Here is a 144,179-nt window from a genome sequence, read left to right on the forward strand (position 1 = left end):
ATGGTCGGAATGTGACCTGTGAGCCTCCTGAATTACCGTGGGACAGCATATTCTAAACTAAAATGTTTAATCAATAAAGTAACATCTTATCTTATCTTAATAATATCTTCATATTAATAATAATAATAAATCATACAGTATGTGTCCGAAAGGGAGCAGGAGGAAGCAAACACCAAAATATACAAAAAATATACTGCATATTAATGCAAACGATTGTAAAGGTAAAAGTATAAGCATAACAAATAACCAAGTGTAATGTAAACATTTACATTATAATTATGATTATTTAATATATAAAGACTATATATTATTGAATTACAAGATTAGATATACTTTAGTTGATCTAAAATATTGATGTGTTCAAATGCTCTTCAAAACACAACTGAAAGTCCATGAAACTTGTCTTTCTGTATTTGTGAATGAAGCGCCATCTCCTGGTTAAATCCTGAAATTGAAAATCTGGCAACGCCCTCTTGGAAAATAGTGGGAGGGCTTAACATTCCTCTATACTGGTCTTAGGCAGGTCGTAGGCAGGAAGCTGTAAGCTGGAGTCTGAAATTCAGTGCTGCATCTGTACGTACAGTGGGGCAAAAAAGTATTTTGTCAGCCACCAATTGTGCAAGTTCTCCCACTTAAAAAGATGAGAGAGGCCTATCATTTTCATCCTAGGTATACCTCAACTATGAGAGACAAAATGAGAAAAGAAAATCCAGAAAATCACATTGTCTGATTTTTAAAGAATTTATTTGCAAATTATGGTGGAAAATAAGTATTTGGTCACCTACAAACAAGATTTATGGCTCTCACAGACCTCTAACTTATTCTTTAAGAGCCTCCTCTGTCCTCCACTTGTTAACTGTATTAATGGCACCTGTTTGAACTCGTTATCAGTATAAAAGACACCTGTCCGCAACCTCAAACAGTCACACTACAAACTCCACTATGGCCAAGAGCAAAGAGCTGTCAAAGGACACCAGAAACAAAATTGTAGACCTGCACCAGGCTGGGTAGACGGAATCTGCAATAGGTAAACAGCTTGGTGTGAAGAGATCAACTGTGGGAGCAATTATTAGAAAATGGAAGACAGACAAGACCACTGATAATCTCCCTCGATCTGGGGCTCCACGCAAGATCTCACCCCGTGGGGTCAAAATGATCACAAGAACGGTGAGCAAAAATCCCAGAACCACACGGGGGGGGGACCTAGTCAATGACCTGCAGAGAGCTGGGACCAAAGTAACAAAGGCTACCATCAGTAACACACTACGCCGCCAGGGACTCAAATCCTGCAGTGCCAGACGTGTCCCCCTGCTTAATCCACTACATGTCCAGGCCACTCTGAAGTTTGCTAGAGAGCATTTAGATGATCCAGAAGAGGATTGGGAGAATGTCATATGGTCAGATGAAACTAAGATAGAACTTTTTGGTAAAAACTCAACTCGACGTGTTTGGAGGAGAAAGAATGCTGAGTTGCATCCAAAGAACACCATGCCTACTGTGAAACATGGGGGTGGAAACATCATGCTTTGGGGCTGTTTTTCTGCAAAGGGACCAGGACGACTGATCCGTGTAAAGGAAAGAATGAATGGGGCCATGAATCGTGAGATTTTGAGTGACAACCTCCTTCCGTCAGCAAGGGCATTGAAGATGAAACGTGGATGGGTCTTTCAGCATGACAATGATCCCAAACATACCGCCCGGGCAACGAAGGAGTGGCTTCGTAAGACGCATTTCAAGGTCCTGGAGTGGCCTAGCCAGTCTCCAGATCTCAACCCCATAGAAAATCTTTGGAGGGACTTGAAAGTCTGTGTTGCCCAGCGACAGCCCATTACAGGCTTTTCCCATCTTTTTAAGTGGGAGAACTTGCACAATTGGTGGCTAACTAAATATTTGTTGCCCCACTGTATATTACACAGTAGTATTCATGTGTTGATAGGCCCACTTCTCAAATAAATTCTATCATTTCATTTTAAAACATTTCTAACAAATCTTAGTTGATAAAAAAAAAGCCCAATAACTTATTTGCATAACAAGCTTGAAATATACCCTTCCGATTTCCACTTATTATAAGCAGTCTGAGGCTTCTGTTCCTCTTAAGCCCCACGGACCCGTATCCGGGGCCGAAATCGCGTCATTTGCAGGAAACAACGTCAAAGGAACCTTCATATTTAATAAACTATGAATGTTTTATACCCATATAACGGAAAAAAACTAATTTAACTGATCTTAAAAGCTCGCATGCGCAAAGACGCCACCTTTTATTTAACATGAGAGTCGATGGGACGATTTCCCTTCGATTATATTGGCTCTAACGGCCAGGAAGAGATGTCACATGTCAAAATCGAGCAAGGGGGGCCAGAGATATGGAAAATCCACCCAAATGGCCCCAGAAGAGGTATTTTTTGCTAAATCTGTCTAAAAAGGTCAAATATCACTTGTTTTGCATCAATCTTGATACAGGGTACTTATTATCTGTTGTACTTTGGATTCCTAAAGCTTTTAGTACAAAATATTTTTGGGACGGACACTATAATTTACAGTTTTTTACCATGCTCAATCTGAATTTTCTTTAAAATAAAAAACATCTATATTGATTCTGACTTTTCTACATCCAACTCACAGGTTTATCATTACTTTAACAAAAAAGATTTTTAATTTAACCCTTTTAGAAGGGAAGATATGGACATTTGTTCTGGGAATGTCATTTTGGGGCCTGAAACCTGAAAAACAGGCTTGGGGCCTAACAGGTTAAGTGTAGAGTTGTCAAACCTTTTTGTAACAAAGTAAATAACATGACTCAAGTGCTCATGTAGATTAATGTGCATTGTCCCTTCTTAAAAAATTAAATAAGGAAACATAAGAAAAATAAATAATTCCTTCTGTACATGCTGGAGGCTTTGTTGTGTCTTTTGTTGTGTGTCCCCCCTCAGTCCAGCCTGCCCTCCACCTCACCCTCCTCTCTTGGTGCTCAGGGGGGATAGTTTGTTTCGCTCACATCTTGCCCACTGTTCCTGTCAGCACATCCGTATCCTCGGCGGCACGATGGGCTTTGTCTATGCCTGAGCCCGACCCTACAGACACCCCCAGCATGATTAATAGCCCTGTGCTGGGACGCTCCATCCACTCAGCACATTGTTGAGAGCCGTTGAAACAGTACAACAGTTGCATCCCCTCTTCACACCGGGCATAAGCCCTGCCTGTTAACTGGCCAGATTTACAGCTACTAACCAGTACTAGGTGGCAGTGTGTCTGGGGAGGGGGGGGACACTCCTATTAATCATAGTTAATGTGATGGGGGCTTTTACAACCAGTAGGCCAAAGGCTTGCCACTATATAACACCTGTATAATCCATGGCGCCTCCCATCAACCATACATCAAAAACTACACAGCATTGTTATTCTCTGTGATACCATGGCTTGTTGGATCCATTGAAGATTAACAGGTGAGCTGAATCTTGTTTATCAGTCAGTTCTGCATAATCAATCAATCAAATGTACTACAAATGGAGATTCAAGAGTTTTAAAATCCCAATCTAAATTCAGATTAGAAATGAATAGACACTATTTCTTATTAAATAACTGTTTTTAACTGTCATATCAAATAATAGGCTGACAGAAAAGGATTTTCCAGCAATTCAAACAGTTGAATGATGAAGTAAAGTATCAATGAAAAAACATATTAGGCTTTGCTGCTTTTACATTTTAGAGTGAATATCTTTGGGTTTTAAACTGTCGGTCAGCAAACTCTTTCAGCCCGGGCTCTAGGAAGTTCTTTTTTTTACATTTTATAGAAAAAACAAGAACAATTTAAAATAAATCAAATCATTAATAATACAATAAAAAAATGTATTGATTGAAAGGTTGAAAATAAAAACATGAAATGAGCAAGAACACCTTTAGCCATGTGGATGAAATTCAGGCCCAAAACATTGTGCAGGTTGCCAAACCTATTTTCCATTAAAATACCTTATTGTTGTAGTTTTCTGAATTGCTGTTGCCTTGACTAGACTAGAGCACAAATAATGTATTAATCAGTCATTCCATTATTGTAATAATCAAAAATTCCACAATTTCAGAGTTTTCAAATGTAAAGATTTGCTGCTTTCTTTAGTATATATATATATATGAAATATCTTGGGGGTTTTCAGTGCAACAACCAATTTGAAGATACTAACTTTAATTTAAGAAACTGTAATGGACAAGCTTTATTATTTTTCAGTCATTTTATGATCCAAAGAAGTTATCTAATGAATAAATAGTGGAAATAATCAGGGTTTTCTCTTTGCATGTACAAATATTAAGGGATTAATTTATCTGAGACTATGGGTGTTTCTCAATGTCGAGGAAACCGGTTCCAGAGCCACTATTTCAAGGATACTGCGTCATTGAGTCCCACCGAAGGACTGTTCCAATGACTAGGATGCTTGGAATTCTACCGAGGCCGGCGCACTTCGTTGCGGGAAATTTTGAGGCTGCACATGTGTAGCCTCCGCGGTCTTAAAATCCCCACAATGCTTTGCGCACGGACCAATTTCCAAAATCTTTGACGGAAAATGTAAGGCGGGGCCTCTCATATGACGCCTGCACACTTACTAGCCTGTTCCATTCTTCGTTCTCCGAATGCCAGGAAGGATTCTTGCCTAGCCTCTGATGGACCTGACTCGTAAGACAAGGAAGCGTCCTCGACATTGAGAAACACACTATGTTGACCCAACCTGAGGCTATAAATCTGACTGACATTAATGTAAGTGACATCTCCGCCCACCCAGTTTATTGTCTTTTGACCACGTCATAAAAATAACTGACAGCAGGACTGAGAATGTAACCCCTGATCTCATGGTTAAAGCTTCAAGACAGCGGGGCCACGCGGCAGACATGTAAAGAATTGCCGTGAGTCAGATTATCCTTGCTCAGAATGCCTCCATGAGTAAACCTATTTGCATAAGTGGCTGAGCGACATGAATTATGGCTCCTCTTCCTCGGCATTTACCAGCTGCCTTCTGCCAGTTCAATTGGGAGTGATATATGTGTGAAGATCAGGTGGCGGGAAAGAGGAAGGGAGGAGTGAGAGGGTGTAAGGGGGGGTAAAAGGCCACAACTAGATCCCAAGTGCTGGGGCTGCACCCCCTGTAGGCCCACCAGCGCCTGCCTGACTACAGCTGGGGACCAAGACAACACACACTCAAGCTTGACCTTGAAATAACGCAGAGACGGCATGTGTGCATTCTCCCCTGATGACTGACATGACGGCAAAATGTGATGAATTAGTGAGGTTGTCAGTAATGCATGGATTAGACTGTGAAAACATGAAGGAAATATATTCAAAACATCATAGTATCACAGTGTTTCCCACAGATATGAAATATACTTGTGGTGGTAGCGGGGGGGAGTGGGAGGGGGGGTGGCTGGCTCTCTGACGTGCAACAACATTAACCTTTCTGTTGGCCGCTTGTTAGCAGACCCTTCACATGAAAGCAGAGCAAATAGGTACAGGAGGCGTAGAGCGAGCGATCATTGTCCACTAGTTAATCGATCGCAAATGGTGTCCTGCTCACGGACGGATACAAAAAAAAAAACGAAATGGGTCGCGAAGTATACATTACTGGCCGTTTATATACCTGGGCGGCACGCCCAAGTAAAGTCGATGAGTGGGAAATCCTGGTATCATTATACCGCTGCCACTGAGCACCTTTTTATTGCAGCAAAAAATAAAAAACAGTGCATACAACGAGCATTACACGTCGGTGCCTCAAACTATGTAATTAAAAATATATATTTTTCTGCAGTAATTCTACTATTCCATGCAGAATTAGCTTTGCTTTGTGCTTATCTTTGGGGAAACCAGGGTAATTATTGTAAAGGTCAGCAGGAGAGTAATCAAATCATCCTCTACAATGTTCACTCTGCAAATCCACAGTCATGCCCCCTGATATCTACCTCCGGTCCTGTGCTGGTGATTACAGTCAATCAGAGGTGTGCTTGTGAATTTCGTTAGTGTTTGGATGAAAAGGAGAAAGCTGTCAGTCAAAAGGCCACTCTGGCTTTGTACCTGGGGGCAGCAAGGGGCTCTAAACCTGTATTTGTATGAATAAAAATGAAGGGATTTAGCAGCAGACTGTTTCTTCTGCAGACTTGTCAAAGATCTGACCTTCGCTGCAGCAGAGGGGGGTGATGGGAGGAAAGAATTGAAGATTTAAGAAGCTGAGTGACTTCTGGATAAATGAGGTCCAACTGAAAAAAGATAGAGGGAAAAATATGTATGTCAGATTGAGAGGCGGTTCTCCGGTCTTTCTAACTCTCTGAGGTATAGTCCAGCAATCAAATAAATTCATAGAATTATTCAACAAGAGATTGAGAGAGATTTGTCTGTGCGATGAAAATGGTATACAGGAGAGACCCCCTGCCAGTGTCAGGTGGGAGGGAAATACTACAGCTGCAGATCAATACAAAGTTCCAGAACATTTAATACAATAATACTTTCACTATTTCTGTTTTCTTTGTTAGTTGATAATCAAAGTTCAAGCTGGTATGCAATAACAAAATATAAAAGCCAGTTTGTCCTACATCAGTTGCTTGTTTTTTATTCCAGTTTAGACCCTGTTATACACAATCCAGATTGCCTATTCATGTCATCTAAAAAGCTACTGCTCACAAACTAGCACTGGTGAAGTCAAATCGAACCTGAAGGATTGTTAAGGTTAAACAATAAATGAACATATTCAAAATAATAACCACACTAATATTAAGTTGTGCACAAACGTATTAAAAGGAACAAAGCATACGAGTCATTATTACTCAAAGTTTAAACCTATGTACTATTTTACTATGTAAGTGTAAACCAAAGAACCTTGTAGGACAGAAATAAATATATTTTTCTAAGCCAGTACATATTTAAAGCCAGATGCTGGCCACAAAGCTGTGGAAAGCACTCAATTATATGAGTCTAATGAGGTTAGGGATGGGGCATTAGATATCAAACTCAACCCAAACCATCCCATTTAAATCAGAGGAAAGTCCCCTGCTTCCTGGGACTGATTTGCCTGGATGACTGAGCAAGGTGGAGCTGAAGCATCACAACACATGGTCCATCGTTGGCCCGTCTGCGTCAACTGTGCTCTCATTGTTCAGGAGCGGGGAGACGACCTTACATTCTCCAGGAGCAGAAGGAAACTTTTTTTTTTCTGCTTTAAGAAAAGTGAGACAAGACTTCCTTTCCCAGAACAATTTATCTCTCTGCTTGACAAGACTCCCTGCTATATTTACCCAACTAAAATTGCAGATGATATACTTCCAGCTGCACTGCTCTCCAGCTCTTTGGCACATGGTCCTGTCCATCACATTAGTTACAACAGAACAGGAACGCCAGGGCAGTGACACCCTCAGCCAGACGGCGAGAGGGACTGAGAAATATGGAAAGAAAGGAAATAAGAGAAGAAAGACAGAGGGGCTGAGAAACCTTGTGGGGACTAATTCATATTGCCTTTGCTGGTTGCTGGTTGGTGTTAGTTGTTAGAAGGAGCGGAGTTACACACCAGAGTGAATGGAATTACTGGGCTTTTATTAAGCAGACAGCTGGGCTGCTGCGAAGCCTCAAAGCAGCAACTAAACAGACCACCCACAAGACTCCCTGACAAAATATTGCTGTGTTTCTTTACAAGATATATTAGGTTGGTATGCTGCTGCAAAAACAAAACAAATTGATCAGTCTGTCAGGCACAGAATTGAGCCCTACTGTGGTTTTTTGATCTCCATGTTGTCTCTCATCAGGGCAGGGATGTAACATTTCAGAGACTGGGGGCACGGGGGATTTGGGCTTAAGGATACAACAAAGACTTTCAAACCACCTACTTCATGCAAATGCCTTAAAAAAGCTGAAAAAAATTCAGTATTTTTTATTCGACTTCCATTCTATTCAAATACAATACAGTACAGTGTAAGAGAATGGGTTTAAGTGAGGGGAACAGAGGAGCACAGGCTTGTGGTGATTTAAGGGCTGTGGGGAAAGGGTTAAAGAGGGAGGAAAAAGAAAAAGAAAAGAGGTGGGTAGATTCCTCCTCAGCCAGCAGTGCCTGTCCATCTCACAGCAGCACTGGCATTCCCTGGAGGGAGGCAGCAGCAGGGGGAGTGGGGGGGGCTCACACTGTGCAGCTTCATGTTTTGCATCTCGGCCATTGCTCACAACTTCTACAACTTGAGCTCCAGGGCTGTGGGAGCTGCCAGAGCTCTCATTGCAAAGGCATGACAACATGCAGGACTGTCCTCAGGCCAGCTTGGCTCTCTCATAAGAAGGGGGGCTGTCAGACACCACCACTGCATTTACACACTCAGGGACTCACAAATGATCAGGCACCACACTGAGTGTTAGTGTGACTAGACTGGAGAAGGTCTAGGACAGGGGTCGGCAACAGGCGGACCGCGGACCTATAATCAATACATTAATAGGGGATTTCAATTTTGACGGGGCGATTCTATTTTAACCACCGCCGACAAAGGGCGAAAGAGACGAGTGAGCGATACAGGGAGAGAAACACAGAAGAAGAGACGAGAGCGCGGCAGAGAGAAGAGGAGAGGAAAGTGAGTGAAGAGAATAATTAGCGATACAGGGAGAGAAGCGGAGAGGAGAGTGAACAGGCGTGTTAGCGGCAGACAGGGAGAGACACATAATAACACATGGTGCTCTCCAAGAAGAGGAAAGTGGACAGTGAGAACAGAGCTTTTAACCCTGAGTGGACTCATTCATGTTCATCCTGCCCACTGGGAGCACAGAACCAGTGTGTCTCATTTGTTCAGAGACCGTGGCGCTCATTAAAAGTGTCAAAACGCCACTATGAAACAAAACACAAAGTGTTTGACCAAACATTACCTCTCAAGTCAGAACTGAGGTCAAATAAGCAGTCTCAGAGCCCGATATGATCAGTCCACCAGGATCAACATTAAAACTAAATATCGTTCCAGGGCAGGCTAACCGAGGCTAACCAATGAGCACCTGCATGTGTGTATGAGAATGGCCCTGACACCAATTCAGCCCAGATTTACACTCCTGGCAGGACAAGCTCGAGCTCAATTCTCTCACTGAATTAAAAAGAAGTGAGTGAGGGACTGCAATATAAGAGGGAAAGAAAGAGAAACTTTAAAACTGTTCAATTGTTATGATGTGTGAAGACTGATATTGTTCTATAATCGGCTGAAACTGTTAAGTCATGATGTAAAACGGTTAACAAAGAAAAAGGTAAACTCAAGCTGCTGCTACACTTTATTTTATCCATCTAAAATTAAGCACTTTTGAGATGCACACATTTTCAAAAGCTATTTTATTTATTTTCACTATTTTTATTTTAAAATGCAGCCCCAGAGGAACATTCCACATATCCACAGTATTTACTGTATATCTGTATAGTTCAATGTTAATTGACAATAAATAGTTGTTTTTGAATTGTACTTTCTTTATTTGATTGGCAGTCAGTTGTTGATTAAGCTACAGGCTACTTCAATATATAACACACTAATTCATAAAGCAAGTTAGACATTTTGATGTTCCGGACCTTCACATGGGGAAATTTTCTCTAACTGGACCTCGTTGAATTTTAGTTGAATACCCCTGGTCTAGGATGATTAGATTACATTACATTTAGCTGACGCTTTTGTCCAGAGCCAATAAACAATAAATTGATCAACCTCAATCCCTGATTAAAAGCTTAAAGGTGGGGTAGCTAATTCACTTCAGAAACACCTTTTGTTACATTCCATGGAATGCTCTTAACATCCCGATAGCAAGGAACACATTAAATGCTTTGACAATAAATATATACAAATATTTCATCTTTGGAAGCTGTGGCGCTGTAAAAAGCAAGTCCAATTATCTGCCTCGGCCCGCGGCAGATAACTGGATGGCCTACCTGCCTGTCAGCCTTCCATCTCGTGCCCTCATTGGTCATGTGCGCGTTCGTGTGTGTTGGAGGAGGGGCTCTGTAAGGAAGTCTGAAGGAAGGGGCACATTTCTTTCAGTTGTGTACTTTCAAATTCTAGCGCACTCGAGCTGGTTTCTCCATTCTTACCTACCCTACCTTTAAATCTGTTATCACTGCAAATCTGATGGACAAAGAGAGAAAGGGGCCCAATGCACGTGCTGTTGGCCCCACCAATACTATCAGCTCCAGAGCTGAATTCATGGCTTTTCCTGAACCAGACCAGACCCTGGTACCACTCTCATTTCAGCCACCCAGTGTTATTCATATTTCAGTTGACATGGTACGAGAGCCTCATTTCATGTCAACATGAGGTCAAACAGCTTGTGAAACCTGAACTAATCCCATCACGTACACCCTATCAGCCCCACGTACCTTTAATGTAGTTGAGGGTTTCTTTCAGGTGGGCAAAGCTGTTAAGTAGAGGGTCCTGCTCTTCATCCTGGGCAGAGAAAAACATGATGAGAGCACTAAGACATTCAAAGTAGTTCAATCAAATATAATATAATATTCAGTTTCAGGGTCTATTACATTGAATGTGTGCTATAAAATCAACAAATCTAGTAACAGCAATTATTTTGAATATTAAGTTGTGACTTTTTAATTAAAGCAGCATGTAAAAGGTATATGGATCTGCATGTAGAAAAAGATTATCTCTAAATAAGACAAATCTTGGTACTGCTCAAATGTCCTGCTGTACAATTAAACTTCACATTGCTCTTAATGTTATGTTGTTATTACAACAAATGTAATTGCACACATTCTATAGCTTTATCAAAGGTTTGTGTTTGGTTGCTTTCACTTTATCTTAAGGCTCTTAAAAGAAGCGTTGGTTAATAGGTAATAAGGCCCATATAAATCCTATATGCTTAGAAGTCATCCAGAATATGCCACTGAAAAGAGCTTGGCTTAATGTGGAGTGTCTTTGTAGCCGAGTGGTCACAGCCATGTTACCTCGCTGCAAGGGCCCGGGTTCCAAAAGCCTTAGGAACTTGAGCTACATGTTTTAGATTCTTTTGTTAAAGAAGCATTATTTAATTTGAGTAAATTCATTGTAAAAAGTATTAATAACACTGTCTCACTTCAGATCAAGTATCTGAAAAAATATAGTTCCAAATCATCCCTATAGTTTCTAAACCAGGGACCCAAATGCATGCTGGTCCTTCTACACTAGCATGCAAAAGAAGTAAAGATAAGGTTATTCAGACGTTTGTGTGGACTCTTTAGCCATTCCTGAGATTATCATTGGGAAAACAGTTCATTTCAAAATGAAGCTTTCATCACAATATCAGAGTTATGATGAGCAGAGAAAGAATTAGTGGCAAGAAAAAGTTCTACCCTCAAGGGGAGATATGTTCAAATGCTCGGCCACCATAAGCCCAACAACCAAAATACAGTATGTCTGGATATGGGTTTGAGAGGCAGATCATCAGAAAACAAACTTCAAATCAAAAAGGAAATGTACCAAAATCAAACATTGGTTAGATAGGGAACCCTACAGACTCCAAAGTGTTGGCTCTCTTTCTGCCCACTGAGCAGCCCCTCTGTCGTTGTTTGGAAGCATTTTATTCAAAGGTTTTGTCAAATCACAAAACCTTATACCATTTAGTCCATTTGTATATCTTTATTAGAGCTAGTCTTTATTCAAATAAAGTATAGTACAAATATAATTGTTGTGATTAACTCACCAGTGGAGTGTGGGTATTCCACCTGGAGTTCCTCTTGATAGCTCCAACAACGGTACTAATCTCACCCTGGACGATGTAGATGTTCTTGTCCACCATGCTGCTTTCTGAGAGACAAACGGAGAAGGAGAAGGTTAGTTTGGCCCATAATGATATATTATCAATTGTATTGTATTTAACAAGCTATGCGTTGCTACGTATGTGTGTATGTATGTATTTTATTCAAATCTTTCATCAAATAACCCGTCTCTCAAATATTTCATTTGAAATGTGTCTTCCTTCTACTATTTCAAAATGTTTCAGTCAGCCTGATGAACACTTATCAGCTCTTCAGGATACGTCATTCTACAGTGACTTCAGTGTCAGTGAGACATCACTGATATCTGTTGTGAATTTGAGACAAAAAAACAACAAACCGCTTAACATATTGTTATCTATTATGTTGTGACATTATCAGAAAATGAACTTCTATAGTATATACTTCTATGTCTATACAAAAGATGATATATAGGAATAAAGAGCCTACTATAAATAATGAAATTGATACCACCTCGACATTAATTCAATCCGTCTGATTGTGCTCCTCGTGGCAAACATCTTTTATCATGAGATTAATGTATTTCAAGTCGGATATGCAATCATTTCGAAAATATTAAATTATGAAATTCTGCAAGAAGTATATTATAGATTAGACTGTAAACTTATATTTCAACTCAAAACCTTTACCCTAAAATGAATATACATTATGAGAAGCAAACAGCACATTTCCATGTGTACATTCAGAATGCCTTAAACCAATATGGATAACCAAACAAAATCAGAATGACATACTGTTCATATTTGACAAGCAGTATACCACAAAGTGGTTGGATTAACCTTTTTCCCTGTGTCATGAAAGCCATGGCATATAATACACTTACATTACAGGAAGATGTATGAATGTATGGACTAGGTGACAGAGGCCACATTCTTTAAATTCAAGGTAAGCACCCTATTCAATAAGATAAGACGATTAAAATATGGAAGGTAGAGGCCGGGATGTAGAGGCATAGGGATAGGCGTACAGCTGATAAGACTGTCATATATGAGGCTCCACTAGCGAATAGGATTTTCAAACCAACAATTCTTTTTTGAATCAGTGGGGTTAAGTCCGGGTCTGACATTGTATTTCCCGAGAAATCTGCACAGTGCAGGGACAGTAAACTGTCAACTTAGTGGAAACATATTAGTTCAGGAAAAACCTTTACCTTTTATGATTGGAAAATGTTTTAACAATAAAAAGTAAGTCTCTCTTTCCTTCATATTGTAATAAATGCTCTATTTTTATTTAGCCGGCAAGTATAAGTCACTGCATACTGTCTCACATCAGCTGCTTATTGGAGCAGGAGACAATGTACAGTACTGCGTAGACCATTGTTTCATAAGACTGGGTACAGGGTACCAGACAGGGAAACAAATGCTTCCAATCAACACGTTCAACTCATCAAAGTAGATAAAGCCATCTCAAACGTGTACATGTCTCCCTTTCAGTACCTTTCACTCCATGTGAATGGAAGCTCAGGGGCCAGAGGGACTCTATGCTTTTCACAATGGTTCTAGATCATCAAGATTAAAAGCGTTTATGGAACAGTTTATTTTTGCCAGGTGATGGTGTTAATACATTCTCTGCATGAAAATAGCTTTTCTGGAGACAGACTTGCAAAGAAGCACATGGACAACTGAACCTTTTGGAGAAGATGTAAGACTCCCTCCCTTGCTCTGATATCAATGCTAACAATCAGCTGAGTAGATGGACATCTCTGCCTGTCACTCCCAACACATAAGTAACATAATGCAGTCATGGAATAAAAGCTACTGATACAAGTCAGCTTGTTGTCTGTCAGGTAAGAAGGTGCTAGCAGGCTAATTAGATTACCTAGCTACAGTATGTCAGTAGCATATATTCAGAGGCGAAGCTATCAAGCTAGCTCTTCACCATACCATGGTGTTGAAAACCTGTTGACAGACCTCTGGGAAAAACACAATAAAAGGACAAGTGACTACTATTAAGTTCATATAAATCGACCTACTAGTTTTAAAAATAGTTTCATATATTTCCTATCCAGAAAGACCACAGCTAACTACTTAGCTACGTGTTCATTTGCTAAGGAGAGGTGTCTTCCGTGTATGTCCTCTCGGACAACAGTAATCTTTTCATGACATAATATCAAAACGCCTGTTGGAAGATATATATACGTACGCGTCTGTGGTTGTTAAGAAATAATGAGGTTACCTGTGTGTGGCTGCTATTTCAGAGATGGAGTCCTGCTGTCGCTTATGCTAGCCTAGTTCGGAAAGCTAGCAGGCTAGCCGGCCAACAGTGAATGAAGAAGACCTAAGTTCAGTTCAGCACGACAACAGGAAAAACTGCTGTTTTCGGACATTCCACTGCGTGATACCGTAATAATTCCAAACACCACGTATTCATTCACTCTTCAAAATAATGCTCCATAAGTGAATAAAGTGAACACCTTCCTGCAGCTGTCAATCTGGCCTTGGTAAACACACTGACGTGGAAAAGCTCCGCAGTCTCAACCTAGCCTGATGACGAGTTATGATTGACAGGCTACTAAACTCTTCATTTTAACCGTAATATTACGCTTTACAGTTCAAGAAAATCAGACAATAAGAGTTTCAGATTTGGGAAATGTTTTTTTTTTTTTTTTTCTCACTGGATAGAAAAGATACCGATTCCACAAAAGGAAATATCACTTGTGGTGCAGAGAAATAAGGGCGGGACAAAGGCAGCAGTACAGAAGTAGTTTGGTTGCGCCGGGCTGATGACGAAAGCACGAGCTGCAGCTCCATGGCAGAGTCCAGCCTCTCTCTGTGTGGAGGCTCTCTCTCTCAGTGAGACTGTGGAGGCTGGTTTCTGTTCACTCAGGCTCAACTTCACTGAGACTGTGTGGAGGCTGCTTTCTGTTCACTCTTTATCAGGCTCAACTTCACTCTCAGTGTGTCTCAGCTTCTTGCTCTGGCTCTCATTGTGGGGTTAATTTCTCTAAAGAAGAATATTGTATTACAGATTTAGAGAAATGTTTTCTCTCATGCTGATCTGTTCAACTTTGTGATTAATTATAAATAAGCATATGCTAAAAAGCCTAGTTTTGCATGTGGAAATAGCAACAGAGCAAAATCTAATGACAACTGTAAGGTACAGCTTAAATGCTTACCAAGAGCCCCATGAAAAATAAAACGTGTTAAATATATATTTTTATGATGGACGTAATTTACTATTTTATATATGATATGATATTATATTGTATCTTATTATATAATAATATAATATGTTATATTATATTATAATATATTGTATTATTATATTTTTATATATTATATTATATTGTATAGGAGCAAATGAACTCTGTTAAACTGTGTAAGTGTATACTTAGTTTTTACTGCATCTACAGTTTGCAAATGAAAATCAGATTGTGAGGATCCAGTAACATAAACATATCTCTCAAGGTTGGTTTTAGACTGTTGGTCAAATAAAACCATCAACCTAGGCATTACCTTGAGTTTTAGAAAAGGCTTATGAACATGTTTCACTATATTTAGATATTGTGCATGTCAAATAATAATGATATGTTTTGGTTGCTGCCCTATTTGGTTTATAGCTAACCATCCAACAAAGCATTTAACATGACTGGCATACATTGGATATAAACACTGTAGAAGTGAAAGATTGATGTATTTTTTCACCTGAGATTACAACCCGACATCACGTGGCCCAAATCATTTGGTCCAAGTCTCAAATGACTTGGGTCATGAACAACAGAATGGATGTTTCTGTTGTTCATCCATCCTTTTGTTAAGGGTCATTGCTGCTTCACTAATGTGGTTTTCCCCAAATATATGATCAATGTTTAGTATTATGCTTATTCACAAGCTACAAAAATCATTTGTGGAGTATAATTGTTTGCTGTTGAGGTTTTGTTTTTAGGATTCTTCATGGGAACATATGAAGGGTTGCTCTGTGTTTAAAGCTTGTAGAGTCTAAGCATGTGTTTTCTCACCTGTGGGATTTTCCACAGTAAGGAATATGTCTGCACCTTTGAGGCAATGAAAACGATTTGTATTGTTTGACATGCACTTGTTGATACATTGCAATGTTCTCACAAATAGGAAATCAAACGTGTGGTGGAAGATTGATTTAATCCCCATTCCCTAAAGAACCAGCTTTAGTCATTCAAGAAACATTATCTTTTTGAGAACTCATCTTTTATCACTATGAAGTGGTGTTGTTGTTATAAAAATGTCGCTTCATTTATAAGATCACTCGTGGGCTGGCTCCTCCTCCTCTGGCTGGCTTCATCAGCCTAAAGTCCACCTCAACCAGGGTTACTAGAGGTGCGGCTATAGGGGAGACTGCACCATCCCATTTAGGAAAAGCGCATTCAGCCAGGCTGTCTTTTCATTCCACGCATCCCATTAATGGAATTCAATACCACAACCAATAATTTAGTTTAGTTTATTTATTTATAGTGTCGTGGACAGTCCCCATCGATGAACTGTCACAAAAACAGTAAATGGTGCAGCTTTAGCCGACATGGCTAATTTCCAGCTGTTGTTCCCGGCCAGATGGTAATAGACAACCTTAAAATTACAATATATCAACAGCATTAGTTATAAGAAAATATATAAAATAAAATAAAAAGGAGTAGAGACAAGTAGATACAGGTGTGAGGATAAAAGAGAACAATAAACAACACACGTTACTACATCAATAAGAGAGTCCTCATCCTACTACACATTCAAGCAGTGTTAAAAAGTGACTCATTAATAATCAACAGTGTCAGCACTGATGTGTGGGTGTAGGTGTGTGTATGAGTGTGTATTGTGAATGTTTTATTTATTATCATGACTTGCTCGTATCTGTATTCAGTGATGTCATCTATTGTAAATATGTACATTTTATTTTATTTGTTGGTTTAACAATGTCGTAGTATTTGTATTATTGCTTTTAGGATGTCTCTCACCATCTGGCAAAGGGACTATCGGTGAAAACTAGCCTTTTGGCTAATTCGAGTACTTTTACATGTTTTTAATATGTTGATTAATGTACACTGTCCCTTGTTTTAAATAAATCAATTCAATTCAATTCCCTAAAGCTAAAACATCATAATGACAATTTCACAGCTCTTTGTCTCTCTCCAGGGGAGGGTGTGAACTTGAGTAAATTATGCCAATGTCAGGTTGACTTTCTGCTTTGCCTTGTTGTGTAAAGTTTATAGTCTGTCTTGTTGCTAAAAGGAAAAATAATGAGAAATGTGGCTTTAACAAACATACATGAATAAACTCAGAGGATGTCATTTCTTTGTATTGCAAAATGTCATATTTGGCAAGCATATTTTTGTTTGAAAGATGTGGAAGGGATAAATTGAGTCTTGTCTCATGATCCTCCCACATTGTCAGAGATAGTTTTGCACATTGTTTGAGGCCTGAGTGCATATTTATGGATATGAAAATGTGTGCATGACAGGATATAATAATATTATAACTTATCATTAATCAATGATAGTGTTTCCCTCCTACTGAATTACTACCACCATTTTTATTTTAATATATCCTCAATGTTAATGAACAAAGGAGCACAGGTATATTTACATAAACCAGATATGGGATTGTCACTATATAGAGGAGGGCCTCTACAGTATAGTGACAATCCCATATCTGGTTTATGCTGTGGCCGCTTGCATTGCAAAATGTATCAAATGTATCCAAAACTAGGAGAGCCTGGAGGAGAGCTACGCTAACCCAGAATCCCAGAAACACCACATTCAAAAAACTTCTTAAAGCATGTGATTTCAAAACAGAAGTAATACTGCTTGGTGACCTGAATTGTAACTGGTTAGACAAGACAAGTAGGAAAGCCCTTAAGCAAATCACAGATAGTTTAGACACAAATGACAGAAGGACCAACCAGAATAACCTCATCCTCACAGACACAGATAGACTTAATATTAAGTAATAAACCAGAGAGAGTGGATAAAACATTTCTTTTCATCACTGGACTATCTGACCACAACTTAATATTAATATCCAGAAAACTCACAAAGAAACGGTTCCACCACTCTTACAAACCTCTGGAACAAATAAGAATAACAAAAAATGAATTTGCAAACTTTGAGCAAGCTGTGCAACAGACTGACTGGGAAAGTATGCTAACTGGGAGCAGTGTAGAAACAGACAGCCAAATGTTTGCGACCAAGCTACATGATTTAGTGGAGATGTTCTCCAGAAAAATTAAAAGTGGAAAAAACAAAAACAATGCACTTCCTTGGTTCGATACGGACATATTGAACTTGATGAAGGAAAGAGACTTTGCACTGAAAAGAGCACTGAAAACTAAATTAACTACTGACAGGCATAGGTTTACTTCGTTACGTAACAAAGTAACTCAAACAATCAGAAAGGCCAAAGCCAACTTCTTCATAGCAATAATTAATGAGGAAAAAGGTAACACTAAAATAATTTGGGAACAGATTAAAACCTTACTGGGAATCAAGCAGGCCAAAAAAGCAGCTAGAACTAAAAGAGAATGGTAACCTAGTGCAAGACCCAGAACAACTTGCCAAAGCTTTTAATAAATATTTTATCAACTCTGTAGATGAACTGTCCCTTGAGAGCAGAACATATTATCAAAGTCGACGAAAGTAAGATGTCCTTTTGCATTCAACCCATATCGGAATCAAAAACCAAAGCAATTATTAATTATCTTAAAACTTCGACAGCTAAGGACACATACACTATGGATTCTACAATGCTTAAATCACTGCAAGATTACTTAGTCTGCCCTCTTACCCAAATCATCAATTCATCTGTATCACATGGGACATTCCCAAGTGCATGGAAGACTGCAATTGTAACCCCCATTTTCAAGTCAGGTGACCCTCTGAACATCAACAACTACCGCCCAATTAGCATCTTACCTGTAGTATCCAAGGTGGCTGAGAAGTGGGTTTCAGAACCTCTCCTTATTAAACAACAGTCCATTTCAACTTCATCCCATGCAGTTTGGCTTCAGGGCAAATTATTCAACCGAAACAGCCAACTGCTTTTTTATAGAAAAGGTCAAAGCAGTGGTTGACAAAAGAGGTGTTGTTGGTGCAGTATTTCTGGATCTACGCAAAGCTTTTGATACAGTCAACCATAAGGTACTTCTGTCCAAACTTTCAGCTTTTAACTGCTCTCCATTAACACTCAGTTGGATTGAATCATACCTCACTGGTAGGCGTCATCATGTTACCGTCAATAATCGACTCTCTCCTGCTCTAGACTTATGCACCGGAGTACCACAAGGTTCAATACTTGGTCCACTTCTTTTTACCCTATATATTAATGACCCGCCACCTGTCTGTCCTGATGTGGAAACACAGCTACTGTATATGCCGATGACACTGTGATATATGTGCATGCCAATACAAAGCAAAAGGCTGCTGATAAACTGACCTCAGCTTTAGTGCTGGTCACTAGCTGGCTACACTGCTCCTGTCTTCAGCTTAATGTCAACAAAACAGTTGGAATGTTTTTCACAAAAAGAAAATGCAACATTGTGTCATCTATAAGCATCTCAGGTGAACATATTAACATTGTGCCTCAGGTTAAGTTCCTTGGAATCATTATTGACTCTAATTTAACATTCAAAACACAAGTCAAAAAAGTGACCCAAAGAGTAAAGTTTAGCCTAGCAAATTTTAAATTCATAAGAAACACAATGACATTGAATTCTGCCAAATTATACATGAATGCCATGATCATGTCACATCTTACATACTGTCTCACAAGCTGGGGGCAAACTAACAGCTCCACACTGAAGCCACTAGCAACCCTGTACAAACACACCCTCAAAGTACTGGACCAGAAACCTAACCGCTCCCATCACTGTACCATCCTCAACAAGCATAACATCCTGAGTTGGGAAGATTTAATAAAGTACAAGAACATCGTTCTGGTGTACAAAATCCTGCACAATACAGCCCCTCCACCTCTTAACTCATTGGTTACTCAACGTAACAACACCAGACTGACCACTAGAAGCTCCACACGTGGCGACCTATCAGTCCCATTCAGGAAGAGTACTCTTGGTCAGTCATCATTCTTGGTCAGAGCAATACAAAACTGGAACTCTCTACCCACTCAAATCAAAGACATACATACACATACCACCTTCACAGCTCACTTAAAAACATGGTTCACTGAGAACTACACCTGCACACACTAGCCTGTGTTGAGTATGGCGTGAGTGTTACATGTTGTGTTACATGTTGTGTTACATGTTGTGATCATGGATGTTGCCCCTCGTTTCTGTTATGTGATTGTGATGTGCTATGTGACATGTACTGTATGTAGTAACGTGTGTTGTTTGTTGTTCTCTTTTATCCTCACACCTGTATCTACTTGTCTTTCCTCCTTTTTATTTTATTTTATATTTTTCTTATAACTAATGCTGTTGATATATTGTAATTTTAAGGGTGTCTATTACCATCTGGCCGGGGACAACAGCTGGAAATTAGCCATGTCGGCTAAAGCTGCACCATTTACTGTTTTTGTGACAGTTCATCGATGGGGACTGTCAACGACACTATAAATAAATAAACTAAACTAAACCCTTGCAACACTACTTCGGCCACACCAGGGTCAATTCCCGGATCTTGGTCCGTAGCTTATTTAAATCAAAGAATGTGTAAGAAATGGATGTACTCTCTCTGAGGTCACCATTTCTGAGGAGCCGTTGGCAAGCTCAATATCGGGGGCTTCAGCCGTTGCCATTGACCACACTGCTAATCTTGCAGCTTATCCAAAGATGGGCAAAGAGGTGGATCAATGCTGGAACTGAGGCGGGCCCAAGTGATACAGCATAGCAGACAGCTAGCAGCTAGCTTCCTGTGAAGGCCCGTCTCTCACTCAAAGCAGCCACGTTCTTAATGATGTATAACCATAATCCTTGATATCATTAAAATGGTGAGTTAAAAACTCCTACAACTGTCAGAAGAACTGTTTCTAAAAAACACCTTTATGTTTTCCAAACTTACAAGTAAATAAAAAAAATATTGTAGGAGCACAGAAACAGTGTTCAAATCCTGCTTTTACAGACTTATTTTGGTTGTGCGTAGCGATCACAATTTTACATTGCATCGTTATATATAATTAATGTTCGTATAAACAACTTTTATTTGATATATATTTGGTTTAAAATGTATTGCAGGCAGGGTTTGGGAAAACGAAGTAAACTAATTGAAAGTCAAATCAGAAATAAGAAAAGGTCACCTATTATACAAAATGCACTTTTTGATGTCTTTTATACATCACTATTTGTCCCCGGTGTGTAAGGAGACTCACAAAGTGTCAGAAAATAAAACCCTCTCACTTTTCCTCCGTACCCTAATCTCTAAAAACGGGGGAACAATGGAGCTGATCCAGATTTTCTGCAGTCATGACGAGATGACTAAAATGTGGGCTGGCTTTACGTTGAAGTCCTGGCAACGTCCGCCCCACGTCCCCACCTATCATCCCAATATACCAGTGGTTCCCAACCTGGGGGGCGCAGCATAGAAGCCAGGCCTCAGATGACTTGAGGCCAAATATCATATTTAGACTTTTTTTTTTTACATATAATTGTAAAGCAATACATGATTGTCACTAAAAGCCTTGTCTCTACATTACAATAAAAATATTAAAAATAATTGATTAATTAATTTGAATAACAATTCAAGTTAGTAGCTATTAAAGGCATACAAAGACAGAAATGTATAATTATTTCTTTAATATAAATATTTCTTCTGACCGTAAAGTGTCCAAACCAGGCTTTTCTGGATGAGCGCATCTTTAAAACATAGTCATTGTCCATGCCGGTTTCAGTTGGATTATTTGTCACAGTTGCTCTGATCAGATCGGTCTCCTCCATTTGTAGATTATTTACGACTTTTGAATCCACATAAACACATCGGCAAAATCCGGCTTACTTTGAGCATGTGTTTTAAACATCCCTTTGTGAATTGTTTCCACTTCCACGCCGTCCTTTAATTTCTTCATACAGCGGGAATCCAAATGAATTAAGCCTGAGTCCAATAACCATCAAAGTCACTCCAATAGTGCTCCTTAATTACGCTTTCATCCTCCTTTAACAAATTACTTCACATTCATCTAGTTTGTGACAGTAGTTGTAGCATCTTTGAGACTTTTAAACTTGAATTACCGCTGATCACCCCCCCCCCCCTTGTGTGTGTGTGTGTGGGGGGGGGGGGGGCGCAACTTCCAACAGGAGTCATATTTGGGGGGGCTCTTGGGAAAAAAGGTTGGGAACCACTGCCTTATACAGTCGCTAGCTGAATCCCCCCCCCCCTCAGCTGTGTGTGTGTACGAGAGGGACTTAGAGTAAAGTTGTTATATATAATACATATAATGGCACTGTTCTAGCAGTAAACACTTAATAAAGTAAAGTATGTCAAGCTATGTGCTGAATCAGAAACAATGTGAGACGTATTCTGGAAGTAATATGTGTAACCAATGTGTAACTTGACTTTTGTCCATATTTTCTTTGTAAAACTTGTCACTGTATTTTTATTTTCTAGGCCAGACCCAGAATCAGCACTTTTGTAACAGGGCTGAAATAGAGGACTTTGAGGCCCTTACGGCGGTTACTGTTGAGGTCGTTGTTCTCAAAGCCCCTCAGGTTAATAATGCTAGCTCTTTTGCACTGATGCCACTGTTCACACTGTTAGCGGCTCACACTCCCCATGTTGAGAGCGTTGCAGAGTCCCTCAATCATAGATATGCTCTGAGCTTTGACAGAGAACCTTCAAACTTCATTTCGATCTTTATCTCCTTTCAGCACTTTTAAACTTCCAAGATACTTCAATTTTACACATAAACATCTTTCAGACATTTTTTGTCCGCCACTACAACTGCTTCAAAAGTTTTATCTTCAAATCTTCTGCAGCATTTGAGCATTTTGTTCCGAATGTCGTGCCTTCTCTTGTTCCCTTTGCTCTATTTTAACATGCGTGTACATGTTTGTGTCATCATTGGCAATGAAGCTGTATCTTTGTTCTAAAATTAATGTCAAAAAGTGTCAAAATGTTATCTGTTTCTCTGACAGACATCAATACATCTCCATAAATAACTGTCACCCCTTCACCACCCGGCTGACTCATGGTGTCCCCCAGGGTTCAGTTCTCGACCCCCCTACTATTCTTCATGCACAACCTTCCCCTTGGACGAATCCTTCGCCAACATGGCATCGGTTTCAACAGCTTTAGCTCTCCTCCCAGACCATCACACCAACCACCCAGTCCCCCCCCCATTATCTTATGAATATTATATCATGTATGCAAAAAAACTTCCGTCAACTTCAACAAATCAGAAACACTGATCCTCGGCCCAAAATCCCTAATCCTTTCTTTTCAGTCCTTCTCATTAAAGGGTCCAACGTCACCCCCTCTATCCAGGTCTGCAACTTTGGTATCATTCTCAACCCCCCATCTCTTGCCTCTACCCAATGCGGACTAAACACTTTTTCTACCTCAGAAACATTACCTGCCTCAAACCCTCTCTATGGTATTGGCTACAGAAACACTTATCCATGCCCTCATCCCTTCTAAACTCTATTCTGCAACAAAAACACGTATAAAATAAAATACGTCCAGAAACCCACTACCAATCTGCTCAGCTCCTCCTCCTGTTGAACCCCTCCCCCCACCTCATCACTCTTTTGTCTGGTTGTACAGTTTGTTTGTTTGTTTGTTTGTTTGTTCTTTCATTCCCTTTCATATTGTGTTTTTGGGGCAGGCATTGGCCAAGTACAAGTCCCGATCGGACTTAAATAATACGGAGTGTTGACTGGTATCTGGAAAGAGGACAGTTCACCTTCTGGGCACTGCCAAGGTGCCCTTGAGCAAGGCCCCAAGCCCCTGGGCAAAATGCCGCTGGATAAACTGACAGCCTGTTTGCTCTGACATCTATACGTGTCATAAAAGGCATGTACTGTATGTATTCAGAGGCAACTGAGAAGAACCCAAAGGTTCTTCTTCATTTTATTTTTGAATGTTTGTTTGAACGTTTGTGTTACATTAAACAGGAGGTACAGTTTATTTCAGTATTTGTATTGCTATATATATCTATATATGTACTTTTTTTTAAATTATCATTATTTCCCTTTCTAAGGGTTTAACTTTTTTCCCTTGTAAACTCCAGCAGTACAGGTATAAAAAGCTGATCTTGTGGAGGCTGCAGGGAGGAAGAGATGGAGACAGGAGCGTTTGTAGACACAGAGCCAATGGAAAAGGGAGGTGTGTGTGTGTGTGTGTGTGTGTGTGTGTGTGTGTGTGTGTGTGTGTGTGTGTGTGTGTGTGTGTGTGTGTGTGTGTGTGTGTGTGTGTGTGTGTGTTTGCACTTTGAGTTAATGCGTGCGTGAGTGAGAGAGAGAAAAGAGAAAGAGGGAGAGAGAGAAAGAGAGAGAGAGAGGATGGGGCCGCCCTACAGTGGACCTGTCACACATAATATTTAGCATGAAAAGTAACCCCCCCCCACACACACACACGCACACACACGCACACACACACAACACACACACACACACACACACACACACACACACACACACACACACACACACACACACACACACACACACACACACACACACACACACACACACACACACACACTCCTCCTCCTCCTCCCTATACTCTGTTTGGGGATCAAGCCTCACTCCTCCACAGCCTTCAGGTCTGACAGCACACAGGGAAGAAGAGAAGAAGAAGGGAAGTGTCCAAACTGACTCTCTGTTCCTTTGACTGTTTCTGAGGCCGACCGACGCACCGGGAAACTTTTTTTCCATGTCCCGGCCACCCTGAGGCCAGGACACCCATCAGCCTGCAGCCGAGCCCAAAGCCTTTTCCACGGATTAATTTAACCAAACCGGGATTTGATGTAAGTGTAAATCACCGCGTTTTGTTCTCTCTGTGTGTGTTCAGGATCCAGCCAGCTCTTTTTCATTTGTGCGTAAAAGTTTACTAAAGCTAGCCGAAATGTAAAGCAGGGCTTTATCAACTCTCTTCTACAATTTGCGGCTTTCTATACCAGCAGCGTTTACTACATAGTGTGCCCGACACCAGAACTATTTTAAAGCCTCTGGGTATGGGTTTAAAGAATTATAAAAGGTAAAAAACCTGAACAGCAGTTTCCTAAAGTGTGCGTCCACGGAGCACATTATTATGACACACATGTATCTCATTCTATTTCATCCTCCTTAATACAAAATGATACAAGTTACAAAAACATTTGTTTTACTTTTGGCTAATTCTAATATCTTAAACATGCTCTGTGTGAAGGCCTGTGTCATTTTAGGCCACGAAGAACGTTTTATTTTCATTTAACATTTGTACATGATGCTGTTTTTTATCAGTTTTAAAAGTTCCCCCTCTGTGTGAGGAGATCTTAATATTTAGGAAGCAGCAGCCTGTGGAGTTATGAATTATCATCTTCAGAGCATGTGTTTCCTACAAAATCCGAAGACTCAACCGAGGCGGTCGTTATGAAAATATTTGAATATTTGGGAGGTCAAAAATATTTGGGGATGTAGAGGAAATTGATAGGTGGCAGGTGGCTGCCGGGGCAACAGGAGACCGCGGACACACACACACACACACACACACACACACACACACACACACACACACACACACACACACACACACACACACACACACACACACACACACACACACACACACACACACACACGTGAGCGTCCGCCACAAACGAACTTATAATAACAAACACTCATACTATATTCTCATCCATTGCAAACAACATGACACGATCATTTCAGGGTTAAGATCTCAATATTTAAGAATTATTTTTTTATGGACAATGAATTTGTCAATTAATAAAAATAATAATAATAATAACAACAACAATAATAATAATAATAATAATAATAATAATAATAATACATATTATAATTATATATTATAAATTTGATAATTACAATACATATAATCATCACAAAACGAAAAAAATGAAATGGAAATGAAGGTCAAATGAGCTCTCATGGACGGATGTTTTCAAATGATGTATATTTCGGTCAAATTGATTTGATAAATTCTTTTTTCGCTCGGCCTTCTGTCGCATGGAGGCTGAAACAGATGGAAACCTGCAGCCTATTCGGCATTACTCGTTCAAAATAAATGCATGAATAAATAAATAAATATAGCATACTGTCATTTAATCAAAATAAATTAAATGAAGTTAAATAAATCAAAGCCTGGTGAGAACATTATATTCAGCATCAGGACTTTTAAAAGGCCCAATGCTATAAATTAAAAGGCTACAGTTTATTTTTTACACATATTTAATTTCGCTACTTTAAGCCCGTAGGCCTACTGATAAAGGTATAGCGCTTTATTTATAAAAACAAATCACAGTGGATGTATTAAGATCCCCTGGTTTGATGTCCTCCTGCGGGCCTCAGATTGTAGCCTCAGCTCTTTGCATGTTCCCGGGTCATCGCATGTAAATAACATTTGTTTAATTGAACATCCGTTTGTCCTCGGGCTTAATGTATATCTGCGGCGCGTGCACAGGCGGGCCGCGGGCCGCAGAGAGGTCCACCTGCACCACACTGTCCGTCATCAGATAAATACGTTTAATTTCAAATATTATGTATCACTTTCAACCTCATTGTTCTTAACAATTGGGAATCTGCATGAGAACGTCACTTCATTATGTAATTAAATAACATATTCACAAAGCGTTTAAAATAGTTAAAACACCTTTAAAAAAAGCTAAAATAAATACTAAAATTCACATCAATGAAAATGTGAATTTGAAATGAAAGCGGTGGTCAGGATATGTAATTTATCTATGTTTTATTTAAGAGAAAAACGGAAGCTTGCTTAACTCGCATTCTGAACATGTTAGCGCCCATTTAACTTCACAGTGCATCCTTATCGACAATAATCCTGTCACTGTTATGTTAGCCTATGGACTCACTTCGTGAATATAACTATTTTAATATATAGGCCACATTAGATACGTTGAAAGGGTGAAATAAAATGAGATGTTGTGGGTGTACAGGATAAAGTGTGTGTGCGTGTGTGTGTGTGTGTGTGTGTGTGTGTGTGTGTGTGTGTGTGTGTGTGTGTGTGTGTGTGCGTGTGTGTGTGTGTGTGTGTGTGTCTGTGTGTGTGTGTGTGTGTGTGTGCGTGTGTGTGTGTGTGTGTGTGTGTGTGTGTGCGTGTGTGTGTGTGTGTGTGTGTGTGTGTGTGTGTGTGTGTGTGTGTGTGTGTGTGTGTGTGTGTGTGTGTGTGTGCGTGTGTGTGTGTGTGTGTGTGTGTGTGTGTGTTAGTCCTACTCGGCCTCTCTCTCTCAATCATATGCAAATGGCTGTTATAGGAGGGCAGAAATTAACATCTACAAACATTGGACCGAAATTCCATCTGCCGCCTCTTCGAGGAGGCCCTTAATAAGTTCTCAGACAGCAAAGTGACACACATCTTAATCAACTCTTAATCCCGGGAATTAATTCACCACGCGTTTATGAATAATTCCCGTGCTAATGCATGCAGTCCGTGGAAATGCAAGCAGTCTGCCGCGCGCACCGCCAGATGGACCGGCCAGACCCCGAAAATGAGAGGATTCTTACTTCCATTATTATTATTTTTTATTATTATCAGCAGATATATTTTAATGAGATCGCTGTCACCGGTTTATGCAAAACGCTCGTGCTTGTGCAAACTGGAGAGTCTCGCTGCTGATATAGAGCATGAGGCCTCAGCAGAGTTCACAGTGATTTCAGAGGAGCATGTCAGGTGGATGGAACAGTGCTCCAGGAAATAGACCGAGCCTTCTGATGTCAAAGATCAAGATTCAGAGATCATCATATGCACAGAAGCTACATTGGAGTTATGGCAACACAATCTTAAATCTCAGGCTCCTTCAACAATGCAACATAAATGTAAAAAATTAAGAAATACAGACCTAATAATGTGCAAGTAAATGTGTAATTAAACATGTGAAACAGACATGATGAGATATATATAGAAGGTCAAATGAAAGGTTCAGGAATAAAATACTGTTTGTTGTAAAAGTAAATACATCTGTGGAGAGAGGGTCAAATCTTCAGGTTTATTTGAGCTTTTCATTAAATTCTCTCAGAGTCACTTCAGTGTGAGCCTCAGATCTCCATCACTGTCAGCCTCCCTGCTTGTTAGCTCAGTGATAGTGTAGCTTGTTGGCCATATTGAGATCAGGGAGGGGGGGCTCTTGATTTTGAAAATATAATCATGGTCCTGCCCCTGGTGCATGTGTTGGTGGTTGGACTCTGCCAAGCCTCTGAGCAGCACTGTCGGGTGTCCGTCCATCACAGCAAATGTAGCCTTACTGGATCACATGTATCATTCTGACCAAAATACGGGACCCTGCTCATCCTGGACCTGGGCCCTGCTCTCACAGGGGACAGCTGCTGCTCTTCAGGCGAGGCCAAACTGAACTGCAGCGGCCCCGGACACTGAGATTTTAAACGCACATGGCTCTACACACATCTACAGAAACAAAGACATGGTCTACTTGGGATATTTGAAGTGTTAAAAGTGAAATACGTCCTCTGTGACTCTCTGCTGTGTGCTGTTCTGCTTTTAACACAGGGAAAGCTCAGATTTAACTTCTTCCGCAGGATATTAAACAGTTTGGCCTTTGTTGAAATAAGTGGTATCCTCCAGCTCAGGTGATAGCATGATGATTGGATTTGTTTGCCAGATCAGTGATTTGCCTGTATCTCATTAGATGTCAGCAGGTGTTGAACACGGCTCCATCAGATCAGGCTCGCTGAAATGTCACATTTCACATTTGACAAATCGACCAGGCAAAGCTAACATAGGCCTATGGACTTGAAATACTAGCTATTTTTCTGTTAACCTTTTGAAATCCCAAAACAGATGGATCATTTTCTGTTGAGTCATTTAACTAAACACAGAAAAAATGAACAATATTTGCTTGGTCATGAACAGGGGTAGAAATAATCCTTGTGACCCACAGGCCGATCAGAGGCTCATTATTTCAGATCCTCACAGAGTAATCCTCCTGCTGGGAGGCTGACCTCACCCTCAGTCTCCCTCCTGCTTTCCCAGCGACGCTGTGGCCCCCGGCCTTCAGCAGAATACCCGTTTTCCTGTCTCCTAATCTTTTGTGAACTGCTCCCATCATTCTCATGGATTCTAAACAGAAACAGATGCAGGTCTTTCTTTAAAGTCTCTGGAAAATGTTACTTGTCTGAAGGGACAAATATGAAAGTGCGTTGGGTGGCATTTTTAAGGGTTGATGCGTGCCTGTCTAGCTGAAGTTGGGCGGCAGATGTGTTTGATGGATGTTAGCTCACCTATCAGATGTCACAGATATTCAGCGGTAATAAGGTGCTAAACCTTTAATCAGAATATGCAGGTTGGCTTTGGTGGAGCATTATGTAGTTTGTCAAAGTGAGTGACGCAATGCTAAGTGAGGGTTAGGGATAGAACAATGATGATATGCGGGCCGGATTCAAATCATTGTATATAGCTCTGTGGGAACAAAATGACAAATTAACTTATATTTGATGAGTTTCTAACTCATCATAATGGATGACGCAAAAACGGAAACATTTTCTTTAATTAAATATATCATGTCATCAGATTAGGATAGGCAAACATATAAAGTTTAAATACAAAATATTAGGTTCAATTTAATAATATTGCTTTTAAACATCCTAAGTTATGTGAAATGTGTTAAAGTATACGTTTCAGTTTTCTTAGTGTTATTTCAAGAGTTCGCGCAATTTGCTTGCTAGTCTGAATTTCTTTTAAATACGGATTTTTTTTATTTCCGTTCAAGATCTGTTCAACAATGACTATTTAACAGTTATGTTATAAAATGTGTCTGCGTTGGGTTTTATGATCCGTGTGTGTCTTCAGTGTTATCTCCACGGTCATAAGGAATGTGTTTGGAATGGCCATTTATAATCTACAGTTCTTCATTTGAACAGATTAGGGGTTTGAAGAGTAATCGTTATGCTTTGTCGGCTGCATTTGTTAAAAGGAATATCATATTAAAAAGTGAGTATTTATCAGTGATACGGTGTCACTGACAGCCTGCCACTCTAACATCTGATATAAAGAAGTGATGGGGAAATTATGTCATTTCCACTATTTCAAACCGTGACAGTGAGTCTTGTTCAAGAGTTCAACGCAGTTGTACAATGTGTTGTTGGCTGTGGTTGTGTGATGGTGGGGGGGGGGGGTTGACTAGACTAGACACCATGCCATGCTCTGTACTCCGCCACCCCCCAGCGAGGCTTCGGATTTAACCCCAGCAGAAGTCAAATGTGACTGGCAGTGGCACACAAAGAACTGGCATGGTGGCAAGTGGATGGGAAACACGGAAGGGGAGGGGGGGGGCTCATTCTGCACAGACAAAGTGAGGTGAGGGGTAGGGGGGGGGGGGGGGCACACGCCTCCCGCAGAATAGCTGGAATACACTGCCCTGTTCTGATCTTTGACTGAAGACGCTGACCCTGCACTCTTCAGACAGCACAAATACATCAGGAGGGAAACACTATCAAAGTACGAATACCTCACTCTAAAAATAATCAATTTCAAGTAAAATTACTGCCTTGAGGATGGTAATAAAGTAAAAGTATCTAAGTATGTTAAGGTAAATGTACTTCAAGTCCCAGGAATAAAAGTACTCATTGCAGAATTACTCCAAAAATTTAAATATTTTTAAATATCTTTTAGCAAAAATGCTGCCACTTCATTTTCAATAACCAACTCATGGTTTACTTACTTATTCATTTATTTACAATATTAATACTCGTTTCCTACATCTCATAGAGATTTCACATTTTGTCTTTAATGGGACTTTTCCTGAGTCTTGCCCTGAATAACTTTTACGTGATCACAGGGATAATAACTACATGACACGAGAACAATGGAGCAAAACAGTTTATTCCTCTTTTCTGATCAAACACATAGTGTTAGGCAAATATTATGTTTATTTGTTACTTTATTTATATCCATAAACCCTGTCCACATATTGAAGCTGTTAACTGCTCTGGGATGATTAAACGGCCAGTTATTTCTGAGTAACAGGTCCACCTCGGCGACTAGAATCTGACTTGGAAATGTCATCGTGTATTTTACAGCAATAACTCTGCTGCTCTCAACATGCATCCCAGAATAGAGAGAGATCAGGGGCTGTTATAGCTAATGATGTCAGCCTCAGATACTGGATCAGGATTACAACCACAGCAGGGTGAAGGGAAAGATCAAAGAGGAAAATAGAAACACACACACACACACACACACACACACACACACACACACACACACACACACACACACACACACACACACACACACACACACACACACACACATCTATAGTATAGTGAGTTATATGAACTGATGTTTCCCTATTAAAGAGTCCATAAGACTGTGTGGTTTATTTTGGGGAGGTGTTTTTAACCCAAAGACACAAAAAGCACATGATGAAAATGTTTTTGAAGAAGAGTTGGTTGTATTTCATATATTTACTGAGAGGTGCTAGTACTTCACATGAATCTGTTAAGAACAGTGGTGGAAGAAGTATTCAGATGATCTACTCAAAACATTCTCTTGCACTATTTCTATTTTTTATTTGTATTTACTTGCAGGTCTCAAAACATTGTCTTGCACTATTTTATTTGTTTTATGTCCTATATATATACTGTATATATTCTTGTTGCACTGAGCCTGTGAGCCATGACAATAAAGCCTTGAATATTGAATCTTAAATACTCTGTTATAGTAAAAGTACTGCATTCAAGTGCGTAGCTAACTTAATTAGGCCTACAATATATTTTAAGTACAAAAAGTAAAAGTACTCGCTATGCAGAAAGGCACATTAAACAAAAAATATATTTGTTGATGATTTTATTCAAATGATTGGTGCATCATGTGTTGGTGAAGGCAGGGTTTATTTGAATTACTTTATACACTGGGTTGATTAGCCTATAATAATGTATAATGTATGTGTCGATTTACATTTTGCATTAACCTAAATCTGCAGAGTAACTATGTATTGGACTAACAATTATTTGAATTGAACATAGCCTACAATTAAATGTTTAACTTAAGTACAGTAGGCCTATAGCCTACTTGAGTAAATGTACTTAGTTACATTACACCGCTGGTTATGTAGCCTAAAATCAATTTTGAATATTTTTTCTGTTGCTAAAAAAACTGATTGTTGCATAAATTATATATAAAACGGACTATGTTAAAAACGAAACTCAATTAAAAGCATCCATTTAACACTCCTGTCGTGCTACATTAAAAAGGTCACGTTTTCATGAAGCTGAATGAATGCATGGCCTCCTCTCTTAAGCCTGGTTGGAGGTTGAACCTGCTGAGGTGTACCTGATCGTGGATCTGCTGCATATCAGCTGTGTGTGATGGAAAGCGATCCGTGTGCAACGTTATTAAAGTTCTTTCAGAATATCACCGGAACAGAGACACACGACAACAACAACCGATCAGGGTCACACCGAACCTTCATTCAGACTAGATCAATGCATAAGAATTTTCGGGAGCTATTACATATGAAATATAATAGGAGACACAACACGAAGCCCGACTTTATAAAGTGGATATTTAATTTGGAGAGGAAAGCGACATCCTAATATAAGTAGGCCTAGGCGAATTATCAATTCAAATAAACGTGCTTATTTATGACAAAAACACAAGCTGTCCCGACACCGGCGGGACTTTTATGATTATTAAAGGATGATGGAGATGTTGGTCAAATAAGACTTGCTCTCAACTGCCTTTCTCTCTCTCTCTCTCTCTCTCTCTCTCTCTCTCTCTCTCTCTCTCTCTCTCTCTCTCTCTCTCTCTCTCTCTCTCTCTCTCTCTCTCTCTCTCTCTCTCTCTGTGTGTGTGTGTGTGTGTGTGTGTGTGCGGGCGGGCGGGCGTGTGTGTGTGTGTGTGTGCGTGCGGGCGTGCGTGCGTGTGTGTGCGTGTGTGCGTGCGTGTGTGTGTGTGTGTGTGTGTGTGTGTGTGTGTGTGTGTGTGTGTGTGTGTGTGTGCGGGGGTGTGGGGGGTGTATGTTCAGAGCCTGCTGATGGATTTCAACCTGCTGACGGACAGCGAGGCCCGCAGCCCGGCTCTCTCCCTCTCTGACTCCGGGACCCCGCAGCACGAGGCGGGGTGTAAGGGCCAGGACACCAGCGGTGAGTAACCTGTGCAAAGTAATAACAATAATAATAATACTAATAGGCTAATAATAATAATAATAATAATTATAATTATATAAATATCATTATTGCTGTTATAATTAATCGGGAGGCTGTCTTTCCGCGGAATAGCTTAATACATTATGGATGCAGGTTATGAAGACAAACAGCTGATGTCCTGTCCTCGTGTCTCTGCCGGACATCCATTCCTGCAATCCACCGATTACTCATAATTTCAGCACGAGCACACTTTAATCAGAGCCAATTGATAAAAAGAAAATATGTTATTGTGTTTATCTTGTAAAAGGCTTTGAGAGGAGTTACATCTGATTGGATATCAGACACTGCAATCCTAATGCTCTCATGGGCTTTACATCATCTGTGCACTGGAAACACTGAAACGTTGACTTTAATTAAATGTATTATGACAACACATTTCACACGACTAAGATTGAAAGCAATAATATTAAGTTGAACCTAATATTTTGTATTTAAACTTAATATTATTGCTTTCAACTAACTTAATACAGTTATGTGAAATAGGTTGACATTATGAATTAATTAAATTCAACGTTTAAGTTTTTTCAGTGTTTTTAATCATCTAAGCAAATCAATAAAACATATAAAGTAGCCTTAACTATTATATCAGGACACATTAAGACTAAAACCACAAAAATACAATTTGTATTGCTTGTAAAGATAACTGTTTGAAACTTCGGTCATGCCATTAAAGGTCAGATCGAAGGAATGACGTAATGCTGAGTGTTGATTGGGTTAGGGATAAGACTAACACTAGTTTCTCTCCCGTTGCATAAACAGACCATCTTAGCTTGTCCAACGATGCTATATGAACACGTTTTAAACAGGACAAATCATAACACTTAAACCCACCCATATCTGTTTTTATATCTATCTTGGTTGTGTGTGTGTGTGTGTGTGTGTGTGTGTGTGTGTGTGTGTGTGTGTGTGTGTGTGTGTGTGTGTATGTGTATGTGCGCGTAACCCAATCTAATTGCTAAACTGTGTGTGGTTAGAAATCCAGCACTAACAAACTGTCAAACACAAACTATTTTGGAGTGAAATGTGGTGTAAAATGCTTGGTGTGTGTGTGTGTGTGTGTGTGTGTGTGTGTGTGTGTGTGTGTGTGTGTGTGTGTGTGTGTGTGTGTGTGTGTGTGTGTGTGTGTGTGTGTGTGTGTGTGTGTGTGTGTGTGTGTGTGTGTGTGTGTGTGTGTGTGTGTGCAGTCTTAAAGAGGTCTTGTGCAGCTCAGTTAAGTAGCTCTCAAGAATTCTGTCTGAAGTCAAACTCATGTGCTGCCTGTAAAGCCTTCCTCCATGTGTTTATGAATGTTAAATGGCTCCTATGGAGGTACAAAGAGAAGCAGCATGACAGTATCTCAGGTGCATTAAAGCAAAAGCATGCAATAATGCAGTGTTTACATTTCTGTAGATGTAAGTGAAATGTGTGAAATAAAGCTATTCATTTCATCTTTATGTTCCCAAGAAAAGCCTTACAAATCGTAGATTTTCTGTTCAATTAACCGCAACAATTTAAATTAAATAAAGAAATGTTCCTATTTTCCAATAAACAAATTCGACATATTTAGCTTACACTCTGTATTTTTAGATGTATGATTAATAACTCTTAGGGTCTAGTAAATACACCCCTAACTGGCATTGTGTGTAAATTCGTTTTATTTTAAGCTTAATATTTTTGATGTAGAGATCTTTACTTCAGGTTCTTGTCTTGATCAGTTCATTTAAATACAGATGATTCCAGCAGATAGCACTGACATGCTGCTTGCTAAATCACAAAACAATATTGAAAACACAATAGTCATGAATGGATTTTTAATAGAAGATTCTAACGGCAAACACATCTCCTACAGTTGGTTGGGTTTTGTTCTCCTTAATACAAGTTACACTAGATTCCCCCTTCTATCAGGGCTGGGTTACAGTGAGGAATAAAAGAGCGCACCGCGGTACACAGCGCTGACGCCCATGCTTCAGGCTCTGTGTCTCACACCCAGGACTGAGCTGGCTGAGTCTCTTCATAATGAGCGTCCTCTCTGAAAAGAGGTGCAGCTCCTGTTAAAACGGACTTTGATTTGACCTTTGAGAGACTGTTTGGCTTTTAAAAGCTTTGACCTGGACCAAATATGTGATGGTCTGTATCTGCATTTTGCTGTTTTCCAGATGTTTAAAAGAAATTTAGTTAAAAGCCTCGTGTAGTTATTTTCCAGATTAGAGCTGTGAGAGAGGCTGACCTGGAACAGCTCTGTCATGTCGGCACATTATCAGTCAGATTGCTCCTATTGTTGGTCCGCGCCACTCTAAAAAGGGCTGCCCTTTCCGCAGTATTGTGTTTTAGACATTGGCCTTAAGTGACAGCTTACCCAGTGTCAGTTTACTGGCAGATAACAGCCCTGCCTGGCCCTTATTGGTTTTGCCGGTGGCCCTGTGGAGCCTCTTTTTAAACCCTGCTGATCATTTCGAACTGCTCCGTGAGCTAAGCCCTCGCCAAACAGAGCCCAACTTGCCCCAGTCACAAAAGTCTGATCTGCAGGATTAGCTGGCCAACTAATTTCACTCCTTTCTGTGAGGTCCTCAAATTGTGGGAGAGATCTGGCAGGGTGAAGCCTGGCAGACACAACATGGATGTGTGGTCCTTTAAACCATCGCGCTGGGGGCCAAATGCAATCACACATTGCTGCTGCAAATCTTTGAACGTAATGCAGTGTTTGGAATGATTATCTATTGGCAAGGTCACACCCATGCTTGTCAGGAGGGATTTCAGATGATGTGGGATCTAACAATAAAAGGCAGTCAGTTTCAGCAGACAGAGCTGCAGGCGTCAGAATACCTGCAGAAAGCGGCTGTGTGAAGGTTTCACTGCAGTGTCTTTGAAAGGGACGAGGAAATCTGGTACTAATTATAGGGAAAACGGAAATGATGTTGGTAGATTTTCATTTAATTAAATCAGTCTTACTGAAAGCTCAGCAGGTCAGCTGAAAATCAAGGGTCAGAGTATATATAATTCTCCAGTTATAAAAGGGAACAATCATTATTATAAATCATAAGTTGGCTTGAACTGATTCTTTTTCCATCATTATGCTTTTAGCAACAACAAGTCCACCAAACATATTTAAATAGAAATACCTGAAGAAAGTTCAGGTATACACTTGTACTTCAATGTGATGCTACTTTATATTATATACAACAATTATATATACAATTATATACAGCATTAATAACATACATAGATCAAAAATCCCAAAAATCAAATGAATACACAATGATACATTAGATAGTGAGTCTATATGTACTAACTGTTCTAGGTTGTTTCTGTCTACTCCCCTCCATGTTCCCAGTGTGCTCATGTCACCCTTTCTCTCTGATGCAGACACAGAGAAATCCCAGCAGAACCAGCTGGATGAGTCCAGCGCTGAGGACGGCTCCCTGAAGAAGAAGCAGAGGAGGCAGAGGACTCACTTCACCAGCCAGCAGCTGCAGGAGCTGGAGGCCACCTTCCAGAGGAACCGCTACCCCGACATGAGTACCAGGGAGGAGATCGCAGTGTGGACCAACCTCACAGAGGCCCGGGTCAGGGTGAGTACCAACCCCGCTCAGAGAGCCAGAGCTCCGGACACACTTCTCCCAGTTTCCAGCTTCTCCCTATCCCAACAGGACATCTTTTATATTAACATGCCAGTATCATTGCCAAAACCTATCCTAGTTCTGGGATAGGCAACCCCTCTGAAGTGGCTCCCTGTAGCTTTGACAACAAATAACATGGAAAGGAATAACAGCTATTTGTTGAACAGTGGACTCACCCTTTATCTTGGAGTTTGAGGTGATACTGTGACAGTGAAAAAATAGGAATATTTCGTCAGCTAATGTATGAGCCTCGTCCTTACGGGGGTGGCTAATACTAAATATTAGACCCACGGCTTTGGAAAACTATATCCGTTGTTAAATCCAAAAAAAATCACAAATGAAATAGACATTCAAATTCTGCGTGTGGATTCCTTTGCCTTTACTGCCAACAATGCTGGCTTTACTGCATGCTTGATATATTGTGAGAAATTAGCAACCACAGAACATTTAATTTTGAAAGACATTTCAAGAACAAGCGCACAGCATTTGCTGCTTCCTCTGTTGTAATAAGTAAAAATAACAATAGCAATTTTTAGGGCCCGAGCACGGAGCGCTAGGACCCGACGGCATCCTAGCACGAAAAGCGAGGAACCTATTGTTATTGGTGGTATTATTCTTTTTCTTATTAGGGCCCGAGCACGGAGTGCTAGGACCCCAACGGTGTCCTAGCACGAAGTGCGAGGAACCTATTGTTATTGCACAAATTCTTCTTCTTATTTTTAGTCGCCATCTTTCCTGCTTTTGAGGCCTTTAAAATGCTCAAAAAGTTGTATAATTTTGCACGGACGCCAGGACCGGTAAAAATTACAACATTCTGGAGTCAATGGGTTAAAATATTTCAACTTGCTCACTAGCACCACCTATCAAAATCCCATTTCGGAATACATTTACAAAGTCACACCGTAACTCCGAATGACCTGAAATTTGGCACACATATCCAGGTGGACCTGCTCTACAAATTTAAATTAGCATAATGTTCAAAACAGTTAAATATTCACTTAAATTTCAATTTTCAGTTTTTCAACAACAAACTTCGTATCCAGCATCGGTGGAGGGTCAGACACTTTACCGTAGAAAATGAGCATGTTAGGACGATAAATATTGCCGCCGTCAATCAAAACGTACTCGCAAAAAGGCGGGGCTTAGAAAGAAATGCTCATAATTCATCAACAATATATCCAAACATCACAGATTTTGGTAAATAGGTTCAGTCTGTCTTGGGGAATAGGCACACCAAAGCATTTTCATTTTGGACTATAGGGGGCGCCAAAAACACCACCGAATGTATAACTCAAGAGCGGATGGACTATTGTTTTTTTTGTTTTTTTTACACATACTCTCGGGGTGACTAAAAACTCAGATTTAAAGTGTCGCAACAAATCCAGAATGTGGGCGTGGCCTATATATATTTTTTAAATTGCGATAGCATAAATTGAGCTTCGGACGCAAAACTTGGGACACACGTCAGAGCCCACAACCTTTTCGAGAATGTAAAAAGAAAATGTACATTTTCAAAAAAACTGCTCACTAGCGCCCCCTATTGTGTGGTAGTCACATATAACTTCTCAGAACTTCACGAGTTTTGACACAGACATTCCTCATGGAATTGCGGACATATTTGTGAATAGATTCCATTAGCCCCGCCCCCTAGGAAGTCGGCCATTTCGAAAGATTTGCGTTTTTCATGCATTTTAAGCACATTGTTGCGAACTCCTCCTAGGGGAATGATCGGAAAAATTCCAGTCCAGGACACGCTCAGCCCCTATCCAATATGATGCTAAATTGAGAAGTTCATTTTTGATAGCACAATCGTGGAGGTCGTAATCTAACAGCGAAAACACAATTTTTGACGATTTACATGTCGCAAATGACTCCAAACTACTCCAAATTACTCAAATATGGTTGTTCCAATATTCACGAAACGCTATATCTACATTACTATTATGATTGCACACATATTTCAAATTGCCTTCCATTAGCCCCGCCCCCCAGAAAGTTGGCCATTTTGAAAGATGTGCGGTTTTCATGCATTTTAAGCACATTCTTGCGAACTCCTCCTAGGGGAATGATCGGAAAAATTCCAATGCAGGACAAGTTCAGCCCCTATCCAATATGATACTTAATTGCGGAGCACATCTTTGAAAAATCATTCGTGGAGGTCGTTAGCTAACAGCGAATACACAATTTTTGACGATTTACATGGCGCAAATTGCTCCAAACTGCTCGCATATAGTTTTTCCGATATTCACGAAACGCTGTATACACATTACTATTATGATTGCACACATATTTCAAATTGCCTTCCATTAGCCCCGACCCCCAGGAAGTCGGCCATTTTGAAAAATGTGCGTTATTCATGCATTTTAAGCACATTCTTGCAAACTCCTCCTAGGGGAATGATCGGAAAAATTCCAATCCAGGACAAGTTCAGCCCCTATCCAATATGATGCTAAATTGCGAAGAAAATAGTTGCTAGCTAAAACGGGGAGCTCGTAAGCTAACGGAGAATGTACCATTTTTGACGATTTACATGTCACAAATTAATCCAAACTACTACATTTCCATTTTTGGAAACCTTTACAAAGTGGTACGGTCACTCCGAATGACCTGACATTTTGCCCACTTATTCGGGTGGACCTACTCTACATATTATGTCCTTGAACCCCAAAGCTCCACCTACTTCATTTTTTTTAATTAGCATAATGTTAAAAACAGTGAAATATTACCCTAGATTTCCATGTTTCATTTTTCAACGCCAAACTTAGTATACAGCATCGTTGGTGGGTCAGAAACATTACCGTAGAAAATGAGCATGTTCAGTTGATAAATATGCCTGTCATTCATCTAAACCTGTTTGCAAAAAGGCGGGGCTTACAAATAAACGCTCATAACTGGTTAGGGTTAGGGTTTAGGGTTAGGGTTACCCCTTACTCACACACACACACACCGGCTCTGCTGGCGGCAAATTCAATTACAACAGACACCTATACACTCCACAACAGACACCTACTGACTGTACAACACACACATACAGTTCCTAAAGCATATAATGTAGATCAGGCTACAGCCCTTGTATATTTTATTATGTGAAGCGGTATATGGTTTCATGAAAAATATCTACTGTTAACTTGTAGATATCTACTAAAGCATACAAATAAAGTGTGTAATGTAGGCCTGTTACATATATTATTGCTGTTCTCACTGTAAACATCGCGTCACAATGAAAGCGGTTGTATTAAAAAAAGAAATAGCCTAACATCCAGGGGAGATGTGATTAGTGAGTAAACAAACGGGAAAGGGCAGAAAGTCTGATGCACATTTGATCATCTTGAATAACTTATAATCACAACGGGAACAGTTTGCAGAGCTGTGCTTCGTTGACAAAGGTCCAGCCATGCGTCACGCCTCTTTTAAACATCACTGTTGGCTGAAATCGACTCCCGAGAACTCATCAGTGTATCCTCGATTATAGCTCCTCCAGAGAGACTCCTCTCTCCTCTACATCTTTGTACCCTCGGTTATAGCTCCTCCAGAGACACTCCTCTCTCCTCTAAATCAGTGTATCCTCGGTCACGGCTCCTCCAGACAGCCTCCTCGATAATCGATCCTCGACGAGCCTTTAGAGAAATTAGTTTTCCTTCCAGACGGTGCGCCGACATCCGTTTCCGGGTTGCTGCCGGAGGACCTGGGAGTCTGGGAAGCGAAATTAGAGAAATTACAAACAGCTCATTTCCGAGGACTCGCGCGCATCTGCTTGACGCCGGGACGACCGGCTTCCCTCCCAGACAGGCGCACGGACGCGAGGGCCCGCTCATCACTGCGCGCACAAGTGCGACCGCAGTTTTAATTAGGGCCCGAGCACGGAGCGCTAGGACCCAACGGCGTCCTAGCACGAAGTGCGAGGAACCTATTGTTCTCCGTGGTATTATTATTATTATTATTATTATAAGGAATCATATTTCCTGTTTTTGAGGGCTTTAGGATGCTGAGAAAGTTGTATAATTTTGCACGGGCTCCAGGACCGGTAAAAATTGCAACATTCTGGAGTCAATGGCTTAAAATATTACAACGTGCTCGTTAGCGCCACCTATCAAAATCCCATTTCGGAATAAATTTACAAAGTCACACCGTAACTCCGAATGACCTGACATTTTGCACACATATCCGGGTGGACCTGTTCTACAAATAATCCTCTTGGAACCCTAAGCTCCTCCTCCAATTTTTTTAATTTAAATTAGCATAATGTTCAAAACAGTTAAATATTCCCTTAAATTTCAATTTTAATTTTTTCTACACCAAACTTCGTATACAGCATCGGTGGAGGATCAGACACATTAGCGTATAAAATGAGCATGTTAGGATGATAAATATTGTCGCCGTCAATCAAAACGTACTCGCAAAAAGGCGGGGCTTATAAAGAAATGCTCATAACTCATCAACCATGTATCCAAACATCATATATTTTGGTAAATATGTTTAGTCTGTCTTGGGGAATAGGCACACCAAAGCAATTTCATTTTGGACTATAGGGGGCGCCAAAAACCACCAATTTATAACTCAAGAGCGGATGGACTAATCTTTTTTTCTTTTTTTTACACATACTCTCGGGGTGACTATGAACTCAGATTTAAAGTATCGCAAAAATCCAGAATGTGGGGGTGGCCTATACATTTTTTTTTAATCGCGATAGCATAAAATGAGCTTCGGACGCAAAACTTTGGACACACGTCAGAGCCCACGCCCTTTTCAAAAATGTAAAAAAAACCCGGAATTTTTCAAAAAAACTGCTCACTAGCGCCCCCTATTATGTGGTAGTCACATATAGTTTCTCAGAACTTCACGTATTTTGGCACAGACATTCCTCATGGAATTTCGGACATATTTGTTAATAGATTACATTAGCCCCGCCCCCAGGAAGTCGGCCATTTTGAAAGATGTGCATTTTTCATGCATTTTAAGCACATTCTTGCGAACTCCTCCTAGGGGACTGATCGGAAAAATTCCAGTCCGGGACAAGTTCAGCCCCTATCCAATATGATGCTAAATTGAGAAGAACATTTTTGATAGCTCAATCGTGGAGGTCGTAAGCTAACAGCGAATACACCAATTTTGACGATTTGCATGTCGCAAATTACTCCAAACTACTCGGATATAGTTATTCCGATATTCACGAAACGCTGTATACATATTTCTATTATGATTGCACACATATTTGAAATTGCCTTCCATTAGCCCCGCCCCCCAGAAAGTCGGCCATTTTGAAAAATGTGCGTTTTTCAGCCATTTTAAGCACATTCTTGCAAACTCCTCCTAGGGCAATGATCGGAAAAAATTCAATCCAGGACAAGTTCAGCCCATATCCAATGTGATTATAAATTGCAAAGGAATAGTCGATCGCTCAAACGAGGACTTCGTAAGCGAACGGAGAACTTTACATTTTTGACGACTTACATGTCACAAATTTCTCCAAATGACTCCAAACTACTCGCGTATAGTTTTTCCAATATTCACGAAACGCTGTATACACATTTCTGTTATGATTGCGGACATATTTCAAATGGACTTTTATAAGCCCCGCCCCCGACAAAGTTGGCCATTTTCAAAAATGTTCGTTTTTTCATGCATTTTAAGCACATTCTTGCCAACTCCTCCTAGGGGAATGATCGGAAAAATGTCAATCGAGGACACCTTCAGCCCCTATCCAATATGATGCTAAATTGCGAAGAAAATAGTTGCTAGCTCAAACGGGGAGCTCGTAAGCTAACGGAGAATGTACCATTTTTGACAATTTATATGTCAGATAACCTACTTACACCTGCCTGTCTGCCTGCAACATCAACTCACACACACACACACACACACACGCACGCACGCACGCACGCACGCACGCACGCACGCACACACACACACACACACACACACACACACACACACACACACACACTGTTAGTCAAACAACGCCCTTTGCTGGGGGCATATTCATTACAACAGACACATATACACTCCCTAACCCTAACCCTAACCCTACTGTTTATTTGTAGATATCTCCTAAAGCCTACAAATAAAATGTGAAATGTGGGCTGCCTGTTACATATATTATTGAACGATATATATTATACACACTGTTCTGTTTCTGCACTGACCTCAGCAGCTGTTCTCACTGTAAATATCGCGTCACAATGAAAGCAGTTGTATTAAAAAAAGAAATAGCCTAAAATCCAGGGGAGATGTAATTAGTGAGTAAACAAACGGGAAAGGGCAGAAAGTCTGATGCACAATTGATCATCTCAAATAACTTATAATCACAACAGGAACAGTTTGCAGAACTGTGCTTCGTTGACATAAGTCCAGCCATGCGTCACGCCTCTTTTAAACATCACTGCTGGCTGAAATCGACTCCGGAGGATACATCCCTCGGTTATAGCTCCTCCAGAGAGACTCCTCTCTCCTCTCTCCTCTCTCCTCTCTCCTATCTCCTCTACATCGTTGTACCCTCGGTTATAGCTCCTCCAGAGAGACTCCTCTCTCCTCTAAATCAGTGTATCCTCGGTTATGGCACCTCCAGACAGCCTCCTCGAAAATCGATCCTCGACGAGCCTTTAGAGAAATTTGTTTTCCTTCGAGACGGCGCGCCAACATCCGTTTCCGGGTCACTGCCGGAGGACCTGGGACGCGAAAATTAGAGAAATGACAAACGGCTCATTTCCGAGGACTCGCGCGCGTCTGCTTGACACCGGGACGACCGGCTGCCCTCCCCGACAGGCGCACGGACGCGAGGGCCCGCTCATCACTGCGCGCACAAGTGCGACCGCAGTTTTAATTTTGTATTGTTGTTCTAAAGTTTAAAGAGGCAACAAACACATTTTTGTATATAACTTTATTTAAAATGTTATAATGTGTTATCAAATAAGTTATACGACTCCAGACAAACCTTATTTGGTGGCAGAGGGGGAAACATTGCCCTTTTAACTGCAGGAGAAAAACAATTAATTTAAACATATCATGTACTAAGGTCTGATGTTTTATTCCCTCCTGCCAATGGGGTCCACACACCTCAGAGTCAGAGGGGCAGCACAGGGTGCTTTGGTCCCTGTAGCTATATATATATATATATATGGAGCAGGAGGACACATTCTGATGGATGACAATACAATCCCTGGCCTGCCCAATGGATCAAATGAATGCTGGCTGGATGAAAGGTCACATAGCACACACTCTGGTTGTTATTTTTGAAAAGGACGACAGGCTACACATGGTCCCTGATGGAGTCTATCATCTGTCCCCTACATCTGCCCTTTCAGAGCTGCTGTTTGCGGCAGCCTCATGGAACATATTGATAATAGATCAATAATTGGATCAGTTGCTATTCAAGCTAATGTGTCTTTGGCAAATTTAAACTGTACAGATTTAATGTATTTATGTTGAATTAACTGGTGTTAAAGTGAGAGCAGCCTTTAGCACAAATGTGCTTCAGAATATACTTGCCTCCCATGACCAAACAGTTTGTTGTAGACTCCAGAGGGACACATCACTGCACAAAGCAGTGTTTGTGAAGTTATGTGTCTGTGAATGTGCGGATGCATACGTGTGCGTTATTTTATAACGTAATGGGACCACCAGAGAATGCCACACACATCTGATATAATCCTGATACAGCCCTGCTAGTGGCTGTACTTCAGCTAACTGCTAACATCAGCATAACATGCTCACTATTCAAATGTTAAAATGTTTAGCAGGTATCTCCAGTGTGACCTCAAATGGATCATACCTAAACAATAATATAGGGTTAAGTCAACATCTATTGCATGGGAAATATTATTATCGGAGTACATGATCATGAAATGATTAAAGCTGCACTTATCGACCATATTTCTTTCAGGGTGCATGCCACACAGGCGCTAAAGCCCTGAACAGTGAGTTCAAGGTTAGCCACAGTTAAGGTCTCTCTCCACTATCTCTATTAAATAGATGAATTAAACAAATTAAAAATAGACTCTTGCAAAAAAAATAGGGCTGATGAATGTTATGAAGCACCAGGTTTATGGGACTGTTTGCTATGGGCCAACCTTTTGCTAGCATGTGAATGAGGTGATGAAATATCTATGTCTATAACATATTCATTAAATATGAAGGTCAGCAAAAAGTTGTATGTGTTACTTCCACGCTCTTAACTTTTGTTTATTTACAATAAAGAAATGAAACTTCACTGGCCATGACATAAAAAGCAAATAGTTACATGTTTTAAATGTGATGCTGTGTGTAATTCCTACACTATGCTGACATCACCAAGAATGTTCATACAGTTATATAGAGTTCATACTGATGCTTCATTTAAATGAAATAAAATACATATCAGTGCCTTTTAGAGAGATATTATGATATCCTTCTCATGCAGTCATTCACAGAAGACGTATAAACGTGTCTGCAGTGGATCTGTTGGGTAACCTTGACATTCAGCCTCTTCACACACCTTCCAACCTTGGGGCACTGGACCAGCGATTGGGTGACTTCCTCTGGCGGGGGTTTCCCCTGCTGTCACTGAGCGGGATGGAAAACTCAGAGTCATGCACTTTAAACTCATATTAATGATCAACAGCATACTGTTACTATACCAACAGAGCATTGGATGATACACAGCATGTACAGTAGGTCAGAGAGAAGCGAGACAGAGAGTATAAACACAATAAGACAGGTAGAAGATGTACAAGGATAAAAGGGATCAAACATTTAACAGCAAAAAGAAATTTCGTTCAGCAAATAGAGAGAGTTAACCTAGAGACTTCTGTCACGCTGATACACAAATCGAAACACAGTCTGGTTGCTGTGTAATTCAGCAAAGGTTGCACAACTTCACACAAAGAGAAACTTTGTGGGGTTCATTTCTTAAAACCCTCAATTTAGATTTTCCACTAAGCTTTAATCCAATTCATATCCTCCAAATATAGGACTATAAAATGACAAATGTGAAGATTGCCCTCCCCTGACATTTCTTTCATTGGGATCTCACTATTCAAATAAGTCAATGATTAGTTTTAATAAGCCTTGCCTAATATGACTGTTTGACGATACACTTCAACTTACTTTCGGGGATCATTGTGTCTTTCAAAAATTCTGGAGACAATATTACTGAAATTATTTTTTGAAGCGGGGGGGTGTTGGATACTCTGACTAGATGTGCTTTAGAATTAGACTTTATTGACTGACGGGCACATTTTGATAGAAAAAAGGAATAAAGTCCTTTAAAAATAATTTCCTTAGTCACTCAAGTTCTTCCTGCACAAATAATACTTAAATAGTATTGTCGGTAAAGCTGTGAAAATAGTGGGGAAGAGGTTATAAGCATACAGACAGGTTGTGAGCAGGCCACTGATTTTACTTTTCACAATGCCACTCGTCTCACTCAATTTCTCACCTGGACAGGTGAACTGTATTTTCACCACTTGTTCTGATATTCTTAGTTTTAGTTAAGCAGCCACATCACTAAAACCAGGAAAAAGGTTTCTTAAGAAAATCTTTGAGAAACTAACTTATTATGGGCTTTAAGGGAAGCACCAGGGCTTCAAAGAGGGTTCACCAGATAGACGGTACACTAAAAACTTTTTTTCTTCTTTTGCTTTCTTAGGTATGGTTCAAGAACCGCCGTGCCAAGTGGAGAAAGCGAGAGAGGAACCAGCAAGCGGAGCTATGCAAAAACGGTTTTGGTGCCCAGTTCAATGGACTCATGCAGCCCTACGATGACATGTACACAGGCTACTCCTACAACAACTGGGCCACCAAGAGCCTAGCAAGCAGCCCCCTCTCCGCCAAGAGCTTCCCATTCTTCAACTCAATGAATGTAAGCCCCCTATCATCCCAGCCCATGTTCTCCCCCCAAAGCTCCATCCCCTCCATGAACATGGCCTCCAGCATGGTGCCCTCAGCAGTGGCCGGGGTTCCCACTACAGGGCTTAACAACCTGGGTAACCTGAACAACCTCAACAGCCCTACAGCGCTCAACTCGGTGGCGGTGTCTGCGGCCACGTGCCCCTACGCCTCCACCGCCAGCCCCTACATGTACAGAGACACCTGCAACTCCAGCCTGGCCAGCCTGCGGCTCAAAGCCAAGCAGCACACCAACTTCGCCTACCCGGCAGTGCAGAACCCCGTGTCCAACCTGAGCCCCTGCCAGTACGCTGTGGACCGGCCGGTATGAAGGAGAAGCTCCGGCGACCATCCCTAACTAACTGACCAGCTGTTAGTCCACTGTTACTCCACTCCTCATCTCACACTGCCAGATGTGCTGCAGCCTGGCAGATTGTGTTTCGATGGTACACAAAGAGAATAATCTTCAAAACTGACACAACAAATAGAATTGCCCAGATGGACCACCGTGCTTCAAAGGAATTCTTTCCAGCTTGTGGGACTTTGTCGCTGACCAACTACCTAAAGGATTTCTAAAGATTATATGAATTATCTTTATTTTTTTTGCCTTCTTTTGAACTGCATGATTAGAATAAACGTAGAAAACAAGAGTAAATAAAACATGGATGCTTCAACTGGACTGGTGGTCAACATGTTGACCCACAAACATCAGATGCGATCTGCGCGACTGTCGCAGGAAAAGGGACCTGTGGTTGCTATTCAGGAGAAATGGAGGATGTATATAACGGACCTTTTTGTTTTGTATGTGACACAAAATATATGAAAACGTACTTTAAAGATGAGAAAAGCATGTTCTTCAAAAGCAAAGGCCCGAGGTTTATGTACTATGAGCACATCCTTAAACTTTGTTGTGATTCTTCTCTACATGGAAGGTCACAGGTCAAAGGTCAGCCTGGATGGGCAAGAGGAGGGCTGTCCTGGAAAGTGAACACAACAACAACAACAACAACAAGTTACTCACACATACCAGAACATCAGCAAGATTTTGAAAGTAAAAACTCTAAGCCATTGAGTATATAGATTTGTGTGGTGTTTTGCAAAGCAAGTCCATGACTGTAAAACATGTATGTAAGAGTGCAGTTGTCATTGCAAAAAAACAAGCTTTTTTTCCTGGTGTAGCCTGCTCTGTCTCATTAAAGAACCAATTAAAGCATCACTTGTTATGAACATGAACTTTGACTGTCATAGAACAGAACACGTCCTCTATGTCTCTGATCTGTAACCTGCGGTGGAAAGAAACTCAATTAATTTATGTATCATACAACTTTCAGGTACTTTCTGCCACTCTATACATCTCCTCTAATACAATCTGGAGAGTTTTTGCCCCACTAGATTTATTTAATAACTTTAGTTACTATTTACTTAACAGTATTAGAATGATATATTGAGTATTTTCAACAAGTACATAATTACATTACATGACATGTCACTTGTTAGACGCTTTTATCCAAAGCGACTTACATACTCAATACTGTGGACAATCCCCACAGGAGCAATTTGGGGTGAAGTGTCTCAAGGACACAACAACATGCTTACTGCAGTGGGGTTTGAACCTGTGCTCCCTTGATCCCAACACCAAGGCTCTATTCACTGTGCCACACGCCTCCCTAATGATGTATATATCATTATAGATTGAGATGATATGTGTCACCATTGAATGATTTGACAAGCTACCTATAGCAGTAGATTCATATGTTTAAATGAGCTTCACTTTTACCAGCCCATATTAAAGTAATGTGCACATTAATGCATCAATAATTATAGTTATAATATTGATTATAAGAGCTATATCATTTATGAATCTGAAAAGGGCAATTCTCCATATAAGGCACTTTTACTTTTGGTCCTTAAAGTATATTTTAGACATTAATACTTTGTACTTTTACTCAAGTATGCTTTTGATGCAGGATTGAACCTGTAGTATTTCTATATGAGGTATTGCTGCTTTAACTTTTTTAAACTTTAAAAAAATCTGTCTATAGTCTATAAAACCAAAACACAACGTTCTCAAAGCTATGAGCACAACACCATGGTAACGCAGACTCACTTCCATGGCAACCAGTAAGCAAAACTGGAGCGGAGATATCCGGAGCCGTCACTGATACGTTTGACCTACACTCTGAGGGGGGGGCCGCAGGTTATCCAGTAACACATTCACGGGGCCGCGGCTGAAGCCGGGCCAGGATTACACAAGGGCCCGGAGGAGAGGAGGGTCCCAGCGGAGCCACAACCAGGGGTTAGCAGCCCATCAATTTCCATTAACCCCCCAACTGTTTATTGCTCTGACATTTCCACTGTTCCCTTTACATTCAATTATAAAACGTCACAGTTTCAACTGAAATTCTGCCATTAATACAAACACACACATTCTACTAATACTGCTTCTACTAATATAAGTGCTAGTCCAAAAATATATTTTAAATAATTGTTTATAATAAAGTAACATTACAACTTGAACACATGATGTTTTAAAGCAGAGAAATGTAACTAAACAAACCAGATTTTCTAAAGTAAGTTTAAATAATATGCAATATCAGATGCTAATAATAATGAAGGTAATACTAAGTACAGAATCTAATAACTCAGCTAAAATGTTAATTTTAGGCATACAAATTGTATTGCAATTGTTATTGTAAAACATTCATTTTTTTAACCTATTTGAATCTTCCGTTAAATGATTTGAATCTGAAGAAATAGAAGTTCCAAATAAATGACTAACATGAAATATAACATTCTAATCTTGGCTGATGGTCCGCGCAGCTCATTGCTACAATACACAGTCTTGTGAATAGAGTTTCCTCTAAAGAAAGTTGTGATTGTTTAGTCAACGATTCAGGTTGTAATGAAAAGGAACTTTACAAAACATTATAACATCAAATAAAATGATAAAGCTTTTCTATGAATCGTAGTGGAAATTAAAAGACAAAACACTATAATAACTGCCTCTATTTGTCCTAAAATGACTTCATAGTTTCACACAGGAGACTATCTACAGAGTGATATTGAATGAAGGTTAACACAACATGGAAGCCCTCTTCATCTTGATTGTAGTTAAGAAAAATCAAAACACTAACTAATACTGGCTCCAAAAATACTTAACTTAAGAACTTTGTAAGTTTTAACTTCATAATGAAAACTTCCCTTAAGGTTTTCCTTCATTTGAAACAGCCATAGAGACTGAGTCAGTGATAATCAGAAGCAGAGACATCCTGGCATACAAGGAGCGCCTAATATCAAATATTGAAAAGTGACATGTAATGAAACGTCACTCAGAGCCAGAGCCGGGCTCACGGTGAGGAAAGCTGTGCTCAGAACACATGAGCAGCTCTCATCCTGCAGCGTGCTCACCCCGGGAGGGACTGGCAGAACACACAGACGGTACTCAGAGGTGAAAGATTATATAATTAGCGGTGGGACACTTCGAAAAAAGTTACCAAAAATACTCCTCTTTAAATTTGTCCGAATGTTAGTGCACTTTTGATGTCACAGGTAAAGTATATATCAAGGTTCAAAGGCTTTTAGTCATATGCACAGCTAGCAATGCAACATTATTTTATATATATCAGACATAAAACAGTCAAACTAATTTAAAAAACAATACAAAATAGTACAAGAAGTGGATAGTGCTGTTGCAAGATTAATGTGCAGGTAATGCAGGAGGAGTTAACGAGAAGTAAATAGTATAAGATGAGCAAAAAATAAACGTAAAATGAAATATTGTACAGTGAAATAAAATACTGCTTATTGTAATAATGATCACCTCGGGTCTATAGGGTTAGACAGGGTCTAACAATATTGATATGTGCCGTTAAAAGAGGATTCAGATCGAAGAATATCATCTAAATGAAATGGAGGCATTCCAGAGCATCAGCGTGGAATAGTTTTTGGATGTCACATAGATGATCTGAATAATGAGAAACGCTCAGTTAACCGAATTTATTTGCCCTTTGATTTGAACAAAGAAATCCAGTTCCACTCCTCAGGTGGGGATGTATCACTTCTTAATTAGACACAGAGTTTGAATGTATCACATTCAGCATCAGACAGAGCCTTTCCAAAGTGTACAACTGGCAGAGGAGCTTTTTAAATGGAGCTGCTGACCCGAGAGCACTGCAGAGCTGTGGAGCGAGGTGGAGCGTCACAGTGTGTGCTTCATCAATCAATATTCCACCGGAGGGTAGATGTGTGCGGTCCCTGATGTTTACCCACAGTACAGATACAGCAGGAGCAGAGAGCACAGGCCGGAAAAAAATACAGAGGCATCTGAAGTTCTAACAATCTCCTCGGAGAATAGACAAAACAACAGATGGAGAAACATGGACAGCAGCTCTGCTGGAATAGATGGGCCTCACATTTCAGGAATTAATGCTTATTTACTTTTTCCTATCTTTAAATGTGTTTCTCTTGAGAAGAAATAAATGCAAACACCCACCATGATGGTTATCTGCTTCAGAGTACTGAGGTACATACCACCTTTGGTTTATATAACAATTGTGTGTAATCTCATTATTGTTTTTATTATTATTTAAATAATGAAATGTAAGTAACTAAATCACACATTTAAAGGTGCTATGTTAACTAATTCAATTGTCGAATTATGTCCAGCATCAACTGTAAGCATCTGGCTTTATAGGTCTAAAAATGCATTAGAAATGATGTAAACCTGTAGCTCTTACAGAAGATCAAACTAAACTGTCAGAGCTTAAATACACAAAATACTTCATTCGTGAGTTTTCAAACTCATAATCCGGTACATCATCGCTGGAGTTTTTTGTCTCATGGTGCAGGTTACGTCTGAGAGCAGAACAGTGTAGAGCTCGCCGAACTGAACCATTGCATTTCTCACTGTACACTGTAAAAAAAGAATAGTAAAAAAACGGACATTTTCTGCCGGGGTTCTTTTACAACTTATTTTACAGTGTATTAAACAACTACAGGAGTTTACAAGGTGTAGTAGGTTTGGATAAAGCCTAGCCTCTGCCTCAAGCCTTTTTGCTAAGCTAGGCTAACCCCGTCCTGACAGGAGATTGATATCCATGTTATTTTGAGAAGATGATTCTTAGATCTATAGCACTATTACACAACTATTTAATGGAGATTGAAGCACATTATAAAGGTTCCAAAGATATCCATCAATCCTGCATCAAATATTGGTACTTCCTATGAAGAGATAATAAATAATATCAAATATAATGCTTTATGAATACACACGTGATGCTTTCCAGTCATAACACATTATTGTGTGATTAACAATTAAGCATTTTATGGATAATCACGACCAGTGGCGACTGGTCATTAGGGGCAGGCTTATATATAGACATCTAAGTTTTTTGTGCTCCACCACTTTTGTACATATAAAAACGCCACTGATCACGACACGTTTTACATTTTAGGTTGACCGATGAGCTCAAGATGCTAATGCTTTATGACTGTTTATATAATGCCCCAGAATGCATTTATGAGGTCGCATGGCTTTGTACAGTATTTCCAATTCACTATTAATGCCTCCTAGCATTATTGATATATTCTTCATAGATAGAGTTAGCAACATATTTGCATGTCTGCCCAGCAACATTGAATCATTTTACACCAACAGGTGATGGCCTGTTTCTCTACTTAAATGAAGTTACATAAAAAAAGTGATTACTTTCAGACACTGATTTTGCATAAGTTTCTTCGTAAAATCTAATATGTAGATTAGGTAGATGATGATGATGATGATGATGATGATGATGATGATGATGATATATGTTACATGTTTCAGGGTCAGTTCAGTGAACACTCTGACCTGTGACTGTTTATCTGTTGTATTAAGTATCATGTATAGTCTATTTGCATTCCATTATTCCTCGATGATATGGTAGATTATTGTCTCAGAGGAGGCGGACTAAATGAAAGCGAGGAATGTGAGGAATATAATGAGGACTACAGTAGAAAACACCTTCATGATAATTATGTTGAAAAGACGGAGAGAGTCATTCAGCGGACTCATCTTACTGTGTGTTCCATGGAGAGGATTAGAATACACATTTTAAGTGGCTGATACAAGCTTTACGAAGTTATTCACTAAACAAAGTTACTTTTGGTTTACTTTTAATGAGCTATTTGATCAATCTATTTAAAGTGGGATGAATCTCAGGAGCTAATTGTCAGCACTGATTTAATAAAGTGTTCATATAGATTGGAAGGTAAGATGAAGAAAGGAAAAAATGTTTGCCACATGAGTCTGGATGCTAAGTGAAGATGTTTTCATGTAGCTGCGGTCAATAAGGAAACCTCCATTGTGGTAAAAGAGGACAGTTTGACCAGAGACATGAGGTCACCACTGAGAGAAAAAGACAGATGACCGCTGGGACTAAAACATGATAATACATATACTCTGATATATTTGTTTTTAATATTTGATGATATAGAAAAAAAGGTTCTCATGGACAAAACTGTTTCCAATTTTTACATTTTTCTAATCGTTGCTTGGTAGTGGATTCTCAAATACAACACAGACACAGCTCAGACATGGCATGACAGGTAAGGTGCGTAGGTGAGAGTAAGAAATAAAAAACACTGGTCAGTACACGGATCCCCAAACACCATTCTCTACCCGAGGGAGAGAGACAACCACAAACAGAAAATTAAATGATAATAATGATTAAAAATAAATAAATACCGACGAATGTATAAACACGTTACAAGATAACAGGAGAACAATGAGAAAAAGTGGGATTGGATTTGACTTTATACTTAAAGTGGACCTATCATGCTATATTTGAATAATATATTGTAGGGCCATACCTATATAAAATATGTCTGTGAAGTTTTTTTTTGAAAATACCAAACAGATCATGCATTTTAGCCATGTCTCATTTCGCTCTATTTGCTCTATTCCAGCCCTGTCTTCACAAGGGCTGATTCTGAGGCCGTGTCTCAATTCAGGGGCAGGACCCTTCAGAGTACGCAGCCTACGCGGTCCACGGAGGACCCAGCCCACGTAGACCGAGTAGGCTGGACCGAGCGGCCTACAAAATGAGACGGTCTAGCCTACGGAGCGTTTCGTATTTACGTCACGTGATACGCGCTATTCGGTTGCGTTGCTCCAGCAGCCTGCTAGCAAATTAGCTGAAAAGGATCCAGAAACTTTACTTTTACATTTTTTGGAGATCACCGTCGGCGATGAAATAAAGAGAACGATGGCCAGGTAAATAAGGTGAAGCTGTTCCTTTAGCCCCCAGTAATGTTACATTAGTAAGTTAACAATGTAATTAAACATAGCTGATGTAATTTAATCATATTATTTCATATTTAAAATAAGTCTTAATTTTTCTGTTTTTTAAATGAACAAAAGCATGTTGTATAGATTGATTGTTAACAATATTAGTGTTCTAATCTTAATAACTGATTATAACAGTTTATATTCTCCTTCTTCCCCTAAACCTGCCCAGATGATGTCCCACTGACACCAGGTCAGCACCTCCAGGTCCAGCAGCACCGTGACACCCCGCTCTGCTGAAATACACAATTAAACATTTTCTATGACCTATTTTTTGTATTAATAAAATTAAACTGAAGACAGTTGAATGACCTAGAGATATCCTATTATTCCACTGCTTATACACATGTTGGAAATAATGGTTATAAAACCTCAGTAAATGAAATTAACAATGTGTTTAACAATTACTATTTAATATTGTATTTTCATATAATCACAAAGTAGAGGTAAGAATATATCCATCCTCTCTCTGCAGTTTCATGTCTTCTAATATTATAACTTTCATCATTGAGACAGAGGATATCAATCATGTACTTTAACATCACCAGCAGTAACACAAATATCAGCAAAAGTGTGTTTAAGTTGTTTATTTGTATTATATGTGCAGCAAGTATATAAAAGCAATCAGACAGACTCAAGCTATAATCGTTAAATATCTATTAAAAGAAAAGACATGTACAAAATCAAATTCTGAAACTAAGACACAAGTCTGTAGGACGGCAGTAAGCAGAGGTCTGGCTGGAGGATGTTCCTGATCGGCGTTTTGCTTTCTTCAGCACCACGGGGGGGTCCAGGTGGATGGCAGCTCTGTCCTGATGATCCGCTGGGGTTAGGGGTCGTTCTCCAGCAGATCCATTTCTCCAGCACCTCGGGGGGTCCAGGTGAATGGCAGCTCTGTCCTGATGATCCGCTGTGCACTTTTCAGATTAGGGGTCCTTCTCCAGCAGATCCTTTTCTCCAGAATTGTCCTAATTACAGAGAAAAACAAGACAAAAAGAAAAAAGTGAATTAATCATATTAAACAAAGGGTTGCAAAAGTATTATTGCAAAATGTAACTCTAAGCATTTCAGACTAACAATCCCTAAAGGATTATTTTAAATGATGTACTGTTCTGGTTTTAAAAAAACTAAAGAGATGAAATGACAGTCACACTTTTTTTCATCCCTTTGACAGCACTGCACAAACTAATATCAAGCAAAAGGCTGCTGTCTATTTTTGATTGTCTTATTATTATTAGGGCCCGAGCACGGATGTGCTAGGACCCGACAGCATCGTAGCACGAAGTGCGAGGAAACCTATTGTTATTGGTGGAATTATTAGGGCCCGAGCATGGATGTGCTAGGACCCGACGGCGTCCTAGCACGAAGTGCGAGGAAACCTACTGTTATTGATGGAATTATTAGGGCCCGAGCACGGAGCGCTAGGACCCAACGGTGTCCTAGCACGAAGTGCGAGGAACCTATTGTTATTGGTGGTATTATTATTAGGGCCCGAGCACGGATGTGCTAGGCGGGGCTTAGAAAGAAATGCTCATAACTCATCAACAATGTATCCAAACACAGATTTTGGTAGATAGGTTCAGACTGTCTTGGGGAATAGGCACACCAAAGCATTTTCATTTTGGACTATAGGGGGCGCCATAAACACTACCAATTCATAACACAAGAGCGGATGGACTATTTAAAAAAAAATTCTTTAGACATAATCTCAGAGTGACTACGAACTCCGATTTAAAGTGTCGCAAAAAAAATCTGAATGTGGGCGTGGCCTATACATTTTTTTTAAATTGCGATAGCATAAAATGAGCTTCGGACGCAAAACTTGGGACACACGTCAGAGCCCACGCCTTTTTCGAGAATGTAAAAATAAAACGTAATTTTTCAAAAAAGCTGCTCACTAGCGCCCCCTATTGTGTGGTAGTCACATATAGTTTCTTAGAACTTCATGATATTTGGCACAGAAATTCCTCATGGAATTGCGGACATATTTGTCAATAGATTCCATAAGCCCCGCCCCCCAGGAAGTCGGCCATTTTGAAATATGTGCGTTTTTCAGCCATTTTAAGCACATTCTTGCAAACTGCTCCTAGGGGAATGATCGGAAAAATTCCAGTCCAGGAAAAGTTCAGCCCCTATCCAATATGATGCCAAATTGAAAAGAACATTTTTGATAGCTCAACCGTGGAGGTCGTAAGCTAACAGCGAATACACAATTTTTGACGATTTACATGTCGCAAATGACTCCAAACTACTTCAAATTACTCAAATATAGTTGTTTCAATATTCACGAAACGCTATATCTACATTACTATTATGATTGCACACATATTTCAAATTCCTTTCCATTAGCCCCGCCCCCCAGAAAGCCGGCCATTTTGAAAAATGTGCGTTTTTCATGCATTTTAAGCACATTATTGCCAACTCCTCCTAGGGGAAAGATCAGAAAAATTCCAATGCAGGACAAGTTCAGCCCCTATCCAATATGATACTTAATTGCAGAGCACATTTTGGAAAAATCACTCGTGGAGGTCGTAAGCTAACAGCGAATACACCATTTTTGACGATTTACATGGCGCAAATTGCTCCAAACTGCTCGCATATAGTTTTTCCGATATTCACGAAACGCTGCATACACATTGCTATTATGATTGCACACATATTTCAAATTGCCTTTCCTAAGCCCTGCCCCCCAGGAAGTCGGCCATTTTTTAAAATGTGCGTTTTTCAGCCATTTTAAGCACATTCTTGCAAACTCCTCCTAGGGGAATGATCGGAAAAATTCCAATCCAGGACAAGTTCAGCCCCTATCCAATATGATACTTAATTGCAGAGCACATTTTGGAAAAATCTCTTGTGGAGGTCGTAAGCTAACAGCGAATACACCATCTTTGATGATTTACATGTCGCAAATTGCTCCAAACTGCTCGCATATAGTTTTTCCGATATTCACGAAAAGCTGTAAACACATTGCTATTATGATTGCACACATATTTCAAAACATTTTCATTAGCCCCGCCCCCCAGAAAGCTGGCCATTTTGAAAAATGGGCGTTTTTCATGCATTTTAAGCACATTTGTGCTAATTCGTCATAGGGAAATTATCTGAATAATTCCAATCGAGGGCAACTTAAGCGCATATCCAATGTGATGCTACATTGCGAAGGAATAGTCGATCGCTTGAACATGGAGCTTGTAAGCTAATGGAGAATGTACCATTTTTGACCATTTATGTCACAGACTACCTTAAGCTACTGAGACCCGCCTGTCTGCCTGCACCATCAACTCTCTCTCTCACACACACACACACACACACACACACACACACACACACACACACACACACACACACACACACACACACACACACACACACACACACACACACACACACACACACACACACACACACACACACACACACACACAACCACACCTACACATTGTACAACAAACACAAACAGCTCTTAAAGCATAACTAAATATCAGGCTACAGCCCTTGTATATTTTATAATGTGAAGCACTATATGGTTTCATGAAAAATATCTACTGTTTATTTGTAGATATCTCCTAAAGACTACAAATAAAGTGTGAAATGTAGGCCTGTTACATATATTATTGAGCGATATATATTATACACACTGTTCTGCTTTCTGCACTGACCTCAGCAGCTGTTCTCACTGTAAACATCGCCTCACAATGAAAGCATAACCTAACATCCAGGGGAGATGTGATTAGTGAGTAAACAAACAAATGGTAAAGGGCAGAAATTCTGATGCACATTTGATCATCTTGAATAACTTATAATCACAACGGGAACAGTTTGCAGAGCTGTGCTTCGTTGACATCCAGCCATGCGTCACGCCTCTTTTAAACATCACTGTTGGCTGAAATTGTCTCCGGAGAATACTTCAGTGTACCCTCGGTTATAGCTCCTCCAGAGACACTCCTCTAAATCAGTGTATCCTCGGTCACGGCTCCTCCAGACAGCCTCTTCGATAATCGATCCTCGACGAGCCTTCAGAGAAATTAGTTTTCCTTCCAGACCGAGCGCCGACATCCGTTTCCGGGTTGCTGCCGGAGGACCTGGGATTCTGGGACGCGAAAATTAGAGAAATTACAAACGGCTCATTTCCGAGGACTCGCGCGCGTCTGCTTGACGCCCGGGACGACCGGCCGCCCTCCCCGACAGGCGCACGGACGCGAGGGCCCGCTCATCACTGCGCGCACAAGTGCGACCGCAGTTTTAATTATTATTATAGTGCTGGCGTTTCCTGTTTTTGAGGCCTTTAGGATGCTAAAAAAGTTGTATAAATCTGCACGGACGCCAGGACCCGTAAAAATTGCAACATTCTGGAGTCAAAGGGTTCAAATTATTCAACCTGCTCGCTAGCGCCACCTATGAAAATCCCATTTGGGAATACATTTACATAGTCGCACTCTAACTCCGAATTACCTGACATTTTGCACACATATCCGGGTGGACCTGTTCTACAAATAATCCTCTTGGAACCCTAAGCTCCGCCTACATTTATTTTCTTCTAAATTAGCATAATGTTCAAAACAGTTAAATATTCACTTAAATTTCAATTTTCAGTTTTTCAACACCAAACTTCATATCCCGCATCGGTGGAGGGTCAGACACATTACCGTAGAAAATGAGCATGTTAGGACGATAAATATTGCCGCCGTCAATCAAAACGTATTCGCAAAAAGGCGGGGCTTAGAAAGAAATGCTCATAGCTCATCAACATTGTATCCAAACAACACAGATTTCGGTAGATAGGTTCAGACTGTCTTGGGGAATAGGCACACCAAAGCATTTTCATTTTGGACTATAGGGGTACCAAAAACACCACCAATTTATAACTCAAGAGCGGATGGACTAATTATTTTTATTTTTTTTTAGACATACTCTCAGGGTGACTACAATCTCAGATTTAAAGTGTCACAAAAGATTCTGAAGGTGGGCGTGGCCTATACATTTGTTTTAAATTGCGATAGCATAAAATGAGCTTCGGACGCAAAACTTGGGACACACGTCTGGAAAAATTCCAGTCCAGTACAAGTTCAGCCCCTATCCAATATGATGCCAAATTGAGAAGAACATTTTTGATAGCTCAATCGTGGAGGTCGTAAGCTAACAGCGAATAAACCATTTTTGACGATTTACATGTCGCAAATGACTCCAAGCTGCTCCAAATTACTCAAATACAGTTGTTCCAATTTTGACAAAACGCTATATCTACATTACTATTAGGATTGCATACATATTTCAAATTGCCTTCCATTAGCCTCGCCCCCCAGGAAGTCGGCCATTTAGAAAAAAGTACGTTTTTCAGCCATTTTAAGCACATTCTTGCCAACTCCTGTTAAATATGTTCTTTATTCTCGCGTCCAGGAGAGAAGCTTTAAAATGAGACTAAATGGAGTCTCTGAAAAGATTCAAATGGGATACTTTAATCAAACAGAATATTGTTCCGGCAGAAAACAGCTGTGATCTGGCTCTCCTGAGCAAGAAGAGAAGCCCATCCCCCGTTCGGTGCCGTTATATATCCTCTGCTGGCTCCTCCTCCCCGCCAGCCGGCTCGCCTCGCCTCTAATGTCCGTTGTTGCATTTAAACAGAGGACTGGTACTTTTCACCTTCAACATATGCTTAACACGCCTTTTCTCCTCATATTCTCTTTCATTACTTTTCATGTAACACATTCTAAACGCTGTAATCAATACTCTAAAACATACAGAAAATACTTCACGGCTGGTTTGGTTTCCGGATGTTGTCACATGCTACTCTCGTCTGTAAACAATAATGTATTCAAATAAACTGTACTTTCATTTAATATTCAACATGGTAGTATCTCGACATCTATCGTTGTAGTGTTAAGGTAGGTTTCGGTTTTCACCACACCACGTCATTTCGCTTCTCAATTCACCTCTTTAGGAATTCGTATATTAGCCACATGCTAAATGCTAACCGTAGATGAAGGATTTTCAGAATAAAAGCTTAACTGCTTGTGCACAAGAATTTCTGGTTTTTCAGTATAAAAGAGCGTTTAAACTGACGGTATGTTTAAACTACATTATACCATCAAAACATTGATTTTAATTTCTGACACTCCTCCTAGGGGAATGATCGAAAAAATTCCAATCCAGGACAAGTTCAGCCCCTATCCAATATGATACTTAATTGTGGAGCACATTTTTGCAAAAATCACTCGTGGAGGTCGTAAGCTAACACCATTTTTTACGATTTACATGGCGCAAATTGCTCCAAACTGCTCGCATATAGTTTTTCCGATATTCACGAAACGCTATATGTACATTACTATTATCATTGCACACATATTTCAAATTGCCTTCCATTAGCGCCGCCCCCCAGAAAGTCGGCCATTTAGAAATATGTGCGTTTTTCAGCCATTTTAAGCACATTCTTGGAAACTGCTCCTAGGGGAATGATTGGAAAAATTCCAGTCCAGGACAAGTTCAGCCCCTATCCAATATGATACTTAATTGTTGAGCACATTTTTGAAAGATCACTCGTGGAGGTCATACAGATGTAGCGATTAATTTCAGACAGTTTGAAACGCGAGGGCCGTGATTGGTACGTGATCTGCCCTCGCTCAAGGGAAAACCTCCAGCTTGACTTGAGACCGCCCCCGTGATAGATAAATGTAATTATAATGAAGCCAGCTGCAATGGATCATTGATCCACCAGGGGGTGCAGTGGGGTTCCACACTGGAGCTCATGTGAAATAAAGTGAGATACAGTATGCTGGATGTACAGCGGAACTTTGTTAAGATCCATATGTCACGGATATCATACTACTGTGCTAAATAAGAGACATGTAATCATTTACAAAACATCACCATGTTGTTATTTAACAAAATAATTTTGTTATTCGAAAAAAACGAAAGGGAGGAAATGCAGCCCGGCTCTCGATTTTTAATCTTAATTTAATCATCATCTTCACCACGATCATTTATGTTTATGTTCGCCGAATTGACATGAAATCACTGACACATATGAATATACCGTATTCAACTTCATTAAAACGTTGTTAACGTGCCTAAACTCAGTGATTCACCAAAAATATGTATATTTTAATGGAGCTTCGTCGGTCGATCAGGATCCCAAAGTGTAGCGGAGGGATCCTCATCTGGATGAAAATGTCCTGGCGTCCTGGCGTCCGTGCATTTAAAAAATAGTTGTATGTATTGATTTAAATTGACATGCATCCGCTAAGAAAAATAGTCCGTTACCGTGTTTTTAACAGTCGGAATGAAACGGCAGCTCTCAGCTGTGTATTTACACAACTAATGGCCCATCAACCACAGCTCTCTCCCCCCCTCCCCCCCCTGATCTTTCTTCTCCAGCAGCTAAATTAACTGTAGGTTACTCTGAGTGACCATAGACTGTATGTGACAAGCTTACAGTTAGTGACGTAACAACACCATAAAAGCTGGTGGGTTGAAAGCAATACGGGAGGTAAAGATAACTAGAATAATTGTGATTTATTTATTGTGGCTTTTATGTTTTTAGGTATAAAATGTTATGTAATTCAGGCTTATAGTTCACCCTTCTCTAAAAGCCTTCAACAATGACAATATTCATTGTAATTTAATAAATCCTTCCAACACACCAGGGCCGTATTCATGGAGTCAACATTGGGGGGGACCAAAAATTCAATACAAATTGGAATACTAATTTCCTGCCATTCTAAAGGAAAATACATTAAAAAAACACATTGGATACTTTAAAACCTGTTAAACCCCATGCCCCTGCCCGTGGGGGCAAAACACAACAATAGTCACGAAACTGTGTTTCAGGCATGGGTGTAGGAAGCATCCTCAATGTGGGTGGGACAATTTGACGGGGGGTGTGGGCGGGCGGGAGACCTAACCTCCTCTAGGGGGGTCCGGGGGAATGCTCCCCCGGGAAGATTTTTTTTTAAATGTTGAAGTTAAAAGCATCAATCTGGTGCACTTTGAGAGCAACATTAGGGACTAAATGTATGGATACATCTCATCAACAACTATGTGAAACAGAACTGAACAGATTTACTTTTTCTTTATGCATATTTTACAAATCACTCCCTTTTTAAACTGTAGTATGAGTTGGAATGATTTCATACCTGTTATTCTGTTATTCTCTTATTTTGTATAACTATAATGAACATATAAAGGTGTGCCTTGGAAATACTTGTTTTGTATCTATCTTGATACAGGGTACTTATTATATGTTATAGTTTGGATTATAGTTTTACTATCCCATCATTCAAGGGTGGTTTTCACAATAAGTAATGGTTTATTTTTTGCACGGACACTATCATTTACATATTTTTACTATGTTCAATCTGAATTTACTTTAAAAACATCTATATTGATTCTGACTTTTTCTACATCCAACTCACAGGTTTATCATTGCTTTGAGAAAAAAGATTATTCATTAAACCATTTTTAGAAGTGAAGATATAGTCAATTGTTCTGGGAATGTCATTTTCAAACCTGAGACCTGAAAAACAGGCTTGGGGCTTAACTGGTTAAAATGTTTTACCATAATGTCTAATTGTGCATTGTATTACATCGCCCTATTTTATGTAGTTTAGCTTTTCTTGTTTTGTTGTTTGTAATGGGAGAGATTAGGGATGAATAAAGTACAACTATAACCATAATCACATTAAAGCATTTAAATCCATAGAAAGGTCTGTGCCACGCAATTTCAGTAGAAACAGGAACACTTTATTGCCCTTTTGTTTTACAGCCACGACTCGCACTAGCTGCTTGCCGCTCATTCAAAATAAAAAAGACCCCCAACTTCCTCCCAGACACCCACCCAAAAAGCCCAACCCTCAAGTAAAGGACCCAAAAGCCTTTTTGCGCTTATCGTTGGCACTGATAAAATGCTGGCATATTCCTTCAAGGTCCAGTCTGTCCAGTTTCTTCTGGTGCACATGACATATGGCCACATTATTCAGCCTCGTTTGACTCACCGATGATCTAAGCCATGTCTTAAGCCTCCTCGGGGCACTAAAACTCCTCTCAGCCTCTGCAGAAGAGGCAGGGACGACCAACAGAAGCCTTACTAAAGCTTCCACCTGACCGAAGAGACCTCTCACCTCTGGCACCATTTCCCGAATAATGCTAGCAACATCTGAGCTTGTTTCATAGGTGTAATTCGCCCCAAACATGGCCAGCTGCACCTGCAGTAGTCTTGAATTCAATTCAGGATACTCTTCTACCACATTGTCCATGTCTCCGTGTAGCAGCACATTTTCAAGCTGCTGCAGCTTGTGGAATCCAGCTTGTTCAAACCTCTCTATGAATTGAGTATTCACTGTGTCCAAGGCATTGTAGAATTGGACTCTGCACAAGGACTGGGCATCGGGAGGGATATGGGCTGCAGCCTGACCGGTATAACGCTTTGTAGGTTTGCGGACATGAGGAATCTGAATTGGTTGTAGGTCCATCTTTGTTGCCACAGCAGTTGCTTTCGAGAACAATACATCAAAATGCTCCTCCGTTCGTTTGACCTGCATGCTTGTTTTGACATGGTCTACAGCAGTGGTCACCTACCTTTTTAAGCCCAAGATCACCGACTTCGGCCTAGGTGAAAGGCGAGATCTACCTATTGCAGAATTGAGTGAAAAAGACGGCCCAGACAATGCTTCCAATTAGAGGCCTTTTATATAGGCTAATTGCATCTGAATTACTGTTTCAATGAAGGCTCCATAATCAACTCACAGCATATAGGCAGGGGTAAAGTGCTATTGGGGGGCGGACCTCACCTCCTCTAGGGGGGTCCTCACCTCCTCTAGGGGGGTCCGGGGGGATGCTCCCCCGGGAAGATATTTTTTTTAATATTGAAGTTGAAAGCATCAATCTGGTGCACTTTGAGAGCAACATGAAGAGATCTATGGATACCTCTCAGCACCCATATGAAACAGAACTGTAAACAGATTTTCTTTTTCTTTATGGATATTTTACAAATCACTCCCCTTTTAAACTGTATTCTTGTTTTACTGACATACTGTATAGTAGGCTATTTCATACCTGTTTTTCATTTATTCTCTTATTGTTTGTATAACTATAATGATCATATGAAGGTGTGCCGCGGAAATAATCTTTTGAATAATTTGTGACAAAACCGTTATAAACACTCAGAGAGTCCTTTAGCTCACCTGAGCCCCTCAGTCTGACAGGAGAGGACTCTCCTCCAGCTTGTTGTAGAAACAGCTCCTTATGTTCCGTTAGTTAGTTAGTGCAGCTAGCTAACCAGATGCTAACATCACGGTCCCCGCTAGCACCGGTCCCTCTCTCTCCCTCTCTCCCTCCCTCTATCACACTAAATGTGCTATTGCCACACACACACAGCCGAGCTTGAATGACACAAGCACACGTGTATTTCCATGCAACTCTCTGATTGGTGTGGTGTCTTGCCTCTGTTGCGTTCAGTGAACACGGGAAATTACAGTCCTGCCGTTGTCTCTTGTGTCATGATGAGGTTCACGTAAAGCACGGTTAATGTATTATATTATTGAAGTGTCTCAAATATACGTCAATCAAGTGGCACCTGCTAACGGGGTCGTGGATGATAGGTTTACATTTAAAAACGTATTTTTCAAACATTATTATTTTAATTTAATTTTTCTTTCTTTTGTTACTTTTTTTTTTAACAGTCCGCGATCTACCCGCACCACACTCGATCGCGATCGACTGGTTGGCGACCACTGGTCTACAGCCTCCAACATGCCTGAAACGGTCTGTTTCCTAAGCTGCAGGGAGGTGTTCAGGCACTCCAAATCCCCAATCAGGTCTTCAGCCATTAAAAGGCCGAGCACAGTGTTCCCTTTAAGAAATGTTCCATGAAGACCATTGGCGTTGGCTGAAGTTTCAGGTGAGCTGCATGATGCCATTTCTTCAAGGGCCATCAGCACTGACTCATACTGCTTGAGAACTGAGCGGGTGGCAGGGGTACATACAGTCCACCTGATGGGACAGAGAGGCTTCAATGAGGTGAAAGTTGAACCATGCTCTGATTTTGCAATATTCTGGAAAATCAACTTGAACCTCCCAGTTTGATTAAAGAAGCCCCCCAATTCATGGACCAGACCCATTGCATCTCTTACTAGTGGAGAGGCTCCACAGGCAGCCTGCGTAATTAAGTTCACGCAGTGGGGACCACAGTGACAATACACAGCCAGCGTTTGTTCTTTCCTTAAAATGGCTTGTACTCCCTGCAATCGTCCAGCCATGTTTGCGGCACCATCATAAGTTTGTCTTCGGAGTTGAGACAGAGGAAGCTTTAGGCGCGTCATCACATCACATGCCATCTTGGCTAAATTGTTTCCCCTGTTGTTGATGACACTTGGTAGATTCCCAGGAATTCTTCCTTTGGTTGTAGATCTGCATCTACAGAGCGCACACATATTGACTCCTGCTCAACTCCTGATATATCTTGGGTGCCATCAATGATAATTGCGAACTGGACCACTGGCATTGATGTGAAGTATTATTTGAATTATTTGAAGGATTAAAGTAACGTGTTAGGGCAGGAGAGTTCAATCTGGTATATTCATTTTAATGTCACCTTATTTAGAATGTGTGTTAAACTTGTGATTTCTGCATTGAGTGACTTCTGCCTAGTAGATACCAAGAAGAGGCCCCTAGGGTCTCTCTGTAATTATCAATAGTCCTTGCAATTAACAGGGGAATTCCCGGATACATTTTAAGATATAAGGCAGTTAAAGTCTTGTAGAATTAATGATTTATCTCCTACACATCCTGCAGGCCTTGAGACTTGGGTCACCCAGCAGTAAACGAGATAAACGTCCTTTTGAGCTTATCAATAAAATGTATTCATTCCTAGTAAGCTGACTTTGGGTTGATGGGAAGTTCAGGGGAGCCATTAAGCCACAAGAACAATCAACTTATGTTGGTTGACTGATTCGGTGACTGTCATGGGACGATGGCGTTTGGATATTTACAAATATGGCTTTCATAGAGAAAAACAGGTGGCTGTTGTGTGAAAAGATACATGATAGGATGTTTGTGTGTGTTGAAGATGTTTAGGGGGAATGAGTATGTGTCCTGTCAAAGAGTCCTCTGTCATGACTCCAAATCATTGTTTGGGGGATCTGCCTAAGGGCAGAGGGACAAACACACACACACACACACACACACACACACACACACACACACACACGCACACGCACACGCACACGCACACGCACACACACACACACACACACACCCCCCCCCCCCCACACACACACACACACACACACACACACACACACACACACACACACACACACACACACACACACACACACACACACACACTGTGAAGCAGCAGATGGAATCAACAACTGCGGACTTACTACCTGGGGTCCCGCCCAGAAGTGAAACCGACCAATGGAACACTGCCAACTCACTGGCTAGCTCGCTCAGAAGTGAACTCGCCAATAACAAATAGCTAGGGAAGAGCAAGCGATAAAACTCCTCCCCACCTGTGTATACATGTTGTGATCATTTTGCTGCTCTGCGCTCTTGTTTTTGACTTGCCGTTCCTGAGACGTGTCTCACACGGTGGTAGAACCTGAGCCCGGAGTACTCTGCAGAGTGCTTCGTGATTAGGTGATTGGGTGATGTATTGTATGTTTTTGCCATTAAAGCAGATTATTGTTTAACCATGGCTGCTTTGACTTTTCCTTATTTTGAGAACCCGCTCATATAGGAACGGCGCGGAGCAGAGATTCTGCCCCAACAGATGTTATTTCCGACACAATTTCTTTGATGATTGTATTGGCCATCACCTTCAACAGTTCGTTCTGCAATTCCGGATTGGTGAAATCGAGGGGACCTTTTAGCCAGGATGTCAGCTCTGCATCGCCCGTTGCCTTGTACTTTAGAAGCTGCCTTAAATTCCCACTCTCCTTCTGATCGCCTCGAAAAGCCAGACCTTGCCGTGCCAAGTACCTCACACCCTCAACAATCTTCATCAGATTTCTTCTTGCTTGTTGCTGCCGTCTTTCAAGCTCACGTGAAAGTTGCACATTAACAGGCTCTGGCTCCTGAATCCTAGTCATCACAGCTAATTTGTGACACTGGCTGTGTTTATGCACACTAAATTTCTCCAGTGCCTTCTTCCAATTGTTAAAACCAGTCTTGACAAACGCTGAATCTGCTTTTGATGCAAGCTTAGACTTTTGTGCTGCAAAGTATTTAGCACAACAGAAACAGAGGACCCCTTTTACAGAGGGGCTGTAATGGAGCCATGTATGATCTTCAAACCACTTCTCCTGAAAGTAGAGTATTCTATTTGATAGGGTTTGACTGGGTATGACTTTGACATTTAGATGATTTGGGCAAAGTCCAAGCTCCTCCCCTTCCTTTCCTGTACCTTCATTTTCGCCGGCCTGGCTGCTCTCTCTCTAATTGTCAAACTCACTCTCCCTGCTTGATGGTATTATCTAAAATAAATATGAGGATGATCTCATCTTAAATTAACATTAACATTAGACTGCTATGTTGTCATTATTCTGCCATCAATATAGCTCCTTTCTGGCATACCTCCAATTCACCAGCGCACACTCTCCCTGTCTGGTCGCCATGCTCACATTCTCTCTCTCCCTCTCTGTCTTTACTCTGAACACATCAGAGTGAACATGGAAGAAATATCAGTAAACTATTTACTAGAAAGACTGTTGATACACATTATACATATGGGGGGACACAGGAGTCTGTACATTAACATTAGACTGCTATGTTGTCATTATTCTGTCTTAACCATCAATATAGCTCCTTTCTGGCTTACCTCCATGTCACCAGCGCACACTCTCCCTGTCCGGTCGCCATGCTCACATTCTCTCTCTCCCTCTCTCTCTTTACTCTGAACACACCAGAGTGAACATGGAAGAAATATTATCAGTAAACAAGCTATCTGACTGATAACAATACTCACTTTCTCACTGCTCTTAACTTACTTTTTTTTCTTTTCTGAGGCTGCCCAAAAAACTGTCTAATGTCACTGCCACCCTTCCTCTTGCTCATGCTTACAGCTTGACCTCGGCGATCTGCAGTTGCTGATGTGATGAATACGGGTCAGCAGCACTGGATATAAGATAATTAAACATGTTTATTAGCAATTCTGAGCGTTCTAAACCCAGCACAAGCTATGATGCACACTGCAAACCTCCTGCGTGTGAGTATCTTTTAAATGCTTCTGACGATTATGAAATACTATTTCATAATAATTGTAGAGTATTTATAATTTAATTAATTCTGGCACCTTTGGTATTCCATAGGTGTCACACATCACAGTTTAAAATCTTTCCACACCCTACAAATGACAAAATAAAATTGAAATAATCCACATGAATAAATATCTATTGGATTACATCCAAAACGACACCGTCATTTTCCACATAGCTGACACTAGCCCGCCAAACCCTGGCTAACAACTGAAACCAGCTAGCCCACAGCTAGTTAGCTACTATTCCTGAAAAGTTCGGTTTTAACATCAGAACTACAAGTTACTTACACAAAGAAGCTAAACCGGAGGGTTCATTAACATTACCATTACGAAATAAAATAACATAGATTACTTTAGGGCTAACTAGAAAAAGATACCAGAACTGATGGAGGGCAAATTAAAACATGACTGACCTGCTTGGAGCATCAAGCTAACTGAAGGTGGACTCAGACGTGCGACAGCGAAATACACCCCCGGGTACAAAATAAGGAACCAATTTACATATGAAAAGAAATATCATTTTGGTGAAGTTCACAATAACAGAAAATATAGATTTTCAAGTATACAAATAACCAAAATAAAGAAGTCATAGAATAGCAATATTATTTTAATTTAAAAAAAAAAAATTAAAACTTTTTTTTTTTTGCTATTTATTGGGGGGGGACATTTTGATTGTATCTGAATATTGGGACGCAAAATTAGAGAAGTGACAAACGGCTCATTTCCGAGGACTCGCGCGCGTCTGCTTGACGCCGGGACGACCGGCCGCCCTCCCCGACAGGCGCACGGACGCGAGGGCCCGCTCATCACTGCGCGCACAAGTGCGACCGCAGTTTTAATTATTATTATTATTATTTTTAGTCGCCATCTTTCCTGTTTTTGAGGCCTTTAGGATGCTGACAAAGTTGTATAAATTTGCAAAGACGCCAGGACCCGTAAAAATTGCAACATTCTGGAGTCAAAGGGTTCAAATTATTCAACCTGCTCGCTAGCGCCACCTATGAAAATCCCATTTCGGAATAAATGTACATAGTCGCACCGTAACTCCGAATGACCTGAAATTTCGCACACATATCCGGGTGGACCTGCTCTACAAATAATCCTCCTGGAACCCTAAGCTCCGCCTACATTTTTGTTCTTCTAAATTAGCATAATGTTCAAAACAGTTAAATATTAACTTACATTTACATTTTCAGTTTTTCAACACCAAACTTCAGATCCAGCATTGGTGGAGGATCAGATACATTACCGTAGAAAATGAGCATGTTAGGACGATAAATATTGCCGCCGTCAATCAAAAACGTACTTGCAAAAAGGCGGGGCTTAGAAAGAAATGCTCATGACTCATCAACAATGTATCCAAACAATACAGATTTTGGTAGATAGGTTCAGACTGTCTTGGGGAATAGGCACGCCAAACCATGTTCATTTTGGACCATAGGGGGCGCCAAAAACACCACCAATTTATAAATCAAGAGCTGATGGACTAATTTTGAGAAGAACATTTTCGATAGCTCAATCGTGAAGGTCGTAAGCTAACAGCGAATACACAATTTTTGACGATTTACATGTCGCAAATGACTCCAAACTACTCCAAATTACTAAAATATTGTTGTTCCAATATTCAGAAAACGCTATATCTACATTACTATTATGATTGCACACATATTTCAAATTGCCTTCACCATCTTTGATGATTTACATGTCGCAAATTGCTCCAAACTGCTCGAATATAGTTTTTCCGATATTCACGAAACGCTGTAGACACATTGCTATTATGATTGCACACATATTTCAAATTGCTTTTCATTAGCCCCGCCCCCCAGAAAGCTGGCCATTTTGAAAAGTGGGCATTTTTCATGCATTTTAAGCACATTTGTGCTAATTCGTCATAGGGAAATGATCGGAATAATTCCACTCTAGGGCAACTTAAGCGCATATCCAATTTGATGCTATATTGCGAAGGATTAGTCGATCGCTTGAACAGGGAGCTCGTAAGCTAATGGAGAATGTACAATTTTTGACCATTTATGTCACAGACTACCTTAAGCTACTGAGACCTGCCTGTCTGCCTGCACCATCAACTCTCTCTCACACACACACACACGCACGCACGCACGCACGCACGCACGCACGCACGCACGCACGCACGCACGCACGCACGCACGCACGCACGCACGCACGCACACACACACACACACACACACACACACACACACACACACACACACACACACACACACACACACATTGTACAACAAACACAAACAGCTCCTAAAGCATAAATAAATATCAGGCTATAGCCCTTGTATATTTTATTATGTGAAGCACTATATGGTTTCATGAAAAATATCTACTGTTTATTTGTAGATATCTCCTAAAGCCTACAAATAAAGTGTGAAATGTAGGCCTGTTACATATATTATTGAACGATATATTATACACACTGTTCTGCTTTCTGCACTGACCTCAGCAGCTGTTCACAGTGTAAACATCGTCTCACAATGAAAGCATAACCTAACATCCAGGGGAGATGTGATTAGTGAGTAAACAAACAAACGGTAAAGGGCAGAAAGTCTGATGCACATTTGATCATCTTGAATAACTTATAATCACAACGGGAACAGTTTGCAGAGCTGTTCTTCGTTGACATCCAGCCATGCGTCACGCCTCTTTTAAACATCACTGTTGGCTGAAATCGTCTCCGGAGAATACTTCAGTGTATCCTCGGTCACGGCTCCTCCAGACAGCCTCCTCGATAATCGATCCTCGACGAGCCTTCAGAGAAATTAGTTTTCCTTCCAGACCGCGCGCCGACATCCGTTTCCGGGTTGCTGCCGGAGGACCTGGGAGTCTGGGACGCGAAATTAGAGAAATGACAAACGGCTAGTTTCCGAGGACTCGCGCGCATCTGCTTGACGCCGGGATGACCGGCCGCCCTCCCCGACTGGCGCACGGACGCGAGGGCCCGCTCATCACTGCACGCACAACTGCGCGCACAACTGCGCGCACAACTGCGACTGCAGTTTTAATTATTATTATTTTTAGTCGCCTTCTTTCCTGTTTTTGAGGCCTTTAGGATGCTGACAAAGTTGTATAATTTTGCACCGACGCCAGGACCGGTAAAAATTGCAACATTCTGTAGTCAATGGGTTAAAATATTCCAACGTGCTCAATAGCGCCACCTATCAAAATCCCATTTCGGAATACATTTACAAAGTCGCACCGTAACTCCGAATGACCTGAAATTTTGCACACATATCCGGGTGGACCTGTTCTACAAATAATCCTCTTGAAACCCTAAGCTCCGCCTACATTTTCTTTCTTCTAAATTAGCATAATGTTCAAAACCGTTAAATATTCACTTACATTTTAATTTTCAGTTTTTCAACACCAACCTTCATATCCAGCATCGGTGGAGGGTCAGACACATTACCTTAGAAAATGAGCATGTTAGGACGATAAATATTGTCACCGTCAATCAAAATGTATTCGCAAAAAGGCAGGGCTTAGAAAGAAATGCTCATAATTCATCAACCATGTATCCAAACATCATAGATTTTGGTAAATATGTTTAGTCTGTCTTGGAGAATAGGCACACCAAAGCATTTTCATTTTGGACTATAGCGGGCGCCAAAAACACCACCAATTTATAAATCAAGAGTGGATGGACTAATTATTTTTCTTTTTTTTACACATACTCTCGGGGTGACTATGAACTCAGATTTAAAGTGTCGCAACAAATTCAGAATGTGGGCGTGGCCTATACATTTTTTTTAATTGCGATAGCATAAAATGAGCTTCGGATGCAAAACTTGGGACACACGTCAGAGCCCCCGACCTTTTCGAGAATGTAAAAAAAAAACGTAATTTTTCAAAAAAGCTGCTCACTTGCGCTCACTGTCATTGTGTGGTAGTCACATATCGTTACTTAGAACGTCACAATGTTTGGCACAGACATTCCTCATAGAATTGCAGACATATTTGTAAATAGATTCCATTAGCCCCGCCCCCCAAAAAGTCGGCCATTTTGAAATATGTGCGTTTTTCAGCCATTTTAAGCACATTCTTGCAAACTGCTCCTAGGGGAATGATCGGAAAAATTCCAGTCCAGGACAAGTATAGCCCCTATCCAATATGATGCCAAATTGAGAAGTATATTTTTGATAGCTCAATCGTGGAGGTCGTAAGCTAACACCGAATACACAATTTTTGAAGATTTACATGTCGCAAATGACTCCAAACTACTCCAAACTACTCGCGTATAGTTATTCCGATATTCACGAAACGCTGTATACACATTTCTATTATGATTGCACACATATTTCAAATTGCCTTCCATTAGCCCCGCCCCCCAGAAAGTTGGCCATTTTTAAAAATGTGCGTTTTTCAGCCATTTTAAGCACATTCTTGCGAACTCCTCCTAGGGGAATGATCGGAAAGATTCCAATGCAGGACAAGTTCAGCCCCTATCTAATATGATGCTAAATTGCGAAGGAATAGTTGTTCGCTCAAACGAACACTTCGTAAGCGAACGGAGAACTTTCTATTTTTGACGATTTACATGTCACAAATTACTCCAAATGACTCCAAACTACTCGCGTATAGTTTTTCCAATATTCACGAAACGTTGTATACACATTTCTGTTATTATTGTGGACATATTTCAAATTGGTTTTTATAAGCCCCGCCCCCGACAAAGTCGGCCATCTTCTAAAATGTTCGTTTTTCATGCATTTTAAGCACATTCTTGCGAACTCCTCCTAGGGGAATGATCGGAAAAATTCCAGTCCAGGACACGTTCAGCCCCTATCCAATATGATGCTAAATTGAGAAGAACATTTTTGATAGCTCAATTGTGGAGGTCGTAAGCTAACAACGAATACACCATTTTTGACGATTTACATGTCGCAAATTACTCCAAACTACTCGGATATAGTTATTCCGATATTCACGAAACGCTGTATACATATTTCTATTATGATTGCACACATATTTCAAATTGCCTTCCATTAGCCCCGCCCCCCAGAAAGTTGGCCATTTTGAAAAATGTCAGTTTTTCAGCCATTTTAAGCACATTCTTGCGAACTCCTCCTAGGGCAATGTTCGGAAAAATTGCAATGCAGGACAAGTTCAGCCCCTATCCAATATGATGCTAAATTCCGAAGGAATATTTGATCGCTCAAACGAGGACTTCGTAAGCGAACGGAGAACTTTCAATTTTTGACGATTTACATGTCACAAATTACTCCAAATAACTCCAAACTACTCGCGTATAGTTTTTCCAATATTCACAACATGTTGTATACACATTTCTCTTATGATTGCGGACATATTTCAAATTGGCTTTTATAATTTTGGCCGACAAAGTCGGCCATTTTCAAAAATGTTCGTTTTTAGTGCATTTTAAGCACATTATAAATATATATTATACACACTGTTCTGTTTCTGCACTGACCTCAGCAGCTGTTCTCACTGTAAATATCGCGTCACAATGAAAGCAGTTGTTTTAAAAAAATAAATAGCCTAACATCCAGGGGAGATGTAATTAGTGAGTAAACAAACGGTAAAGGGCAGAAAGTCTGATGCATATTTTATCATCTCAAATAACTTATAATCACAATGGAACAGTTTGCAGTGCTGTGCTTCGTTGACATAAGTCCAGCCATGCGTCACGCCTCTTTTAAACATCACTGTTGGCTGAAATCAACTCCGGAGGATACATCCCTCGGTTATAGCTCCTCCAGAGAGACTCCTCTCTCCTCTACATCATTGTACCCTCGGTTATAGCTCCTCCAGAGAGACTCCTCTCTCCTCTAAATCAGTGTATCCTCGGTTACGGCACCTCCAGACAGCCTCCTCGAATATCGATCCTCGACGAGCCTTTAGAGAAATTTGTTTTCCTTCGAGACAGCGCGCCAACATCCGTTTCCGGGTCGATGCCGGAGGACCTGGGACGCGGAAATTAGAGAAATGACTTCTGAATTGAATTAAAAATAAGTGTAAACAACACTGCAGTATGTCCAGCTAGCTAGTTGGCGTCACATATTTATCCGTATTATTTGACGATAATGTACGTTTTAATGCCCCTTGGGTTTGACGTGTGTGACGTTAGTTAATTTAAAGTAAGTTAAAACCCAATACTCACATTTATTAGTGATTCCTCCGCTTGCTGTTGCTTTTAAATCCACTAGGCTGGGGAGACCGGAAGCCATTTAATTCGAAAAAAACTCAGGCCGTGTCTCAATTCAGAGGCTGGACCCTTCGGAGTACGCAGCCTACGCGGTCCACGGAGGACCGAGCCCACGTAGACCGGGTAGGCTGGAACGAGCGGCCTACGAAATGAGAAGGTCTAGCCTAAGGAGCGCTTCGTATTTACGTCACGTGATACGCGCTGTTCGGTTGCGTTGCTCCAGCAGCCTGCCAGCAAATTAGCTGAAAAGGATCCAGAAACTTTACTTTTACATTTTTTAGAGATCACCGGCGATGAAATAAAGAGAACCATGGCCAGGTAAATAAGGTGAAGCTGTTCCTTTAGCCCCCAGTAATGTTACATTAGTAAGTTAACAAATTAATTAAATATAGCTGATGTAATTTAATCATATTATTTCATATTTAAAATAAGTCTTAATCTTTCTGTACTAATAAAACAATGTTTTTTTAAAGATAGATATAGATTGATTGTTAACAATATTAGTGTTCTAATCTTAATAGCTGTGATTATAACAGTTTATATTCTCTTTCTTCCCCTAAACCTGACCAGATGATGTCCCACTGACACCAGGTCAGCACCTCCAGGTCCAGCAGCATCGTGCCCCCCCCCACCCCCAACTCTGCTGAAATACACAATTAAACATTTTCTATGACCTATTTTTTGTATTAATAAAATTAAACTGAAGACAGTTGAATGACCTAGAGATATCCTATTGTTCCACTGCTTATGTACACATGTTGGAAATAACGGTTATAAAACCTCAGTAAATGAAATTAACAATGTGTTTGACAACTACTATTTAATATTGTATCAATATCTAATCACAAAGTAGAGATAAGAATATATCCATCCTCTCTGCAGTTTCATGTCTTCTATTATTATAACTTTCATCATTGAGACAGAGGATATCAATCATGTACTTTAACATCACCAGCAGTAAAAAAAAATATCAGCAAAAGTGTGTTTATGGAGTTGTTTATTTGTATTAAAAGTTGCAGCAAGTATATAGAAGCAGCTGTTTGGGGAATCAGAAAGACTCAAGCTATAATCGTTAAATATCTATTAAAAGAAAAGACACATACAAAATCAAATTCTGAAACTAAGACACAAGTCTGTAGGAGTGCAGGAAGCAGAGGTCTGGGTGGAGGATGTTCCTGATCGGCGTTTTGCTTTCTTCAGCACCACGGGGGGGGGGGGGGGTCCAGGTGGATGGCAGCTCTGTCCTGATGATCCGCTGTGCACTGTTCAGATTAGGGGTCCTTCTCCAGCAGATCCATTTCTCCAGAATTGTCCTAATTACAGAGAAAAACAAGAGAAAAATAAAAAAGTGAATTAATCATATTAAACACAGGGTTGCAAAAGTATTATTGCAAAATGTAACTCAGCATTTCAGGCAAACAATCCGTAAAGGCTCATTTAAAAATGATGTACTGTTCTGGTTTTTAAAAAACTAAAGAGATGAAATGACAGTCACACCTGCATCCCTTTGACAGCACAAACTAACACCAAGCTAAAGGATGCTGTCTATTTGTGATTGTCTTATTATTATGGGATTAGGATAAATTAAATACAATTTAACCTAAATAAAAGATGATCAAATCTGGTGGAGATATTTAAAATATGCTTTTCTTTTAGCCCTACCTCAAAGCAGCATGAGCTGAATAAAAAGGTTGTAATGTTGTCCCAAAGTTTAATAAACAGTAAAACAGTGCAACATGTCAGAGAAATAAATAAAGCAAACAGCAGCTACACGTCAGGGTAGCGTTTTATAAATCCCACCGTACTGTAGGCTATACCGGTCTAAATTTTTTCACTTTGGTCTATTTATGTAATATAAAGTATAACTTATCTATAACAGAGCCAATATCTCTGTATGTAATAAACTTGTAGTAAACTTCTGAATTGAATTAAAAATAAGTGTAAAAAACAGCGCAGTATGTCCAGCTAGCTTTAACGAAAATGTACGTTTTAATGCCCCTTGGGTTTGACGTGTGTGACATTAGTTAATTTAAAGTAAGTTAAAACCCAATACTCACATTTATTAGTGATTCCTCCGCTTGCAGCTGCTTTTAAATCCACTTAGACCGGAAGCCATTTCATTTGAAAAAAACTCCCTCTTCCCTGCGCGCATTGCACCCTGGGATATGGTAGGCCGCGGAGTGTACATAAGATGTATCCTTCAAATTGGGGAAAAGTAGGCTGCATTTGTGGGCCGCATTCGGAGGAGTTTCGTCTTTTTTTAAAATTGGGACAGCCTTCTTTCGGCGGAAGTGACGTAAGCGGTCTACGAATCCACCCTTCGAAGGATGCAACCCCTGAATTGAGACACAGCCTCACTCTTCCCTGCGCGCATTGCACCCTGGGATATGGTAGGCCGCGGAGTGTAGATGTATCCTTCAAATTGGGGAAAAGTAGGCTGCATTCGTGGGCCGCATTCGGAGGAGTCTCTTCTTTTTTTTAAATTGGGACAGCCTTCTTTCGGTGAAAGTGATGTATACGGTCTACGAATGCACCCTTCGAAGGATCTAACCCCTGAATTGAGACACGGCCAGAGCACTCCCTGAACGTCCAGGAGCGTCGCTTGGTCAGGGTTCTATGACGTGCAGTTGGGACGCGCCAAGGCTCCTTCAGCTTCATAAACGGACGCAAAGAGCTTTCAACTGATTGCAATGTATTCCCATCGGCGGCGGTATTTGACCACATCCATTTATGTCGGCAGCTTTTAAAGGCAATGTGAGCGTCCATTCCCATTGGATAACAGAGAATTGTACACCCGGAAGTAAGTATTCTCCTTACTGTCGATTGATTTGACAGTGATATCTCCACTCCTCATCAACTCAAAAACACCAGATTACCTTTGTTAATTACACAACATTGATAGGTTTAAATTGTGTATAATGCTTTTGTGTTTTTCCCCTTCAATTTTGAGAAACAACTTGTTTTCTCTGAAATGTGGAGTGCCAAAGAGACTACACTACCCACAATCCCCAGCTATTGTTGTGACTACACCTGTCCGCTTTGACAAACCCGGTGATTAATCTTCAAGCTCTGGGACTGGATGTTGGAGTGGCAGTGCGCCAAGGTTACGCCGAGCGTCAAGCTCTTTGAAATGGAACGAAACCACGCCAGACTATTCAAAACTGGACTCTAACGCCCCCCCAGAACTACACATGCTGGCTATTGTGCTTCGCAACATGTTCTGTATGGCACGTCTCTACTGGGAATTGTAGTTTTAAAAGACGTTTTAGTTTTTCCCAAAATTAGAAGTTGACAGAATTAAACTGTGTACAGCCCTGGAGGTTTAGGCGATAGGAAACACATTGGTGTGTACAAATTTAAAACATGTAATTACTAAATGAGTGAAAATCGCTTGTATCCATAATGGGCAGCATTAATATATACCCACATGACAGCTCATTGTTACTTTGTAATTCTGCTCCAATACAACTCAGGGGTTAACCTGGTATTTTTACTCCACTACATTTATTTGAGTTACTTTGCAGATTCTGATTAATGATGTGAAATATATAAAAAAAACTTAAATCAGACTTTAATTACACCTGAGTAAAATTCAGGGAAAGGTGATTGTCAAGTGCCAACAATCAGGAGAGATATTTGATAGTTGGTGCTTGAGAAGACTAAACATTTATCTGCAGATCTATATATAAAAGTATCTATCTATAAAGTATATTCATTCATCATTATTCTCTACTAATAGTTAATTCAAGACTGTGTAATGGCTATTTTGCACATCCCTTTCAAGATTTCAAGATTTTCAAAGTTTTATTGACATATACACAACTACAGTGTAGTTATGCAATGAATGAAAAACATGGGTCGCAGGTTCCTCAACAGTGCATTACAAGACATCTATTAATATGTGTGTATACCTCCACCATTAAACTGTCAAATCCTGCACATTTCTTATACTATCAACATACATAAGAGTATAATTAATGTTTATAATATCAGTTAAAATAAGTGCTTCAACATAGTTAATATTGCAGGAAAGCAATATATTAGACGTTAAGTACTTTGTCAGGCTTAATATTTATCTGTAGATAGATACCCCCAAAGCTTTTTTCTTATTTGAAAGAAGACCTTAACCTAAATTATTCTTTAATGTGTTAATAAAGGTTAATTAGATTGTCTGTTTTGCACATCCTCATATTAATATCTTTGTACATCGTGAACTAAACTGTTTTATTGTAGAGATCACTTACAGTATCTTCTTGATTTTTTTATATTCTATATTTCTATCATTGACCTTCTACTTTCCCCCTATGAAAGTATGCACTCTTAATATTTTTTCATCAAATAACATGTTTCAACAAAAATAACATTATTCAACAAAAATAATTCAATAACGTGCTTTAACCACTTGGAGGTGGACACAAGGTACACACAGCATACTAATAATAACTTTGCATTATTAGTGTAGGACACTTATGTATGTATAACATCTGAAGATATTTAGCTTTATTCATGCTTTTACATAATTTTACAGGACATTGCTATACTATTTCTCATGTTTTACACATTAATATCTGATTTGTAAAACATCACAGACAGAAAGGTAGTGGCGTGCACAGACTTTTATAGGGGCAAGTGGTCAAGAGAAAAAAAAAGGGCACCTTCTGAGTTGTCCTGGCGGTCGCCCGCGCGCGAAAAGCTTGGGCGCCGAAGTTGTGCGCTCCGAAATTGTGCGCTCCGAAATTGTGCGCGAAAATTAGGATTTTGTTAGGTTTTTTTTGGTTTTTGGTTACTTTATTTCGGTTTTAGGTTCAGGGTTAGGTTAAGGTTATGTTATTTAATTCTTATTTTTGCCTGATTTTACTGATTTATTATCAAAAAAATAATTATTTTAACATTTATTTTTATTATTCTAAATGACTTAGGGGGTCCAATCTGAATTAATTAACTTTAAAACATGAATATGTAGTTGTTACCTTCCACTCCACAAACTGCAGTGACTAAAAACCAGGCCTTGTCCTTTCTGATGTTGTCCTTGTAGTAAGCATTGGTTACATCATATAAAATAGTGTGTTTTTCCACTTCCATGATGAAAACCTCATCGTCCATTGTGCGTATCGTAGTGGAGGTGTTGTGATGAAGGAGGGGGGTCTGCTAAATTAGTATATGTGGGGGATGGGCCTGGCCCGGATGCTCACCTTTCCACTTCCTGCGAGAGGGGGGCTGCCTGCCCGACCTTACGTTACGGCTGCGCCGCGGCAAAAATAGGATTCATCCTAATTTTAGAAAAGCGCTGCGCCGAGCCGCTTCTGGGACGCGTCTGAGCCGTAACGCGGTGCGTGCCGTGGAATAGCACCCATTGACTAGAGTGGCCGCGATCCTTACGACCGCCGCGGCGCAGCCGTAACGCGGCGCAGACGGACCCGGTGGAAACTGGGGGTTAGTGTCTATGAAATAAATAACTGACTAAATAATGACTTGAGTGAGCATTGATTGATTGATAAAATACTTTATTAACAAGTGACTTTTAAGACCTTTTTAATACCTCAGAAATAAATAAAATGAAAAAATTGCATTACTGCATCAAAAGTAATCAACAAACTACTATAAAAACTGGTCAAACATTGGCCAAATTGTCAAATAATATAAGAAAGCCATCTACAAGCTCACAACGCCTCGCATTGCGTGGCATTGTGAGCTTATAGATCTGTTATTTTCAAAAGTGCACAACGAGACTAAATGGATGGATGCAAGAAAAGAAGTGAAGTTATAGTTTAGTTTGGCATCTGATTTAGGGGATTAAACAATACACTCGTTGTATTTGTTAGCTGGTGCTTACTTACTTGGTTGTCACGAGGGCACTTTTAGTCGAGTTGCTGCATGCTGCTGCACCACACACCCGCCGTGGCCTGTCTGACTGAGTGACTGACTGTCTGCTCTGCGCGCTGCGCGTTCACGTTGAGAGCAGGGAAGGGAGGGGCTGCAGCCAGGGCACGTACAGGAGTGCCGCGGGGCACGTGTGGGGATGTTATGGGAAAATGGGGAAATTATATATACACCTTGAATTTCAGGGGGGGCGCGGGGCTCCGTTGGCGGGGCGCAGCGCCCCTCCAAGACAATGGTAAGGGAAACACTGGATAATGTTTCATCAACGATAGGTTTTCCCCCCCTCAAAGGTGATTGGTTCACTGCATCGCAGGTATTATTGTGATTGGCTCTTGGGCCACATCAAAATTAGACGCGCTGTCATCCTCTCATACTGACACCTGAGACCACACATACACACATAGGGAGAGCCGGGACGAAAGTAACGGAGCGATTTTATCCGAGCCCAAACAACTTTGACCGGACAAATTCGTCAGAATTATCAGCATTCAATACTTAACAGACCTACTAAATATCAGGTTTAACTGTCAGGAGTAGTGTTGTCACGATACCAACATTTTGGTTTCGATACCAAGTCAAGAATTGCGATTCCGATTCTTTTTCGATACTTTTCTTAAAAAAAGGGAAACAGTCTTAAATGTAATTATTGTGCTTTATTTCACACCAGAACCATAACACAAACTTTTAAACAATGAGAACAAAAAATAAAAATAAATGACAAGAATTCGTATTAAATACAATACATTTCTTACAGACAGGCCTCAGGTGTCCGTAGGCTTGCCCTCACTATCAGAGATATAGCTAAAATAAAATAAAAATTTCGCTTCTGGCGTCTTTTTTGTCAACAAGCCGAGGCGCATCGGCAGTTGCACTCCCACTTGCAGCCATGCTTCTCGTTTTCTCACATGCTCTGGCAGCTAGCGCGTGCACGAGACAGGGGAGGGGCTTAGAGCGTGCTTGAGAGGGGATGGACTGCAGGCTCGGCTGCAGTGAAGGGAGTGGAAGCAGAGCGCTGAACACACACGGCTCTTATTAAAACGGCGCTTTCTCACCGGAGTACTTCCCCCCGTCATTCTTAAAGTACTGATACTAATGAAACGGAGGAATCGTAACGTTTTTAACGGCAGGGTATCGCGGTATACCTTTCAAGTATCGGTACACCGTGCAACACTAGTCAGGAGTCAGTGTCTCTCCCCCAAACTCACACATATAAAATTCGATATGAACTGAAGAGCCGCATGAAACTAGGCAAAGAGCCGCATGCGGCTCGAGAGCCGCGGGTTGGCCACCCCTGCCCTAGGGTCTCTCTGCTAATTATCAATAGTCCTTGCAATTAACAGGGGAATTCCCAGATACATCTTCGGATATAAGGCAGTTAAAGTCTTGTAGAATTAATGATTTATCTCCTACACATCCTGCAGGCCTTGAGACTTGGGTCACCCAGCAGTAAATGAGATAAAGGTCCTTTTGAGCTTATCAATAAAATAGTAAGCTGACTTTGGGGTGAAGGGAAGTTCAGGGAAGCCATTAAGCGATAAGAACAATTAACTTCTGTTAAAGATACATGATAGGATGTGTGTGTGTTGAAGATGTTTAGGGGGAATGAGTATGTGTCCTGTCAAAGAGTCCTCTGTCATGACTCCAAATCATTGATTGGGGGATCTGCCTGAGGGCAGAGGGACAGAAACACACACACACACATACACTGTGAAGCAACAGATGGAATCAACAAACTGACTTACTACCTGGGATCCCGCCCAGAAGGGAAACCGACCAATGGAACACAGCCAACTCACTGTCTAGCTCGCTCAGAAGTGAACTCTGTGTATAAATGTTGTGATCATTTTGAAGATCGGGGCTCTTGTATTTGACTCGCCGTTCCTGAGACGTGTCTCACACGGTGGTAGAACCTGAGCCCGGAGTACTCTGCAGATTGCTTCGTGATTCGGTGAAGTATTTGTATGTTTCCACCATTAAAGCAGATTATTGTTTAACCCTTATCCTGGCTGCTTTGAATTTTTCCTTCTTTTGAGAACCCGCTCATATAGGAACGGCGCGGAGCAGAGATTCTGCCCCAACAAATGGTGTTTCCCCGACGTGATGACGTCATGACGTGGTGACGTCATGAGTAGGGTTTTTGAGAGGAAAAATCAGCAGACAGCGGACGAATGGTCCGGAGAAGAGGCCTAGAATAATCTCTGACAACTAAAACGAGGATCCTACAATTGAAAGGTGAGCAGACGAGCCTGTTTCTATCGAAGGTCTGTAATTGGCTAAACTAAATTTTAGAGTTGTCAGAGACATATTCCGGTGTCATATTTGTTGCGGTGGAATATACAAATACATATTTGAGATAGGTAGGAAAGTTATATAACATAAAAGTGAATCAACGAGGTATGTAAGACGAAGGTGAAAGGCCCCGTACTTTTTTCAGAAAGGAGACGGCTGAAGACTCGTTGGGGGATGTTCAGTGGCTGTTTTCAGACGCCATCCAGGGACAAATCTGAATAACTATTCTTAGGTTCATAGGAATCGAAGTTGAGTTATAAGTAAATCCAAAGGAGAGTAACGCAACCTTCAAAAAAGCAATTTTGAAGTGACCGGACCTCATTAATCCTTTGTTCTGTGGGGTTGAATCTATAAAGCCAAACGTCACGATAAAGAGTTCTGTAAGCCTGGGTTACGACTCCATGTCAGCGTCACATTGTTGAAAGACGGTGTTGAAGCGCGCTGAGAGGCTCGCTAAACTTGTTGGAATAAACATCGGACAATAAAAGCTGAATAGACTGTACGGGGAATTTTTTCTTTTAATATTTACTGGTAACAAAGACAGTAAGTCAGATGAATAGATACGAAGTCATAATGAAGGGAGAATTTGAACGAGAGGAGCGTGAGTTAAGAGCTTACGAAAACAGTGGGTTCAAGCAGAAAAATTGAATAAAAGGATAGCAGAAGTATTAATTGTTGAAAGAAGCCCCCTTCTCCTAAAAAGGCTGAGAGCTGCAGCGGGGGAGAGAAGGGGGTGTCAGTATTTGTCTGTGAGAGTTCCCCCCCCCCTTTTTCCTCTCGAGAGCAGCAGCAGCCCGGAGTGTGTCTGCTTGCTTTTTTCTCTAGTGATCTGAAGTCGGAGTGAAATACATAAAAAATTAATAGATCAATGCGTGATTTGAAGTGGTAGATATATTGAAATAAATAAGAAACAATGATTTGCTGCTATTTAAACATAGTCTTTGAGAACTGATTGATACCGTTGCATTGCGTTGTGAATTTTATGGTATTTGTCATTAACTAAGGATTGTACTTAATTATACTTCAAGGAAAAATTATATTACATACAGTCACCTTAGGGGAAAGTAAAAAGAGATTTGCTGAGTATATGAAGTACATTAAGGGTAAGGTTTTATTCAAATTAAATATGATAGGTGGATTTTTCCATCTAGAATACGACATGGAAAGAGGAGAATGTGTTAGACATGAAATAACAAACTCATTGGAAGAAATATATATTGTAAGGTTATTTAGGAGTTGTTATCATATACAGTTACTCTCAGTTGATGGTTGTTTAAAGTAGATAGGAAACTGAAAACATAAACGATCCACCACAATGGTGTTTTTAAGTTTATGAAGAAGGAGTAGAAAGTAAAAAGAAGGTTTTTGTAAGTTTGTCAGAGGAAGTCTGTTAATGTTTAAGCATGACAGAGGTGCTGCACAAGGCTAAAATCCATCTCACACAGTTGGAGAACAAAAGAGGTTTTGATGAGAGAAGCTTGGGCCGGCAGCTGCAGGGCGCAGAGAGGAAGAGAGAGAGAAAAGTCAGATGGTTTGAAGAAGTATAGAGAGAGTACAGGTTATACAGAGTTACTACTATTCTGGAAAATGTCATATTGTTTTATGAGTAACATAAAATAAGAATATATTTACTAGATATAAGAACAACAGGCTTATCTAGGTTAACAGAACATTGCTATTAACCAGTTTCAGCTGCAACTATCCTGTCTTTGTTATAAAGAGAACATATGTTGCATTTACAATTAATATTAAGAAAAGTTCACAATAGATACCATTAGGGACCGTTTGGGATTAATAGGACGAGTTTGTCATAAACCTTCGTGCTTAAATGGAATAAAAGTCTTGAGATTTGTTCTCAAAATGGGAGTTTTCACAATGATTTTTAGTTTTTATTGAAACAATTAAGTAATAAGGACAGAAAAAGGTTCCGTGATGATTTATTTAGGTTTCAGCTTTAGTAATAATGAAGATTACATTTTGTAATAATTCCTTTAAGTGTTCCAAAAATATATTAATTAACTGTAATCAGATTACTTGTTTTAAATATATAGCGCTGAATACAGTTAGTTTTGTATTCTGTTACAAATCTAACCATGCTTGTAACACACAACTTAGATAAACAATTTGAAAAAGAATAGAATAAGCAAGTAGATAAAAGATGAATCTATAGTGGTAAAGAAAGGTGTCTTTGTTTTGCCTATTAACTTAGAACTGAAGTAATGAAGAATAGGAAAACTGTTACCATTAATGGGTTTAACATTCACATGTTTCAGCATTCCTGACCATATAGACACTCAGCTGTTTTATTTTGTAACCCGCTGGGGGAGAGATTTACATTGAGTTTTTCTCAGTAGCGGATTTGCTGTGATTACAGCAGCATTGGATAGTTGTGCGCCACCTTTGGTTTGTACTCTGAATCAGTGTGTTGGTGAAATGTTGCTCATTGCAAACAGAACAACTGTGCTAAGAACGCATCTCTGAGGAGGTATGGACAGTTTGCTTGGGCCTCGTTGTCAAGGCAACAGTGGTGTGAAGAGGTACTGCAGTTTTTGGGGATTTCTGCTGTACAGAGGACAACGTGTGTCTGCTGATTGTATCACATTGATCCAGAGGTTCCTTCCCCCTCAGGACATCCCAATGCCAGAGAGAGTTTCCTTGGAGCCCACTGACCAGGGCCGGTTCTAGCTTTTTGGGGGCCCTGCCACTGACTACAGCTGAAGAGGACAATGAATCATTGACTGTTCTCAATATGACAAGATCAAGAGACAGGCTGGTCTCAGTCTGTTCAGACTCTGAAGAAATCATGCAATGATTTTACAGCATAACTGTGCAAGAGTTTACCAGAAGGTGGTGTAGAACGATATACTTAGTGTTTAGGAAGGGAGGCTGATTGTTTAATGATGGTCTGGAATACTGAAAAGATTAAAGTTTAATATCCTTGTTTGGCAAACAAGACATCTGATTATTATGTCACACATGATAATCTTGACATAGTGACTAGCTATGGGTAAACGTGTGGACGTTATACCATTATTATCATGAACTAAAAGTAAATAGGGAAATAGTATCTGGTTAAAGATGAATGGATTTCATATCCTAGAGAGGATTAGTTATATTGTGAATACTTCACAATGTATTTACTAATGTATTTTGAAGAACACATAACAAAAACACAAGTCCAGTTTTGTTTTGTTTTTTGATTAAAATTGTCCATTACCAAAACTGTTCAGCTTAGGTCTAGCTTTAGACTTTAATAGTAATTGAGTATTTAGGCTTATTTTTGTATATCTGACGTTTTTTAAATATGTTGGCTATTCACTAGATAGAGAGATGGCATTACTCTCCATTTGCTAAGAACATTTCTGAAGATTAAATATTTGTTTCATTTCTAATATTCCTATTTAAGACGTAATTTTAGAGTAACAAGGCTGATGCTGAAATTGGAAAATGTGGTAGTGGTTTGCATGATGTAAACAAAAAAAGGTTTTGTTTGTTCAACCTCCAGTTAGATCTGAAACAGTAATAATGATTGATTTGGCCAAAGCTTAGTTTAACATCCTGATGTAACATTATGAGGTATGTTCACTTCTAAGGGTAAACAAATTGATAAAATTGATTATTATTATTATTGATTAATTTGGAAAATTAATTCAAAAGGCCGTTTTCTGCAGGTACATTTAAGAATGCCTTGCATGAAAATGTTTCAGGTATTCTGTTTCCTAGGGGCGGTATATTAATAAAGTGTATTGATAATTTGTTTGTTAAACATCTGAAGAAAATGGTGCTGCGAACACGAGAAAAACTTTGTTGCATTGGTTGACATCAACACAATGATGTCACTAGTACAACTCCAGCTAGTAGAATATTAAAGTCTCTGCAGAGCACGACATGGCCAAAAAGACTGAGACCAATGACCCTTTGACCCTGACTGACAGTGTGAGTGTGAATGAATGCCGGCATGTGATCAGTGTAACTGCATGATTCTAAAACAATAACTAACCAAGAATGTTTTTAGACTAACACATTATTCTGGAGCTCCAAGGGAAACGAGAGGTTTCCTAAAAAATGTTGACATGTTTCTAATATTGATTGAGTTATAACAGGTAACACAGATGCAGAATCAGTGGCCAAGGAGCTACTGAGAGAGGTAATTCCAGAATGAGAATACCAGAGAAGGTGAACTGTGATGATGAAACAATTTTGTAATATTTCAACAGGTATTAAAGTAACTGAGGTTTGAAATGTAGAAAGAACATATTACAGCTAAGTTAAAACATAGTAATGTAATGAGATATAATTTAATTTAGACAACATCTTGTAACTAGCCTGGTAAAGAAGTAAAAGCCATAGACTGTTTAGATCATTATTGGGATGTAAATTTAATTTAAATTCATAATAGAAAGACATTTGATGACAGTATGTTGGATTTCTGTATTCATTTTTCAGCTTGATAATATCTAAGCACTGACAGGTAGAAGCAGTATCACCAGGAAATTATTCACTTTGTCAGTATCATGATTTTTAGTTGTTTTTAATCCATAACATTAGTGTGTTTCTTTACCAGAGACATTAGCAGTTCATATTATATTTAGATTTTAAATAGGATCTCAAGGATTTCATTTATAATAAAACAGATGCTTGTCAGAAATTCAGAGCTATTGAGATATGTTATTTAGTTCACCTGAAGATGTTGGGGCTTATTTTGTTGACACAGGCCAAGTATTAGAATTCTGAAGCGGCACTGGCAGATAGGAGGTCTGCAACTAATTTAGAAAACCTGTTCATAGACAGCTGTTGTTTTAAGACACCCCACCAATAGGCTCCAAGCGGCCTACCAGTGGTGGGTCAAACACCTGAGGGCCCAGAAGCCCTGAGCGTAGACTTGAGGGGTGTGTATCAGATTTCTCCACACAGGTTCCTGACGCCAAAAAGGGGACCCGAGGAGCAGGAGGCCGACACAGCGGAGTTCGTCTGGCTGAAGGTCGTCAGGCCTACGTGGCTCAACCCCAGGTTCTCCGGCCTCTACAGAGTGACCCAGAGGACATCTCATGCCGTCTGCCGAGGAGCAAAGGGGGACATCTGGTACTACTGGAGCCAGTGTGCGGCGAGGAAATCACCGGCTAGGACCATGGAGGACATCAGGACGGACCTGGCTATCATCAACGAGGACATCCCTACAGCAGACGACTCGGAAGCTTTCATCAGCGGACTGGAGGAGAAGGACCTCGCGGACATCCCTACAGCAGACAACTCGGAAGCTGGCGTCAGCGGGCTGGGGGACTTCTCGAGGCAGCAGAGGAGTCTACTTCTCTCTGATCAGATTCATCAGTTCCACCTTTGAAGGAAAGGCCGCATCTCCCCCTCCCTATCAGCTGCCCTTGTTGGCGTATTCCGCTGAGGGGGGGGCGGGATCCTGATGATTCAACAACACGCAAGGACACTGCTGTCTGGCACTCAGGTTCGCACTCTGATAGTTCCTTCACTGAAATTGAAAGTTGTGTTCTGTTCTCAAAGGTTTAATGAAGGGGGACAGACACAATAGCAAAGAATGACAGTAGCTGTGTTTCAAATGTCTTATGTGAGTTGGTCTCGTGGGGTGAGACCAAAAGGGGGATTTGAAGTATTATTTTGAATTATTTGAACGTGTTATGGCAGGAAAGTTCAATCTGGTATATTCATTTTAATGTCACCTTATATAGAATGTGTGTTAAACTTGTGATTTCTGCATTGAGTGACTTCTGCCTAGCAGATACCAAGAAGAGGCCCCTAGGGTCTCTCTGCTAATTATCAATAGCCCTTGCAATTAACAGGGGAATTCCCAGATACATCTTCAGATATAAGGCAGTTAAAGTCTTGTCGAATTAATGATTTATCTCCTACACATCCTGCAGGCCTTGAGACTTGGGTCACCCAGCAGTAAATTAGATAAAGGTCCTTTTGAGCTTATCAATAAAATGTATTCATTCCTAGTAAGCTGACTTTGGGGTGAAGGGAAGTTCAGGGAAGCCATTAAGCGATAAGAACAATTAACTTCTGTTAAAGATACATGATAGGATGTGTGTGTGTTGAAGATGTTTAGGGGGAATGAGTATGTGTCCTGTCAAAGAGTCCTCTGTCATGACTCCAAATCATTGATTGGGGGATCTGCCTGAGGGCAGAGGGACAGAAACACACACACACACACACACACACACACACACACATACACTGTGAAGCAACAGATGGAATCAACAAACTGACTTACTACCTGGGATCCCGCCCAGAAGGGAAACCGACCAATGGAACATTGCCAACTCACTGTCTAGCTCGCTCAGAAGTGAACTCTGTGTATAAATGTTGTGATCATTTTGAAGATCGGCGCTCTTGTTTTTGACTGGCCGTTCCTGAGACGTGTCTCACACGGTGGTAGAACCTGAGCCCGGAGTACTCTGCAGAGTGCTTCGTGATTAGGTGAAGTATTTGTATGTTTCCGCCATTAAAGCAGATTATTGTTTAACTCTTATCCTGGCTGCTTTGAATTTTTCCTTCTTTTGAGAACCCGCTCATATAGGAACGGCGGGGAGCAGAGATTCTGCCCCAACAATCTTCAGAAACATAATTTGCTTCAGATATAGCCTAACTCATAGCAAATAAATTATAAAAAGATAAGTAATAAAAAGATAAAACATTGGCATGTAATTTACGTTAGAATAAATAGAATGGTTTTGAACAATAGATGAAAGTAAAATCTACGTCACTTTACAGCCCCGCCCACTTTTGGGGAAACCTACACTGTCATTTGAACGGCGATCAAGCCTGAAGCCACAGAGATCTTCTTTTACTGCCCTTTCTTCTTAGAGGAAGTACAGAAACACTTAACTCTGGATTTGTTTTAATGTTTGAGGTGCAATAAACGACACAGCAGCTTTTTGGCATGTTACAACTATTATTTTCTGCCTCGCTCATGAGAGTACGATACGTCCACACAGCAGCGTTAAAAAAAATCTTTGAATGGGGTGATGTCACTTTGCCTCACTTTTCGCCGAACTGCATTGTGGGAAGCAAAGCGGAGATTTCTTGGCATCTCAGGCATCTCAGGCTTCAAAGGTTGAGCAATGTTCAACTTTTGAATCTTCTGAAGGTTTCGGTGGAAGCCCCAGCCAATCAAATCATATGCCAGTACAAGCTCTAGCTAGCCAATCAAACCGCTGCTTGTGTGTAAGGGGCGGGAGATTCATGTGATTGGTTGTTGGTCGAGCTTCAGACACGCCCGCCAGCAAGCTTCTTCCAGCCGCTGTGTGGACCTACCGTCAGCTGTCAAAATTACAGCCTCGCCTACTGATTTTAGGGGGGGGGGGTTGCGCCAAAAAAACAAACAAAAAAAAAACATGTTTATTTATTGACTTTTCATTCCTGTATTATATCCTGTATTATATCCTCATTTTTGCACAAAGATGGCACTGTTTGTCAGAGCACTTCATCCTTCTGGGTTTCATGAAGAACAGCTCCAACGTCTGTGTGTATGGAAACGCCTCTGGCGCTGGTCCATTGTTGACTGATCACGTTGTCAAAGCGGACAGGCGTCGTCACAACAATAGCTGGGGATTGTGGGTAGTGTAGTCTCTTCGGCGCTCCACATTTCAGAGAAAACAAGTTGTTTCTCAGAATTGAAGGTGAAAAACACAAAAGCATTGTACTGTGGTGACCACCTATTAATACACTGGGTTACATAATTCATACATGGAACTACAGTCGGGGGTATTGCTCCCACACGGACATGTTATGTGCAGTGGCGTTTTCTCCTGGAGGCCAAGGGAAGCCAGGCTTCCCCTGTTTTTTCGGATTGTAGTTATAATTTTAATAAATAAATAAAAACACTTTGTTTAGTTTCGGTAATTATTCTGCCGGCCCGTCTCTCCCCCATTCTCATTGAGTATTTTACAAAGAGTGAAACAGCGCCCCTCTAGATGTTATGGTGAAACAGTAGATTGCACTCTCCTTTGTGAGAGGAGGCCAGCCGAAATTGGCGGTTAGATAAAAGACGTGTGTAAGTCCTGCATCTGTATGATACAAATGTGTGTAAAATGATTCCGGGTTCTGTAATCACTCTGGTTACGTTATTACATTGACCACCACACCCCCGACCCAAAAGAAAGGACTTATTATTGGCTTCCCCTAATTTTTTACCCACGCTACTGGTTATGTGTGGTCTATATATATTGTGTGCCCTCCTGGCTTTTCTCTCTTCTTCCCGGACTGCAACCGGACAACATGACCTTAGCTGCTAACGGCTGTCGACATCCGTCGGTTAACATCTGACAGAATCTTTCCCCGTGCCGGAGAGGAGGTTCAACCAGCCGGTTGACCTCGTTTGGACACTTTCACTTTATCACCAACTCGACGGCGGTTCCAGACGCCACTTACATTTTCATCGGCGCCTGGATGGCGCACTCCTGGACCCCGTCTCGCCCCGACAGTTTCGTACGTCGCCAATGCTAGCATCGCCCCATGGGTGGCGCGCTCCTGGACCCTGTCTGGTCTCTCCTCTGTCCACGGCTCCTGCCTCCCGGGGATACCTCAACGCCTGCCGAGGATTTCGTGCCCGCCGCCGCTGTGCGTCTGCCTGCGGCCGGGTTGCGCTCCTTCCTCCCGGAGTGACTGCTCCTGCCTCCCTGGAATACCGCTCCGTCCTTCCGGGGATTTCATGCCCGCCGCCGCCGTGCCTTCACCTGCGGCCGGGCAGCGCTCTTTCCTGCTGGGCACCACCGGGATGTTCACGCCCATCCCCACGTCGCAGCACAGCGACCCGGCTTTCTACGTCTGGTGGATGTGTTCTTCATTCGCCACGACACCTACTGCGGCCCCCTTACGATGGCCCGATCCGGCCCGCCCCCCGTGGGGATGCCCTCGCCCTTGTTAGGGCCCCTACCCTCTCCTGCGACCCCCCTTTCGTCGGTTCGTTACCTGGCCCGGCCCTCACCTACGACCCCACCCTCCTCGGCCCCTGTGGTGCTTCCTCACGGACGCAAGGATTTTTTTTTTTTCCCATGTTTGAATTCTGGGGGGCTTGTGTGGTGACCACCTATTAATCAACCCAGTCTCATGGCATTTGGTGTTCACCAACACGATTTTTAATCTATTGATTCGTGTTCACCAACACAATTTTCCCCTTTTTTTCGTGTTGCATAGCACGATTTTAAAAGCAATGTATTGCTATTGGTAGTCTCACGGCATTACGTATTATAGGAAGACCGGAAGCTGTGTGGTTCATAAAAACATGTTCAATATCAAGCCACAATTATTGCTTTTATTTTAAATCGTATAATTTCGGACTTTTGCTGCCGTCTGTGAGGAAAATAAATGGGGCTCAGAGCCTCAGAATACTGAAATCTGTATTTTTTAAATCTTTTTTTCCTTCTAATTTGTTATTCTTTTCAAAATAACACACTGTTATTTACTCACCAATAACACACAATTATCTTTGTTTTTATTTATTTGTTTATTTCCATAATCTCAGGCTTTTTTGGCGTCCGTCAGGAACTGAATTTCAAAATAAAAATAACCGGAAACAGACGTAAGCATTTCGAGCGATTACCCAAGATCCTCAGCTATGGTTTAAGCTAGCTGATTGGATGTTTTAGCCGCAATGCATGTTGGAATTTGGTGTTTATATGATATGAAATCGGAAAAACATTTAAAAAGAATAAAATAATACTTAATTCAGAGTGTTCTTGCTTTTCTCTTTGAAAGTCATCACATAACGGCATTGTAATACACGGTTCGGCTGCATTACATATTACAGATCTGCCGTAGTTCTCTATTTATAGAGCCCTGATGAGAAGACCTTTGGAAAAACTGGAAGAAATGCCGCCGAAACTGAATACTTGACGTGGATCATAAATATATCAACAATTAAACAACATCTTCAATTTCTCTTCAAACAATACGTCTCTTTGCAGTATCAACACTAATTCGGCTGACTTTTACATTTGATATAATTCGTAGATAGGTTATATTTACACCATAACGGTGTACAGCTGATATAAAAGGACTTGTAGTTTTTAAAGATATTACTGATTTTCTTTGAATATGAGAATGTAAATACTGAGTCTGAAATAGTATAGCAATATGCTGTAAAATTATGTGAAAACATGAATAAAACTACACATCTTCAGATGTTGCACATACATAAGTGTCCTACACTAATAATACAAAGTTATTATGGCTGTGTGTACCTTGTGTGCACCGCCTAGTGGTAAAAGCACGTTATTGAATTATTGTTTTTATGTGTTATATTTGATTAAAAAAATATTAAGAGTACATACTTTCATAGGGGTAAAGTAGAAGGTCAATGATAGCAATATAGAATATAAAAAATCAAGAAGATACTATAAGTGATCTCTACAATAAAACAGTTTAGTGCAGGATGTACAAAGATATTAATAGGAGGAGGTGCAAAACAGAAAAACGAATTAACCTTTATTTAAACATTAAATAATACTTTAGATTAAGGTCTTCTTTTAAATAAGAAAAAAGCTTTGGGGGTATCTACAGATAAATATTAAGCCTGACAAAGTACTTAACGCCTAATACAGTATATTGCTTTCCTGCAATGTTAACTATGTTGAAGCACTTATTTTAACTGATATATACATATGAATTATACTCTTATGTATGTAGATAGTATAAGAAATTTGCATAATATGACAGTTTAATGGTGGAGGTACACACATATTGATAGATGTCTTGTAATGCGCTGTTGAGGAACCTGTGACCCAAGATTTTCATTCATTGCATACACCGTAGTTGTGTCTATGATATGTCAATAACCTTTGAAAATCTTGGAAGGGATGTGCAAAATAGCCATTATACAGTCTTTAATTAACTATTAGTAGAGAATAACGAGTAATAATAATAATAATAATAAATGGGATTTATATAGTGCTTTTCTAGACCCAAAGACGCTTTACATTAATGAATATACTTTATTACTCGTTTCCATTCATGTCAATTGTCGATAAATGTTTAGTCTTCTCAAGCACCAACTATCAAATATCTCTCCGATTGTTGGCACTTGACAATCACCTTCCCTGAATTTTACTCAGGTGTAACTAAAGTCTGATTTAAGGGTTGTTTATATTTCACATCATTAATCAGAATCTGCAAAGTAACTCAAATAAGTGTAGTGGAGTACAAATACCAGGTTAACCTCTGTATTGTAGTGGAGTAGAATTACAAAGTAACAATGAGCTGTCATGTGAGTATATATTAATTAGACCCTCCAGAAAAACGCGATTCTGCGATCGCAGAATTTACCGCATAATCAGCAAAATGGCGCAGATTTTTAAAAGGCCGCATATATATCAAAAGGCCGCATAATCCCCGCATTTTTCCACACAAAGTTGAGGGGAAAAAAAGTTAACTCGTCTTGACGTGACGTCATCAGCTAGCGCATCACAGAATGTAAACAACACTGTATAGAGTGAACGTGTGGAGCTCACACGATAGAGAAAACACCAAGATGAAAAAATCTAATCCATCTCATTTACCGACGAACATCTCTACTAAAGACCGGGCAAAAAGTGGGGGGAAACTATTCTGCACCCCGTGCAACTGTGTGTTGGAGCATAAGAGAAAATCGACAGTGACGACCCACTTTGATTAATTCAAACATTCGAAAATGCTTTCTGCTGCTGCGGACAAGAAAGCCAAACAACTCACGTTCACCGAGGCATCAACCTCCAAAACCCTTTCGAGGGCTACAAGAAACGAAGTGAGTATAGCCTACAAGATTGAAGCTGGTCAGATAACGAACGAGTAAATGAAAACAGAATGAGGCGGAGAAGTGTGTGTGTGTGTGTGTGTGTGTGTGGGGGGGGGTGTGTGTGTGTGTTTGAGATTAAAATAGCCCAATTGCTTTTACAATAAATAAACATTGAATGTGTTTAATTGAATAGTAAAGGGGTTTAACGTTAGTGGCAGGTTGTGTGTGAGAGAGAATAAATAAGACAGCCCAATATTTAAAAAAATTGTTATTCTTTTTTCCCGCATATTTAGCATATTTCTCAACTTCCCGGAATTTCACCGCATAAAATCACATAAAAACCCTGCATGTTTAATCGCATAATCAAGGATTTTAGCCCGCATAATCAAGGAATTTAGCCCGCATAATCAAGGATTTTTGCCCGCGTTTTTCTGGAGGGTCTAATTAATACTGAGCATTATGGACACAAGCGTTTTTCACCCATTTAATAATTATATGTTTTACATTTGATAACACCAATGTGTTTAATACTGGCAACTTCTAATTGTGGGAAAAACGAAAATGTTCAGTAGAGACGTCCCATAGAACATTTTGCGAAACACAATAGCCAGCATGTGTAGTTCTGGGGGGCCGTTAGATTCCAGTTTTGGATAGTCTGGCGTGGTTTCGTTCCATTTCAAACAGCTGTTTGACGCTAGGCTAGGGGTGGGCAATATGACGATATCCTCTCCACGATATTAGGTCTCCACGATATGCCTTTTCAGAGATATCATATCTATCGTGATACAGAGAGTCACTCAGTCATAGAATGTGCACTCACCGTGAGTGCTGCGATTGCACCAGGGTAGGATTTTCACGGCGGCCATTACGGCCATACCGTCATTGCCCTTCGGTCTGGCCGTGAGGCCCCGAAAATAATTGTACGTCCTACGGCCTCCATGGCCTGTGTGCCCCTGATACTGTTAACATCTCGAAGTTGCTTTAAAAGCGTCAGAACAGTGGTTTCTGAACTGCATTATGCTGCGTTCACAACGGACGCAATACTAGTATTCACATCGCTCTAATCTCTGGAGTTTCACCGCGGCTGTCAGCTGTGTTTACTCCTGTCACTCAAAGAGGACGCGCTGGAGAGGGGGCGGGGCTTATATCCATGCAAATACTGTGGTGGAAACCAACTACGACAAAATTAACCTATTTTACCGTGATTAAATTGTAATACACATTTCAAAATGATGCCGAAGTAACTAAATACTGATAACGGTTAGTAAAAACCAAGCTGTCTAGTCAGGATTCAGACAGTATTGCACTTCATTTATTGTCTTGGTTTATTCTGTTGGCTTATATTTTATTTGATCAATAAGTTATTTATATTGTTTTTCCTTTGTTAAACAGATGTTCAGTTATGCTAAAGTATTTGATTGCAATTCAAGTCTAAAGTTTACATTTTAATTGTTTGGCACTGACTTTTCCTCATTGATGTTTTATGTTTTACTTAGTTATGTTTTAATCTCCTTTTCATGTTTATTGATGTTACATCACTGCTAGTGCTACCTAAAACAGAAAGTGCATTTTTATACTGAGAAACTGTGCCTTGAATATTTTTATTTTATTTAGCAAAAGAGTGTACTTTACTTGGTGAAGAAACCAGTGTTAACATTTGTTGTGTAGGGTGTTAGGCCTACCTACTTGAACACTGAGGAAGCCATATCAAAATTCCTGTTGAATTGTTCATTCAAGGATTCATTGCAGAATTAAAACCAGCTTGAAATGGTATTTTGGTCTGTTACTCCTTTTTATTTTTGTTTTTGTTACCTTGTAGGTGGTTGTACTGTTAAGTAACTTGAAAAATAACCATAATAACCGACATGAAAAAATATCATGATAAATATCGTCTATCGTGATACTGCTTGAAAAATATTGTGATATTATCTTTTTCAATATCGCCCACCCCTACGCTAGGCTAACCTTGGCGCACTGCCACTCCAACATGCAATCCCAGAGCTTGAAGATTAATCACGGGGACTGTAGTCCTAAGCGATAACTGGGTATTATGGGTAGTGTAGTGTCTTCGGCCATCCTAAACTCTTAGAGGCCTACGTCTGTTTCCGGTTATTTTTATTTTGAAATTCAGTTCCTGACGGACAATCCCGAGATTATGGAAATAAACCAATAAATAAAAACAAGGATAATCATGTGTTATTGTTGAGTAAATAACAGTGTGTTATTTTGAAAAGAATCACAAATTAGAAGGAAAAAAAGATTTAAAAAATACAGATTTCAGTATCCTGAGGCTCTCAGCCCCATTTATTTTCCTCACAGACGGCAACAAAAGTCAGAGATTATACGATTTAAAATAAAAGCAATAATTGTGGCTTGATATTGAGTAAGAACATGTTTTTATGAAACACAGCTTCCGGTCTTCCTATAACACGTAATGCCGTGAGACTACCAATATAAATACATTGCTTTTAAAATCGTGCTGTGCAACACGAAAAAAAGGGGGAAATCGTGTTGGTGAACACGAATCAATAGATTAAAAATCGTGTTGGTGAACACGAGACTGAGCCATGAGACTGGGTTGTATTAATACACTGGGTTACATAATTCATACATGGAACTACAGTTGGGGATATTGTTCCCACACGGACGTGTTATGTGTAGCCTATATATATTGTGTGCCCTCCTGGCTTCTCTTTCTTCTTCCCGGACTGCAACCGGACAACATGACCTTAGCTGCTCTTAAATAAAGTAAACACACACCACCTTAAATAACCCCACTGCAGTCAGCATGTTGTTGTGTCTCTGAGACTCTTCACCCCAAATTGCTCCTGTGGGGATTCTCCACAGTACTGAGTAAGTCGCTTTGGATAAAAGCATCTAACAAGTAACATGTATGGTAATGTAATTTCACCTTCACTTAAGTTTTCTCCCCCCCCCCCCCCCCCCCTGGAGCCCTGCTTCAGCCTGTGGTCCTGCTCTTCCTCCAACTGTAATACATTAGCAGGATTAACATTCCAGGAGTAATCCTGTGCAGCGAGGACCCCGCCCCCCAGCTTTCCTGTCCTCTGCACCGGCCCCCGCAGCTTGTGCTGTCTTGCATGTAATTTCCTGTTTTCCTTATAACTCCCCATCTTCCTAATCATGGACTCCAACACTCATGCTATGCACACCGATAGTGTGTGTGTGTGTGTGTGTGTGTGTGTGTGTGTGTGTGTGTGTGTGTGTGTGTGTGTGTGTGTGTGTGTGTGTGTGTGTGTGTGTGTGTGTGTGTGTGTGTGTGTGTGAGCATACAGCTTCTATTTTTACATGTGGGAAAACAGAGAGACAGTCTTTTCCTTGTGATGGTGCTTAGGGTCATTTCAATATTACTATACTATAAATGCTATTTCACGAAAATTGAAAAGTTGATTGTATATTTTTCTCATTCTGTTCACAAAAAATCAATAACGTCTCTTAAAGGTCTGCTCCCTCATTCACCAGTAGTTTTCCTTTCACCTGTCTCACCTGTTAACCACACCTATGTTTTTGCTCACTCTCTTTCTCTACTGCACCCATTAGTTTCAGTGCCAGTATTTAAACCCTCACCAGACACACACCCGTTGCCAGATCGTACTTTGCCTTCATGCTAGTCTTTCATGCGTTTGTTACCAGATTGCCTACCCGGTACCGACCCTGCCTGTCCCTGACCTGCCTGCTCTGCCTGTTCCCTGATCATGCCTGTCCTTGGACTATCCTGCCTTGCCTGCTGTCTGTACCTACGTTGCCCGCCTCGCCAACTCCTGAACAACAACAAAAAGCCGGCGTTTTATCCAGTTTGTACACAGCGATGGATAAACTTAACAAGCAGCAGTGGTCCAATGAAGAGACCAGCTACCTACTGGGAATCTGGTCTTCCGAAGAGGTACAGAGGAAGCTGGAGCACAATCGGCAATTGTTGTCGGTGTCAGCTGTGAGGGGTTTCCGCGCGGTTTGGCTTTATAAAGCAGGCAAACGGTTACGTCATGACGCAAACGATGACGCAATGACGCAGCACCAGTCGGACTCTGGGCAGTGTGAAAAGAGCCGGAGCTAAACCGAAGAACCGGTTCTGAACCTAAAAAGCTCTAGTACGGAGCTTGAACTGGAGTTGCGTTGGTGTGAATGAGGTATGTATTCACTCTCTGTCCTAAACGGCTTGTTGGAGCTCCTGCCACCCCCCCATCCCTGTGAGCCCAGTGTGCTCTGATTGTTCATCTCGCTGCTACGAGGAGCTGAAAGTGTGAGCTGGCTTACACAGCGTCCACACTGCGGCGTGCATTGAAGCTTGCCGGTGAGCTTGTCTGAAACTCGACCAACAACCAATCACATGAATCTCCCGCCACGGACACACAAGCACGCGGTTTGATTGGCTATAGCTTGTTCTGGCATATGATTTGATTGGCTGACGCTTCCGCCGAAGCTTCACAAGTTGAACATTGCTCAACTTTTGAGGCGAATAACGCGAGTGTGGCACCCCTGGGATGTGTGACCACATTAATATAATTATTATTATTATTTAGAGTTAGAACATGCATTTATTTTGTACATCTGTTATTTTCATTTCACTAACGGGGTCGAACGATGCAGTAAGTAGTGAGGCGGAACGTTTCGATTCAATGGTTCCGGAGTACCGATTACAGCGACGGACATTCCCGGGGTTTCCTCAGGGCCCAATCCCAAACCACTCCCTCGACCCTACCCCTCCGTGACGAAGTGAACTCCGTCTGTAGCCACACTCGCAGCTCAACGAGGCTCCCTCCTGTCAGATGGAGGGAGTAAATACAGCGGCAAGCTTTGGGACGGCCTCCCCTCTCTCCGGCAGAAACAGGAAATGCCGTAACTGTATGTAATAACGGTTACAAATCAGCATCTCTTAGACAAAAAGTTTAAATTAATAACTCAAAATAAAACTCCAAACATCTTTCATTGTGTTTCAAAGCTCTTTTAGTTTTAAACCTGATGTTTATAAGCTTCTTAGTTTTTGCAACGGTCTGTAAATATACTTTATAATAAAATGCACACATTTACCTTTTTCTAGACTAAACACAGGTATGATCCTAAATTAAAAACATATGAGGTTATCATGAGGTTGTTAATGTTAACATCGTAATTTATCAGTGGATGTTTGCTGGAACTACTTGTTAACAGCTTGTTTCCTGACGGACACACACAGCGTGACCCCGGTCAGGTAGAGACCGGTCTCGTCTCAAGTCAGCCCCACTGCAGACCCAGCTAGACCCTTCTCTGCAGACTCGCTGTTTGAGGGCTTGATAGCCCACTCCCCCTCCACACCGCTCCACACTCGTTGCTTTGGAACAGCCCTCAATATGGCGGACCCTCCGCGTGAACGCGCAAACGGAGGGGTAGGGTGCAGGGGGCGGGTTTGGGAATGGGCCCAGAAGTCATCTGGAAGGAAACTGAACACAACGTGTCCTCATTACTTCTGTCTCACCTGCACCATACAGGTTGGTAAACTGTGCATAAATCACAATGAATCCCCCATAAGGTTTGCGTAAATAATATGTAACGGCCCGCTAACAGTTAAAGACTGTGTAGCGCTGTTTGCATGTGTAAAACCGTTAAATAGTGTGTGTGTATTAGCCTAGCTTCCCCGGTACGGCACCATTTTGGGGACAACGTGATCTGAGGATACAAGTTTGTCAGTATATCTGAAGGCTCCCGCACACCGAGTATTTACATAAATGTATAGTGGTTGTGAGTTAGTCATAAATATGTACTTTGTAAGGGTTATAAGTTAGTTCCTGTTGGTAAAACAGTAAGGTTGTTTGTTACTCTTAAATATGATTCAGTAATGCATTTTAGTGACCTGCCATTAATGGCAGAAGGTAAATAGTCAACATGACAGGTTAGAAGGGTCATGAAATACTACTTTTAAGTGAAAGTAAAAAGAAGAGTAGTATTAAATACAGGTTAATAGGCTACTGTTTAAAAATGTATTTAAGGTACAAGAGATTTGATTGAATGTGAAATTCAATTCGACATGTGTTTATCACATAAAAGAGTAACATACAGACAGAAGCCGTGTCTCAATTCAGGGGTTGCACCCTTCGAATTACGCAGCCTATGCGGTCCACGGAGGACCCAGCCCACGTAAACCGGGTAGGCTGGACCGAGCGGCCTACGAAATGAGACGGTCAGCTTACGGAGGGCTTCGTATTTACGTCACCTGATACGCGCTGTTCGGTTGTGCTGCTTCAGCAGGCTGCTAGCAAATTAGCTTACAAGCTAACTCAGCTGAAAAGGATCCAGAAACTTTACTTTTACATTTCACATTTTTTCGGAGATCACCGTCGGCGATGAATAAAAGAGGACCATGGCCAGGTAAATAAGCTCTTCCTTTAGCCCCCAGTAATGTAAGTTAATAAGTAAATTACATATAGCTGATGTAATTTAATCATATTATTTCATATTTAAAATAAGTCAATGTTTTTTTAAATGAACAAAATCGTGTTGTATAGATTGATTTTTAACAATAATAGTGTTCTAATCTTAATAGCTGTGATTATAACAGTTTATATTCTCCTTCTTCCCCTAAACCTGCCCAGATGATTTCCCACTGACCCCAGGTCAGCACCTCCAGGTCCAGCAGCACCGTGCCCCCCCCCCCATACCCCCCAAACTCTGCTGAAATACACAATTAAACATTTTCTATGACCTATTTTTTGTATTAATACAAGTTTAATGACCTAGAGATACCCTATTATTCCACTGCTTATGTACACATGTTGTAAATAATGGTTAAAACCTCATTAAATGAAATAAACAATGTGTTTAACAATTACAATGTAATATTGTATTTTGATCTTATCACAAAGTAGAGGTAAGAATATATCCATCCTCTCTCTGCAGCTTCATGTCTTCTATTATTATAACTTTCATCATTGAGACAGAGGAAATCAATCATGTTATTTAACATCACCAGCAGTAACACAAATATCAGCAAAAGTGTGTTTATGAAGTTGTTTATTTGTATTATATATGCAGCAAGTATATAGAAGCAGCTGTTTGGGGAATCAGACAGACTCAAGCTATAATCGTTAAATATCTATTAAAAGAAAGGACACGTACAAAATCAAATTCTGAAACTAGACACAAGTCTGTAGGACAGCAGTAAACAGAGGTCTGGGTGGAGGATGTTCCCGATCGCCGTTTTGCTTTCTTAAGCACCACGGGGTGTCCAGGTGGATGGCAGCTCTGTCCTGATGATCCGCTGGGGTTAGGGGTCCTTCTCCAGCACCTTGGGGGCCCAGGTGGATGGCAGCTCTGTCCTGATGATCTGCTGTGCACTTTTCAGATTAGGGGTCCTTCTCCAGCAGATCCATTTCTCCAGAATTGTCCTAATTACAGAGAAAAACAAGAGAAAAAGAAAAAAGTGAATTAATCATATTAAACACAGGGTTGCAAAAGTATTATTGCAAAATGTAACTCAGCATTTCAGGCAAACAATCCGTAAAGGCTCATTTAAAAATGATGTACTGTTCTGGTTTTTAAAAAACTAAAGAGATGAAATGACAGTCACACCTGCATCCCTTTGACAGCACAAACTAACACCAAGCTAAAGGATGCTGTCTATTTGTGATTGTCTTATTATTATGGGATTAGGATAAATTAAATACAATTTAACCTAAATAAAAGATGATCAAATCTGGTGGAGATATTTAAAATATGCTTTTCTTTAGCCCTACCTCAAAGCAGCATGAGCTGAATAAAAAGGTTGTAATGTTGTCCCAAAGTTTAATAAACAGTAAAACAGTGCAACATGTCAGAGAAATAAATAAAGCAAACTGCAGCTACACGTCAGGGTAGCGTTTTATAAATCCCACCGTATTGTAGGCTATACCGGTCTAAATTTTTTCACTTTGGTCTATTTATGTAATATAAAGTATAACTTATCTATAACAGAGCCAATATCTCTGTATGTAATAAACTTGTAGTAAACTTCTGAATTGAATTAAAAATGATGTACTGTTCTGGTTTTTAAAAAACTAAAGAGATGAAATGACGGTCACACCTGCATCCCTTTGACAGCACAAATTAACACCAAGCTAAAGGATGCTGTCTATTTAGTGTGAATGCTGTTTACAGCATTCCACTATAGTACTTCAAATCTTTATTCTTCCCCTTATTATTATTATTTCAGCCAATACTTTGGCTCTCCATAACTTCAGCTTACTTTCAGCTACAGAAACCATTCAACTATTAGACTATTCAGCCTTTTCAGCAATCGATGGGAAACTTTCAACTTTTTCAAAATATTTCATACTTTTTGAAATATTTATCTTTTTAAACTGTTTTTTTAACATTGAAGTCAATGGGAGATGCCTTCAAATCCTGTTTTCCTACACTTTGCGCCAAATGCTACTCCTTCCAGATACTTTCAGCTAGACACTTCATTCCAACTTTCAAATGATCACAAGACCTTCAGCTATTCAAAATTGACTTTTCTTTTTGATATCTTTTAAACTTTTTGAGATATTGAATTTAGTTTGGAGCTTGGTAGAGAGGCCTTTTTCAGATTTTAACATTAGAGTGGATGGGAGCAGCTCATTAACTCTAGAGTGCTTTGAGCTCAAAACAGAGTGCAGCAGTGCCTGAAATTCTCCCCCAAAAATATTTTAAACTTGCCATAATTCCCAAACCCTACACTCCTCAGACATATTTTTTCAAGGAAAACGTAGGAAAACCCCTCCTAGGTTGTAAAATAAAAAAAATTAAGAAAAGATATTAAACAAAATGCCTTTTGAGGGCAATAAGAGACAAAAGGTCAACCTTGCTCCCAATTGACCTTTCGCAAAGCCACGCCCCTAAATGCCCGTTGTCCAATCATATTCGATCACGTGCGCGGCTCCCTGTGGAAGTCCGACAAGCGTAGCGTTCAAATTCATTGCGAAAATGGTGAAGCGTTGTGCTTATGGTCTTTGCAAATCGGATAGCAGATATCCCATAAGCTTAGAGGGGGGGGGGGGGGGGTGATATTTTACCCGTTTGCTAAACCCAAAACCCGAGAGGCGAGTTGCCGCCAGTGGATAAAGAAATGCGGCAGGCCCCATGCCCAGCTGAATATGGCGAATATCAACAAACACAAATACGTTTGCTCCAAGGTAAATACGTGCTAACGTAGCTAGCTAGCTAGCAAAGATTACATTCACAAATTAACTAACTAATTTAATTAACTAATTTCACTAACTAACGTTAGCTAAAGTCACATGACTACAGCTGTAAGCTGTGTGCTTATAGGTCGTTTTGACCATTTATATCACTTGATGCATAATAATGTCTGAACAGCTGAGCTCCGTTATTAGTCTACCTGTGGTCAAAGTACAAACAAGAAAGCCAACAGGCAATCATTCATTTATATTTTGCTTTAATCTTTGTAGCATTTTGTTAATGGAAAGCCTACTGCCGACTTCCCTAATCCTGCTGCACAAGTGGGCACCCCGACCCCCTAGGGCTGAACGATTTTAAGAAAAAATTGAAATTGCGATTTTTCTGGCAGAGATTGCGGTTTCGATTTCAACCACGATTTATTTTCTTTAAATCAAGTTTCAGTGTAAATTAATTAAAACAATGAATTTCATTAAGATAATGCAAGAATGAAAACGGCTGGCAACAGATTTCAAATGCAAGACTGTTTATTAACAAAATATCAAGCATTAAAAAGATCAATGGCTCAGCAGCATCAAAATAATTGCACTTTTGTAAAATAACGTAGGCTACATACAAATTATAAATTATAACAACAAAGTGGAGCAAAAAAAGAAGTCTTACCTTAAAAGTAGTGCAAAATGGCTCAAAGGAGCTAGCTTATGAACATCAACATCAGCAGCAGTTACAGATACTCAACCCGTGTATTCAGAAACCTGTGCTTCTTCTTCAAATAAAGTGGCAAGAGGAAGTGAAATGTAAAGGTAGTAAAAATAAATAATAATAATAATCATAATAATTTAAAAAGTTTAAATTACCCTACATTTTCCTCATTAAGAAAAGATGTCAAACTGGTTAAATTATTTTACATCTAGTCTGTATACAAAAGATAAGTAAAAAAGAGTGAACATCTTTTTTAATGGAACAAAGACATGTCAGGGTAAGGTGCCGATAAGAGATTTCAGGGCAAAGTGCAGAAGAACAACAACAAAAATCAATAAATCTTCCCCTTCATCCCTTCAGAGATTTTTGGCCAAGAAAACCAACATGTCAACCTTTGCTGGCTTCAGACATGCACGCTGACATGTGACAATATTGCCACTGGCACTGAACAGTCTCTCTGATGGTGCACTCGTTGCTGGTATGCAAAGGTACTTACGAGCCAACTTGCTAAGCCATGGGAAGTTGACATTGTGCACTCTCCACCAGGCCAGTGGATCTTGCTCTCCATCAATGGTAGGAGTTATGAGGTAGTTGTCCAGTTCTGCTTTAATGGTATCCTCCAACTGCACAGTAGAGGAAGCAGGGACCACCTTGGTCTTAAAAAAGCTGCCCAGTGACCGCTTTCGTTTTGTAGAGGTGGATGGTGGTTCTTCTTCTGCACTCAGGGGCATGGTATGGGTTGTGACACAAGCCCTCTGCTCCTACAACACACAGTAATAAGAGGCATCAATGTTTTGCTATCAGTTTTGATTAAGACCAACGAGGCATTTTGTCTAAAAGTTTAAAATGTCAGTAGAGTATAGTTAAAAAAAACTAAAAATACAACTTTTTGTTTTATTTTGAAACAACAAAGAAAAAGGACAGCTTACCTTTTGTGCCACCTGTTCCATTTCCATCTTCACTCTGTCTTTGATGTATGGGACATTCTCTTCGCTTATGTAGCTTGTCTTGAATCTTGGATCAAGGAAGGATGTGATGTCCAAGAGCTCCTGTGTCACTGGGTCGCTGTATTTCTCTTCAATGTAGTGGAGAGCTCTTGATTTGATCTCCTTGGTGAGATTCGTGTCCTGGTCAGTTTCAGCAAGCGTTGCTGTTCTGAGGAGATGGAGCACTGGCTTCAGGTATGACACGCTTACGTAGTCCTCACCTGAGAGGGCGTCTGTGAACTCCTGAAGAGGACCGAGGGCATTGTTTACAGATTCAAGTACATCTATGTCTTGCCAAGTGGGGATCAGGTGCCGCGTCTTCCTGTCTTCAGACAGAACCTGGCACAGTGCCTTGCTCTGCTCCAACACCCTCCCAATCATTTTCTGCCGGGAGCCCCATCGTGTCGGACATTCAGTGACCAGTGACTGTTGAGGTAGGTTTAAGTCTTGCTGTGCCTGTTTGAATGCCCTCTTCTTCTTCCAGCTGTGAGTGAAGACCGCAACCAGCTGCTTGCAAAGTCCTGTGGCCCGTTTGATTCTTTGATCATCTTTGACAGCATTTTCTAGTGGAAAACATTACATGTATTACAGTATGAAAAGCCATAAGGATAGCTCATAACACAGAATTCATAACATATTGATTACATCTGTTGTCATCTTGTATTAAGTTCAATTACGTTTTTTTAGCAGCAGACGTCAGTTATTGCCCATAAATTAATTTGTAATTGGTAATTAATGTACAAGCAAGGAATATGCTTTTTAGATATTCCACTAAAAAACAAAAAATCATTTAATTCGTAATATAGTAGCATCAGCTGTGGTTGCACCACCCTGACATCTGCTACTACAAAAACGTCATTGACCCATTAGTAAGGGCTTCAAAAATAGGGGAGACCGCCTTTGCATCTCTCGGCAATCCGCAATTAAACAGAAGCAAGCAGTATTGGGAGGTTTTAAAGTTTACCCATGAAAGGGTTCATTTTTCTCACTAGGATAAACAGTATGTTAAAGTAGCATTGCGCTAACAGTTGGTCAGCTAACTACAGCTTGAAAACAAACCTCTCGGCGCTTCGTCCCTCCCCCCTCCCAACTGTGTTTGAGGGCAGAGTAATATAGCAGAGACTAGGTCCTCTGCGAGGATAATACGAACTCTCACACTTGTAGTAACTTTGTAAACATACACACTCGCACGAACACACATTCTTGTACTTACCAATTGCAAGATGCAGCCTGTGTCCGAAGCACTGCAGTCTGGTCCATTGGTTAAGTTCCATTGCTTTGATCATATTTGTAGCGTTGTCTGTTGTTATGCACGTCTGGGCCTCTTCTTTTAGACCCCAGTTGGCCAAGCACTCCTTCAGCCCCATGGCAATATTCTCCCCTGTATGGTCAGTGGGGAAGTATGCTGTCTGCAGGCAGCGGCTACACAACTCGAAGTTGGCGTTGACGAAATGCACGGTCAAACTCATGTAGGGCTCGGTCGTTCTGCTTGACCACAGATCAGTAGTTGACGCATAAAACTCCGTGTTTTCCAGATCATTTAGAACTTTGGCCTTACATTCTGTGTAGAGCTGTGGGATGGCAACTTGATTGAAGTATGTGCGGGAGGGCAGAACATACCTCTTATCCATTGTGCGTAGCAAACTTTTAAATGCGTCTTTGGTCACTGTGTTTACAGACACCATGTCCTTCGATATGTAAGTCGTTACGGCAGCGGTAATCTCCTTGTGTCTTCGGCTAGTTTTTTCATAAGGCGTCACACTGGCGAACGATGATGTTATTGTTGGCTGACTTGCCGAAGTATGGCTGCTGCTTGATTTTTCACGGTTCTTTTTCGCCATGCACTGCTCATACAAGTTCAGGTGGTGAACTCTCAAGTGGCGATGTAAATTGGTGGTATTGCCAGCCGATGTAGCCACTTTTACACGACATGTTTGGCACATCACCTGTTTCTGTTGTTCATCATCATCCTCAAATCCAAAATACTGCCAAATGACCGACGTGCTGTTTCTTTTTGGTATTAATTTAGTCGGCTCCGCTTCTGCTCCCGCTTCTGCCATGCTTGAAATTTAATGACGAGCTACACACTGATTGGGGTGGAGAACACGTCATCTGGTCACGCGCAGGCTGCAGCTTTCTGATTGGTAGCTGGCACAGAGCCTTGGGCATTCATGTGAAATTATTGACGAAATTATTATTATTATGCACCAAGAAAAACCGCAGCTTTGACGATCCCAAAATCGTGTTGTCTGAGATCGCTATTTTCGGTCTAAAACGATAGATCGTTCAGCCCTACGACCCCCACAAAGGAACAACAAGGTGGATGCAGAAAGCAACCAAGGAAACAGTAGTTAACTTTAGACAAACTACAACATTTAATGCCTCTTGTGATTGTATTGTTTTATTCCAAAAATAATAATAATAATTCCGTCGAATTTGACATACAGCTCATGTGGTTTTTCACTCTTGCACTGCGACCTGTATGCAAGTGCCTCTATTGATGTTGTGCCTCCCTCTTTTCTAATGTTTATACTGTGGATATAACCCTCCATAGCGTATTGTAGCCCCTTTTGTCGGGACCTGGAGGATATTGCTGCGTTATTGCTCCAAAATGAGTCTGTTAAGGCGACTCCGACGTTACGGAGACCCTCCTTTATGGCTTTGTTTAACGCAGAGGTCTCAAAGTCAAGGCCCGCGGGCCACTTGTGGCCCCCGAGTGGACATCAGTATGTAATGTTAATGTGGCCCGCGTGTCTTTACCAAACGCGCTTTGGCCCACATGGGCTACCATAGCAGGCAGCCAGCCGGGTTGCTAGGAAACGCAGCAAGCAACGGAGTGACACCAAGTGGAAGCGTAGCAGTCCTCATTCATCACATCATGTCCCTCTCAAAACCCACTGGGAAAAGAAAGGTCGACGATGACCACAGACAATTTCATGAAAGTTAGAATATCTATTTGTTGAGCACAGGGGAACCCCTACCTGCCTTGTATGTGCTGAAAAAGTTGCCGTTGTCAAAGAATACAACATCAGACGCCACTACTTAACGAGGCATGCCGAGGAGTATGCGAAATACCGGGGAGATGAGAGGGAGAAGCGAGTCACAGACCTAAAGAAATGTTTCACCTGGCAACAAACTCTCTTTAGGAAACCAACCGACGAGGCTGATAAAGCAGTAAAGGCCAGCTACACACTGAGCGAGATGATCGCTAGGGCAGGAAAGCCTTTTACAGAAGGCGAGTTTATTAAGGAGTGTATGTTGCAGGCTGCGAGTATTGTCTGCCCCGAAAAGAGAGCTCAGTTTGCCAGCATCAGCCTGTCACCTAACACAGTGGCAGAGCGTGTTACCGAGCTGTCAGGTAACATTTATGGCCAGCTACGTGACAAAGTCAAAGACTTCCGTGCTTACTCAGTGGCCCTGGATGAGAGCACAGACACCACTGACACTGCCCAACTGGCCATATACGTCCGTGGTGTAGATGATAAGTTTCATGTAACGGAGGAATTACTCAGGGTTATCCCTATGTGTGGCCAAACCACTGCGCAGGAGATATTCCGCCAGCTGTGTGATGCCCTCTCGGATGCTGGTCTGTCATGGAAAAGGTTGGCTGGGATAACTACAGACGGAGCGCCTTCAATGACAGGGAGGAAGAATGGACTTGTTGCACTTGTGCAAAAAAAATTGGAAGAGGAGGGTGTGGAGGAGGCAATCGCTCTGCACTGCATCATCCACCAGCAGGCCCTAGCCTGCAAATGCCTAAAGTTTAAACACGTGATGTCTGTTGTGGTGAAGGTCATAAATCGACTCAGATCTAAGGGCTTAAAGCACCGTCAGTTCCGGGCTTTTCTGGAGGAGATCGAGTCAGCGTACGAAGATGTTCTGTACTTCACAGAGGTAAATATTCCTTGTTTACGTATACCTTCTCTCGGTCTGTTAATATTTCTTATATTCTCTGCCCCCCCCTCTCCCCCCCTCTCTCTGTGCCCCCTCTGTCTGTCTCAGACTCACACACTCACACACACACACACACACACACACACACACACACACGCACACACTCACGCACACACACACACACGCGCACACAAGGGGGGGCACCACCAGATGCGCATTTCTCCTTGCCGCCCGGTCAGCAAGCGCCTCGGACCCTCAGCTGTGTGTCTGTGGCTATGTGTAGCCTGTGTCAATGTGTGTGTTAATCTCTCTTGCGCTCTGTGAAGATGAATAAACACAAATCGCGCACCGCGAGAGGTGGCGCAGAGGTGCGCGCTCTGGCTCATCTGGCACAATCGGTTAACGGGGCCGAAAGGAAACTGGCTTCGCTCCGTGGCTATTTCACGTCCGACGTTGATGTTAAACACACGTTGTTATTGATATTGTAGCGTCCGACCCGACGTAACTACAACAACATAACACAAACTTATCTGACAGCTCTCACTTTTTCCTCTGCTCCTCACTCACACACACACACACACACACACACACACACACACACACACACACACACACACACACACACACACACACACACACACACTCTTCTCGTTAAGTGTTCTTTTTCTGTTAGGTTATTCTTTCTTTTTCTTTTCCTTCTCTTTCTTACCTGTTAGTGTATGAAGACAATTAATTTAATTTAATTTAATTTGATTTCAGGTACGCTGGCTCAGCAGAGGGAACATGCTAAAGCGGTTCTTTGAGTTAAGGAATGAAGTGAAAGCCTTCATGGAGCAGGATGGGATGGAGGTTCCTGAGCTAAGTGACCCAAAGTGGCTCATGGACTTCGCTTTTCTGGTCGATATCACACATGAGCTGAATGTGCTCAACAAGAAGCTACAGGGCCCAGGCCAGCTGGTCAGCGCTGCCTATGATAATGTGAAAGCGTTCTCCACAAAACTGGTCTTATGGAAAACCCAGGTCTCTCAGAAAAACCTCTGCCACTTCCCAGCATGCAAGGCACTTGCAGACAAAGGTACACCATTCAGTTGTGAGGAGTATGTTGAAGCCATTGTGAAGCTACAGGAGGAGTTTAATCACAGGTTTGCAGACTTTAAAACACACAAGTCCATCTTTCAGATTTTTGCCAACCCCTTTTCCTTTGATGTGGAAGATGCTCCCCCTGTGCTTCAAATGGAGCTCATTGACCTACAGTGCAGTTCTGATCTCAAAGCCAAGTTCAGGGATGTGAATGGGAATGAAGAGAAGCTTGGACAGTTTATGAGAGAATTGCCCGCCACCTTCCCTGAGCTGTCCAGGATGTTCAAGAGGACCATGTGCCTTTTTGGGAGCACATATCTATGTGAAAAGCTCTTCTCCACCATGAACTTCAACAAGTCCAAGCACAGGAGCAGACTTACAGATGCACATCTTCAAGCCATACTGAGAGTTTCAACCGCCTCTTCCCTCAAGCCAAATGTGGCTCAGCTGTGTGAGAGGAAGCGCTGTCAGGTCTCTGGCTGCAAAAAGTAGACAAGAGAGTCCTATGTTCTGAAGAACTGTTCATTGTTCACTTTAAAAAAGAGACTTGTTCTTACTTCCCTGGGTAAAAAAGGTCAAATTAAAATTAATTTTTTTTTCAGAGGAATTTATGTTTATAATTACTGTTCATGCACTTTGAGATTGTTGACAGTGCAATACAAATTTAATAATAATAATAAATGTCTGTTGAGGAACTGTTATGTAATAATAAATACTGTGAAGGTTGGAACAGTTGTTTTCTAAAAGGTTAAATTAAAAAAATATATATATATATTTTTTTTCAGAGGAATTTATTTATGTTCTGTTTATGCACTTTGAGAATGTTGTTGAACTGTTGATGAACTGTTAATAAATATTGAGAAAATTGGAACCGTTTTTTTTTTTTTTTTAATACTAAACACCCTTTTTAAGAAATACTTGAGTACTTGTGGCCCAACCTCAGCCAGGCTCCCCCTCCAGTGGCCCCCAGGTAATTTGAGTTTGAGACCCCTGGTTTAACGCATCTGGCTCTCAGCTTGTCGGACTAGCAACAGCAACCAAGGGGGGGCGTGGCTTTGCGAAAGGTCAATTGATTCCCATGTTAAAAACATCCGGATCTTTCTTCAGAACAGAGATAAGTACAAACTTTAGACAAACTGCTCTCCTCTTCACATTTACCTCACAAAACCCCCCAAAAAAACATATATAAGTTCATTGGGGTTCCCTGATGCTCACGGTCTGGTAATTTTTTTATAAGAGCCATAGATTTTGAACAGGTGGCAAAATTGTCAGATATAATCCCCAATGCATTCTTATGGGACTCAGTGCTGCAGTTAGTAAATCGTCATAACTCATCACCATGGTAACCTTTGATCTCTGGGTTTACACACACAGGTGTTTGTAAACATTCATTCACTACTACTTACATTTAATATCTTTATTTAACTCCTTCAGCCTAATTTCAGCTGCAGGAACCATTCAAATATCAAACTATTCAGCCTTTTCAGCACATGATGGGAAACTTTCAAATGTTTCAATGTTATACTTTTTAAAATATTCAGTTATACTTTTTAAAATATTCAGCTTTTTAAAGTGTTTTTTTTTAACATGGAAGTCATTGCAATGCATTTTAGCTGTAACAATTAACACACACACACACACACACACACACACACACACACACACTCACACTCACACTCACACTCACTCTCTCTCTCCCACACACACACATGCGCACACACACACACACACACTCTCTCTCTCTCTCTCTCACACACACACACACATACAGGTTTTTATGTAATAGCCAGACTTTTCCCCTAAACCGGCCCGGTGGTGGTTTAGATGGGCTACCCTTTCCTGAGGTCCTACAGCTATGGGAGTTGGGTCAAAGTACTCTAAAAAATCTGAAAAAATCGGCTCACTTTAGATAGCTGATACAGCCTTTAGAACGGTTACACACACCACCTACTTATATTCTGGTATACACAGACATTTGTCTTTTGACAAAAGTGTGACTTATAAGGACAAAAAAAACATTATGGGGTCTTTAAAAGGGACGATAAAGCTACTCCCACAACCCTCCAAATGTACATACATACACAACCTGACAGGACACAGCATTATGGGAGCAGTCATTTTAATTGTAAAATAAAGTAGTATTAACTCTTCTCAAACCAATACATTTGTTTAAACACATTAAAGTCAAACAGCTACACAGGCAGAGACATACAGATCGACAGAAAGACAGCTTACAGACAGACAAACAGCTACACATACAGATCGACAGACAGAAAGACAGCTTACAGACAGACAAACAGCTACACAGACAGAGAGACATACAGATCGACAGACATAGAGACAGCTTACAGACAGACAAACACCTACACAGACAGAGAGACAAACAGATCAACAGACATAGAGACAGCTTACAGACAGACAAACAGCTACACAGACAGAGAGACAAACAGATCAACAGACAGAGAGACAGCTTACAGACAGACAAACAGCTACACAGACAGAGAGACATACAGATCGACAGACATAGAGACAGCTTACAGACAGACAAACAGCTACACAGACAGAGACAAACAGATCAACAGACATAGAGACAGCTTACAGACAGACAAACAGCTACACAGACAGAGAGACAAACAGATCAACAGACAGAGAGACAGCTTACAGACAGACAAACAGCTACACAGACAGAGAGACATACAGATCGACAGACAGAGAGACAGCTTACAAGCTATGACGGAGTCCAACTCAGGGCAGTGAAATGGCATGACAATCACGCTGTCCATCTCCTCTCAACCTTTGCCTCAGCCAACCCAACGATCTCTGTGCAAAGATGGGATAAGAAAAAGAAAGAAACAGTGCAGGTTACCTGCCCGAGTGTCGTGCATGCATACAATAAGAGTATGGGAGGAGTGGATCTTCTAGACTCGCTGATTGCTCTCTACAGAACAAAGATCAGGTCAAGGAAGCGGCATCACAAGATCGTGTAGCACATGATGGATTTCACTCTAGTGAATGCGTGGCTCTTGTACCCCAGGGACTGCAAGGACTGTGGCATCCCCAAGAAAGAAGTGTACAGCCTGCTTAAATTCAAAGCTGAAGTTGCAAGTTGCCTTTGCAACGAGAGGAAAGTTTTGAAGAAGAGGGGGAGACCATCTCATAATGTTGACAGAGACCTGGCTGAGAAGAAGCGCAGAGGTTCTGCCTCATCAGTGCCATAAACACGAGTGCATCAAGACCACACTAACCATTGGCCTGTGTGGGTGGAGAAAAAGGGCTGGTGCAAATACCCTGGCTGTAAGGGTATAGTGAAAGTGCAGTGTCCAAAGTGTGTCACGTACCTGTGCTTCACTGCAGACAAGAACTGCTTCATGAACTTCTACAAGCAGTGAGCTTATTGTGTTAAATGGCAAAATAAAGTTTGATGAAAGATGCCCAGACTCTTCGCGTATTTATTCCCAAAGGTTGTTTCACAATGGTACAATGCTGCCTGCAGGCAACATTCAGACATGTAATCTTGTTGAATTATTAAAAATAACAATTTTCATATTTTAATTGGCATGCAATTTCACCTGTTGAGGTTATTTAGTATTTCCCATGTGTTTTTAAATAAATGTTGTTCAAATTTGAAACAATAACTCTCTTTTAACATTACTTACCATTACGGTACAGTGTTGCCTCAAGGCAACGCACCCCAAAAAGTACCCCCGAACAATTATTTCTTGAAAATTCTTTAGATTATGTTTATTTGGTCTATTCTATGACAAAAAAAAACTCCAAACATTTTTTTCCTAAATGGCATCATGGTGCATACCATAGAGGGTTAACAGCATAATCTCAACCCGTCTGTTGAATATAGGTGCAGTATAAAACGTTAAGTCATCAGGATAACCACAACATAATACAAAACAAAACCAAACTGATGGTTTCACTGTGACTGTGACTGCCTCTTTCGAGCAATTCCGCGATTGAGAACAAAGTCTCTAACATTTTGTACTGTTCGTCCATCAAGCACTTTGCCTTCAACCAGCTTGCAGTGCTGGCACTCGGATTTGGTTGCCAGATTTCCTTTGTCAATCTGACACTTGAAATGCCGCATTACCTCATCCTTGGCCCACAGTTTTTTTTATTGTTTTTCTGGCATTTTCATGATCCTTTCCTGAAAGATATACAAGTAAAAAAAAATCAGTTGAATCAAAATGTGAAATGTACTAGGCAGTCATATTTTAGTTGGAAATAACTGTAATCTGCTTTTTATCTGAAAATTGGATACGAGTAGCACATACATGCCATCCTCTTCCTGCCTGCCTCCTAGCCTTAACTTTAGGACAGCAATCCAATAAGTAAAGTGACTATTGAGAAATCTTAATAAAAAGGTCTTGGACATGTGCTGTATTTTTTATATCAGAAAAAAGGTTACTGTTCCAAACAGAAGTGCTACCCTTTTTTTTATTAATTTAGGGTCAAATATTGATGGTCATATCTACATATCATACCTCCTATCTTTTTGGACAGCAGGGGTAGAATGATGGGTTAGATATTTAAAAAGTCCTAGGCTGGAAATGCATTCTAGTAATAATTGACCACTCCCAAAAAGGAAACTAATCAATCAATTTTTGAAGATCAAAACTGTCTCGGCTAGGTCTTAACACTGTTTTGTATCTTATTTATAACCTTATTTCAATGCCTTTTCCGAGTTCAACAACCAAACTGGCCTTACCTTCATAGGGAGGAGCAGTCTCACTCACTGTGGATGACACAGTTTCTGCTTAACACACACATGTTTTTGTTGTTAAATATATAATTAGTATTCTCTATTCTGTCAGACACAACTATAAGTCAGGTAAGTGAGGCAACCTACCCAAATGGTCAATGTCTTACTTGGTTTCCAGAGGCATCACTTCATCAAGACCCTGCAAGATGCAAACACACACACAAAAAAACATTACATGAAAGCATGTATGGTTGTGTTTCTGAAATCCAATGCAGTTCTGTTTTCACTCGACAACCCAAATGATTACAGGTCTTAGGTTATGAAAAGTATAATCCTTAAACCTACTTTTCACTTTGGAATTCAGGATATACTACATTTAGTTTACATTATATCTTGTCATAGATGACATGAATCATTACTTAGTGGGTCGCTTTTCACCACATGTTACTGAACAACTTAACATACATGTAAAACTAACATACAGATCACATGCAGGCAGTGCAAGTAGGAGTTAAACTCAGATGAATGCCACTATCAACGTCACCTGACGACATGGCCCCTTAAACAGCCAGGACCTCCTAAACCATGTCCCTGTTGTTCTCAGATTGATACACATACACTCAAGATACTGACTTACACTTTGAAAAGCATTTGAAGACAATGTCCTCACATACCATTGTCTCTATAAACCATATGATATACAGACTACTGCGTACACACACACAGCCCAAAGAAACATGTCGGTATGTAAATAGATCAAATCAAGTAGTAATTAAATGTAATGTACCTTTTCAGCTCTGCTGAGGGGAGAAAGCACTGGACCTGTCGTCTTCGTGTAGCTCTCAGTGCAGTCGCTGTTCTTCACCATCTGTAGCAGATAAAACACAATGAGAAGGATCAATAAACAAAGTCAAAAACGTACTAGCAGAGAATATTTGGAATTGAATACAAGAATGGTCCTACTGATGACAGAAAGAATGAAAGGAAAACTTAGTTTAAAACCTTACTGGATCCTTTTGTAAGCCACAAAACATCAATTTGAGAGATTACATTTAGTTTACATTATATCTTGTCATAGATGACATTTATCATTACTTAGTGGGTCGCTTTTCACCACATGTTACTGAACAACTTAACATACATGTAAAACTAACATATGCAGATCACATGCAGGCAGTGCAAGTATGAGTTAAACTCAGATGAATGCCACTATCAACACCACCTGACGACAGTTTAAAACCTTACTGGATCATTTTGTAAGCCACAAAACATCAATTTGAGATATTAAATCTATGTTAAATGTAAAAATACCTCTCCAATGTTCTCATTTGGAGATGTGGCCTGTGTGGCCCCACAGGTTTCCAGAGGCATCACTTCATCAAGACCCTGCAAGATGCAAAAAAAAAAAAACATTATTATTATTATTGTATGGTGCTTTCCCATGTACCTAAAGATTCTAAACCATTCATAGCTTGTAGTAACATGAAATTAAAGTTATTCAGATATACATTTCAATAAACATCCTGTAGTTATGTTTCACTATATCAGAAGTAAAACAAATTATTATATTTATAATATTTATACTGAAATAATCATGACTCGGAATAATCATAATCAAAACTAATGCATTGGACAATATGTAGCATTTACGTATGTGGTGTGATGGTTAGAGCATTTCCTTAAGAAAAGATATTGAGTTCACAAAATAAAATGTTGACCACCTTAACTTATTCAGCTATTTCAGGACAATGAGGCTATACATGTTGTGTATACCTTTTTTAAACCTTTTCTTTTAAATATTCAGCTTTTTCTGCATTTTTGTAGCTAAAAGCAGCTACCATTCAGCAAATAACATATTCAGCTTTTTCTGCATTTTTGTAACTAAAAGCAGCTACCATTCAGCTAATAACATATTCAGCTTTTTCTGCATTTTTGTAGCTAAAAGCAGCTACCATTCAGCTAATAACATATTCAGCTTTTTCTGCATTTTTGTAGCTAAAAGCAGCTACCATTCAGCTAATAACATATCCAGCTTTTTCTGCATTTTCAGCTAAATTCAGCCATAAATGTTCACAGTTTACAGCATTCGCACGCATTTTCTGCAGGAAATGCATTTTCTAGTTGTGATTGTCTTATTATTATTATGGGATTAGGATAAATTAAATACAATTTAACCTAAATAAAAGATGATCAAATCTGGTGGAAATATTTAAAATATGCTTTTCTTTTAGCCCTACCTCAAAGCAGCATGAGCTGAATACAAATGTTGTAAGGTTGTCCCAAAGTTTAATAAACAGTAAAACATTGCAACATGTCAGAGAAATAAATAAAGCAAACAGCAGCTACACGTCAGGGTAGCATTTTATAAATCCCACCGTACTGTAGGCTATACCGGTCTAAATGTTTTCACTTTGGTCTATGTATGTAATATAAAGTATAACTTATCTATAACAGAGCAAGATCTCTGTATGACTTCAGTGAACTTCTGAATTTAATTAAAAAATAAGTGTAAACAGTGCAGTACGTCCAGCTAACTAGTTAGCGTCACATATTTATGCGTATTATTTAACGAAAATGTACGTTTTAATGCCCCTTGGGTTTGATGTGTGTGACGTTAGTTAATTTAAAGTAAGTTCAAACCCACTCACATTTATTAGTGATTCCTCCGCTCACTGCTGCTTTTAAATCCTCTCTGCTGGGGAGACCGGAAGCCATTTAATTTGAAAAGAACTCCCTCTTGCCTGTGCGCATTGCACCCTGGGATATGGTAGGCTGCGGAGTGTACATCAGATGTATCCTTCAAATTGGGGAAAAGTAGGCTGCATTCGTGGGCCGCATTCGGAGGAGTCTCGTCTTTTTTTCTAATTGGGACAGCCTTCTTTCGGCGGAAGTGACTTAAGCGCTCTACGAATGCACCCTTCGAAGGATGCAACTCCTGAATGGAGACACAGCCAGAGTATGTGAATGGTTATTGAGGAATGTAAGTCGAAACTGAAATGCATAGGATAATTAATATGTTTATATGATTTTGTGTTAATAAAGCAACCTGAGAAGTAATCTGGAAGGAAACTGAACACAACGTGTCCTCATTACTTCTGTCTCACCTGCACCATACAGGTATCATCACTGTCACTGTGGTCCTCATATCGGGGACCGGTAACACGAGCAACGCGAGCAAAGCAAAGCGACGCGACCACAATGCAGTTTGGCAAAGCATGACGTCAACCCCATTCAAAGTGAATGGGAAGAAGCTTTAACGCACGCCGCCGTGTGTAGGGGCCGTTACGGCCCGTCCACACAGCGGCGTGCGTTGTCGCTTGCCGGCGGGCGTCTCTGAAACTCGTCCAACAACCAATCACATGAATCTCCCGCCCCTGACACACAAGCAGCGGTTTGATTGGCTAGAGCTTGTACTGGCATATGATTTGATTGGCTGACGCTTCTGCAGAGGCGTCAAAAGTTGACGCCATAAATAAAATGGATTACCTTATTTTATGTTGAACATCTGCCAGGGGATGCATGGAGAGATGGAGTAGCTCAGTAGTTTGGTTCAACCCAAAAAAGAGTAATACATGCCCAGATATGCCCAGGTTGTTGAGAGGCTTATATTTAGTATATTTATTGTTATAATGCAATCAAATATACTAGCTTGTACGACAGGCCGCCTGCAGGACACATCCAATAGGAACAGATCATATGGGACACATCAAACAGAAATCATTTGAGACATCTATTTCATGAGTCGCTCAAAAGTTCAAAATGAGCTCCCCCACACTGTTTTAGTTGCCAATACCTTTCAGTTCTATAATTTCATCAAACAGAAAGGATGGAGCTGTTTTTATGATTATTTACAGAGAGGTGCCAGTGGGCTCACTGATCCGTTGTATCCGCTCCACAGTAAGGAAAGAGAGTTCAGGGTCTACACACAACACTTGTTAGGACACACACCGTTGGATTGATCTGCGTCAGGGATTAGTTCCCTGCAGAAGAAAATAAAATATATTTGTTATTATTATGCACTATTATCAGCCTTATCCTTATATGTTTGATTGCACTCTCAATTAGTTTGTGATCATTTAAGGCAGGGGAGAACCCGAGTGGCGGTCGCGAGATGATTACAAAATAAAAATGGAAAATAAAAAAAAATTATAAAAAAAAATGGATTCCTTTTTTTATATTTAAAAAAAAAAAAGTATTATTAATAATAACTTTGCATAAACATTTTCAGGGGCGGACTAGCCATCTGTATAATTTACCCGCAACGAGGCTCCCCCTTTGACAATCCAATAGCGCAGTGTTTCTCAAACTTTTTCATACCAAGGACCACTTAACCAATAAAAAACACTCATGGACCACCTAACTCCACAAATATCCAAAACAATAGGCCTGCTTACCCATTCCAACAGTATATAACAAATTACAGCCTAATAATGACAGTTTAACCTTCTCTATATCGCCTCGTTCACACATTAAATCAACAATACAAATACAACTACAGATTGTATAAGCATTTAGTTCAAATGCGATTTAAAATCCTCTCAGGTTTTACACCTCTTATTATGAAAGGTAGCCTACATTTATTATGTAGTATTATTTTAAACACAAGTTTATGTCCGAGCCAACAGACTCACAGATTGTTGGCTACTGAGAGATATGCAAAATACACCGCATGTAGTAAGACACAAACCTCCGCTGTGGATTTTCAAAACAAAATACAATAAAACTATGGTCGCAGGCCCAAGTTTAACTCTCTGAGGCAGGGGTCGGCAACCCCTGGCACGCGTGCCAGCATTGGCACGCGGCACCGTAACCAGTGGCACACTAGGAATAAGTGGAATAAGTGTGCAAAATATTTAAATTGTATTTTTGGATCCTGAACGAAACCGCCGCCAGAGCGTGTCTCCCCGTTACCTGCAGAAGGAAGCCATGCACGCAATGCAGCCCCGCTCTCTTTACCTCCAGGTGACTTTCTGCCGCTTTCCTCCGTGGTGCAATGCTGATCGTATCACCACGGAGGAAAGCACTTCACTAATTGCAGTACCCATAAGGAGCTGTAAAAACGCCGCAGTTTTTGCATGGCTGTGTATTTAGTTGAAAGCCCAGTGGCGATCTGCTCATTTCTCATCGAAATAATATGCTACAAAGGGGCGGACTGGCCATCTGTGTGTTGAACTTTCCTATCGGCTCCCAGACCGTAGTCGAGGAGGGCAGAAGCAACAAGCTTCAGGTTCAATAACCCACTTTAGCTTAAATGACTGGAGAGAGGCGAGCTCTTCTTGGGAGGCCGTTGCATTTATTTAGCTGTTCTTCTGTTTCACAAAATACATCACAGACCTCTGTTTTTCTGCTTCCTCGTTTCACTTCCAGAAACATACACACGTTCCCTTACTGTCGCTCTACCATCCACAAACACACATGCACAAGCCACACCCCTCTCTCTCTCTCTTAAAGGGACAGCGATCCCATCTCACTCTGCATGACCCTAATATCATAACGTGTGCTCTAGTCTGGAGAATCACAGAACGGACGATCGTCCTTATTATTATGCCGTTTAAACCAATTATTTAAATGTGTTTGTGAAATTCGGAATCACGTAAGTTGCGCTGACAGGTCCACACACTGCTTCGCCGCAGCGAGGCTCCGCGGCCCTCCTGCTGATAGTTGACGAGCGTCAAGCTCCTCAACCCCCCCCCCCCACGATGATAATTCTCGATCGTTGGCACGCTGATAAAAAAAAACTTTAAATGGCACTTCATATCAAAAAGGTTGCCGACCCCTGCTCTGAGGCCTGCATGGTCTGTCTACAAAACAAAAATAAAAAACGTTTATGCAGCCCCAACAACAGCCTCTGATCATCAACAGACTTCATGCTTCATCAGATGCATATATTAGATAATAATCTCTATCTCACTCCTAACACATCTAAATCTACTTTCAGCATGGATAAATGATCGTAAAATACATCCATTGTTGGTTCTATATGCTTCTTGAAATCCTAAAAAACACATCGTTTTTCTAGAACAGATTACAAATCGCCTGAAAATGGTACAAACAAGTGGCAACATGCTTGAAGGAGGTGTTGCGCTGGGCTATATCATGCAATCAAAAGTGAAACTTAAGCTCGCTCCATTGCGGGGAAAAAAAACTCCCCCCCCCCCCGTCGACAGGGGGTCGCCAGTCTCTGGCACTGTTATTTGGGGGTCACGGGCTGAAAAGTTTGGGAACCCCTGATTTAAGGTATGTAATTGGTCATATTAGATGAATGATCTGAATACTACAAATAGATGTTTTCATACATCACATTATATTCCAATCTATGTGATCTTCCACCCAAACAGAAAGTGTCTGACTCTCTCAGCCTGCAGCAGCTGAAGCTGCAGCTCTGCTCTCAAACTGATCCAAGACACCTCTAATTGGCCGGTATTTATCCGGGAGCCCAGGAAAGTGCACACAGGGCTGTTTTCACATGGGATTAACCCAGGTCCAAATCCTAACACACTTCACAGAGAAAACCTCAACACTCTTACTGCATCATCTGGCACAGATTGGCAGCGGCTGGACTCCTGGCAGGCCGAGCTGCTAAACAATGTGACATGACTCCAGCTAAATAACAAATATCCTGACAGCACGCAGAAACCTGCATTTAACATCACTGTGGTTCCTGAGACATACATATGAAGGTGAAGTACGAAGTGGAAGGTATTTTTGGGGGGGAATTGGACATTTATGGCGCATTTCCACTACAGCGTGGAGCGCGGTTTAAGCCCGTTTTTGGTTGCGTTTCCACTAGGCATAATACCGGCTAGCGCCTACTATTTCACAGTTTTTCTGGCCCCATAAAATCGAGGTTCTTTCCGGGCCAACAACCAGGCTGAGTCGGGCTGAGTAAGCTAAACTAGAGAGAGAGAATCGCTTGCAAGGGGGCTACAACTACAACAAAATGAACATATTTGACCGTGATTTAATTGTAATACACGTTTCAAAATGATGCCGAAGTAACAACATACTGATACCGGTTAGTAAAAACCATTAATTAATGCTTTGAGCAGTCTGCAGACAGACGGCAGGCGAAAAACCTTTTAAAATGCGTGTTTTCTGAACGAAGATCGGCTAAGCTAACGCAGTAAGCTCTGACCGTCCACACTCACAACAACGGCCTACATACATAAACAAACCAGCGACTGTATTCTCCATGACACAGACATTCTGTGGTTTGTACTTGTTTAACTTTTGTCTAGTTTCTGAACAGATATGAGGAGCTGTGAGCTTGAGTGCTAACAGCTAACGGCTGATGTTGGTTTTCTGTGGTTCTCATTGAAGATGCCATCACGGCTCCGCCTACACTGCGTTACTATAGTTACTGGCTGCATGCCCCAGTTCCTATACTGTAATGGAAACGCAGCATAAAGTGAGCCTGGCCTACCAAGGCCTAACTATACCGTACTAAGCCGAGCGAGGCCCTGCAATGGAAATGCGCCATTATTTGTTATGGAAGGGGTCATGAGGAATTGCTCAAAAAATAAAACTGAGGCCCAAAACATAATGTTATTAATAACAAGTATGTCCTGCTGTCATTTACAGCAAAATATATTTCTACATAAATTCAAGTTACAAGCCTAACCCAGTACAAGTTCTCTCTCCCTGTTTTGTTGATCAGCTGACTGATGGTGTTCAGTTCAAAGCAGCTCTCTCTTTGCTACCATCATGCCGGTGTCAGATGGATGTGACCCTCCTCCTTCAGTGTTCCTCACACAGCTGGCCTCTCAGTGAGCTCATCAGGAGTCCTGCTCCACAGCTCATTGAGTGGTCTTCAGCCCTCCACTCCCACTGTGCCTTAACTCCGTCAGCGGGATGTTCCTGTGCATCCAGTGGCGGCCAGCCCATAGGGGCGCTAGGGGCGCCGCCCACCTCTTCCCACATACAAAAAAAAATATTTAAAAAAATATTAAATTAAAATATATATATTTAAAAAAATATATAGTTCAAAAATATATATATTTTATATTTTTTATTTTTAATGAACAAGGTAAATATCATACAATTGGTATCAGTAAAATGTATAATCTACAATAAAATCTTGTTTAAAATTGTGTTACGATGACTAAAGTTACTGATAAGTCACATGTTTCCTGCCTGGCCTTGCCCTTGGCATTAGTTTATCATTACGGGGCGCTGCCCCCGAGCCAAACAGCAGCAACCAGCACATCGCAAAAGTCTCAATAGTAAACTGTGCCGCCGAAACATAATTTCATCCAATCAGCGCCTTCAAATATTTTGGTCACGAGAGCGCTCACGTTGGCGCCCACGTTGCTTACGTGCGTTGACGTGAGTTGTTTTTTAGACTCGTGAGGAACTGGGGTAGTATCTATAGTAACGCAGTGTAGGCGGAGCCTTGACGTCATCTTCGATGAGCTCCCCAGAAAAACAACACAGCCGTTAGCTCTTAGCACTCAGAGCTCACAGTACAAACCACATACTGTCTGTGTCATGGCGAATACAGTCGCTGGTTTATTTATGTCTGTATAGGCCGTTGTTCTGAGTGTGGACGGTCGGAACATTTACAACGTTAGCTTAGCCAAATCTCCATTAGAAAACACGCGTTTTAAAAGGTTTTTCGCCTGCCGTCTATCTGCAGACTTGTCAAAGCCTTAATTCATGGTTTTTACTATCCGGTATCAGTATGTTGTTACTTCGGCATCATTTTGAAACGTGTATTACTATTAAATCACGGTCAAATATGTTCATCTTGTTGTAGTTGTAGCCCCCTTGACAGAGATTCTCTCTCTAGTTTAGACTGCGGTCAAGCCAGCCTCCACTCGGAAACACCTAGTCAAGCCAGCCCTCACGTGATATTGCGGTGCGCGAATATCCTATGCATTACGGTAGAGTAAAAAAAAATCATCCTCTGTGTTTAGATGAGAATAAAACGAAAACTCTCCAGTATCAAAGACTCATTTCACTTCAGGGTGATAGCAGGACATCCCATCTAGTCACTCAGAAAAAATCAGGACATTCTGATGTAGAGTTACAAAATAAAAGACCTTTGAAATCTCTATTGTATGAGTTATCATCCATGTTTTTAGATGAGAATAAAACAAAAACTGTCCAGTATCATAGATCCATCTCACTCAAGGTTGATAGCAGGACACCCCATCTAGTCACTCAGAAAAAATCAGGACATTCTGATGTACAGTTTCAAAATAAAAGACCTTTGAAGTCTCATATATGAGCTATCATCCCTGTTTTTAGATGAGAATAAAACAAAAACTGTCCAGTATCATAGATCCATCTCACTCCAGGGTGATAGCAGGACACCCCATGTAGTCACTCAGAAAAAATCAGGACATTCTGATGTACAGTTTCAAAATAAAAGACCTTTAGGGATGATTACGAGTGACTGGACCCTACTCTTCCATAAGTGGGTCTAAAAGGACCCGTATTAGAATTATATGTGTTTTTATGCCATTTTTGTCATTTTGGTTAAGAAAAATCACTTGTATCATATTTAGTATTGTATTTTGGTTCACATTAGAAATATTTTATATTTAATTTTTCACAATTTATAATTGTAGACATTTTCTTTATATTTTGAAAAAAACCGTTTTGAACATATTGTCCCAAAGATCTCCGCTATTCTGAGACCCTTACAGTTTTCCAGTCCCTTTTCAAAACTCATCTCTTCTCCTCTTGTCTACTCATAGCCCACCCCCCATCAATCCATGCCGGTTGATCAAGTTTGATAGTCCTATACCCCCCACCCTAACCTTCCCTTATATTGTAAAGCGATTTTGAGTCCTTAAAAAGCCCTTTACAAATATAATGTATTATTAGGGTCTGAGACCTAGGTCGGCGAAGAACCTATTGAAATCGGTCGCGCAGCGACCGATAAACCTGCGAAACACACACAAAACAGGGAAAACGACCGGCAAAAGCACAGAAAAGGTTCGGAAATCATGACGGGTGATAGGCGGCGTGAGCCTATCACCCCCTATCATGCGAGTTGCAGTCACGTGGGCTTTGCCCACGTGACTGCAACTCGCATGATTGATATCGGTAGGATCAATTTAGTCGCTCGCCACGCGAGCGATAACCATGCAAAACCCACACAAAACAGGGCAAAAGACGGGCAAAAGTGGCCTAAATCATGACAGTAGGTAGCCCACGCCAACCTAGGCCGTCCATAAACATGATTGATATCGGTCCGATTATTATTATTATTATTATTATTATTCTTCTGATTATTATTTGAATACATTGCGCGCACTTTTGACCCCCGCAACATATGTGAAAACTCACCAAATTTCGCATGCGCATCAGAAGTCGTGAAAATAGCGATGTGTAATTGGTACCGGAACTTTGCGTAAAAAATTGCGTAGACCACGCCCACTTCCGTTTTTAACGTTAACTCCCCCTACTTTAACTTTCACGTAAACCAACGAAACTCGCTACGCATATCTAGGGTGCGGAGACGAGCAAAAAAGCCTCTTGGAGGGGTATAAAATAACGTACAACAAGTCGGCCATTTTGACGAACTCCTCCTAGGGACTTTATCCGTACGACTCCAAATTCGTCGGGTAGCTTCTCGACAAATGGGCGATCTAAAGTTATCACGGAACTTCTTTTCTTTCGCACGGCGCAGCCGTGATTTGGCGCCAAAGTTCGCGTTCGCTCGATGCTAGGCCATCCCTCGCCATGGAACACGATGATGTCATAATTCAAACTGACATGCTCAGAACGCCACCAAACTTCACATGATGATTAACACTGTGGCCCTGAACAGCTCTACGTCAAATCCGATGTTACTTAATATGGCGTTACCATGGCAACGGATCCCTCGCCATAACACACGGTGTCGCTGTAACTCCAATGGACACGGTCCCATCGTCCCCCAATCTTCACTTTTATATCACCGGTGAATGCCTCAACAGCTCTACATGAAATCTGAGATCTCATCGTATGCCGTTTCCATGGCAACGAATCCCTCGCCAAAAAACACGATGTTCTGTTAACTCAATGGAAAATCGTCCAAACGGCACCAGACTTCATATGATGGGTGATGGTCAGGCCCTAAACAGCTCTATGCCAATTATGGGATGTCATCGTATGCCGTTTCCATGGCAACGCATCCCTCGCCATACAACTCTATGTTGTCGTAATTCAATGGAAAATCGTCCAAACGCCACCAGACTTCATATGATGGGTGATGGTCAGGCCCTACACAGCTCTATGCCAATTATGGGATGTCATCATTTGCCGTTTCCATGGCAACGCATCACCCTCCATAAAACCCAATGTTGTCTTAACTCAATGGAAAATGGTCCAAACGGCACCAGACTTCAGATCACAGTTAATGGTCCGGCCCTCAACACCTCAATGTCACAATAGTGAGTTTTCCTCAAAAGCTATTGCCATGGCAACGCATCCCTCACCAAAATACCCGATGTTCTGTTAACTCAATGGAAAATCGTCCAAACGGCACCAGACTTCATATGATGGGTGACGGTCAGGCCCTGAACAGCTCTAACTCCATTATGGGGTGTCATCATATGCCGTTGCCATGGCGACAGATCCCTCGCCATGAAACACGGTGTTGTTTTAACTCAATGGAAAATCGTCCAAACGGCAACAGACTTCAGATGATGGCTAATGGTCCGGCCCTCAACAGCTCTACGCCAATTATGCGATGTCATCATATGCCGTTTCCATGGCAACGCATCCCTCGCCAAAAAACACGATGTTGTGTTAACTCAATGGAAAATGGTCCAAACGGCACCAGACTTCAGATCACAGTTAATGGTCCGGCCCTCAACACCTCAATGTGACAATAGTGACTTTTCCTCAAAAGCTGTTGCTATGGCAACGCATCCCTCACCAAAATACCCGATGTTCTGTTAACTCAATGGAAAATCGTCCAAACGGCACCAGACTTCATATGATGGGTGACGGTCAGGCCCTGAACAGCTCTAACTCCATTATGGGGTGTCATCATATGCCGTTGCCATGGCGACAGATCCCTCGCCATGAAACACGGTGTTGTTTTAACTCAATGGAAAATCGTCCAAACGGCAACAGACTTCAGATGATGGCTAATGGTCCGGCCCTCAACAGCTCTACGCCAGTTATGCGATGTCATCATATGCCGTTTCCATGGCAACGCATCCCTCACCAAAAAACACAATGTTGTCGTAATTCAATGGAAAATCGTCCAAACGGCACCAGACTTCAGATCACAGTTAATGGTCCGGCCCTCAACACCTCACTGTGAAAATAGTGAGTTTTCCTCAAAGGCTGTTGCCATGGCAACGCATCCCTCGCCAAAATACCCGGTATTGTCATAACTCCATGGAAAATCGTCCAAACGGCACCAGACTTCAGACTATCATTAATGGTCAGGCCCTCAACAGCTCTATGTCAATTAGGGGATGTCATCATATGCCGTTGCCATGGCAACGCATCCCTCGCCATAAAACACAATGTTCTCTTAATTCCATGGAAAATCGTCCAAACGCCACCAGACTTCATATGATGGGTGATGGTCAGGCCCTAAACAGCTCTATGCCAATTATGGGATGTCATCATTTGCCGTTTCCATGGCAACGCATCCCCCTCCATAAAACCCAATGTTGTCTTAACTCAATGGAAAATGGTCAAAACGGCACCAGACTTCAGATCACAGTTAATGGTCCGGCCCTCAACACCTCAATGTCACAATAGTGAGTTTTCCTCAAAAGCTGTTGCCATGGCAACGCATCCCTCACCAAAATAACCGATTTTCTGTTAACTCAATGGAAAATCGTCCAAACGGCACCAGACTTCATATGATGGGTGACGGTCAGGCCCTGAACAGCTCTAACTCCATTATGGGGTGTCATCATATGCCGTTGCCATGGCGACAGATCCCTCGCCATGAAACACGGTGTTGTTTTAACTCAATGGAAAATCGTCCAAATGGCAACAGACTTCAGATGATGGCTAATGGTCCGGCCCTCAACAGCTCTACGCCAATTATCCGATGTCATCATATGCCGTTTCCATGGCAACGCATCCCTCGCCAAAAAACCCGATGTTGTGTTAACTCAATGGAAAATGGTCCAAACGGCACCAGACTTCAGATCACAGTTAATGGTCCGGCCCTCAACACCTCAATGTGACAATAGTGACTTTTTCTCAAAAGCTGTTGCCATGGCAACGCATCCCTCACCAAAATACCCGATGTTCTGTTAACTCAATGGAAAATCGTCCAAACGGCACCAGACTTCATATGATGGGTGACGGTCAGGCCCTGAACAGCTCTAACTCCATTATGGGGTGTCATCATATGCCGTTGCCATGGCGACAGATCCCTCGCCATGAAACACGGTGTTGTTTTAACTCAATGGAAAATCGTCCAAACGGCAACAGACTTCAGATGATGGCTAATGGTCCGGCCCTCAACAGCTCTACGCCAATTATGCGATGTCATCATATGCCGTTTCCATGGCAACGCATCCCTCGCCAAAAAACACGATGTTGTGTTAACTCAATGGAAAATGGTCCAAACGGCACCAGACTTCAGATCACAGTTAATGGTCCGGCCCTCAACACCTCAATGTGACAATAGTGACTTTTCCTCAAAAGCTGTTGCTATGGCAACGCATCCCTCACCAAAATACCCGATGTTCTGTTAACTCAATGGAAAATCGTCCAAACGGCACCAGACTTCATATGATGGGTGACGGTCAGGCCCTGAACAGCTCTAACTCCATTATGGGGTGTCATCATATGCCGTTGCCATGGCGACAGATCCCTCGCCATGAAACACGGTGTTGTTTTAACTCAATGGAAAATCGTCCAAACGGCAACAGACTTCAGATGATGGCTAATGGTCCGGCCCTCAACAGCTCTACGCCAGTTATGCGATGTCATCATATGCCGTTTCCATGGCAACGCATCCCTCACCAAAAAACACAATGTTGTCGTAATTCAATGGAAAATCGTCCAAACGGCACCAGACTTCAGATCACAGTTAATGGTCCGGCCCTCAACACCTCACTGTGAAAATAGTGAGTTTTCCTCAAAGGCTGTTGCCATGGCAACGCATCCCTCGCCAAAATACCCGGTATTGTCATAACTCCATGGAAAATCGTCCAAACGGCACCAGACTTCAGACTATCATTAATGGTCAGGCCCTCAACAGCTCTATGTCAATTAGGGGATGTCATCATATGCCGTTGCCATGGCAACGCATCCCTCGCCATAAAACACAATGTTCTCTTAATTCCATGGAAAATCGTCCAAACGCCACCAGACTTCATATGATGGGTGATGGTCAGGCCCTAAACAGCTCTATGCCAATTATGGGATGTCATCATTTGCCGTTTCCATGGCAACGCATCCCCCTCCATAAAACCCAATGTTGTCTTAACTCAATGGAAAATGGTCAAAACGGCACCAGACTTCAGATCACAGTTAATGGTCCGGCCCTCAACACCTCAATGTCACAATAGTGAGTTTTCCTCAAAAGCTGTTGCCATGGCAACGCATCCCTCACCAAAATAACCGATTTTCTGTTAACTCAATGGAAAATCGTCCAAACGGCACCAGACTTCATATGATGGGTGACGGTCAGGCCCTGAACAGCTCTAACTCCATTATGGGGTGTCATCATATGCCGTTGCCATGGCGACAGATCCCTCGCCATGAAACACGGTGTTGTTTTAACTCAATGGAAAATCGTCCAAATGGCAACAGACTTCAGATGATGGCTAATGGTCCGGCCCTCAACAGCTCTACGCCAATTATCCGATGTCATCATATGCCGTTTCCATGGCAACGCATCCCTCGCCAAAAAACCCGATGTTGTGTTAACTCAATGGAAAATGGTCCAAACGGCACCAGACTTCAGATCACAGTTAATGGTCCGGCCCTCAACACCTCAATGTGACAATAGTGACTTTTTCTCAAAAGCTGTTGCCATGGCAACGCATCCCTCACCAAAATACCCGATGTTCTGTTAACTCAATGGAAAATCGTCCAAACGGCACCAGACTTCATATGATGGGTGACGGTCAGGCCCTGAACAGCTCTAACTCCATTATGGGGTGTCATCATATGCCGTTGCCATGGCGACAGATCCCTCGCCATGAAACACGGTGTTGTTTTAACTCAATGGAAAATCGTCCAAACGGCAACAGACTTCAGATGATGGCTAATGGTCCGGCCCTCAACAGCTCTACGCCAATTATGCGATGTCATCATATGCCGTTTCCATGGCAACGCATCCCTCGCCAAAAAACACAATGTTGTCGTAATTCAATGGAAAATCGTCCAAACGGCACCAGACTTCAGATCACAGTTAATGGTCCGGCCCTCAACACCTCACTGTGAAAATAGTGAGTTTTCCTCAAAAGCTGTTGCCATGGCAACGCATCCATCGCCAAAATACCCGGTATTGTCATAACTCCATGGAAAATCGTCCAAACGGCACCAGACTTCAGACTATCATTAATGGTCAGGCCTTCAACAGCTCTATGTCAATTAGGGGATGTCATCATATGCCGTTGCCATGGCAACGCATCCCTCGCCATAAAACACAATGTTCTCTTAATTCCATGGAAAATCGTCCAAACCGCACCACACTTCAGATGACAGTTGATGGTCCGGCCCTCAACACCTGAATATGACAATAGTGAGTTTTCCTCAAAAGCTGTTGCCATGGCAACGCATCCCTCGCCGTTAAGCACGATATTGCTAAAACTCCTGTTTAAATGTTCAAAAAGTGTTCAAATTTCACATGTGTGCTAACGGTCAACCCCTCGAGACATATATGTGTCAGTTTTGAGATTTCGTCAAATGTCGTTGCTATGGTAACTAAATGGTCGCCGTGAAACACGGTTCTCTCATAACTCCAGTTAACTTGCTCCAAACGGCCCAAAACTTCACAGGTTTGATAACGATGCAGCCCTCAACACATCTAGGCGTATTATGGGGTGTCATCAAATTCCGTTGCCATGGCGACAGATCACTCCCCATTAAACACAATGTTTGTGATACTGCTGTAACTCCTGTGTACGTTGTCCGATCGGCCTGAAACTTCCCACGTTTGCCAACGGCCGAGTCCTCGAGACATCTGCCTGACGTCGACGTGCGGACAACAGCCTGCGGAGCGTCGAAGACCCGCTCAACGCTGCTCGCAGCTTTAATTATTATTATTATTATTATTATTATTATTATTATACTGACTGGTATCAGATGTAAAATATTATTTTACTATGTCAAATAATAAAATATGTCTTTGTAGGATAAGTTACAACTTTTGGCAAATATAGAATGAAATATATTAAAGCTTTAATTACCTAACTCATATGCACTTTATAGATTTTTATGCCATTGCTCTTAACTGTTTATCATATCGTATGATTGTTTACATTGCCTTACCTGGGGATAAGGCAATGATGTCCATTTATAGACCTATCAGCATCCTCCCCTGTGTCTCTAAGGTGCTGTTTACACTGGAACGAAATGGGTTGTACCCGCTTTTCTCTTTCGTATAGCCCATTCGTTCACACGAGGCCGTAACGCAGGAGTCACCAACCTTTATTAGGATGAGAGCTACTTTCACAAAACAAAATAAATCATGAGCTACTTTTACTCCTCTTTTTCTTTTCTTTTTTGCAGTGTATATATTTAGCACATTTTAACATTATGATATGCTGACCTTTAACCTTTGTGTGCTGTTTGGTTCTGTGGGACCCGTTTCCAGTGTTTACTAAAATAAAATGTATTCAATTTAATTATTTTAACCTGCTTTATTTGGGGGTGGACCTTACCTCCTCTAGGCGGGACCTCACCTCCTCTAGGGTGGACCTCACCTCCTCTAGAGGGGTCCTGACCTCCTCTAGGGGTGTCCTCACCTCCTCTAGGGGGGTCCGGGGGCATGCTCCCCCGGGAAGATGTGTTTTTAAATGTTGAAGTGAAATGCATCAATCTGGTGCACTGATACCTCATTCACACCAACGGTGTTTCAGGGCCGGTTCGGAGCTGGAGCTTGAAAAGCATCGGGTTTTCCTCTTCACACCGCAGCGGAGCAGCCTCTTAGCTCCAGAATCCGGTTTGTTTCAAGCACCAAAAAATTGTCCAGCCAGAGCAAAAGCACCACATACGTCACGCTTACGTCGAGGCAGGGGCAGGGGCGAGATCAACTCCTGAACAACAACAAAAAGCTGGCGTTTTATCCAGTTTGTACACAACGATGGAGAAACTTAACAAGCAGCAGTGGTCCACGGAAGAGACCAGCTACCTACTGGGAATCTGGTCTTCCGAAGAGGTACAGAGGAAGCTGGAGCACAATCGGCCATTGTTGTTGTTGTCGGTGTCAGCTGTGAGGGGTTTCCGCGCGGTTTGGCTTTATGAAGCAGGCACGCAAACGGTTACGTCATGACGCAAACGATGACGCAATGACACAGCACCAGTCGGACTCTGAGCAATGTGAAAAGAGCCGGAGCTAAACCGAAGAACCGGTTCTGAACCTGAAAAGCTCTAGCACGGAGCTTGAACCGGAGTTGCGTTGGTGGTAATGAAGTATTTGAGAGCAACATGAATTGATGGGTACAGCTCTCAACACTCAGATGAAAGGGAGCTGTATACTTTTCAATAATCTAAACATCTTTAGAATATGATCACAACCAATAACAAATCACTCCAACTTGTTCATTCTTATCTTATGTTACCTAGTTAGCATTCTTTCTTTTTATTTATGCATATTTTACTAATCACTCCCTTTTAAACAGTTTTTTTTTTGTACTGTCCTATAGTACACATTGGAATGATTTCTTACTTTATATATTAAATAAATAAAGGTGTGCTCTCTCTCTCTCTCTCTCTCTCTCTCTCTCTCGCTCTCTCTCTCTCTCTCTCTCTCTCTCTCTCACAGAGGCTGTGTGCTCCTCCGTGGCGATGACGGCTTGCGTTAAAAAATAATAATAAACATATTTGTAAAGTGGGGGGACACAAACGGGATTTCGAAAAGTGGGGGGTACATGTCCCCAGGGCCCGCCTTAATGCACGGGCTGACCTGGGCCAAAACCCAGGGGCCTACGGAGATAAGTGGCCTATCATGAGCCAATAAAAAAAATAAATAATACAAATTGAAAGCTTTTCTTTTTTTTCGGATGTTTTCATTTTTTTTTTAAATAAACAAAGTCTTGACTTTCAGAATATTAAACCTTTATTTCCAAAATCACACGATAAATACGTTTTTGAAGCTTGTAAAAGGAAGAAGACAGCTCTCCCTCGCCACTCTGCTGTTCTGCTGTTCCCCTCCCTCCGCTGAAATTATGAATGTAAGGCGTATAGTAATCATAGATAACACGGCAGGGTCCGATACAGTTTGTTTTCATCTGGTTTCAAATAAACAAAGTCTTGGCTTTCAGAATATTAAACTTGTTTCGGCAAATTCAGATGATAAATACAACTTTGAAGCTTGTAACGGCATAATTACAAGCGGAAAACGGAGTAACTTGACGTCACAGCAGGCATAACAACAGCCGGTGTTTCTCGATAGTGTTTTCCCTGGGACACAATACACACAAACGCAAAAATACACAAACACACACACGTATAAACACACACACACTCGTGAGCTTCCCCCAGACCAGTAATCCAAACGAAAATATCTTCCCTCCGTAGTATTTTGATAATTTGCTCTGCTAATTAATCAGACCGATGGATTCCAGAGATTTTTCTAACGGAGAATTGTACACCCGGAAGTAAGTATTCCCCTTACTGTCGATTGATTTTACAGTGATATCTGCACTACTCATCGACTAAAAAACACCAGATGATCCTTGTTAATTACACAACATTGATTGGTTTAAATTGTGTGCAATGCTTTTGTATTTTTCCCCTTCGATTCGGAGAAACAAATATATCTTTTCGGAGTAAAGGATGGCAGAAGACACTACACTACCCAGAATCCCCAGCTATCGTTTAGGACTACAACTTGTGCTCTGTTTGACAAACCCCGTTTTTTTTTCACCATTCATTCCAATGGCTGGCGTCTATGTCACGTGATCTTCAAATTTCTCCCTGCAGAAAAGAAAAACATGGCCGAACTTCGTTTTATTCTCGGTGGAAAATGCCTATTTTAAAGTTAGTTTGGCCATTAAAATGCGTTTTGATGTCATTTGATGCGAGAAATATGAGTTGTTATTTCAGATTATGTGTGCAGTGGATGTACATGATCTTTAGTTTGCTAGTTATTACGAAGATTACTTCAGGAAATTGCGTCCATAGAACGTTTTCATTGTTACCAAGGTGGTTGCTAGGGACGCTGCTTATCTCTGTTATGTTGTGTAACTGCTTAATGGTGTTATCTTTATTGCTTCCCCCTTCCCCGTCAATGTATAGTGTTGGTCTACAGCGCAAACGTATTAGTTTAACAAAATCTGCATCTAAAGATACGTTATTTCCCCCTGTGCAATTCCAGTCTCACATCTCACATCACATCGTCATTAACAAATAGACCGAAAACATTTAAAAATTTTTTAAAAAATACTTTATTCCGAGTGTGCTTGCTTTTCTCTTTGAAAGTCATCACATAACGGCATTGTAATACACGATTTGGCTGCATTAAATATTACATATCTGCCGTAGTTCTCTATTTATATTTAAATTTACAACTGTTATACACATGCTGATGTAACGCAAATGTTTCCAACTTGGGATCAATAAAGTATATCTTATCTTAAGATGATCGATGGCTACTGCCATATTTGCCTCTGAACCTTGACAAGTGCATGTTTTAGGCTCATCAATTCATGTAATGTAATGTTATCAATTAACAACAGGAGGGGTCACAAACATAAGACCAGCTGTTAAATAAAGCTCTTCTGACCTTAGCTGACATGTGGGTATATATATTAATGCTGCCCATTATGGGCACAAGCAATTTTCACCCATTTATTAATTATATGTTTTAAATTTGAGTGTTTCCTATCCCCTGAACCTACAGGGATTTCCTATCCCCTGACCTCCAACTTCTTATTATGGGAAATACGAAAACATCTTTTAAAACTACAACTCCCAGTAGAGACGTGCCATAGACAGAGAACATGTCGCGAAACACAATATCGATAGCAGCGTCCCTAGCAACAAGTAACAAGTAGTTAATAATAATAAAAGACATTAAGAAAAAGGCATTTTAAACAGTCATTAAAAAGCAACACAATCTACCTGCATTGCATTACTCTAAACGTGTAATAACTGCTTTAACCAGTAGGTGGTTCGGGTTAAAAAGCTGTCAAGTTTACAGTGTTAACAAAATAAAATATACTGCTGTTTCTGGTTTAGTTTACGACGGATATATTTAGTTATTGTTTTGATATTTGTAACACAAAAGCGATGGAAAAAACCCACAGCAACACAGAAAAGATGATCTTAACATGACCCAGCGGTCTAGTAGTTAATAAAAAACAATAATATCAAAACAAAATATTACTACTAACTTTATTGTGAAATTCAAACTGAACGATAAAAGAATAGTTTCCGGTCTATTATGAGCCCGATCTCTGTAGATAAATAAAAATAAAGAACTATGACAGATGTGTAATATATTTAATGCAGTCGAACCATTTATTACAATGTATTCATGTGATGACTTTCAAAGAGTAAAGCAAGCACTGCTGAATAAAGTATGATTTGATCTTTTACGAAACGTTTTTTTTCATATGGAATGTGGAACCAATCACAGAGCTTGAGAACTAATCACGGGGTTTGTCAAACAGAGCACATAGTGTAGTCCTAAACGATAGCTGGGGATTCTGGGTAGTGTAGTGTCTTCTGCCATCCTTTACTCCGAAAAGATATATTTGTTTCTCCGAATTGAAGGGGAAAAATACAAAAGCATTGCACACAATTTAAACCAATCAATGTTGTGTAATTAACAAGGATAATCTGGTGTTTTTTAGTCGATGAGTAGTGCAGATATCACTGTAAAATCAATCGACAGTAAGGGGAATACTTACTTCCTGGTGTACAATTCTCCGTTATCCAATGGGAATGGACGCTCACATTGCCTTTAAGGGCAGCCGACACAAACGAATGCCGTGCTTCCATGAGCGTCAAATCCCGCCGCAGATGGGAATACATTGCAATCAGTTGAAAGCTATTTGCGTCCCTTTATGAAGCTGAAGGAGCCTAGGAGCGTCACAATTGCACGCCGCGGGACCCCAACCCAGTCTCATGGCATTTCGTGTTCACCAACACGATTTTTCCCTTTTTTTCGTGTTGCACAGCACGATTTTAAAAGCAATGTATTTCTATTGGTAGTCTCACGGCATTACGTGTTATAGGAAGACCGGAAGCTGTGTGGTTCATAAAAACATGTTCTTACTCAATATCAAGACACAATTATTGCTTTTATTTTAAATCGTATAATTTCTGACTTTTGTTGCCGTCTGTAAGGAAAATAAACTGGTCCTTTTATATCAGCTGTGCACCGTTATGGTGTAAATATAACCTATCTATGAATTAGATCAAATGTAAAAGTGTTGGAGATTTGGAGGATGTTTAAAACCAACCTCGTCTCCACGTGTCGTTTGGTAAGCTGGGTAAATTCGTAAAAAGGAAGGGATTAAGAAATACCAGAATGCAAGTTAAACAATAATCTTGTTTTAATGATAAAAAGTAACAATACAAATACAAATACAAAGGAAGTACTTCCTGCTCCTCCTCCAATCTCACGGATCTGGTCAGTTTGAAGAAAAGAAGAGACTGGTCTAAAGAAAACATAGGCTTATATCCAAAACCCCAGGAGGAGCTATGCGGCTGCCCCCCCCCCCCCCCCCCCCCCCCCGAGGGGTCCTCCACTTAGAAAAGACAGCCAATCAGCGCGAGCCAGAGGCAACCCTTACATTCGAGATAACAAACCCCTCCTTGCAAGTTTCACATACTTTTGGCATTTTATAAAGATAGTTTTAAGATATAGTTTTTTATAGTTGGATTATACAAATAACACATGTGATTTACCTTAACCTCAAACACTAATAACAAAAGGAAAACATCAGCTCTGATCTTAAGCAGTTAAAAAGTACCGCACACTCATTTAGCCTGCAACTCTTCCAGACACTTGAGCTATTGTTCTTTAAGAATATTCCCTGCAGAATCTTTATTTCAAATAAAAGGTTTCACATTGCATATTTCCAGCTTCCTTTACACATACTGTTATTATTAATACAAAGTAATCAACCACACACATCTATTTAAAAACAAGTAGATTTCCCTGATCATTTCACATGCTGCAAATCTCAGTAAAAATGGCCCCTCCCCCAGCTCTCTCGTCCCTGTCATAAAAGCTGCTTCCATTTCATATAGAGTAATAAAACATGTTTAAGCTAATTTCTCCACAATGTTTGTAGCCCTCCAGTACCCACATATGAAAGAATAAAAGCAGAGGAATCAAATAAAACACCAATACAGGAATAGTTGATAAATGATTATACAGTAAGGAATACACACACATATTCTCTATGAAGTGACCCTTGTTATAGGTCCGAATGTCCTGTCCCCTGAAAGTCATGAGTTTTGGTTGATTAACAGAAGTTTAATTGTTCTTGTGGCTTAATGGCTTCCCTGAACTTCCCTTCACCCCAAAGTCAGCTTACTAGGAATGAATACATTTTATTGATAAGCTCAAAAGGACGTTTATCTTGGTTACTGCTGGGTGACCCAAGTCTCAAGGCCTGCAGGATGTGTAGGAGATAAACATTAATTCTACAAGACTTTAACTACATTATCTGAAAATGTATCCGGGACTTCCCCTGTTAATTGCAAGGTCTATTGATAATTAACAGAGAGACCCTAGGGACCTCTTCTTGGTATCTGCTCGGCAGAAGTCACTCAATGCAGAAATCACAAGTTTAACACACATTCTATATAAGGTGACATTAAAATGAATATACCAGATTGAACTTTCCTGCCATAACACGTTACTTTAATCCTTCAAATAACTCAAATAATACTTCAATTCCCCCTTTTGGTCTCACCCCCCACGAGACCAACTCACATAAGACATTTGAAACACAACTACTGTCATTCCTTGCCACTGTGTCTGCTCCCCAACAGCATATACATCCATTAGAAACTGGGATTTAGAGCACTCCAAACATTTGGGAACAGCTCCTCATAACAGTTTCTCGTGTCAGGGGAGGAAAATCAAAATACGTTAACAAACTGCTTCCTTGTCTGCCGCTTCATAATACTCATCCTCACCCTCTGCCCAAGCCAACAAGGGCATTTGGTACAGTGGGGGAGGAGCAGCTTTTCCTTCAATGGTGGAACTGATTAGTTTGACACACAAGGAGCGGATGCAAGGCACACAACAACAACCACATGTTATTAAAATGGCCACAAAAGTAGCTACAGAAATACAAAGAGACATTATTAAACCTTTCCATTGACCAAACATGTTAGAAAACCACTCCTCTAAGAAATTGTGTACCCCCGATTGTTCATGCATAGTTTTAGATAGGGTGCGAAGGCCTTCTAAAGCCCTTGTGACGGAACCGTCCGGAGCCGTGTTGTTGGGAATAAATGTGCAGCACATCTCCCCAAACATTGCACAAACTCCACCCTTCTCTGCAAGAAGCATATCCAACGCCATCCTATTCTGCACAGCCATAAGGGACGTTGGACCCAATTGTTCAGCCAGGCCTTCTACCGCGACCCTAGTGAGATTGGCCAATCGGAGTATGTTGTAATGTACATAGTTGATCCTTTCTACATTTTTGATAGGGGTCACAGGGAAGAAGGCAGAGATAATTGGCAAACTTTCAAACACTGCAGCTATTTGGTCAGCTAGTTTGTACTCGTTAGGGACCCCTCGTGGGATTCCGATGGAATCGATGTAGGTGGGAGAGTCGACAGACAAATCGAAGGAGCCCGGGGCGTGTCGTTTAGACAGCGCGTGTCTCCTACGTCGAGTGATTAGGTTGCTGTTAAGGGTGGCTTTAGGGTCCGTGGGCCCCAGTCTTTTGCCTAATAACATTAGGGGTGCCTGGAGGCGCACCATAGCACACAATCCTAAACATAGTTCGGGAATACGGGTGAACAGGCGGTGGCCCCCACAATAATAGTAGAGCCCAGCTCTGGCCCAATGTCCTATATTAGTGCTAGACATGGTGAGGTTACACCAATCCGTAGAGACATTTCCTAGGTCAAAACGTGGGGACTTTTGAACCATGGAAAAACATGTGTACCCACCGGCGCCTTTGTCAGGCGTAAATGGGCCTGTCCTAGTGTCATTATCAATTGGAGGGAAAACTTTGGCTAGGGTGGCACAGTTAGGAGGGCTGGCCATCCTAGTCAGTTGTAACATACAGTTGTACCCCCAGGTATCTGTGGGAAAAAGGGGCGCAGGGTCAGTGACTAATTGCGGGCGGGCCGTAGCACAGGCTAGGCAATCCCCTGCCATTTGTTCTTGGGCTGTTCGGGCAACCCATTTTAACCATAGATTGTCATCTGTGTATCCTGTGGCCATTTGAATGACGTCTAGAGGTTGAAGTTGGCTATAATCCCCCGTGCATTTATCCATACATTTGATTTTAGACAGGTATTTAATATTAGATGCTGCATGAGGAAGGTTTCGTTCTACCTTTGGTTTAACTTTAATTTCGAAGAGGCCTTGTGGCGAACCCCCCCCTGCATGTACCGCGAGGACATAAAGTCCAGCGTCGGAGAGCACTACATTTTTTAGCGTTATGCGTACTGGATTACAAAACCTGACAAGGCACGGGACGTTTGGGTTTCTCCTAATCACTTTCATTCTATGTTTGAGGGATCTAACAATTTCCGCCAATCGGTAAGGTGGCGTGTATCCCCAGTCATCAGGACCCGAATTTGCTAGGACACCGGACCAGGACTCGCAGGTGCACCCGTATGTGTATGTGACGGACACATAAGGGTCGCCTTTGGTCTTGTATGTACTGCCTCTGTAAATGTAAGGAGCTCCTTTAACCGTATCTGTGGTGATTCTGTTACATACCGCAGGGGCTAAGCAGAAATATTTGGCTAGGTAGGAATAGGTCCTGTCGAGGTCTCTGCAGGGGGAAATTTTGCACAGGTCGAGTTGTATTATTCCATCACTACCTGCATGGAGAGTGAAGGTTCGTCTAGGAGACATTGGGGTAACTACTGTCTCATAATGGCCCCGTTTGTCTCTAGTTACGGATTCCTTTGGCGGGGGAGTGGAGTCTGGGTGGTCAATGGAATCACATAAGATTAAAATAATGGCAACAATCACAGTAGAAACCAGGGCTAATCCTGCTAAACATTTCCAGTTACCATACATAGTTATACTGTTAGCTCCAACCCTTCTAGTGTCAGTATACGTCTATGCTAACGTCTGGTGTTAAAACCCAAGTTATTAAAAATGCTGTGAACCACTGGGTCACTCAACCATGATTTTAAAGGTTACAATGTACATACAGTAGGGCGAACAAGTAGATTATTACTCCTAACACTAGTAGCGACCAACAGGTTATCAGGAAATTCAGGGCTCCTTCAGACATTTTCTATTTTTCTCTGAAATGTTTTGGTCCCTGTGTCAGTACTACATGAGGTAAAAAGAAAGAAAAATCCCTTAAATATGGGTTTTTTAGGAAACAACTCCCTAAATTTGGGTTTATAAATGGGGTCTTCTTATAGGTAAATAAATGACTTTAACCTGTGGATTAAGATACCACTTCCCTCAAAAAATGGGTTATTAAAAGAACTTTAAACTGTGGGTTAAGATACCACTTCCCTCAAAAAATGGGTTAGTAAATGAGGTGCTATGTGTAGCTTATAGCAACCTGATCAGAGGGGAGTAGGTTCCTCTGTCTTCCCGTGAAGTCCTGTGTCTTCGTGCTCCGGCCTGCTGACGGCGACTTCTGGGCCGTCTGTTGTAGGGATGTCCTCGTTGTCCTTCTCCTCCAGTCCGCTGATGCCTGCTTCCAAGTCGTCTGCTGTAGGGATGTCCGCGAGGTCCTTCTCCTCCAGTCCGCTGATGCCTGCTTCCAAGTCGTCTGCTGTAGGGATGTCCGCGAGGTCCTTCTCCTCCAGTCCGCTGATGCCTGCTTCCAAGTCGTCTGCTGTAGGGATGTCCGCGTTGATGATCGCCAGGTCCGTCCGGATGTCGTCGAGGGTCCTTCCAGGTGATTTCCCCGCTGCACACTGGCTCCAGTGGTACCAGATGTCCCCCTTTCCTTCTAGGCGGACAGAATGGGATGTCCACTGGGTCACTCTGTAGGGGCCGGTGAACCTGGGGTTGAGCCACTTGGGCCGGATGACCTTCAGCCAGACGAACTCCGCTGTGTTGGCCACGTGTTTTTCGGGTCCCCCTTTGGCATCAGCAACCTGTGTGGAAAATCCTGACACCAATCCCTTAAGCTGCTGGAAATAAGGTTTCGGACTCAGGACCTCTACTTCCTTTCCTACACTCAAGGCTCCTGGGCCAGGAAACTGATGGTCATGTGTCAGCTCAAATGGGGAGAAGCCTGTCCCTTTGTTTATAGAGCTCCTAATTGACATGAGAGCCAGAGGCAAGGCCTCTAACCATTTCATGCCTGTCTCCTCACATGCTTTGCTGAGTTTCTGTTTGATGTTCTGGTTCATCCTTTCTACCTTTCCCTGAGATTGGGGGTGATAGACAGCTCCAAAACTGTGTCTTAGTCCTAAAGACTGTTCTACTGTGCGTAGGTCGTGGTTCTTGAAATGGCTGCCATTGTCTGACCTCACTTTCCTAGGAAACCCATGTAGTGGAATGTAATGAGTGACTAAGAACTTGATCACTGAGTCTGCATCTTCTCTCCTGCATGGCATAGCTTCTGGCCAACCTGTGTATGCATCGACTACAACTAGTAAGTATCTGAACCCTCTTACTTTGTCAATCATGTCAGTGTAGTCAATTATGATTTCTTCTCCTGCCATTTTAGGTAAAGGGAACTTTCCCTGGTGTGGTTTTACAGTGGCTCTGATGTTATGGGTTAAGCAAATTACACATTCCTCTAGGTAATTAGCTATCATGTCGGGTAGGTAGGGGTGCCACCAGTGAGTCAGGTGTCTGCCCATTTGAGTTTTGCCGCAATGTGTTGGGCCGTGTGCTTCTTTAAGCATTGATCTTACCCACCCGGGGGGTATCACTGGTCTCCCATCTGGGGAGTACCATATCCCGTCTTTTTTTGTAGCTCCTCTGTCTAACCATACTGTCTTATCTTGAGGAGACCCTGCTGCTTGAGCTTCTTTAAGAGTATCATCTGTTACTGCGGGCAGTAAGTCAGCAGATTTTGAGACCAGCATTTGAAACTGGGGCATATACCCTGCTTTGGCTTTGGCTGCCTTGTCTGCTGCATTGTTACCCCAAGCCAAATAGTCGTCTACCGTGCTGTGACCTTTACATTTAAGTAAAGCTAGTTTGTTGGGTAACATTACTGCTTCTGCAAGCCTTTTGATCTGTTTTTCGTGTTTGATGGGAGTATTGGTGGATGTTACAAATCCTGCTCGCATCCATTGGCGCATTTCCACATGTATGACACCATGAACATATGCTGAATCTGTATAGATGTTTACATCTTTTCCCTTTGATAGCTCTAATGCTGCAATGACTCCCATTACTTCTGCCAACTGTGCTGAGACTTTCCCTGTTACTTCTCCTGTTGATCTTTCCTCAAACTCTCCCTCAGCTGTTTGACTCACGACTGCGTAGGCCGCTTGGAGTCCTTTGGTGGGGTGTCTAAAACAACAGCCGTCTGTGAACAGGTTTTCTGCATGTGGCATAGGCTCGTCTCTGAGATCTATTCTTAGCTTCACATCCTGGATGATTCTTTCCTCATTCCTATGGGGTTCTCCACTCCCAATGGTGTCTGCGCTGTTAACTCCTTCATGTGTGTAGGTGATGTGTGCTTGCGTCAGAGTTTTCTCTAACCTGGTCTGTCTTGTGGAGGTCATTGTGAATGCACTTGAGTTCACAAAAGAGACAATGCTATGTGTTGTCAGTACTGTCAAAGGGTGTCTCATCACAATGTGTGAAATGTTGTTTAAGATACGTGCTGTACCTGCTGCATGTCTTGTACATGGAGGTTCCCTGTTCTCCACTCTGTCCAGTGTAATACTAATGTACATCAGTATTGACCTACATCCCCCCTTTTTCTGAAATAGAACACCATTTACTGTGTTTTCATTTTCAGAAACATCAAGGAAAAATGGCAATGCATAGGATGCAGAGGCAAGAGAGGTGACCTGAGACATGGATTGTTTGAGAGAAATGAACGCAGCTTCTGCAGCTTGTGTCCAGGCCAGTGTGGCAGTGAGATTGCGCATGCCTTTCTCATTGATCAGTGTTCTCAGTACAGCTGTTCTTGGGTTATACTCTGGGATATAGTGTCTGCTGTAGCCTGTGAGACCCAGAAAAGATAACATGTCTTTGACTGTCCTGGGTTTTGGGTGATGCAATATAACCTCCTGATGTGTTACTGACATGCCTGTACCTGCTGGAGAGATAACTCTGCCCAAAAATGTCACCTCTTTACGGGTGCATTGTAGCTTTTTCTTGGAGACCTGGAACCCTGTTGCATGGAGGCGAACCAGTAGGTTCCTGGTGGCCTCTAAACAAGAGGCTGCGGAGGGTACTGCAATGAGGAGGTCACCTACATACTGGATCAACACCACCCCCTCTGGTAATGAAACGCCATCTAGCTGTTCCCTGAGTATTTGGTTAAATATCCCTGGAGACAGACTGAAGCCTTGGTGCAGTCTTGTGTACTGTAGTTTTTCCCCTCCCATTGTAAATGAAAAAATAGGCCTCATTTCCTCCGCCAGAGGTATGCAGAAGAAAGCGTTGGCCAGGTCAATACAGGTGAACCATGTATGTTCAAGTGTGATATTACAAATAGCCGTGTATGGGTTAGGAACTGGTACCAGAGCTGTAGTTGTAATAGCATTAATGGTCCTTAAATCATGAGCCATTCTGTACTCCCCGCTAGGTTTTGATACCGGGAGTATTGGAGTGTTCCACTCGCTTTGTGAGGGTTCCAACACCCCTGCTCTCTTCAGACCCTCAACTGCCTTGCTGATACCCCCTTTGGCCTGTGGTTTAACAGGGTATTGTGATAGATTTACAGGCATAGTGCTGCTCACCTCGAATGTTATTGGTGCAGCCTTTGAGCAGAAACCTACGTCATGAGAGTCAGATGCCCACAGGTCAGGTGGGAGGTCACGCAACATGTCTTCAGTAAATGAATGGTCAGTTTTTTCTCTACCGTGATGTCTCTCCACTTTGTGTCTCTCCATGAAGATGCATTCTTGTGTGCAGATCTTCAGAGCATAAGCCTTGTGTGAGGGAGAGTATGTGAGTGCTGCTATTTGTGTTGGTTCCCAATCCTCGACTTCTAGCAGTGTCTTTACCATAGGACCAAGTTCCCTGGCTTCATAGCCCCTCCTGATAGCTAATGAAATGTGCGGTGTGGCCTCAGCTGACATACGGTACCAATAGAGTTGCTCATCAGTGAGTTCAACAGA

General features: G+C 41.1%; 4 protein-coding genes and 2 long non-coding RNA genes across 11 annotated transcripts in view; 2 read left to right on the forward strand and 4 right to left on the reverse strand.

Annotated features, from left to right (window-relative positions):
• Positions 1 to 14,257, reverse strand: part of gbf1 (golgi brefeldin A resistant guanine nucleotide exchange factor 1) — a 149,134-nt gene extending 134,877 nt beyond the window's left edge. Inside the window, exons 1-3 of one of the 3 annotated variants that reach the window (XM_079689598.1) lie at positions 13,923 to 14,257; positions 11,654 to 11,757; positions 10,341 to 10,407 (exon numbers count right to left, since the gene is read on the reverse strand). In XM_079689598.1, coding sequence (XP_079545724.1) covers positions 10,341 to 10,407; positions 11,654 to 11,749 — 163 coding nt within the window. In that variant the 5' untranslated portion in view covers positions 11,750 to 11,757; positions 13,923 to 14,257. Of the gene's footprint in view, positions 1 to 10,340; positions 10,408 to 11,653; positions 11,758 to 13,922 lie in introns of those variants that run through there. The other 2 variants (XM_079689599.1, XM_079689600.1) reach the window with 2 other exon arrangements.
• A 10,099-nt stretch (positions 14,258 to 24,356) lies between these two features.
• pitx3 (paired-like homeodomain 3) lies at positions 24,357 to 47,686 on the forward strand. Of its 4 annotated transcripts, none has more exons than XM_079688189.1 (5): positions 24,357 to 24,622; positions 27,042 to 27,650; positions 32,816 to 32,933; positions 36,339 to 36,544; positions 46,215 to 47,686. In XM_079688189.1, the coding sequence occupies exons 2-5, from the start codon at positions 27,498 to 27,500 to the stop codon at positions 46,782 to 46,784; spliced, it is 1,047 nt and encodes a 348-aa protein (XP_079544315.1). In that variant the 5' UTR covers positions 24,357 to 24,622; positions 27,042 to 27,497; the 3' UTR covers positions 46,785 to 47,686. The 4 variants fall into 4 exon arrangements, with proteins under 4 accessions (XP_079544315.1, XP_079544316.1, XP_079544317.1 ...); XM_079688190.1 differs by having other exon boundaries at positions 27,089 to 27,650; XM_079688191.1 differs by lacking the exon at positions 27,042 to 27,650 and having other exon boundaries at positions 24,359 to 24,622.
• A 6,697-nt stretch (positions 47,687 to 54,383) lies between these two features.
• LOC307045214 lies at positions 54,384 to 67,986 on the reverse strand. Its single transcript, XR_013809821.1, has 3 exons — positions 67,760 to 67,986; positions 67,591 to 67,665; positions 54,384 to 54,745 (listed from the first exon to the last, which is right to left on the reverse strand). It is a non-coding gene; the product is annotated as an uncharacterized lncRNA (long non-coding RNA).
• A 36,171-nt stretch (positions 67,987 to 104,157) lies between these two features.
• LOC307042642 (E3 SUMO-protein ligase ZBED1-like) lies at positions 104,158 to 107,213 on the reverse strand. The gene is made up of 3 exons (XM_079686633.1): positions 106,179 to 107,213; positions 104,909 to 105,528; positions 104,158 to 104,740 (listed from the first exon to the last, which is right to left on the reverse strand). The coding sequence occupies exons 1-3, from the start codon at positions 107,023 to 107,025 to the stop codon at positions 104,336 to 104,338; spliced, it is 1,872 nt and encodes a 623-aa protein (XP_079542759.1). The 5' UTR covers positions 107,026 to 107,213; the 3' UTR covers positions 104,158 to 104,335.
• Positions 107,214 to 107,929: 716 nt separating this feature from the next.
• LOC307044099 (general transcription factor II-I repeat domain-containing protein 2-like) lies at positions 107,930 to 110,498 on the forward strand. The gene is made up of 2 exons (XM_079689141.1): positions 107,930 to 108,859; positions 109,619 to 110,498. Exons 1-2 carry the CDS (start codon positions 108,167 to 108,169, stop codon positions 110,429 to 110,431), a joined length of 1,506 nt encoding a protein of 501 aa, XP_079545267.1. The 5' UTR covers positions 107,930 to 108,166; the 3' UTR covers positions 110,432 to 110,498.
• A 4,305-nt stretch (positions 110,499 to 114,803) lies between these two features.
• LOC307044875 lies at positions 114,804 to 116,038 on the reverse strand. Its single transcript, XR_013809717.1, has 3 exons — positions 115,962 to 116,038; positions 115,438 to 115,518; positions 114,804 to 114,849 (listed from the first exon to the last, which is right to left on the reverse strand). It is a non-coding gene; the product is annotated as an uncharacterized lncRNA (long non-coding RNA).
• Positions 116,039 to 144,179: the final 28,141 nt, after the last annotated feature.

Source organism: Notothenia rossii (genome assembly GCF_949606895.1).
Source record: "Notothenia rossii genome assembly, chromosome: 6".
NCBI lineage: Eukaryota > Metazoa > Chordata > Actinopteri > Perciformes > Nototheniidae > Notothenia > Notothenia rossii.

Bases quoted from the DNA above. Each gene is read 5' to 3' on its own strand.
- LOC307042642 (XM_079686633.1), bottom strand. From the start codon at position 107,025: ATGGCAGAAGCGGGAGCAGAAGCGGAGCCGACTAAATTAATACCAAAA. The intron at 105,529-106,178 runs GTAAGTACAAGA...GTTTTCCACTAG, and splicing joins CAGGCTGCATCTTGCAATTG to AAAATGCTGTCAAAGATGAT. The intron at 104,741-104,908 runs GTAAGCTGTCCT...TGTGTGTTGTAG, and splicing joins TGGAACAGGTGGCACAAAAG to GAGCAGAGGGCTTGTGTCAC.
- pitx3 (XM_079688189.1), top strand. From the start codon at position 27,498: ATGTCAGGTGGATGGAACAGTGCTCCAGGAAATAGACCGAGCCTTCTG. The intron at 27,651-32,815 runs GTAAAAAATTAA...GTGTATGTTCAG, and splicing joins TTCAACAATGCAACATAAAT to AGCCTGCTGATGGATTTCAA. The intron at 36,545-46,214 runs GTGAGTACCAAC...TTGCTTTCTTAG, and splicing joins TCACAGAGGCCCGGGTCAGG to GTATGGTTCAAGAACCGCCG.
- LOC307044099 (XM_079689141.1), top strand. From the start codon at position 108,167: ATGATCGCTAGGGCAGGAAAGCCTTTTACAGAAGGCGAGTTTATTAAG. The intron at 108,860-109,618 runs GTAAATATTCCT...ATTTGATTTCAG, and splicing joins ATGTTCTGTACTTCACAGAG to GTACGCTGGCTCAGCAGAGG.